General features: G+C 43.4%; 4 protein-coding genes across 11 annotated transcripts; 2 read left to right on the top strand and 2 right to left on the bottom strand.

Moving 5' to 3' along the window:
- The first annotated feature begins 4,428 nt into the window (after positions 1-4,428).
- ZBTB45 (zinc finger and BTB domain containing 45) lies at positions 4,429-12,811 on the top strand. 3 transcript variants are annotated; one of them, XM_020815391.3, is made up of 3 exons: positions 4,429-4,923; positions 6,895-8,515; positions 10,489-12,811. In XM_020815391.3, the coding sequence occupies exons 2-3, from the start codon at positions 6,973-6,975 to the stop codon at positions 11,049-11,051; spliced, it is 2,106 nt and encodes a 701-aa protein (XP_020671050.3). In that variant the 5' UTR covers positions 4,429-4,923; positions 6,895-6,972; the 3' UTR covers positions 11,052-12,811. The 3 variants fall into 3 exon arrangements, with proteins under 3 accessions (XP_020671050.3, XP_020671052.3, XP_020671051.3); XM_020815393.3 differs by having other exon boundaries at positions 4,429-4,799; XM_020815392.3 differs by having other exon boundaries at positions 4,429-4,706.
- Positions 12,812-31,400: 18,589 nt separating this feature from the next.
- LOC140708471 (uncharacterized) lies at positions 31,401-34,404 on the bottom strand. 4 transcript variants are annotated; one of them, XM_073004454.2, is made up of 2 exons: positions 34,236-34,404; positions 31,401-33,300 (listed from the first exon to the last, which is right to left on the bottom strand). In XM_073004454.2, exon 2 carries the CDS (start codon positions 33,226-33,228, stop codon positions 32,584-32,586), a length of 645 nt encoding a protein of 214 aa, XP_072860555.2. In that variant the 5' UTR covers positions 33,229-33,300; positions 34,236-34,404; the 3' UTR covers positions 31,401-32,583. The 4 variants fall into 4 exon arrangements, with proteins under 4 accessions (XP_072860555.2, XP_072860553.2, XP_072860554.2 ...); XM_073004452.2 differs by having other exon boundaries at positions 31,401-33,272; positions 34,226-34,370; XM_073004453.2 differs by having other exon boundaries at positions 34,226-34,364.
- Positions 34,405-35,981: 1,577 nt separating this feature from the next.
- Positions 35,982-59,496, bottom strand: LOC110091315 (zinc finger protein 2). Of its 2 annotated transcripts, none has more exons than XM_073004451.2 (3): positions 59,367-59,496; positions 55,129-56,005; positions 35,982-38,764 (listed from the first exon to the last, which is right to left on the bottom strand). In XM_073004451.2, the coding sequence occupies exons 2-3, from the start codon at positions 55,766-55,768 to the stop codon at positions 38,241-38,243; spliced, it is 1,164 nt and encodes a 387-aa protein (XP_072860552.1). In that variant the 5' UTR covers positions 55,769-56,005; positions 59,367-59,496; the 3' UTR covers positions 35,982-38,240. The 2 variants fall into 2 exon arrangements, with proteins under 2 accessions (XP_072860552.1, XP_072860551.2); XM_073004450.2 differs by lacking the exons at positions 55,129-56,005; positions 59,367-59,496 and adding exons at positions 39,966-40,093; positions 40,978-41,232 and having other exon boundaries at positions 35,982-39,085.
- Positions 59,497-74,197: 14,701 nt separating this feature from the next.
- On the top strand, positions 74,198-104,268 carry TRIM28 (tripartite motif containing 28). 2 transcript variants are annotated; one of them, XM_020815386.3, is made up of 18 exons: positions 74,198-74,746; positions 84,458-84,570; positions 84,728-84,860; positions 85,538-85,673; positions 87,582-87,698; positions 88,685-88,799; positions 89,492-89,638; positions 90,525-90,639; positions 91,703-91,833; positions 92,002-92,139; positions 92,307-92,337; positions 92,556-92,592; positions 93,762-93,969; positions 95,356-95,663; positions 99,533-99,653; positions 102,266-102,340; positions 102,796-102,930; positions 103,177-104,268. In XM_020815386.3, the coding sequence occupies exons 1-18, from the start codon at positions 74,449-74,451 to the stop codon at positions 103,402-103,404; spliced, it is 2,586 nt and encodes an 861-aa protein (XP_020671045.3). In that variant the 5' UTR covers positions 74,198-74,448; the 3' UTR covers positions 103,405-104,268. The 2 variants fall into 2 exon arrangements, with proteins under 2 accessions (XP_020671045.3, XP_072860557.2); XM_073004456.2 differs by lacking the exon at positions 92,002-92,139.
- Positions 104,269-107,756: the final 3,488 nt, after the last annotated feature.

Genomic DNA, 107,756 nt, shown 5'->3' on the forward strand with positions numbered 1-107,756 from the left:
ACGAGTTCAGAACGGTGACTGCCACACCTGGATTGGTAGAAAATGAGAAGTAGAGCTGGGTGTCGTCAGCATATTGCTGACTCCTCAGCCCAAACCTCCTAACGACCTCCCCCAGCGGTTTCATATAGATATTGAACAGCATGGGGGACAGTATAGAGCCCTGAGGAACCCCATGATGCAACCGCCATGGGTCAGAGCTACTGTCCCCCAGCACCACCTTCTGGACTCGATCAGCCAGGTAGGAACGGAACCACTGTAAAACAGTGCCTCCAATTCCCATCCCAGCCAGTCTGTCCAGAAGGACACCATGGTCGATGGTGTCGAAAGCCGCTGAGAGGTCCAGGAGAATCAACAGGGATGCATTACCCCTGTCTTTCTCCTGGCAAAGGTCGTCAAACAGGGTGACCAAGGCAGTTTCCGTCCCATAACCCGGCCTGAAACCCGAATGAAATGGATCTAGATAATCCGTTTCATCCAGGAGAGCCTGGAGCTGCTCAGCCACCACACGTTCCAACACCTTGCCCAGAAAAGGGAGGTTTGCTATTGGATGATACTAATACTAACCTCTCAGTCTCAACGTGATCTTCTGTCTGCAGTATTGACACTACTGCAGTACACACTGCCCCAGCCACTCCAAGGCAAAGTTTCAATCAATAGAGGTTATTGGACAGTACTGATCTTGGGATTTGCACAGGCTAGCTTCTTTGGAATTGCAACATTGTGCTTTGCATTAGTAAGTTTCTATCTGTCATCAGACGCTCAGAACAGAATTCTTAATCATACTACATGTGTTGATTAGAGTAGAGTCATAGAGTTGGAAGAGAGCACTGCGACCATCCAGTCCAAACCCCGACATGCAGGCACATCCGTCAAAGTACTCCCAACAGGTGGCCATCCAGCCTCTGCGTGTGTGTTTAGTCGTTTAGTCGTGTCCGACTCTTCGTGACCCCATGGACCAGAGCACGCCAGGCCCTCCTGTCTTCTACTGCCTCCCGGAGTTGTGTCAGGTTCATGTTGGTTGCTTCGCAGACACTGTCCAGCCATCTCATCCTCGGTTGTCCCCTTCTCCTCTTGCCATCACACCTTCCTAACATCAAGGTTTTTTCCAAGGACTCTTTTCTTCTCATGAGATGGCCAAAGTATTGGAGCCTCAGCTTCAGGATCTGTCCTTCCAGTGAGCACTCAGGGTTGATTTCCTTTAGAACTGATAGGTTTGTTCTCCTTGCAGTCCAGGGGACTCTCAAGAGCCTCCTCCAGCACCACAATTCAAAGGCATCAATTCTTCGGCGGTCTGCTTTCTTTATGGTCCAGCTCTCACTTCCATACATCATGACAGGAAAAACCATAGCTTTGACTATTCGGACTTTTGTTGGCAAGGTGATGTCTCTGCTTTTCAAGATGCTGTCAAGATTTGTCATCGCTTTCCTCCCAAGAAGAAGGCGTCTTTTAATTTCAGGGCTGCTGTCTCCATCTGCAGTGATCATGGAGCCCAGGAAGATAAAATTTGACACTGCCTCCATATCTTCCCCTTCTATTTCCCAGGAGGTGATGGGACCAGTGGCCATGATCTTAGTTTTTTTGATGTTGAGTTTCAGACCATTTTTTGCACTCTCCTCTTTCACTCTCATTACAAGGTTCTTTAATTCCTCCTCACTTTCTGCCATCAGAGTGGTATCATCTGCATATCGGAGGTTGTTGATATTTCTTCCGGCAATCTTAATTCCGGCTTGGGTTTCTTCCAGTCCAGCCTTCCGCATGATGTATTCTGCATATAAGTTAAATAAGCTGGGGGACAATATACAGCCTTGCCGTACTCCTTTCCCAATTTTGAACCACTCAGTTGTTCCATGACCAGTTCTAACTGTTGCTTCCTGTCCCACATATAGGTTTCTCAGGAGACAGATAAAGTGGTCAGGCACTCCCATTTCTTTAAGAACTTGCCATAGTTTGTTGTGGTCCACACAGTCAAAGGCTTTCGCATAGTCAATGAAGCAGAAGTAGATATTTTTCTGGAACTCTCTGGCTTTCTCCATAATCCAGCGCAAGTTAGCAATTTGGTCTCGAGTTCCTCTGCCTCTTCGGAATCCAGCTTGTACTTCTGGGAGTTCTCGGTCCACATACTGCTGAAGCCTACCTTGCAGGATTTTGAGCATAACCTTGCTAGCGTGCGAAATGAGTGCAATTGTTCGGTAGTTGGAGCATTCTTTGGCACTGCCTTTCTTTGGGATTGGGATGTAGACTGATCTTTTCCAATCCTCTGGCCACTGTTGGGTTTTCCAAACTTGCTGGCATATTGAATGTAGCACCTTAACAGCATCATCTTTCAAGATTTTAAATAGTTCAACTGGGATGCCATCACCTCCACTGGCCTTGTTGTTAGCCAGGCTTTCTAAGACCCACTTGACTTCACTCTCCAGGATGTCTGGCTCAAGGTCAGCAACTACATTGTCTGGGTTGTCCGGGATATCCAAATCTTTCTGATATAATTCCTCTGTGTATTCTTGCCACCTCTTCTTGACATCTTCTGCTTCTGTTAGGTCCCTCCCATTTTTGTCTTTTATCATGTTCATCTTTGCGCAAAATGTTCCTCTAATATCTCCAATTTTCCTGAACAGCTCTCTGGTCTTTCCTTTTCTGTTATCTTCCTCTATTTCTTTGCATTGTTCATTTAAGAAGGCCCTCTTGTCTCTCCTTGCTATTCTTTGGAAGTCTGCATTCAATTTTCTGTAACTTTCCCTATCTCCCTTCAGCCTCTGCTTAAAAACTGCCAAAGAAGGAGACTCCACCACCTTTCGAGGCAGCCTATTCCACTGCCAGACAGTTCTTCCTAATCTTCAGATGGAATCTCTTTTCCTGTATTTGAAACCATTGCTCTGTGTCCTAGTCTCTGGAGCCCTAGAAAACAAACCTGTCCCCTCTTCAACATTTTTTAGATTAGGCATCCTTCAATCTCGAGAGACTATAGTAATGTGCTCTGTACGGAGGACTTGGAACAGCATCTAGTGTGGCTGAGAAGGCCAATTCAAGAGTGACAATCCCTTCCACACTGAAGACAAATACAATCTGTCCCCTGTCCAGCTCCCTGATTTTGCTGCTTTCGTGACTGTCTCTTTGCCTCGGCCTGCTGGACAAGGGTCTCTTCAAATTGGGAGAGGCCGTGATGCAGCGCCTGCCTTCAGGCTGAACGCTGAGATGTCAGGGTTTCCCATCTGTTGAGGTCCATTCCTAAGGCCTTTAGATCCCGCTTGCAGATATCCTTGTATCGCAGCTGTGGTCTCCCTCTGGGGTGATTTCCCTGCATTAATTCTCCATACAGGAGATCTTTTGGAATCCGACCATCAGCCATTCTCACAACATCCCCAAGCCAACATAGACGTTGTTGTCCTCTGGGGAATTAGCAACCCCTGCCAATTTGGTATCATCCGCAAATTTTATCAACATACTCACTATTCCTTCATTCAAGTCATTGATAAAGATGTTGAATAACACAGGACCCAGAACGGAACCCTGGGGCATCTCACTAGTCACCTCTTTCCAAGATGAAGGGGAGCCATTTGTGATCACCCTTTGGGTTCGGTCAGTCAACCAATTACAAATCCATCAAACAGTAGCACTATCTATCCCACATTCTAATAGCTTCTTTGCAAGAATATCGTGAGGAACCTTGTTGAAGGCCTTACTGAAATCAAGATATGCTGCATCCAGTGTTCCCTTCATCCACCACGCCTGTAACTCTATCAAAAAAAGAGATCAAATTAGGCAGGCATGACTTGTTTTTGAGAAATCTGTGCTGACTTCTGGTAATGACACCACTGCTTTCTAAGTAATTGCAAACTCTCTGCTTAATGATCTTCTCTAGAATCTTTCCAGGAATTGATGTCAGACTGACAGGGTGATAATTATTTGGGTCTTCTTCCCCCCCCCCTTTTGAAGATAGGGACAACATTAGCTTACCTAGAGCCAAGACTTCAGTATTATAGTTTTTTTTTAAAATCCAAAAGCAACCACGTGATTATTGTACTACTGTATACAAATGCAGAAGAATGTGATGCCTTCATTAGACCACTAAAAATATATCAGTAATAGCTCTGTGGATGGTTGGTGTTAATAATGCAATTAAAAGCACTTAATTTGCCTCTGATCCCGCATTATACAATCCCACCAGCCAGTGTGCATAATGTTTGTGCTGAAATTCTGGATAACATGTTATACATCTGATGGTGTAGCTCACACAAGTTCACGGTATGCCAAATCTGTTAGCCTTCGAGGTGCCACGGGACTCTTCGCCGTTTTGGCAAAAAAGTGATTTCAAAAATGCTTTTGAGGGTCGCTACAATTCTCGTAAAATCGCACCCACAACGTGGCTGAGGGGGGTCTGTGGACGAGTCCGAAAAAGTAACGTTTCCAAGCCCTGAAGACACGTGATAACCGGGGGGGTGAATTGCAAAACGGGAGGGGGAAGCACGTCCAGGCCAAGTTTGCGGGGCTTCCTCTCCCTTCTGCCCGGTTCGTGACCCGAGCAGAACGGGTGGGTACGCGCGTGTCACTCTAACCTTTCTGCTTCTATGAGCGGGCGGCCCTTGGCGGAGCTTTGTGGGGCGGAAGTGACCCGAGAGCAGAGACGCGAGCGGAAGGAGGTCACATAGGGAGGGGCGCCAGGAGGAAGAGGGGGCGGCGGCTGCTCTTCCGGACCCGAGGCCGAGGAGGTAGGTGAGGGGGGGGCCGCCTCCTTAGTCCCGGTTTAAGCCCCGCCCACTCGTCCCTGCCACGCCCCCTTCTCTCCCAGGTCCTTTTGTCAGGTACGATCAAGGGGTCCTCGGACGCCCGGGTTTTCTTTCAGTAGGGCTGAAGAAGGTTCGAGTGCTTCGGAATGAGAGTCCTGCGGCGGGCAGGAGGCGGGGAGAGAAGGCTCAGCCCCGGCAGGTATACAGTCATCAGGAAAAAGAGAATGCCTCTGAGCATGTGTAGAGTACATTTCGCCGCACAGTGAATTTTCTCCCTTGCTTGCTGCTTCTAAATATATAGGGGCTGGGCTTTTTGATCTGAAGATGTGTTTCTGCCCCTTTTCAAAAGTGAAGTACTGTACTGATGATGATGATGATGATGATGATGATGATGATGATGATGATGATGATGATGATGATGATGATGATGATGATGATGGAGTTGTGTCTCTGGGTCAGAACTGCAAGGTTCCCTGCCCGTTTTGCTTCAGAAATATTTTTGTGCAGTGAGAAATGTTGCCTGGCAAATGGAGTCATAGTCTCCGGAGACAGGATATTTTTTTCTTTTTCTGAAAGACGTGTCCCATGAACTCCCCATGTCTTTCTTATTACTGTCCATGGTCTGTTGGTGTTGGGATGCACACCTATTTCCCATTTTAATTTCTCGGAAGCAGGCAGAAGTAGAAAAATATACAGACATGGAATGGGCACCTAGTGGTCCTTCAGCTATTCATACGTTGGATTATAACACCCATCAGCCCCCAGCTAGCATAACCTGCAGTAAAGTAGGATGGGGATCTCAGTCCCACAGTGAGGACCCCTGTTCTCCTTTCCTTCCCATAGAAGCATCACTAATCACAGTGCTTTGTGAGAATTAAAAACGATTTCTCATGCATTTGGAGAATTTGTGTGCATTTTGATTGGCTGTCGTGGGGGCTCTTCCCAGAGCATGGTAGTCAGAGGTATTTCACCATGTCCTTCTTCCACATTATACTCAATGGATTTATCTTCTGGTAATAGTGCATCCCGATGCATTTCAATTTTGTGAAACAGGTCTGGTATTTGCAGTAGGCCTATTGTCTAGTTTTTAAAAGCAACAGCAAGATCCCATAAGCCAATCTTAAAGCCTGTCCATACTGTGAAATTTGGTGTGATCTGGCCAGTGATTATCTTCAGTGCAATCTATTCTAATGCATGGTACCCTTCTGCAAAGGCAGAAAAAAGAGCTATTTTGTATCTCAATAAATCATCCCCAAAAGATTGCATGCCCTAGCCCTGTGCCAGAAAGATACAGATCAGCTCTTAAAGGGGAAGATGGATTGTTTTCAGTTGAAACACAAGCAAACGAGGTCTTTTTAAAATGTGAGAAACAGTGCTGTCAGGGAATCATATAGCATAACTATAAGATAAGGCCTTCCAGATGTGGCTGTACAACATTTCCTGGCATTTTTCACCCATGGCTCTTCTCACCACAGCAGATGAGAGTTTCAATGCAGCAGCTGGTGGGCCTGGCATCTCCCATCCATCCCCATGTTCTTTGGTAATGTAGTTGGGTCACACTAGGGGTCACATTACTGATTTCCTTGTTTGCAGTACCTAACATAAAACTTACAGCTTTTGTGTTCTGGGAACAGATTGATAAGCTTTGAGGTACAAACTGGCAAATAATAATAAAGTATGATGAAAAATTGTTATTTGACTGTTGGATTGGCAAATGAGATTTTCAAAGCCAAGATTCATGCAGTACTAAAATAACCTTAAACACTTATACATAAAAATGCACCATTTTGAGAGCTTATGCTAATACTAGAGTGGGGCAGAGTATGGACCCCAGGACCAAACGGGGCTGTTTTGGTGATCTCGGACTTTCCCAGTCAAAGAAAGGTCCATAGAAGACAATTATTCTGCCGTCCCTGAAGCCTCCAGGAATTGTGGGTTTGCAGTAAAATGAGGCACAGCTTCACCTAAACTGAAACTGGCCTCCCAGTAACATTTGGTTTTCATTTTTCATAGCTTTTTATTTAGGGTTAGTGTGGCCTCTGATGGATCCTGAAGTGAAAGATTGCTCCCTGAGCCCTCTGAGGCTACCCTTCATGGCACTAAGGGAACAAACCTGTGTAAGCCAGCCTGTTCAGCTGTTTGGCTCATCCTTTTCCATGTTGTATTTCAGGATTTGGATGAGAAAGTTCCTGGCTTGACGTCCCCACTTTTAATGCACTCCATCCTTTAGAACAGTCCAAGGCCATAGATGTCCCTCTGTGGGACACAGGACAGCATGGCTGAAGCTGTCCATTATATTCACCTTCAGAACTTCAGCAAGTCCCTTCTGGAGACCTTGAACGGGCAGCGCCTTGGCGGGCATTTCTGTGATGTAACGGTGCACATCCAGGAAGCCACACTGCGTGCTCACCGCTGTGTATTGGCAGCAGGCAGCCCTTTCTTCCATGACAAGCTGCTGCTGGGCTACTCAGAAATCGAGGTGCCACCGGTGGTTCCCAGCCAGGTGGTGCGCCAGCTGGTGGAGTTCATGTATAGTGGCTCACTGGTGGTTGCCCAGTCAGAAGCCCTGCAGATCCTCACGGCTGCCTCCATCCTGCAGATCAAGACGGTCATTGACGAATGCACTCAGATCATCTCTCAGAGCCGCAGCCCCAAACCTCCCACTGCCCCTCCGCCTGTTTCCCTTACCCTTCCCAGGGTTCTCCCCACCAAGGCCCAAGAGCAAGGATCCAAAGAAGTTGTCGGCAGTGTCTCCCGGCCGGGCGATCTCGAAACTGCTCACCTGGACCCTCCCAAACTGCTTTGTGCCTCAGAGGTGCGGTATAAGCTGCGTGATCTGCTCTCTTCACAGCACAGGGAGGCCCGGATAGCCCCCTGCGAGGGGGGCATCGGTGATGGGGAGACAGGGGGCCCTTTCCTTCACCCTGCCGATGCCACGCCCAGCTGCCACAGTCGCAAGCAACGCCAGCCCGTGAGGCTTCAGCTCTCTGAGACGATGCCCGTCATCATCAAGGATGAGGAGGAAGGCAATAGGGAAAACAGGGAAGTCGTGGAGGCTGCAGAAAGGGAGGCCAAACTAAGCTGTTTTGCTGAGTGCAGTGGAAGTGCAGACTTTCCTCCTAGCTTTCCTGACGAAGCGGAGGCAAAAGATTCTGGGAACACCAGTGGGGCCAGCCAGAAAGAGAGCATCCATTTGGATTACGCCACTGCCGAGGGCCAGGATTTCTTTGGGAACCAGGATGTATTTTCAGAGTCCTTCATCCCATCCTGGCAGGGGGAGGAAAGTGGCGAAGAGACGGCAGCTGCTGCCACCACTCGCAACCGGGAGAAGTTCCACTCGGACTGCAGCTTGGAGGCTTCCAACCTGAGAAGCTTGGCGGGAGGGTTCAAGGCGGACTTGGGCAGCCCCTCTTCATCCTTTCCACCACGCAGCAATAGTGGCGGGGGGCTGACCTTTGTCTCCTCACTGGGTATCCAGAGAGAGCTCAAGGCGGAGGTCAGCGGGACCAACACGGCAACCAGCACCACCAGCATCTTTCAGTTCCATGTGCCGCAGCCGGGCGGGGTGGCCCAGAGCTTCTACAGCATGCCGCAGCCGCCAGAAGCAGGGGCCAGCAACATGGTGCAGCTCAGCCCCAGCGCCGTGGTGACAGGCAGCTTGCATGGCGGGGAGCAGCCGAGTCAACAACCTGGCCCCTCACGCTGTTCTGAGCCATCTTACCAATGTAGCCATTGTCAAAAGACCTTCAGCTCCCGCAAAAACTACACCAAGCATATGTTCATCCATTCAGGTAAGGAAGGAGAGGCTGGACGTCTGGGTAAGGGAATTGAGAGCGGAAAGATCCAAAAAGAGCTCCTCCTCAATAACCAACCTATCACAAAGTTGTCTTAAGTCTGAACAAGAGAAGATTTGCAGAGTGCTCTGAGATGAGGAAGGGTGTTTTGTGGCCTGCAGCCACATGTGGTCCACCAAAGTCTTTTGAGCTACACCTACCTCCATCACTATGGAAGAATATTGGTCCCCAAAATTCCCACAGTCATGCCTGACGCGACTCGATTCTCCCATTTTATGCTCTTCTCTTTGCCCTGCTTTTGGGAATCCACAATAGCATCTCAACCTCTCCCCCCCCCCTGAAAAAAACCCAGGTCAGAGCAGCCTGTAGGTGTTGGAGTGGGTAGGTGGAAACTGGGAGAGGGGTGGTCTCTGGACTGTATGCAGTAGCTCATCTTTGCTTTATATAATAGATAAGTGGTTCCCAACCTTGGATCCCCAGATGTTCTTAGGCTAAAACTCCCAGAGGCCTTCACCCCTAGCTGTGGTGGCTATGATTTCTGGGAGTTGTAGTCCAAGAACATCTGGGGACCCAAGGTTGGGAACCACTGTGAAGATGAATAACAGCAAAGTGCAAGACAGATATAGCTGGAAAGTAGCGAGAAAGTGTGGAGAGAGTCAGTGGCTGTTGTTGATCTCATAAGAAACTGCCATAAATATTTTCTCAACCTAGTTGAGTACTGTCTCCTTCCATGGTTCCCCATCTTAAATCTCCAGATGTTGTTGGAAACAACTCCCAGATTCTTCAACCGTTGGTCACGCTGGCTGGAGATCCATGTTTGAGGACTAGCAATAGCCTTCCAAGGTGTCCCTTTATGAGCCTGCTCAAGTATTAAGATAATCGGGGGGGGGGGCTTTCTTTCAGTCCCACCATCTTCACGGGTGCATTAGGTGGGGACACACAGGAGAGGGCCTTCTCTGTTGCTGCTCCCAGACTCTGGAAATCCTTCCCACAGGGGACCACATTGGGGCCAAACTTTGCACTCCTTCCACAAGCAAACAAATCTTTCTCTTCAGACAAGCTTTCCCTTAGTGAGTGGCTGCCCGAGAGGGGCTTTTAAATGGAGTGTTTTACCTTGTTGTTTGAATCTGTTTTTGATGTTGATTTTGTTTACCATTTTTAGTGTAGTGTTGATTCTTTTAAATCAACCATCAGTCTAGTTTCTGTTCTTAGCTCTTTCATGTTGTCTTTTAATGACATAAGCTGCCTTGGGTCCTTTTTAAGGAGAAAGGTGAGGTAAAAACATTTTAAATGAATACCTACATACATGGGTGCTGCTACAGAAAAGGCCCTAGGACAGGGATGGGCAACTTTTAAAAAAATATTAAACAAAATCATACAAATGTAAATACATCTAATAACAATAGCATAAGAAAAACTCTATAAATGTCTAGCACCACCACCATTTGGGAGTTACAAGCATTGACTTTCTTTCCCCTTCATGGAGCCTCATTCCCTTCCACAAAGACATATGTCCCTTCCCTTTATTAATACAAAAATCAAGGAATTCTTCCCATATACCTATAAGTGTATTCTTATTTATCAACACTTTCTTAACCATAATATTAACTATGGTTAACTTATCAGTAATAGCTGTATCCTAAACCTCTCTTTACCATTCATTTAATTGAAAGTTATACATTGTTTCTCAATTCCTACCTACAATTAATATTGCTGTTTTTAATTAAATGGAAATGTATTAAAATTAGCTTTTTAAGGATGAGCAACTGCTCTCTTGAGTCCTAGGCAGCATTTCAGGATAAAGGATAGTGGGCGTTGTTGACAAACTATATCTGGAAGGCTGTGGGTTATCCACCCTCCTCTATGCCTCTCCAGTTCAAGACAGTGAATGTCTTTCCAGTTCAAGATGGTGGGGTGGCCCTCAACACTGCCCTCCTTACTGACCTCTCATCATCTTTCCCCCTTGATAGGTGAGAAGCCTCATCAGTGCAGCATCTGCTGGCGTTCCTTCTCCCTGCGGGATTACCTGCTCAAGCACATGGTGACCCACACTGGGGTGCGGGCTTTCCAGTGCTCTATCTGCTGCAAGCGCTTCACCCAAAAGAGTTCTCTCAATGTTCACATGCGCACCCACCGCCCTGAACGCTTCCAGTGCTGCATCTGCAACAAATACTTCTCCCATCGCACCTTGCTGGAACGCCACATGACCACCCACACAGCCTGGAAAGGGGGCCAGCATGAGGCCCCAGGGGCCATCGCCGCTGCATCAGCCACCACGGCAGATTGGAAGGAGAAACCCAGCCTTGCCGCTGCTACCTCTGCTGCCGAGAGCACCATCGCCACCACCGCCACGTCGTGGAAAACAGGAGAGCCATCGACCGAGGGTGCCATCAGTGCTTGGAAAGCGGGAGATCCTGCCTCTGGAGAAAGTGGCCTGGTGGCTTGGAAGGGGGAGGCAGGAGGGGAAGGGCCTGTTGCAACCTGGAAAGGGGATCCGACTTCAGAGGCCCCCATGCAGCCTCATACAGCATAGGGCATCTAGGCACGGGTGCAACGCTCTAGGAGCTTACTTTGTCCACTCTGTGGTGCTGCTCACCAAAGTGGCCTCGCATCAAGGCTTTGAATTCTGAGAGGCGTCCTCTCCAGCGAGATTTCCACACTTGTAGAGCAGCTCATGGGGGAGGGCACCATGTATGCTAGGTAAGCAGTAGGTTCTAAAGCAGAAACTGGACAGGCCACATACGTGAGCTGTGGAGCTCACCATCGGGGGACATGCCTGGGGTTGGGGATGCTGTGATAGTCATGGCACTGTTGTCAGCTCAACCCTAGCCTGCCTGTAGCTCAGTGATAGAGCACAAGCTTTCAGTGGAAAGGGCCTTAAGTTCAGTCCCTGTTATCTGCAGTTAAAGAACCGTAGTTGGCAGGACTCAGAAAGGCTCTCAGCCTGAGATCTAGAAGAGCTTTATGCCATCAAGATAGACAATACTCAACTAGTTGGACAATGGTCTGACCGAGCTTATTAAGACAGCAAAGGAGTTGCTAAAGCAAGTTAGCTTTAATATGCCAGTGTCTCTATGTCAGCACCAAACATACTGTTGTTTTGATGGCCTTCTGGGATTCCCAGAGTCTTTTGGCCAGTCATTTTGGGAATTCAGATGTAGGTGCTAACACCCCCTGTTTTCTGGGGTGACTACTCACATAATCCTCCAGGCAGGGTGAGGTTCTGGGAGAAGTGGTCGAAAAACTGCTTTCCACTTCAAGATGATGGGGTGGGTCCTTCTCAGAGTAACTCCAGCCTCCTTGCCAACTGTTTTTCCAAGCTCTGAGTTGGACTGGTGCTCCGATCTAGCAGAGCTGCTGTTAATGCTTTGTGGCAATAAACAGGAAACACAAACTCTGCTGCCTTAAAAAAAAAAAAAAGCAAATATCCATTGGGCAGACTGGAGCATAGCAGCCTTCCTCAGACTGCAGCCTTCAGGGGTGTTGGGTTACAACCACCATCATCCTCAGCCAGTATAGCCTGGTGTGGGTGATGGTGGAGGCACTTGAAGATACCCTGGGTGGTCCTAGTTGCTGGGAGGCTGGCTTCTGGTTTTCCAATTGGATTCCACGAATATATTTAAAGAAACCAATCCTGTTCTCAGCCTTTTCTCTCTTGAAAATAAACCAGTGTGTACAGTGGTGCCTTGCAAGACGAGCGCTTCGTATAACAACGAAATTGCATCACGAAGTTTTTGCGATCGCAAAATGATGTTTCCTATGGGCTTGCTTCGCATTGTGATGATCGGTTCCCTGTTTCACTAACCGATTATTGCAAAACGAAGATTTTCGCACAGCTGATCGGCACTTTCAAAATGGCCGCCGGGTAAAAAAATTGGCCACCCGCTGTTTTCTGGGACGGATTCCTCGCTGCACGGGCAGCGAAAATGGCCACGCTATGGAGGATCTTCGCTGGACTGTGAGTTTTAAGCCCATAGGAATGCATTGAAGGGGTTTCTTCTACAGTATTGGCTTTTTAAAATTGCTTTACGATGTTTTCGCTGGAACAAATTAACATCGTAATGCGAGGCACCACTATATATATTTCCAAATCCTCAATCTGTAGGATGTTTGATGAAGTTTCTGGAGTGGTACAAGAGCTCAGTATAGATGCTATATGCACGTGATCCCAGATTCATCCCTGACCCCTTCCATGGATGAGGGTCTTTAATAGCAAACCATGTTAGATGTTGCTTTTCTGCCTGAGAGCCTGGAGCAGCTGCTGTCAGTCTGAATAAATAATACTGAGCTAGATGGAGTAGATTTTTCTGTGTCTGTATGTCCAAAGACTCATAGCCTCATTCACTTGGGAAAAGTTGCTCTTTTTGGACTATGACTCCCAGAATCCACCAGTGGCCATGAAGTTGGGAAGTTTGAAAGATGTAGTTTAAAAAACCCTGACTTTTCCAAACTCTGCTCATAGAGTAAGCAAAGAGTTGGTGTGACTTTCTGCTAAGCAGCTGGCACATACGTGAAAAACACACCATCCGTGCCTTCTGCCAACTGCAAGCAAGCAGTGGGTTGTGTTCCATCAATTGTGCTGTCCCCTAATTCTTCTCCTTTTGCCCATCAAAGGCTTGTATTAATTCAGTGGGTTGCATTTCTCTTGTAACCATGCATCCTTCAATGGAAATGGATGTGATTTGGGGTCCAGCCTATACCCTATTAAACTTGATAGCTGAGAAAATGGAAGAAAATTCCTTCTTTGGTCTTTTCCGTCATTCCCATAGCATAAAATAAAATGATAGATGGATTTGTTGCCTTCCTTGTTGTCCTCAGGATGTCTGCACACCAGAGCATCCACCAGAAGATCCCACAGCTTGCAGTAAATATTACAGCACGGTTTTGGAAATTAGGCCTGTCCCTGCCACTCATCCTCCAGGCCCTTCTTAAGCACAGAAGCTGGCAAATATATTTATTATTATTTATTTATACTTACATTTATAGACCACCTTTTCTCCAAGGAGCTCAAGGTGGCATACATAGATGTCCCACTCCTTACTTTGCAACAGGCCTATGAGGTAGATCAGGCTGAGACACAGTGAGTGACCCACGTTCAGTGAGTATGGCAGCCCACTGAAAACATGAGCCTACATTTCAGTCTCCACAGTCCAGTTCAACCTTTCCCCAATCACTGCAGGGACTCTCAGTTCATCAGTGTGACATTTATAGAGGAATTGTGGCGTAGAGTACACTTAAATGATTGCCCTGACAGCTCTTAGCTCTGATAGCTTTAAAGAGAAAACAGAGAAATCCATGGAAGATTTGCCTGTCAGATGTTGGGACCACAGGAGATAAATAGAACAGCTGTCTACAGCAGGGGTGGACAACTTTGGCAGATCTGGGGGCCATGTTTCTGCTGCTGGGACCCACTGGGGTTCACCTAGACACCAAAAAGCAGGAGATATTAAACTACTGTATAAGTGGCTTCAAGTTCATTTGCAAATGGGTATTAAACGGTGTTGGGTGCACAAGTATGGTGAAGCTTCACTCCTTAAGGCTTCCAAGACCTGCAAATTACATTACTTTGCTGGAAAAAGGGGGGAGCTGAGGAAGGCTTTGGGAAGCCACCCTTTGCCCTCCTAGATCTACTGGGACCATGCATTTCTGCATTTCTTGGGCAGTGCAAATATATCAGGTGCCACCATTATGTTTTGCTCGGGATCCTTGAAAAAGACAGGTGGCTGTCCCTAGTCATAACCAGATCATTAGGAACTTGCTGAATCTTGAGAGAGGTAGCTCTTACATTTTCAGAACAGACCACAGTGCAACCTTGAAAGTTAGCTTCCACAAGTAGGCATAAAATGTTGTTGCTGACTATCTAGTAGCCCACTTTCCAGCTCTGCTCATGGGGGAGAGAACCGCCCCTCAGCCAACAGAAAAGTCATGAGGACTTGTTGGAGAAGGAGGGAATAACATTCAGTCTCTTCACCAGCTTGAACTGTGCTTGCATTAAATTCCCAGCGAGTGGGGCTAGTAGACCAGTTGCTAAACAAAGTCTCCCACAATGATCATACTAACACAAAACAGATGCACAGTAGAGTCTGGTCTACTTTCCTCAAATCCTGGCTAGGCAGACAATGTTATCTGGAGGGAGACGCTACTAATGCAGCCTGCTCAGGTCTCTTCCCATAGAATGGCTTTCCCATCCCATTCTGTGCAGATCTGTCTTGTCCAAGAATAGCAACACACCTAAGGACAGCTAATGATTCCATAGGTACTCTTGGGTTTTATACCACTTTGTCACTCTTGCTCTGCTCTGTCTTACAGCACCATCTGCCTGCATGTCTAGCATTGTGAGCTGCTCACCAGAGCTTCTCATACTTTAATTCAGGGCCAGCCCTCCTGTTTGACAAAGTGAGGGGGTCGCTTCTGGTGGCAGATGCTGGGTGTTGGAAGGAAAGCACTGGAGGTGTCCTGTGTTACCTGTCCTATGCCACCTAAGCTGTCCTGCTGCTTTCTATGTGTGGCGGAGGAGCCAGAAAGAGGATTCAACTGGCCGTCTGGGATGGAGAATGGGTGCCATTTTGTTCTCGGCTTCAGACAGCAAAATGTCTCAGGGCAGAATTACCTCCCATAGAAGTGGACAGGATCACAAGTAGGTGAACGCCGATACACAGCGTGAGTTGCTGCCATTAATCCTCCTCCACTTCCTGCTAGTTTCTGTGCCAAGTAAACACCTGTGCAAGAGGAGTGTATGGAGCTTAATGTTCACCTGCCCCATAATTTGAACTCCCTTGAAAAATAAGGCCTGTACATAGTAAGGCTCAAATAATTGCTGGCCAGCTGGAAGCCCTTGTTATACTAAACAATTTACCTTAAACAGAAGACTGAGACACGAAGGCTTTTCTATTGAAGTTCATTTTATTTACATGAGAAGGAAAAACAAAAACAATACGCCACTGCAGTTGGCGGGAAGAAAAACCAATTTCACCTTAATTGTGGGTGATTAGGATTTCTTCAAAGAACAAAGGAGTTGGTACAATCTTATAGCTGTCCCCTCAGGGCGAGAGGGGTGGGCCTTTGAGGTCATTAAGTTAGTTAGCAACAATTCATTGGATTAGTGAAAACACATTTTAGACATGCGCAGAACAATTCACTTTCCCTAAATTGGCCCTTTGTCTCAACATTCCATGCTTATCTAGCTTTTAGCCTTGAGCTATGAAGAAAGGAAGCAAGGAGAAGGGGGGGTCCAGCCTGTTTTTACAAGGCTGGCTAATCTCTTCTGAATACACACACACACACACCAAACAACTTGTTTTTAAGAACAATCTTTTATGAGGCAATTGCCTTAATTGAATAAGTCAAACTTTTACTTCTATCAATTCCCCCGTTTTTCTTTTTATAATTTCTTTTGACTTATTCACAATTATGAAAATTTCCCCCCCCCAAACCAACCTGAGGTGTCTTTCACTTGGACAGTTTTCATAGGAGCCCCAGGTACAATCGAACTTTACAGGCACCTTCCTGAGGCTTGCAGGGCGTGGTAGATCAGGTGGCTAACTTCACACAGTTTCATACAGGAACAAACAGGTGAGTTCCTAAACTGCACTTGCTGCTATTCTCCATACCATGTGGTGCTGAACTCAGCCTATTCCACCACATTTAATTCTAGTCCAGCCTCCATTACTAATTACTGTAACACGGAATTCAATCCAAATTCTCTCGGGGTTTTCTCTAGGGTCATAACAAGTTTGAGTTCCCAGGGAGTCCTGACAAATTTTGTACTCTACCTTGTCAAATGCACAGGAGGTAATATTATCAACACAATTGAAGATGGACTTATAGGTTAAGGTCTGCTGTTCCCTGCTTCCCTGCCTTGTCGTTATTACACAGGGGCAGGTGGATCCTGTAGCTTGTAGCACAAGGCTCAAGAAGAGCCCTCACACTATCATTATTTTGCCATCAACCCGTGGTCTGCCAATAAACAATTGCCTAATATTTCTCCAAGACATTAGAGGGGTGGGCTTTACCTTCGCTTGTAGTGGGAATTCCATTCTTCGTCCGGACTGGGTACTGACCAGGGGTTTGCGTTTTTGCACTTCCAACACGTTTCGTGGTGCACCGAAGATGCGTAACGGAGTCATCCCTTGGAAATTGGTCTCTGCCTGCGCCGAGCTATCAGATTGAATTCTCCACGGACAGCTTGCAATTGGCGTTTTTACAGCCTACAAGCTTCAGTCCACAACCCTTCAGGATATCTCACCTTAAGCACATACCACCTCAAAGCCGGGTTTTCGTCAAATTTAGTTATTCTGGCACTCCAATGGTGAGGGCAAAAATGGCAATACAAATAACAGTAAGGCTCAAAAGGATCCAATCCTATCAGGGGGTCTTTAAGTTTCAGATATCACCTGATACTCCGAGTAAACTGCCGGGAGGTGAAAGTATGAGAGTAGAAAGATCACTTTCCTGGGGAAATGACCTAGTCGGAGTCTGACTCTGATCCAGGGCAGATGTTGCTATCTCTGATTTTAATGAGGGGGCACTGCTTGCAATCTCGGTTATGCCAGAACTCTAGACTTGAAGCCAACTCAGTGCTAGTATACAAAGTTCCACGGCCCTTACCTCGTACCTCTTTGCGTACCATCAATTGGTTACCACAGGCCAACCCTTTGTATTCAGTGTCCCAATAGGAAGTGGTTTGTATTTGTACCTTCCACTCTTCCACCTCCCCTTTTGGTGTTCGACTAATTGAACAGGAAAACCAGGGACAAATTCTACCTGTTATATAGGGAGTTATAGACATTACTCTGACAGCAATTACCCAAATAGTGGTAACCTGGGTAGGACAATGAAATCCGACAATCCTCATTCAAAACCCTTCTTCTTCAGAGCAACTATCAGTGTCAGTACTTTCATAAGGTTCTTGATCTTTCGTGATAGGGCAAACCTTGCAGTACTAATTGTGACACCACCGAGAATCCCACAAATCTGTAAAAACTTCGTTAAAGATTTTTCTTTCCTCCTCCCAATCAATGGTCCCCTCGTCCTCCAACACTACTTGATCACCAATTGAATATCCTTTAAAGAAGTAGAGTCCCCTACCTGCTTCTGTTTACTTTTAAATTCACCTTCCAAGTTTGGACCAGATTATTAACTTTTCTTACTTCTATATACACACTAAAGAAAGGACAATACTTATGCGCTAACCGACTAATGGACATTACATATGTCGTTTAAAAATAGTCTTTTAGTCCGTCTTTGGACACAGGCACAACTTTTCACTGTCCCTCAGGGTCGACTGCGCGCTTGGCTCTGGTATAGTGAGTCCAACCAGCTTCCTCAGTTTGGATGGCAGTCTCTGTTGTCAACAGTATCTGGAACGGACCAAGCCATCTTGGGGCGAGCGGTTCACTCTCCCATGCCTTGATATAAGCCCAATCCCCGGGGTGGAAGGAATGCACTGCTACCTCCAATGGCGTTCGTTCGTTACACTGAGATGCCTTGCTCCCTGTCATCGGAAAGAATAGAGAACAGAGCCAGCAAATACTTTCTTATAAAGGCATCCTTGAACAAATCTATTAAGGCTCACTCTCTGTGTATTAACATCCCAAATTTCCATTCTGCACAGGCTTCAAAGGGCGAGAGTCCTGTAATGCTATGCAGCTGCTAGGGGCAAACCCTTCGGTCAGGGCAACTGCGCTTGTTGCATCAACTTATTAATTTGCTCTTTCAAAGTCTGGTTCATCCCTTCAGTTTTTACCCCTGTTGCTAACCATTGATTGGATTAACCCATATCTACAAATAATTTGTTCCAATAAGATTTTACAAACTGTCCCTGTCGTTGCCCGAGCCATAGGGTATGCTTCTACCCAGCCAGTGAGCTGATCAGTTATTATCAAACACTGATTCCAAAGTCCTGACTTTGGCATATCAATAAAATCACATTGCAAATGTTCAAAGGGGTGGATGGCCAGAAGTCGTCCTCCCATTTCTGTTTTTCTCAGGTTATTCTTATTTACTCTCTGGCAAGGAATGCAGTGGGCTAAAATGGTGTTGGCGTGTGACCACACTTTTCTTCCCTGTATATTTTTGCAGAAAGGCTGAGACCAGAGCCTTAACTCCCCAGTGTCCTCCCTCGTGCAATACCTTCAGGACTTCCCTGACCACCCCCTCGGGCAGCCATTGTCTTCCATCTCTCAACTTTAGTGTGCCGTTCACCATTGTAGCTCCCTGCTCCTCTGCTAATTCAAGCTCCTTTTGTGAATACACCAAAGGGGCAATGATCTCTTTACTGGTAGGAATAAGGGCTGCTAAGAGGGCGGGATTCAATTCTTTTCCTGCCGCCTTTCTTGCTACCTTGTCAGCCAGCCGGTTTCCTACTACCTCCTGGGAGTTTCCCTTCTGGTGCCCTGGAATGTGGATAATAGCTACCTCGGACTGGAGGCTCAACGCTTCTAGAGTGTCCAGTACCAACTGATGGTGGGCCAGATTCTTTCCCTGGGATGTAAGTAGTCCTCTTTCACTCCAAATTTTTCCAAAAACGTGGACTACTCCACATACATACTTAGAGTCTGTCCAGATATTTACAGATTTTCCTGTGCTTATTTCTAAAGCTCTTTTAGGGCATATAATTCTGCTGTCTAAGCTGACATGGACGGGGGAAGGGGTCCAGATTCAACTTCGAACCCCCCATCCTCTATCACCGCATATCCCGTTATTCTTTTCCCATTCACTACTCTAGAGGAACCGTCAGTGTACAAGTTCCATGTTCCCTCTATTGCCTCTTCCTGTAGGTCTTCCCTAAACTTTATCTGTAGACCAGTCAGGGCAATACAATCATGTTCATTACACAGTTCCTTCCTGACAGTTTCCGATAAACCCTCAGTATTAGATCGAGTTTTTCAAGGAGAATAGCCTCGATCTGTAGCAGCCTACTGACCATCATCCACCGCCAAGGATAGTCCTATGCTGGTGTGAAGAATGCAGGACAATCGCTTCCTTTGTTCCTATGTTGCATTTACTCCTGTTCTCAAATTCTTCACCTTAAAACTGAAATATATTCTCCTAACGATTTCCGGATTTAGGCTCAATGTAGTTGTTTGTTATAGGAATTAAACCATAACCCATAGTTTGCAAGGCATCCATGCCAATGATTAGATCCTCTGTGGCTTCTGGATAATTCACTCTTAATAAAAATACCACACATATTAACCTCTTAGAACTGGTAGTGACCCCTGAATGCAAAAGTGACTTCTAAGGAATTCCCACAGAAAGTGCCTATGTAAAACAGGCAAACCATTCCCGGTGCAAAATAAAACCCCCCCCTTTTTTTTTTTAGCTCCCACTTTCTCCTGTCTCCAAACTCTCTATATAACTTGCGCTTTGCCCTTCACACCTCCAAAGCCTCCTTTTCAATAAAGGCTTTTTAAACACGTACTTCTGCCAATCAATCCACATACCGCATCTGTCATTTTCCCGCATGTTTTTCTGTGGGATTCCATAGTCAACAATTCCCCTAGTGTCTTGTGTGTGTGTGTGTGCGTGATTTTCCCTTTTTTTTTTTTTTTTAACCCATTCCCTTAGCTTTCCAGTAGGCTTTTACAGTCCCTTTAGATGGAAAAGAATTACCCTGTTAATCACTAAAGTCAGAACAAAGATTCATTTGAGTCCTAACGCTGGCCGGGATCTCCCTCCCTCAACACCAGGCGATTTTTTTTTTTTTAACTCTGTGCCTACTCTTACTCTTAACCCTTTATACCCCAGTAAGTTTAACAAGCCAAAAGAGCTTTTTCTCATTCCCTGTTCTCCATTCGCTCCTATTTCTCTTAGGACTCCTCCTGAGGATTCCATTTCATATACACTTTTGGATAACATTCTCTGTGTTTTTCATGAACTTTGAGAAAGTTACGTTCCTTCTTCTCTTTTTAATCCTTTTTCCTGTCAGCTAACTGTAGTGCTCAGCTTAGAGCAAACAGTTCTGCTGTCCGAGCTGGCATGCACTATTAGTTTTGTTAAGGACTCCTTTCCTGAATCTCCTTCCTCCTCTAGCTGCATCGCTTGTTGATACACACTTATTTTTCCCTCCTTTCTAGCCTTTCCTTTCCCATTTCCCCTCAAAACTCTTTACCTGATTAACAACTTTCCTTGCCTTCTTTACAATATTTCCAATTACTCCCTCCTTTCCTTACTCTCTCTCTATTTGCCTAGCTTCATCTAAGTATTTCCTGAGCCACCTTAAAAGTGAACACAGTCAGGGCCCCTTGCCCCTCCTTTCTCTTCCCCCCGCTTCTTCATTCCCTTCTCTTCTGAGCGGGTAGGGCAGAGAAAAACTCCTCCTGTTTTCTCTTCTTGCTACCACCTTTGAGCTTTTCGCTAGCAACTGTCCTATGGGTTTGGTTGTCATGTCATCCATTTTCTGTAACTTGGACTTTATATCTGGGTAACACCCTGACACAAATTCCAATCTCAGAATATTTTCATTTCCTGAATCTTCCGGGTCCAGCCCAGTGTTCCTTCGCATATTGCGTTTTAGCCTTTCCAGATATTCAGCTGAACTTTCATTCTTTTCCTTACGGTTGACCAAAAAGCCAATTTCATGCTAACAGTCTTAGGGACTGTTGCCTCCAACCCTTTCAACAAGAACTCTTTCATTTCTGCACTTCGCCCTCTGATATTTTCATCCTGAAAATCCCAATCTCCAGGGGTTACTTCTGGAAGTGCTTCCCTGGCCGCCTGTGACTCCGGCCAGCTGCTTACAAATGTGCAGCAGCTCTGTGGGCTTGTAAATCATAGTCCCTAAAGCATCTCTGAGACTTCTCTGAGTGGATACTGGGCACTAACTCCCTGCTCCTCTATCTGCTGTGCCTTAGAGCGGGTCACTAGTCCCTCGGACAGCGTCCCGTCTTTATTTTCGCCATCCCCCTCCTTTTCTTTTACTGAGGTGGAGCAGTCCAATTTACAAACTCCAATTTTGTCATTTCCTCATCTTGTAACTTAGAACCTATCAAGTCTCTACTTACTGCCAGTTTTATTTCTTCTCCAAATTTGATTAGGTACCATATCCAAAAATCTACATAAGGGACGCGGGGCGGATGGGCCAAATTTTGGCCCTTTAGAACGAATATCAAATTGTGTCTAATCTTCAGAGCACATGGACCATTTCCTTCTCTGTCTGAAACTCCTGTACCTTTTTACAGACTCCCAATGCAGCAACAGCTTGCCCACCGCACTGTTGCCAGGAATTCCTAACTCATTACCACCCCCACAAGGGCCTGGAGTCGGGGCGTCCCCCTCGGAATTCCTATGGTCCCCACCGGACCTTCCATGGTCCCCACCGGACCTTCTGGACCCCCCCGCGGGCCCGTTTTGGAAGTCTGTATTCCCATCCCACGGGAGACAAAGACACAAGGATAGGGAGGTTGCGTAGAGAGTAAGGGGTCTCTCTGACGCAGACACAAGGAGGGTACAGACAACAGTCGCACACCTTGGCCCAGGGCCCCGGACTACTTCAACGGCCACCTCTGGGAACCGCAAGGTCTCTCACTCTTCATTCACACAACAACAACCAACCCTTTCAGAGTTTCCCACTACGACTTACCAGGTCCGTTGGTTGGTCTGCTGGCTCGTTGATTCGTTGGCCGGCCGGCTTAAAAAAACTCTCGCGTTCGTGCCTCTTTCCGAGTTCTTGATGCCAAGCAGCCAAAGCGTCGGCAAGGAAGCGGCTGCCTTAAAAGAAGGCAGGGGCGCCTTCCGATTCACTTCACCACCGCCTGTTCTGCCTGACCTCAACTGGATCAAAATCCAGCCCCAATCGGGGCGTTTAGAGCATCCCGGACGAGCCCCCAAATTGTTATACTAAACAATTTACCTTAAACAGAAGACTGAGACAGGAAGGCTTTTCTATTGAAGTTCATTTTATTTACATGAGAAGGAAAAACAAAAACAATACGCCACTGCAGTTGGCGGGAAGAAAAACCAATTTCACCTTAATTGTGGGTGATTAGGATTTCTTCAAAGAACAAAGGAGTTGGTACAATCTTATAGCTGTCCCCTCAGGGCGAGAGGGGTGGGCCTTTGAGGTCATTAAGTTAGTTAGCAACAATTCATTGGATTAGTGAAAACACATTTTAGACATGCGCAGAACAATTCACTTTCCCTAAATTGGCCCTTTGTCTCAACATTCCATGCTTATCTAGCTTTTAGCCTAGAGCTATGAAGAAAGGAAGCAAGGAGAAGGGGGGGTCCAGCCTGTTTTTACAAGGCTGGCTAATCTCTTCTGAATACACACACACACACCAAACAACTTGTTTTTAAGAACAATCTTTTATGAGGCAATTGCCTTAATTGAATAAGTCAAACTTTTACTTCTATCACCCTGAAGACACAGTTTGAAATTGTGGTGTTCTACACCCCCCTCTTTCTGATGTTCACCTCTGGCGTTAAGGAAATCAAGATGCAGTTGGAACTTGCCACTCAGTTTCTGGCCAGCTGCTACAGCCGAGACACTGCACAAGGCCTTTGCTTCCAAAACAGAACCATGTTCAGAGGAAGAGGAAAGAGAGAGAGCTCCAGATGCCTCCTTGGCCTCCGGAGATGCACCTGTGGGCTACAACTATTTTCAAAAAGTGGAAACTTTTAATAGTGCCCAAGGCAGTGTAATTAACCGGTTGTCTCTCGGGTGGGAGGAGTGTTGTTGCAAGAGCTCCCTCAGAACGTATTGACACTCCGGGCAAAGAGATGGCATGAAACCATCTTCTTAATGGCTCCCTTAGCAAGTTACTACAATTAGCAGTTGTTATCATTTGTTCCCCAGCAAGCTGTTCATCCCCTGGAGAGATTTAATTATGGAAAAAGAGCACAGGGACATTCCTGGTGAAACTGTGTCATCTCACCCACTCCAAGAACAGTTTTGTGGTGGACACAGACTCGAAGGGACAAAACTGGCTGCATGCAGGTACCTTAAGAAGACGGCAAACAGTTTGCAAAAGTGTCGTATGAAAGGTGAGCTAGGAGAACTGGAGTTGGATATAACTAGTTGCAAGTAAATCACTACATGTAACTAGTTACTTTGTACAATATACCTAGGTGTTACAAAGTTAATTTCTAGGTATAGCATGTAATACCTAGGCCATTTATTGCACTTGTATGCACACTGACAGTACTTGTATTTTTTACTTGTACTGTATTTTTTCACCATCCAGATGATGCAAGGCTTTAACCAGTACTATATGTGACAAACTTAAACCGTTAAGTATCTGCAGAAAGTGGTAGTTGTTTCTTATTTTCAATTTGTACCATTGACAGATTTCAGGCAGCAAGAATCTATCAAAAGCCATCAATTTAGCATGATTCCAAGTTTAAAATGAAAGCAACAGCAGCAACAAAAACAGCAGAAAACCCTAGCATAAAAATGAAACAGCAGATCTAAGTTTTCCTCTACATTTTGGGAGTAGATGGTTTTTGAAGGCAGCTGGTTTTCAAGAGGGATTAACAGCAGATGTGCAGAACATTTGAAGCTTTCTGTTTCAGTGTCTTTCAGTTTAAAAAAAACCATACGTATGTCCATACATCCAGAAGATTGTTTCTAGGCCTTCCTCCAGAGGCTTTTGGAGGCAGCTAACATCCATTCTAAAGGAAATCAACCCTGAGTGCTCACTGGAAGGACAGATCCTGAAGCTGAGGCTCCAGTACTTTGGCCATCTCAGAAGAAGAGAAGACTCCCTGGAAAAGACCCTGATGTTGGGAAAGTGTGAGGACAAGAGGAGAAGGGGACAACAGAGGATGAGATGGTTGGACAGTGTCATGGAAGCTACCAATATGAATTTGACCCAACTCTGGGAGGCAGTGGAAAACAGGAGGGCCTGGCATGCTCTGGTCCATGGGGTCACGAAGAGTCGGACACGACTAAACGACTAAACAACAACATCCAGGATGGATTAGCAGAAAATGTCTGCTGCCAGTAGAATCTTTCATGCTAATCTATCAAAGCGAAAGGAGAGGAGAGATCCAGCAGACAAGATCATTTAAAAAGTTACCAAGAACTTCTTCAGGGGTTTTGAACAACGGCTGATCCAGTTCATCGGGAGATTTTGATTTCTTAAGAGAGAGAGGTTGGGTTGCATGGATAGAAATCCTGGAAAAGTTTACATTTAAGTGGCTCCAGCCAGTACAAATTAGAGAGAAACAGATGCTCCATCTGGGTGAACCTCAAGTTTCTTTCAAATGTTAAAGGGCATTTTAAGATATTTTTAGCAGCATCTTCAGGTTTTCAAGTATTTAAAAATGCTTTAAAAAGGCATTTTCGTGTCAAGTATTTGAAGGCATTTTAGAGGCATTCTCCTTCAATTCTGAGGAATCTTTCAGGGTTTATGCCACTCTGTTACCCATCCTAAGTGGCAAGGTGAGAATTGCTTGGTTTCGTCTTGTTCATTTTTATAAATATTTCCACTATGTAATATCAGAAGAGGCCTCTAGATGGAACCAGAAGTATATTACAGTACTCTGTTTTTCTGGCCTGGTTCTTAGGGACCAGGTAAGACATTAATGCCATGCACTGCAGCTAATTACAAATGTAATCCAGACAGTTATAATGGCAACCTGGTTGCGGAGAAAGTACCACAACAAAATCCTTTTAAAACACAATGTTCTATGCTGTGAAGAAAATATACTGAGGCCTCACACTGTCTGATAGGCATCCTTCAGTCTCAAGAGACTATGGTAACATGCTCTGAATTGAGGAGTGTCCTCTCCAGAGTATGAAGCCTGGGTAAAGTAATATGGAGGATAAGCTGTTACCCAAGCTGCCAGGACGTTTTTTTCAACGGTCATATAGGTTGCATTACTAAATATATGATATGTTCAGTCTATGTAGTCCTAAACTATCGAAACTTAGTTACACATGGTTTGTTTGTTTGTTTATTTATTTACTTATTTATTTATTTATTTATTTGATTTTTACCCCACCCCTCTAGACAACGTCTACTCGGGGCAGCTTACAAATATTAAAACACATTAAAACAACTTATAAATAACAAGCATAGTGCAATTATTATAATTAATGCTATCCAAGATGGCAAAATTAAAAACCAGAAGAAAAGGAAAGAAAAGAACTTAGGTGACTGGGGGGAAGGCCTGTTTGAATAACCAAGCTTTTAGTTGGCTTTTGAAAACACCCAGCGAGGGTGCCAGCCGAATTTCAGTGGGAACTCCTACAACAATACCTCGGGTTGTGTAGTATTACTACATCCCATTATGCCCAGCAGAATTGTGGTCAACAGTGTTCTACATAAAGCCACCAACAACTTTGTGATTAGCTTTGAAGACCTGGAGGCATCTAGATCAATAGCTTGGACTCTTAGCCACTCACTTAAAAGACTGTCATTAAAGAACTGGTGCTTTGTATGCAGTCAGTCTATTATTCTTATTACAAACAGAATTTGAAAATAATTAGTTGTCTTTTTTCCACAGTTACCTCTGTGTTACTGTTTTCTGAAACGTCTTACATCTGGGTAAAAACATCTGAGAGAAAATGAAACAAGAGCATAGAGTAGGTCACATTATGCATGATGCCCTCTCTTTGTCCCAGGCAGGGGCTGGCCCAGTTATTTTGCTTCCTGGGGTGAAGTACCAAATGCTATCCCACTCCAAGTCGAGGTATATAGTACACAAGACTGCCTAGGTCAGTGGTTCTTAACCTTTATTACTCGGATGCTTTGGAACTGCAACTCCCAGAAACCCCAGTCAGGACAGCTGATGGTGAAGGCTTCTGGGAGCTGCAGTCCAAAACTCCTGAGTAACCCAAGGTTAAGAACCAGTGGCCTAGGTTACTGTCAAAGCTGAAGCAGAAAATCCCCCAAATTGCTCTCCTTAATCTTGGCAATTAAGCCACAAATATTTTCATCATTTCATGAAAACCTAGATCCATTGTTTTGAGATCGCCCCTTCTGTTTACTGCATCCATTTTAACTAAGGGAAGGACTGGCTCTGGACTAAGTCACTATTTGGTCTGATCCAAAATGACTGGTCTTATCTTACTATTCTTTCAACAATGCTTATACAGGAAATCTTCACAATGGATTGTGCCTCATTGGTTATATATATCTTTGTCTTCTGTTCTTTTTCTCTCACTTGCCCTCAACCAGACCAGGACAACTGCCTCAGGCAGCTGGTTCTCAAGAACACCAATAGCAACCTTCTGACTGTTTCTCCTGGATGCCTCAGCGGTTTCCTTTGGACAACATGTGTACGTTATACAACACCTGTCTGGACATCCTAAATTAGACTGCTACCTGGAATGTGGCAGAGGGCACTCTCCCATTGCTCATGCCTGAGTACTGCCAATCCAGTCAACTTCTGCTATGTGGATTAAGAAGGTCCCTGAACTTCCCACTTAAGGAGATGATGTTACTTTGTCTCCTAATAGAGCTGCTGTTGTTCTGAGTGATATGACTAGAGCTTTGGAAACATTGCTTTTGTGTAATGTTGGCTGGCTGTGGGATTTTGGGAGTCGTAGTCCAAAAAAGGAGGAACATTTCCATGTTCTGATGGTCCCTGGTCGTGGTGGTGGTGATGGGGCATACCTAAAGACCAAGCAGCCAGCAATGGAACCTGCAGAAGGGGGGCAAAAAGACTTAGGACATGACCCATATATCAAGCAGCTGCTGTTTAGTGAAGGAAACATGTAGATCACTTACAAAAACCTTGTCCTTCTGTGCTGAAGGTTCCATCTGCTCAGTGGCTTCATGGCTTCTGAGAAATCATGGTTGGTGGTGAATGAAATATTTTTTATTGCAGGCCCAGCAATGTCAGGTGTCTGCCCTGGAAAGACACCTCTGTTCCAAACAGAATTGCAAATTCCCCATTTGCTGGTCAAATAGGTTTTTAGGACTACATGTGTCCCTTTGGGTGAAGTATGCCCCCCCACCAGTCTGTTACATCTGTGTATGTGTAAGTGATATCCAGTATGATGAAGTGGATAGAGTGGCAGACTAGACTAGGACTCTGGAGACCAGGGTTCGAATCCCCACTTGGCTATGGAAACTCACTGGGGGGGGGTATAACTGGTAAAAACACTCCTTAAAATATCTTACTTGCATTGAAAGCCTTCTTAGGGTCACTGTAAATTGGTTCCTCCTTGATGGAACATAACAACAATGTATAATGTAATCTCTGTAATCGGTACATATGGAACAAAACTCTGACAGCTTAGCTAATAGTAAAAGACACAAGCACCTTTTATTTCAGGCACTTCCCCCACCTTCACTTTTAAATGTTGTTGTTTTTTGTGGGGTTTTTTGCCCCGAGAAAGGTAGTCAATGAGTCTTCATTGCAGGCACTGTGTAATTAGGCTCCTAGTACAGTGGTACCTTGACTTGCGAACTTAATCCGTATTGGAATTAAGTTCGTACGTCGAAAAGTTCGCAAGTCACATCAAACTTTCCCATTGGAATGCATTGAAAACCGTTTAATCCGTATCTGCTGTTTTCCGTTCATAGGTCGAGGCGCTGTTCGTAGGTAGAGGCATTAGTTCCCATAGGAACTAATGCAAAGCCGGTTAATCCGTATCTACCACTAGGGGGTGATTTTTTTTTTTAAAAAAAATCTTCTTTTGACCTAAAATGAACTTAAGTAAAAAAAAAAAAAAAGGGACAGGAAAGGTTTTTTTTCTTCCTTTTTTTTGGTTTGTAAGTTGAGGCTCTGTTTGCAGGTCAAAGTGACTTTTTGCGAACAGAGCTGTTCGTAACTCGAATCATTCGCAAGTAGGGACGTTCTTAAGTCGATGTACCACTGTAATCAGAAGTGATCCACTATTCCCTTCTTCTCAAGACACTCTGGAGCTATGCAGCTTGCTCAAGGCTGCACTGGTCGGCTCCTCTCCAGGGATAGACAGTGGGAACTGAACCCCCAAATCTCTGGGTCTGCAGCCACATACCTAATACACTAAGCTATCCCATCAGCATCACACGTTCTTTATGTGAGGGAACACAGGGAACAATAATTCAATCTTTGTATTATCAAGGCTGGATATAACTTTAGATGCTGGATTAAGTAAAGAAAGCCAGAATAGCCAAGATGGGTACCTTTACCTATCATGTTGGAGGAGATGCAACTATAAAAAATAAAATCCCAGGTTTCCAGATGTATGTTTCCTCCAGACTAGGGGTGCCCTGCTGAAGGAGTGAATCCATAATGTTGTCGCTTAGTCGTTAAGTCATGTCCCACTCTTCGTGACCCCATGGACCAGAGCACGCCAAGCCCTCCTGTCTTCCACTGCCTCCCGGAGTTGGGTCAAATTCATGTTGGTAGCTTCGATGACACTATCCACCCATCTTGTCTTCTGTCATTCCTTTCTCCCCTTGCCTTCACACTTTCCCAACATCAGGGTCTTTACCAGGGAGTCTTCCCTTCTTATGAGATGGCCATAATGTTGTAGTTTTGTTAAAAAACAAAATATGGGATGTACCATAAAACAAGCCTTTCTAATGTCATAGAGCAACCTTTGCCAAGCTGATGGCCTTTTATCAGCCTCATCCAACCAGTGTGGCCAGTGGTCAGCTCTGATGGGATTTGTATGCAAACTGGTGGGCACAAGGCTGCAAAGTCGGGAACCAAGGAATGCTGGTTACACCGGGAAGGGTCAGCACAAATTGAAATCAACTTGATGGCATGTAATGAATTAAACAGCTGACTGGATAGCTCAATGGTTTAGGTATCTGGCTGAGGAGCCAGAGCTTGGAAGTTTGATTTCCTACTGTGCCTCCTATGAGTAGCGCCAGTCTGTGTAGCTATAGGCAAGCTGCACAATCCCAGGATGCCCCCAGAAGAAGGGAATGGTAAACCACTTCTGAGTATTCGCTACCCAAAAAAACATGGAAAGGATTGCCGTAAGTCAGAATTGACTTGACAGCATGATGGTGATGATTTATTAACTAAACAGCCTGTGAGCTCAAATGAGATGGAAACAGGTCTGAGTTTACTGTGAGGACTTATAACCATCATCTTAGAACTGCAGAGCTCGAAGGGACCATATGGATCATTGTATTGTTTAAGATGAAGGACCAAACCTTGCTAACTTTCCAGCTCCCAGCAAGTCTATGGACTATTCTGGGAAAAATCAAACACCAATCCATCACTTGATAAGCCCCATTTGAGTGTCTGAACAGCCTCTCCTCCCTTATGATTCCAGACAGCATTCAAATTACAGAAGACTTGAAATAAAATCTCTTCTTTCCGCTGCCCACCTCTTTTAGTAACATCTTCCATAATGAAGACACTGATGATCTTGAAAGCTTGCACATTTGGGGTTGACCTATTGAAGCCATCACCCCAGGATGGATTCTGAGTTTGTTCTATGGGTGTAGTTTTTATGCTTTTTCATTCACAAAGGTGATGGATGCTTTGCTTCACAAAGGACCATGTCTTAAGACTGAGCACTGTTTGGTGTGGCTTTAGCTAATTATTAAGAATATGTATATGCCATGTCAACTTTTCCTCAGATCTTGTATAACAGTGGTGCTCAAAATTTTTGGCATTACACTCCCTTTTCTATTTTGAGAAAGCTTCACACTTGCCCACCTCTCCTTCACCATCATCCAGCCTCCTTTTAAGGAAAAAAATCTGTAATTTAAAATTAAACATAAACACAAAAACTGAAGGCCAGTCCTGCCAATAGGCAGAGTGAGGTGGTTGTTTGAGGTAGCAGAGGCTGAACAACAGCATCAAGGTGTTGTTAAATAAAGCCATTGCATCTATCAGATTGACAAGCCTGAACTGTTAGCTTTTCCTCCTCAGGTGTGACGGGTGTTGTCTGATTACAAGTTGTAAAAAAAATGCAGCTGCTAGGTAGTTGGCTTTAGCATATTAATAATGTGCCATCAATTCGGGCTCAAAGTGAACCTTTTCAGGATTTTCTAGGTAGAAAGAATTCAGAAGTAGTTTATTGTTCCCTCCTTCTGGGCGTGCCATGAGACTGTGCAACCACTGAGCTATCCTGCCAGCTTTAATACAGTATATTAAAGGATACCATTTTGTCCTTTGCTGGAAGCAGTGAAATATCTAGGTCTGTCCTGCCTGGACTGTGCCCACTATATTCTGAAATAAGGATGGTTTGACTTGCCACCTAAAGGCTGGCAATAAGAAAGCAGCTGAAAACTTTCAAAAGCACTCTAAATCATAGCATTTTACAGAACGGAGCAATTGGGAATCTCCCTTCTTCATACAGATAAAGAAGGGAGAGGAGCAAAAAAGGGGGTATAAATATATATAGCTTTCACAAATGAACATGCAAAGCAAAGATGAATTGAGGGGGGGCTGGTGGACTGTATCCCAAGAGTGAGCAGGAAAGCAAGATGATGTTGGAGGGAAGGGAGTCATCCTAAACCTCATCCCAGCCAAGAACATCCAGTCCGGCTTCCTGTTGTTATTTACTATTCCTGTGCTTTTCTTGGCACACTAGAACTTCCTTCCTGTGCCTCTCCCCATCCTATTGGAGGATTACTGATAAGACAGACATTTGAACAACAGAATCTCCCCTGTTACATCCAATCACTGATCCACCTTCTCACCTTCAGAACTGAAAAGATGAGCTGGAAGAGCGGGAATCTCAAGGAGGGGAGAGAAAGAGGGACATGTCCTATTGCTTTAACATTGTGAAGCAGGTCCATGAGGCACGGATTCCTCTCCCCAGGATAGGTACTTCTGCCTTGTGGCTTTCTGATGTCATTTAATGGAAGTTCTGGAGTGTTTCATCTAGAAGAACCCACAAAACCAGGTCTGGCTGTTGGTTTTTTAAAGAACTTAGAAAAATGGAAGTTTGACTGCCCCACCACTGCCTTTTCTGATCTCAACCTAATTAATGTAATAGTCACACATTAAATGATTGACAATCTACTAAGGAATATTACTTTCATATTTTTAATATCCATCACTTCTTGGTTCTTTCTTTTTACAGCTGTTTCCCAGGTGGCCAGTGGGGATCATAATGCCCTGGACTGAATCCCTCTGTGCCATGCAAGGTATCAATTTCACCAGTGATCTGCTAAGCCGCTTTTGTCTGTCCACTCCAAAACTACAGCCCCCAGGTTTTTCCTCCAGACATCTGCCACAGCTCTAGAAATCAAGTTATCCCGTCAATGGCCTGGTTTGCCTTATAGTCAGCCTGCCTACAGCACAAGCTGTCACATTCACTGCGACAGGATTCTATTTTGCTGCAGATCATTTGAAGTAGAGCCGCATCTACCATATATTTGACCTATATCCCTCACATCGTCACAGTAAGCATTGGGACAATGGACAAGCTGATCTTTCTCATACACAACCCAACAGGTAGTTATGAGGCCTCCCACACAATCACAGGATGGTATCTTGTGACAGGTTCCCTGAATTCACCTTGCAGTCTGCTGAGTTCAACAGAAAGCTTTGGACCTAGGTCACTACTGCAGGATGCTGTCTGAGTCTAGGAAACCAAGACAACAAGGGAAATTCCCCGTTGCAGAGCCCTGTGTGCAGTGGCAGCAGGCACCCCTTGCGATCAGTTGGGGCAGAAGGCACAGCAGCCAAGGGTGGGCAAAATCAGGGTTTGCAGGTATAGCTAGGAACAAAACTGGGTGTTCTTCACACACGGAAAGGCAGGCAGACAAGAGAGCCACAGCTTCACACATGCAGAGGAGAAAGCATGTGAACATTCATTCAGACACTTTGTCACCCCATGCCATTCTTCATACCAAAGATCAGCTGAGGAGCAGGAAAAAAATACATCTTGCCCTAAATTTAAAATATTCCTACCTGTGGCTTCTTCTCTCTAGGGCTACCTGCACGGCTAGGCAGAGGGCTTGCGCATTATCCCTCACCTTCATTATCTTTCCCTTCCTGCCCCTTCCCTCCTCTCTCTCTCACACACTCAGCAGGAGGTGAACATAGATGGGGACCTGGACCTCAGCCTCTGGTAGGGAAGCAGGCGGCAGTAGGCTGGCAAGGGAGGCAGCCTGAGCCTGAGGTGGGGGAGCACCTCATTTGCTCTAATGGGTCAGCTTCCACAGCCTCCAGTTTCTGCAAGGTGTTCCAGCATCAACGGGCCATAGAGGTTATTTGCAGTGGGTATAGTGGGGGTGCAGGAGGAGGGCAGCCCCTTGACCGCAAGGATAGTGCTGCCAGTCCTTCTTGGGGCCTGCAACAGCAGCATGGAGTCGCTGGTGGCGGGCAAGGTGGGAGCTCCGGCTGAAGCGTTTGCAGCACTCTGGACAGGCATAGGGCCGCTCACCCGTGTGGGTACGCTGGTGCTCCAGGAGCCGAGCACTCTCACAGAAACACTTCCCACACTGAATGCAAGCGTATGGCTTTTGCCCAGCGTGGAGGCGCCGGTGCTGAGCCAGGTTGGAACTCCAGGAGAAGCACTTGCCACAGCAGTCGCAGGTGTACGGCCGCTCCCCGGTATGCATGCGCTGGTGCTGCCGCAGGTTTGAGAGCTGCGTGAAAGCTTTGGAGCAGTCTGGACACTGATAAGGTTTTTCTCCCGAGTGCATCCCTAAGTGCCGCATCAGATGGGAGCTTTGGCCGAACCCCTTCCCGCATTCCATACACTTGTAGGGTTTCTGGCTTTCGCTGGTGGAGATGTGCATAGGTTTGGTGGAGAGGACCCGCGCAAAATCTTCGGTTCCTTCTCTCCCATGACTTGGTTCCAGACACACATTCTGGTGCTCACTCCCCTCCGATTCTTCTTTTGACAACATCTTTTTGACAACAGAAGCTTCCTGCTCAGGTTCCCTTCTGACATCTGTTCAGACAGTATCAACAGGTATTAACTTAAAGCCAGACAAAAAAAATACACATTAGGATGAATTTAAAGGTAAAGGTAAAAGTTCCCCTTGACAATTTTTTGTCCAGTCGTGTTCGACTCTAGGGGGCAGTGCTCATCCCCGTTTCCAAGCCATAGAGCCAGCGTTTTGTCCAAAGACAATCTTCCGTGGTCACATGGCCAGTGTGACTTAGACACGGAACGCTGTTACCTTCCCACCGAGGTGGTCCCTATTTATCTACTTGCATTTGCATGCTTTCGAACCGCTAGGTTGGCGGGAGCTGGGACAAAGCAACGGGAGCTCACTCCGTCACGTGGATTCGATCTTACGACTGCTTGGGCTTCTGACCCTGCAGCACAGGCTTCTGCGGGTTTAGCCCGCACCGCCACCATGTCCCATTAGGATCAAACTAGACATTAAGGTGATTGCTTGTTTCTTACATTTATTTATTTTAAATATTTTTAATCCCACTTTTTGCCTTAAAAAAGATCCAAGGCAGAATACACTGACAAGCTTCTCAACAGACTTGCCAATGAAGCCCATGTTTACTTTCTAATGACCAATCGCAAAACCAAGCACCCTTTTTATGTGGGGCCAGTGCAGTTGGAGTGTTGGCTTAGGTAGAACTCAGGAAAGGAGGGTCCAAATCCCCATTTAGTTATGTGTCTATTAGCTGATTGTGGGCCACTCCCACCTTCTCGGCCTGACCCAGGTCTCAGGAAGAGAGCCATGTAGGTAACCTTCAACTCCCTGGAGCACAGGCATTAAAGCAGTCACGAGTCTGGGAACCTGGACCCGTCAACCTCAGAAATATACTTCCCCCCCCCTCCCGGCACATACACCTTCCCTTAAGTGTAAGGAGGATGTGCAAGGGCGACATCACCCTATACACTTACACCTGCCTCCCATCCCATCCCATCCTATTTTGCACCTGTGCACACCGCTCTCTGCAGAATCCTCCTTTCCAGCCTCCGTCTCCGCTAAAGCCCGGGTCCCTCCTTGCTCCAACAGCAGGGGGAGTCACGGAGCAGCCGGCCCTGGATCTCCGCTCCGGAACTAGGAGAAGGCGGTGCCTTGGGTGAAGAGCGAAGGGGAAAGGGGGAACAAAACAAAGAGTCGGACCATTTACGGCCCAACAGGCTCCGCTCAGGCAGCCGCTCTGGGTTGCTCTATGATTTTAACCCTAGCTAGTCTTTATAACTAAGTGTGCGCAGTTGCTCGTGGGGGACGGAGTCGCTTCCCTGTTTGACTCGCGTCTCACTTTTCGAGGCCCCATAAGATGCGTGTCTTCCCAGGAAGGAAGTGGGGAACCAAAGAAAATCCTGGCTGTATTTATTATTTTAAGATGTACGGACAATAGGTAGTGCGGTCCTCATCAGAAAAAAATCGGTGTGGTATATACGGGATAAAGTTAGGACCCAGGAGACCTGAGTTCAAATTCCCGCGCTCACCCTAGACATTCAGTGGGGGTGTCAATGGTGTACAACTTGAAAACCCTGTTAGTGCCATGTCAGAATTAACTTAGCGCCACATAACAACACAGACAAACCTACTGTATTGCAGTACTGCATGCTATGTGCACAAGTTGTGTGAATGTAGCACCATTCCAGCATTGCCAACACCTCTTCTGAAAAGTTCCTACAAATATTCTCGATTCATAACAGGCAGAAATTCATCAGGTTCATTCCTCTCTCCTTTAATGAGCCACCCAATTTTATGCTGTGCTGGCTGGATAGCTTGGTGGTTTAGGTATCTTGGGATTTCAATTCCCCACTGTGTTTCCTGTGAGAAGAGCCAATCTGTGTGGCCTTGAGCAAACTGCACAGTCCCAGGATGCCCCCAGAAGCAGGGAATGGTAAACCACTACTGAGTGTTCTCTGGAAAAGCCTGAAAAGGGGTCACCATAAGTCATAATTCACGACAGCACATGATAATGATGAATTCTCTGCTAGAAAGATTTATTAATATAGTTTAGGAACAAAAACTAGGGCTCCTTTTGCCATATTTGTTATCACAGTAAACTTGTACTGGGTCGAATTGTTGGTCTAGCCCAATATTGTCAAGTGTGACTGGCAACAACAGTTTTCCTGAGTTGTAGGTAAGATTCTTTCCCATCCCTACCTAGAGACCCCAGGTATTGCTCATCTAAGTACTAGCCAAGCCTGAACCTGCTTCGCTTCTGCAATCAAAGGAGGCAGGAAGGCACATTCAAGATGGTATAGTGGATTCTAAGCACTGTCCTATGGCCAAATTTAGTAAAGCAATCACTTTGTCTACTGATGGATAAAGAATAAGCAATAATCACACAAATTACTTTAAAGCCTTTTTTTAAAGCTTTAATATAGTTGAATGAAGCCACAGCAATTATGAGATGAGATGTGAGACATTCATAGGTGCAGAAATATAAATGTATGTTGATAAAGTTAAATTATAGATGGAAAGCAGAGCACCTGAAACTACAAAAATTCTGAGAATTGGAATGTTCACCTATCTAACAGCATCCAGACAACTGGAAACAAAACCAAAGTAGACTTTTTTTCTTTGTGCTAAAACTTTGTTAGTTCTAGTGTCTAAGACCTACGTGCTCCCTACACATAATAATCATGAAGAGGGGAGGCAGGCTTTTCAGATCTAGCCTCACAGATCTTTGTTGCTTTTTTGGGATGAAGGAGTATAAAGGAAGTCTGATGCCACCAGAGACCATTCTAGCCACTATATCTTGTTTTACACAGCAGCCAGCCCAGTTCTTCTGGAAAACCTGCAAGCACAACCTGAAGGCAATACAGTGGTGCCTCGCAAGATGATGTTAATTCGTTCCGCGAAAATCGCTGTCTTACGAAAACATCGTCTTGCGAAACGAAAAAGCCCATTGAAATGCATTGAAACCGGTTCAATGCATTCCAATGGGCTGAAAACTCACCGTCCAGCGAAGATCCTCCATGGGGCGGCCATTTTCGCTGCCTGTAAAGTGGGGAATCCGTCCTGAAAACACAGCGGGAAGCCATTTTGCACAGCGGGTGGCCATTTTAAAACCGCCGATCAGCTGTTTCTTAATTGTCATTTAGCGAAAAATTGGTTCCCGAAGCAGGGAACCGATCATCATTAAGCAAATTTTCCCCATAGGAACATCGTTTTGCGGTCACTTTTGCGATTGCAAAAACTTCATCGTCAAGCAGTTTCGTCATTTAATGAGGCAATCGTTAAGCGAGGCACCACTGTAAACCTCATTCAAGGGTGGAAGAGTTACTTTGTAAACTGCAAGTTCCAGTAGGCTGAGGGATTATAGGAATAGTAGTCCATAAAAGAATCTTCTTCAGCTCTAATGAGGTGCAGAAGTTGAAGAAATTGAAGCAAAGGGACCAGAGGAGAAACGGGATGGGAAATGCTTGTGGTCAACCTTTGAAAAAACAGACTAGATCTTCAGGCTGCAACTGGGCAACTTCGTAGACTTGAATTTTTGCTGTACACGCTCAGTTTATTAACCTCTCCCATTGTCTCTCTCTCTATAATCTAACCACATAAGAAATGTCTGCTCTCTATCTTCAGGGAAGCATATACCATTTAAACAACATTTGAAAAAGAAGATTACAGTATTATTTATCATTATTTACATTTCTATCCCACTTCCCAGTCAAAACCCAACCCCTGTTGGGGTTTACAATCATCACAACATATAAAACAACCAACAACTACAGTAAAAAATATTCCAAACAATAAGAACAATAGAAGAAGCAACAGGGCAAAAGAATGTGTTTACAAAATAGACTGCTAGTAATAAGAATAGCTTTGCTGGTATTTCACAACCTTACCCCTCCCCCTTTTTTTCTCCTTTTTATTGAGAAGTGGGCAACGTTTGGTTGTCCAGGTGTTGTTGGACTGTGACTTCTACCGCTCTTCACCATGGGTGGTGCTGGCTAGGGCTGATGGGCCTGGTTGCTCAGCATCTGGAGGGTCAGCATTTGGCCACCGTTGTTTCAAATTGTTACAAGAACATTTCTGCACTAGGGGGTTGCCCAGAATATAATGTAAGGTAAAACACCATCCATGATATTGTGGCCCTATCCAGCTGGTGTTTAGGACACATGAAGCCATATTTTAGACAGCCGTCCAGACTGCAAGCTGGTAAAACAATGGCACTGTTCCCACTAACAATAGATTGCTGTTTGATCACTTCGGAAGTGCCTTATCCCTGACACAGGAGTGCCTCGTTGATGGAATGTACCTGGATCCATGCAAAAACAAAACAAAAACAACAATAGTCATCTCCAGGAAGGTCCTACCTTTATACCCAGTGGTAAGGCGTATAGGTCAAGGACAAAAGGACACATGAAAAGGATTAAATTCTCACCTAATGAATAATGGTCTGGTCCTTCTATAAATTTCAGTGATGTTCTTCAAACAGCGTAGGACAGCAACTCAATATTTCTGTCACTAGCCATGATCCTTTCATTGAATTGAAGATTTAAGCAAGAGAAGGGTACATTTAAAAGTATGCCTTATCTACCCAACTAAAGAGAGGAAGGCCTAAAAATCCAGAGAATGTAATTTCGAGGCACACTTGATCTTTTTTTTTTTCAAAATTAGCCACTAACCCAGGACGTCGCCTTCAGTTCCAGTGTATCTATGGAAAGCTCACATCCCAAGAACCCTCTCTTTCATGTATTTGACTGTGACCAAAAAAACCATCAAAGAAAAATTCCACATTTCCCAACAGCACACTTACAATAAAGCATGCAAATTAAGGCAAAGTATGCATGTCTGCACATGTGTTCTTGGTCTTGTTTTTTTCATGATAAAAATCTGAATTTTCTGCTTGTTGAATTTTGCATTTCTGAATGTGACTCGTCTTTTTCTCAGTGTCAGTTTTCCAAAATTCTGAGATTGAAAGTTCTGGTGTCCCTTTTGCAAACAGGTTTGGGCCCTGACCTTTCTTATGGTGGGCCTTTCTAAGGCTTCAAAAGAATCATATGGGTTTTCTGATGTGTGCTGAGGCCAGATCTCTGCCGGAAACATTTCCCACACTCGGTGCAGCGATAGGGTTTCTCCCCTGTGTGGATTCGCTGGTGGATGGTGAGGTGAGAGCTGACGCTGAAGGTCTTCCCACACTCATCACATTTATAAGGCCTCTCCCCTGTGTGGATTCGCTGGTGCAGGATGAGGGTGGAACTCTGGCTGAACCTTTTCCCACACGCTTGGCATTCGTAGGGTTTCTCTCCCGTATGGACCCGCTGGTGCTTCGTCAGGTGGGAGCTCACCGAGAAGCACTTCTCACAATTGGTGCACTTGTACGGCTTCTCTCCTGTGTGGATGCGGCGGTGCAGGACCAAGGTCGAGCTCTGGCTGAACCTTTTCCCACATTCATTGCACTCGTAAGGCTTCTCGCCGGTGTGGGTTCTCCGGTGGATGGTAAGATGGGAGCTCACCCCAAAGCTTTTCCCACAATCGGAGCACGGATGGAGCTTATCAGCAGAACGGGGGGCTTTTGAAGGCTGCCTGACGTTTGGCTGAACCTGGCCGAGGCTTTGCTGTGCTTGGGCAAGGTTCTCTCCACACTGGACACACAAGCTCGGGCCAGGCCCCATGAATACCCGCGGCGGGATATTGGGCTTCTCTTTCGGCACTGGAGGCAGAAGAGGTGCCTTGGCCCATCCTTTCCCAGTCTCCTCGCCTTGCTGCCCTGCGTGGCTCTGGTTGGGATAAAGGGATCCTTCAGACCATCCCAATGTCTGCTTCTGGGTTTGTCCAGTCTCGGCACCTCCGGCCTGGGGATTTGGGTTCGTGGTCCCTCCATCTGCCAAAAGAAAAAGAGTGAAGCCTGCACGGGGAGGAAGGTTGTGCTGTTTCAATATTCACAGGCTGGCTACTTGTGGCCCCTTTGTTTTTGTTGACTGCAGTCTCCATTAGCTGCCCCCACCCCGGTCTGTGGCTGATGGGAGAGGCAGCCCAACAAAGCTCTGGAGGGCTTCACTTTGCCTGCCTCTGCCATATATATTATGTTAGTTTATATCTTTAGTGGAGATTGTTTACTTTGTTATTTGAGCTGGTGCTGCCCAGACCAAGCTCTGTGAATAAACTGGGTCAGAGGAGCCAAATTAAAGAAAAAATCATTTGCTTATGTTACAATGTAAAGTTCATTGTTCTGCATGAAGGGCCACATTATACTGGGGAAACTAACCGGGGCCTGTAATACATAAGGCTTTGATTCTTACCAAAGAAATAATGGCTTCACGCTGATATCTAACATTGGACATTCTGCTAACTGACTGAATTCTATGGGGATTCCACCAGTGTTATTTAATTTCTCCACAACAATTAAAAGCTGTGAGTATTTCCATGATGTACAGTTGCTGAATGCATAAGGACAGGGAATATACTCATCACTTTCTTTTGTTTCTTTCCATCCATCACAAGATGGAGTCATCCTAATCTTGGAAGAATTTTTAGAACAGGATTTTGCGGCCTAAGAGACATGCAAGCTTCTGGCTTACACAGAATGTCTCCTCCTTGATCAAGGGTTCGGTGTAAACCAGAAACTTGCACAATCTAAAACCAGTCAGGGTCATTTTCATATCTGTGGGACCTCGGGTTTGCAATAGGTCATCTTTATTCTTTCTGGTTTTTTAAAGAAAAGAAATGAAATCAAAAGAAATAAATAAAAAAAAAATCCTTACCTAGCGAGAGTAGAGTTCCATAATTGTCCTGCACAATGTCCCTGTAGACAGGTCTCTGGCATGGGTCCAGAAGGGCCCACTGTATCTCAGCAAAATACATCAGTCACTTCTGCAGAAGGCTCTGGCCTCTGAAAAGAACAAGGGTCCCTTTCTGAGAATCCAGCACCAACCAGGTTGCCCTGGGTCTCCGTCTGGCCAGATCGTCTGTGCCCACATCAGCTGCCTTACTCTCAAAGGCTAAAGGCCCCTCTGAGGCAGTCCTTCGGTCTCTGCTATCTAACCTGCGAACCTCCGGAGGAGAAGGCTGGACTCTTGAGTCCCATCAAGCCCCAGTCAGCAAGGCCAACAACAGCCAGGGAGTGATGGGTGCAGCGATCCATCCACAAACCCTGCTCTGTATCCATTCTGCTCTTACTTCCTGTCTCTTGGGCAAGGCCTGCTGGGTGCCTTCTAGCAGCGGCCTGGACAGGCAGAAAGTCAACAGGTGAAGCTCCTGCTGAGCAAGGTGGAGCAGCCATGGGGGAAATGCACTGCCTGCTGAATTTCATTTCCATGTGGGTTCTTTTCTCTTTTTTTAATGAAAGCACATGGGCCTTGTTGTTTTCTCTCCTTTTGAAGAGGGGGTGGTTTGATGACAGGCTTTCTCAGTGCCTCCCCCCCAAGCACTCGCGTCGAGAGCTACGTCATTCTCACGTATTTAAGGGGTTCCCCCTTCCACCACCACCCCAACATCTCTTGTTTAATATGCGTGGAGGGAGGAAGCCACGTCTTTAAACCCCTATGGGAGGGTCGTTGGGAAATACAAGTAATGTTTAAAAACAGGGGCTAACAAGAATGCCATGCCTGCCTGTATGTGATGTATTTCTCGGTGTGATTGTACACAGTATGTGCGTGTCCTCAGTCCACTCCGCCGCCGCGGCCGCCCCCCCCCCCCAATTCGCCTCCCCACTTACTAGGAAGTTGGCTGGCTCCGTTTATACTGGACTTTGGCCGGATCCCAATCCCAAATTACCTGGAAGTCTGTCTCTGGCTTGGGCGATTTTGTTTTCTTGGCACGGCGGGCTGTCTCTCCTTCACAGAAAGAGCAACAGCGGCCGTAAAGATCAGATGGAGAGGAAAAAAAATCTGAAGGGGATCTTTTTTAAAAAATTGAAGGTTTCCGTCCAGGGAGGGAGGGAAGGAAGGAGGAAGGAAGGGAGACAGGCAGGCAGGCAGGCAGGCGCTGAGGCGGGCTGGATGAAGCTGGGCGGCTGCTCTACGAAAGCAGGAGAAACATCAACAACGGGCTTGCTCTCTTTGCTTCTGACCTGGGAAGTTCAGCCCCCAAAAATCGTCAGCGAGAGAAAGACTGAGAATAGTCGCCTCTTTCCTTTTTCCTTTTTTTTTACCCTCTCCTTTCCTTCCTCCCCCCCCTTTTTTTTTTGACAATGGCCACCGAGCCCTCTAGCGGCATCACTTCTGCCTCGCACACACGAGGAACAACCTCCTACCCACCGATTCCCTCCCCCCGAAAAAAAACCCAAGAACCAGGAGAGAAATCCGGTAGCAACCTTTCTCTTCTCCCCCCGCCCCACGTCCTCTGGTCCGGGTTGGGGCCTAAGAGCAACAGAAGAAGAAGATGATGATGAAGAAGAGGGAGGCCGGCGCGATCGGATCTGAACTCAGGGCTTAATTCGCCTGTTGGCGGCCTTTGGAGAAGGAAATCAGAGAACAGGGGAGATCAGTGTTTAAAACCAGAGCTTGGGGGAGATTACATTTGGCGCAATTACGACTCCCCAAACTTCCCAGCCAGCCATGCTCTGGGGGATTTTGATGGCTGTAGTCGCCCCAAAAGTAATGTTTCCAAGCTATGGTGCGGAACTGGCAGGAAGTAAAGAACCCGCAGAAGGCCATTTCGGTGGAGAGGGAAGTGATCTCTTTACTTGCAGGCTGCTAGGTATTTTTAAAATTATTTTTTAAAAGTTTAATGACTTAATGTTATTCCTAACTTATCCAGTATCAGCCAATCTCAGAATAGGGTAGGGCCAGTAAAATCAACTTAAAACAATCTAAATTAATGGATTTCCCAAGAAGCAGCTGCATTTAGTCTGCTTCAATAGATGTAAGAAAAATAAACAAAATAAATGTCTGGTAGCATCTCTCAGCGAATATGTTTATTTTGGTGCCTGAGAAAGGGGACTAACATCCATGGAAAGTTCAGTCAGAAATTAATCTGTTAGTCCCAAAGGTGCAACATGGCTTCTGTTTTGTTTTGTATTTCTGGCTGCATGAGAAAAACAAATAAAACGGTTTTTAAAAGTTAACAGTTCAAGTAAAACAAATATAGGATAGATCAGCAGTTGATTTCCTTAGGCCCTAAATGTTCAGGGACACAGCCTTGGTATCATCACATGTTTCCACAGTAAGGATCAAATACAGTATGAAAAGTCTAGGCAATATAGTGGTGTGGGGGGCAGTTTTTGAAGTGAGGGCAATCACATTGTATTCCCTCATAGGCACAGCCTCAAGAAGTCTCCAAAATGCAGGCAGCTAAAATAAAATTAAAAAAAAGTAAAAGGCAAAGAAGTGGCTGTACCTCAAATACTAACTTTTATACAGTATTTTTATTGTAAGCTTTCGTGGGCAAGCTCACTTCATCAGACATAAGAAAAGGAGATGTAACATGGCAAATTTCTATAAATGGCATCAAAATATAGATATCAAAATACAGTACAGAGATTGTGGCTGGTAAGGATTTGTAGCAGTTTTCATCCTTGCCAGGAACAGGTTATTTTGTAAGCGTAATGTGTCTTAATTACCTGTGCATGACCAAGCTACCTCACAAAATTTCCTTTGCACTTGATGACAAACATCTGTTTTCCCCTCAGCAATTCTGAGACAGAAGGAACACAGGGGGAATCTGTGGCAAATACTATCGATAGATAGGTAAAGGTTCCCCTTGACATTTTAGCCAGTCGTGTTCGACTCTAGGGGGCGGTGCTCATCCCCGTTTCCAAGCCGTAGAGCCAGCGTTTGTCCAAAGACAGTTTCCGTTGTCACGTGGCCAGCACGGCTATACATGGAACACTGTTTACCTTCCCACTGAGGTGGTACCTATTTATCTAATCGCATTTACATGCTTTTGAACTGCTAGGTTGGCAAGGAGCTGGGACAAAGCGACGGGAGCTTACTCCATCGCGTGGATTCGATCTTACCGACTGCTGGTCTTCTGACCCTTCAGCACACAAAGGCTTCTGCGGTTTAACCCGCAGCGCCACCACGTCAATAGATAGCCTTTGCTAACTGAAAAGTTTGAGGTCTTTGTGAGTCCTAGGTCTACCATGTACGCACTTTAATGGTAGGTACTTTATGAGAAGCTCTACTAGCGTCTAACTGGAAACTGAACTAAACAAGCCTTTGGTCTAATGATACAACAAAACCTGTTGTACTCTTAGGATGTTCAAAAATGTTGCAAAAATTGAAAAAGTCCAAATTGTGAAAATTAACAAATGATTGTAGGGGATTTGGAAACAAACAAGTAATGCCCCCCTTTTTTAAAAAAAACTGGTGCGACAACCCCTACAATTTAGTCTCCAGCTTTGCTTGTGTAAGGACTATGTTATTTCTCTTTTCTTTTATATCTCTTTAGGGATTTAGGTGTTTCACCTAAGGCAAGAGGTGAATCTCTAAACTGTAGATAGCCTTGTGTTTTTTGTAGGAATAGGAAACTATCTTTGTTTTGTTCACTCCAGGCAGAAAGCATGACTACCTATGAGCTGATAACTATACCGATGACTTACTTGATTTGAAATCTCCATCTTGTGAGTTCAGCAGACATCCTTTATGGCCACAACAATACCTGGCCAGATTTTTTTTATGTCCCTGCTTCTTTTCTCCATCTGCCTTGCCTCATGAAGAATTCTAGAGAACATGGAAGCTTGCATTCAGGATTCGGATCCCCACATGGCTACAGAAACTCACTGGGGGAATGTAACCGATAAAACCAATCCTTTAATATCTCACCTTGCAATCTCTATTAGGGTCACTATAAATTGTTTTTTACTTGACAGCACAGAACACACACAATAAAGGTATTATCCACCTATGAATTTGGTTTAATTCTTTAGGAAGTTCCAGTTAATCACCACCAGGAGCTTGAATTGGGATTCTTATCACCCCACATGTAGTGCCACAATGTTTGTGTTATGAAAAACAATTTTCTGAATGGTAAATAAAAACAATATGATTATCTATCTGATCTTACTGTCTACAGCTGCATCTCCAGCCACTTGTCTTTTATTTATACCTGACATTCTGGATCACACTTTATGCATCTGTTGGAGTGTACTACAGTCTATAAAAGCTCATACTATAATAACTTGGTTGGTTTTTAAAGAGCAACAGAAAACAAAACCACATAATTCATTGATCATGTAACTGCAGGGAAGGAGATTGTGCTTGGGATCCCATTAACCCCAGCCAAGTCTATTCCCAGATGCATAGCTCCATTCTGAGCCATGTTTTTTTGGTCATTCTGACAGTGACAGAATGCTATGAACGCACAATAGAATGCTGGCAAAATGGAATGGCATGTTGCAAACTATGTATGGAACATTGGTGATGATGATGGTTTATATTTGTTGGGAAATATGGGTGGGAGGGTACTGCTGTACTCATATCCTTTTTGTGGGCTTTCCATAGACATCTGGATGACCATTATATGAACAGAATGCTGGATCAGAGGGGCCTTGGGTGGGATTCAGTATGGCTTATGTGTAGTCACTATGTACTACCAAGTTGCTTCCCATTTATGGGCTAGTGTTCTTTTGTGGAACTTTCCTGTGCAACAGGAATTATGTCCCCAGAACCAGCTGCTAAACAGTTATTCTCTCGATTTGGGGAGCTGTGCACCTCACATGCAATAAAACAAAATTGTGTGCGCCCTGGGGTCAAACTTTGGCAATCTGCTCCTGTTTGTGATGTTATTCATTCTGCATGGGTAGAGCTCAACAAGATACTGGATGTGGAAACCCTATGGAACAGCAGCCTCCTGAAGGACCTATTCATTAACAACTTTGCTCAAGTCTTGCAGATTAAGGGCCGTTACTTCCATTATTGATCTATCTCATGTTATGTACTCCTTTTTTCTGCTTTCCACTTTTCTTTGCACTATTGCCTCTGCCAGAGAATCTTGTCTTTTCATGTTATGTCCAAAGTGCAATAGCTTCAATTTAGTTATTTTTGTTTCTAGAGGCAGGCCTGATTACATCTAGAACCCCCTTTTTTGTCATTCTCATAGTATCTACAAAGTTGTCTTCCAAAAAATATGGTTTTTCCTCTGTCAGCTTTTTTTTTACTGTCTAGCTTCACATTCATACATGGCAACCAGGAATACTGTAGTTCTGATTATCTTGAGCCTGTGTCTCCAAGTGATTCCTTTCTGTGAAGGACCTTTTCTTGTTCCTCCATAGGTTTATGTTCTAACCGTGAAAAATTACTGCATAACTGATATCCAGTTATTTAGGATGGAGGACAGAGACATTTTTGAACCCAAAAAAGTGTTTATTCATATAGAGAAAAGACAGACACTCTTAGTACAATAGGAAAATAGAGTATGATACCAAGGGCTATACCTGGAAACATTGTAGATGGTACCTACTAATGCAGACTTTGTTAAGGCATACCCATTGGCATTAATACTAATCATACAAAACAGAAGTCCAAAACAATCCAAAGGAAACCCCCAATCTATCCCCATTCACAAACATTACATAAGCAGAAATGAAACCAATTTCCCCCCCTCCCGTACCCTCAAAAAGCCAAAGGTCAAAATGAGCCAGAATAAAGAGATTGTCCGAGGAGAACTGGCCTCACAGGGGCCCTTCCTCCACGGAGAAACGACCCTTCCCTCCCCATTGCTGGGGTCCTACATGAAACAGGTCTTCTACTTGTTGTCCACTAGTCAGGAAAAACAACAACACACTTTTGCCAGACGACACCTAGAAAGTGGAAATAAATTATAAACTAGAAATTAAACGAAAGCTGCAATCCTAAGCATGCTCTGGGAAAATGAGGAAGAACCACTTCAGAGAAAAGAGACATTAAGATGGGAGCATCAATGTGAACAATAGCATTTTTCTCTCTGAAAAGCAAAGGGGAAAGTTTCTGTATCCCTTTGTGGCCTTCTGTGCCTCCCCCCAATTCTCCATTTTCCTTTGATGTTACTATTAGTTGAGCAGGAGGAATTCAAGATGCCTAACCACTTTCAGAAAGTACTGAATAGAGCAAAACAAAAACCTTGAGAAATAGTGACTCGGGATAACTGTCCACCATCTCGAGTCCATCACCTGAAGAGCGGGATCTGGCCTATAGATATGGCAGAATGGGGTGTGTAAAATGGACTGTGTACAGTACCTTCAAATGTCAGGTGGGTGACCACATTTTTAGGAAAGCTCCTCCATGCCAACAAAATAAATTAAAAAATTGCAAAAAATAAAACAAAAAAACCCTAGGATAAAACCTCTCTCCTGTTTTTGCTGCATTTCTATGGAGGTAAAGTGTTTTTTTTTTAATTTCCTGAAGCATTCCTTACTGGAAATCCACTTTTTTTTTGGTGGCACAAACAAAGCAGTCTTAACTAATTCTGCTTTAACTAGCTGTGAAGAGGAAAAGATTATCTTGCCTTCTGTTGTCACTTGTGACTGCTGTGCAGTGCATGCTTGCTTTTTAGAAGCATAAGCAAGAGTCCCAAAAAAATGCAATTAAAGGGCCTACTGCAGACAGATGATGTTCCCTGTTATACCCTATGCTTAGAGAAGGGATCATGGTCCCCCAATACTTGTCATTTCTCCTTCACAAAATCTTTCTGTAAGATTACAATCTTGAAACATCTAGATCTGTGCCATGCAGTATGTTAATCCCTGGGATGGTGACTGTACCAGTTCAGATTTTAGGACTCCGTTCCCACAATTCCTTAACATTGGCCATGTTGGGTTGGGTGAATGGGTCCTGAAGTCCACAACATGAGAATGGGCAAAGATTTCTCACCACTGCACTAGGTCATTTGATTCCAAAATGGTAGTATTCATTAACTTGGTAGCAGAGGCTGCAAAAATTAATTTTTCCACCACAATTCCCAAAATCCACTATCGAGCATGGTTAGATTGAATTTACAGAAAATCTTAACATGGGTTTTATTGCTACGATCCATGTTTACACTGAAACTAGAGCGCTGCAGACTTGCTTTTGGACTACATCTCCCAGAATTCCCCAGGCACTATGGCTACAGAGCTAATATGATCAGTGGTCACACTGTTTGGGTATTTCTGGGAGTTGCAGTGCAAAAACAGAAAGCTACTCAAATTGTAATTGAAACCTATATGAAATATAACATTCTTCAAAGTAGAACGGGTTGCACTGTACATTCACATGCTCTACTTTATGGGTGACAGCCCTGTACTGGAATGTCTGACAGAGCAGGTAAACACTTTCCTTTAGCGATATCCCTTGTTTTGAAAGGAACTGTCCATCTCAAGTCTTGCTTAAAGAGAAAGGCTTAAATGCAGCTATTACTCATAACCAGTATAGACCCACTGAACTAAGGGGACTAACAGTATGTAAGTGCTGAACTTGCCAAAAGCCCCACATATTAAATAGGTCTATTCCAGTCAAGAAGGAAAACACAGGAAGGGAGGGCAAAGGTCCTGATGTTGTCCATCCACAGGTAGCACCTGGATGGGAAACTGAACAGGTGATGCATGGCGGTGTGGGGGGGAAATTGCTTTATTAGTGTAGGTTCTTAGAACCACTAACTGGATGGAGCAAAAGCACATTCAAGCAGGCATGACTGAAGAATTACCTATGGTAGATATACAAACATTTCAGCTCCGCTGGGTATTGATTTCTGCTTTTTCCCAGATACTGCTTGGAACACTACTAGAAATGTTTGCATAACTGGCTTCACTAGAGTCTACTTCTGTAAAGGAAAAAAAAAGACTACACATTATCGTTTTGCACTACTGCCTCTGAAAAATTAAGCTTCTTTATATACTGTACAGCCTTTGATTTCTTTTAAAACAATTATCTTTAGTTTGTATTCTCCATCCACCACAATTTAAATCACAAAGTCACAGCCCAGAAATAATAAAACAGCACAAGGAGTATATTACAATGAAATGTCAGGCTGCTCAAAGTAGACATGTAACATTTCCAGAAATGCTGAAGCCTATGGGAAGGACTGTTTCTTTCTATACAAAACCACAAACAACTGGACATTTTCCTGCTTGTCAGATAAAAAGCGTCCTATCACCATATAAACACATCAAATCTTTTCTGATACTGGAAGTTAAGCAGAGTCACTATTGGGTTAGTACTTGGGTGGACAACCACCAGGGAAAACCCAAGATCTCCAGACAGGGCTAAGCAATAATCCTGTTTGTAGTCCTGGGGAGTGGTTGCTAATAGTCAAAATGGACATCACTGGTTAGATGCACCAAGGTTTTGACTCATTAGCTGAAATTCTGTTGCTTAGCACAGTAAATCGGACTAGAGTAAGACTATTGAATCAGCTGGAACTAGGTAAGTCAACTCCTCCATACATTTGGATGATTAAATGGGCTTACTCTAGTTTTGACTTAGTACACACACTAAGCAACACAATTTCAGCCATTCTCCTATGTTACTTCTGCATACATATAGGGAGAAACTGAAATATATGCAATATTTTTAGATTTTTGATTCTTTACTTAAAATATGTATACCTTGTCTTTCTCCTCAAGAGGACCCAAGGCAGCTTACAACATTAACACAAAAATTATAAAAACTGGAGTTTTTAAAAGCAACATCTGTTGCTTATTTTACTGCTTTAATAACAGAAAACACAATACTTGTAACTTCACTGGGGTATAAAATTGTACTTGGCGTATCTGCCATCTGCAGAACAAACTCAATGTATGTTTACCACAAAATAACACTCCTTTTTCCAGTGAAGTTTACTTCCAGGCAAGTGTATATAGAAGAGCTAGTGTTAGTTTTATAAGGGGTATCTGCATGAGATCAAACAGATAATGGGGAAAAATATTTACTTCTAAAACTACCTTGAAATCAAACAAAAGGGCTCCAGAAGGCAAGCAACCATTTTCAATCAACAAAAGTCCAGAAGGTTCCTCTCACAAACACAGCAGCATCTTAAGTGCAGAAATTCATCTTGGAAATGAGTGTTTTTAAATCTCTAAGTATGTACAGGAACTATTATTCTCTAATGCTACAGATTGTCTTCGGTAAAAATAGTCATACTATACACTTTGAGTGAACATAATTTTTTTTCAAAGCATTCCACTCATTTCAAAGGATAACTTGTTTTAGAGAAGTCTTTCGTTTTCATTCCCAACTGCTCCATAAGAGAACAAATTCTTAGAAGACAATCTTCCTCAGTATTGTTCCATTCTTTTTTTCCTTAGGATTTCTCAAGTTTCTGCTTCCAAGTCCCATTGAAACCAATAGGCCTGGGCATTCTTTTCTCTAGATTGCTTCCTTTATTTTGGAAATTAGATCATCTATTGTGTCTCCAGAATTAACAGAGCCTGGAAGCACCATGTTAAAAATAAATGTTACTATACACTATTTTAGCCCCTTCCTCAATGAGCAATATCTACTTGTTATTTTGGAAACATTACTTCTGGGGTGGTGTTTTCTGTGACAGTGTTGTTTCTAAAGAGAGAAATGAGTTGAGAAGGTGCTATGCTACTCATGAATCACTCATTACTCTTGGAAAAACAACAAGCCAATAAGTACGATAACTTTTTTTTTCTGAATATCAAAGTCAGGCTCTGAGATTTAGCAGTCATACAACTTCATAGGTATACAATGGAAAAACTGTATGTACATGCAAGACATCTAATGGAAATAGCTGTTCAACAACAGGATCAAAATTCAGCTTCTCTTTCTTTTTGAAGGGCAAACTCACAAAACCTGTACCGTCCTTCTCTCTTGCTCCTCTAGTTTATGCAGCTAGCACACCAGTCCTCTACGATCTAAAATTACCATGATCTAGAACGCATCCTGCATTTCTTGATAGGGATTAAAATAAAAGGCTTGATGCCGAGGGACTGCTCCGTTCTTCAGAGATGTCCAAACACAGTGGCTGACTTCTGTCTTTTTAATGAGAGCACATGGCATGACTTTTCAGTGTTTCCACATTCTCTATGCCTTCAACTGAGATTCACGAACAGTAACGCAGTGTTTCTCTTCTGTACAGCACAACCCCTAATGTGTTAGTGTTCAAACTTCTTTTGTTTACTTTGGCATGCCCACACTGACTTGAACAGAATTATTCAGCTGTAGTAGAATAAGTATGTGTGACTGTACAGTTTGCAGGACGGATGCCCCTCCGGCATGTATCAGGACGCTTTGGGTAGAGAAGCAGTTAACAGCCAATGGAATGAACCAGAATTAAATCACTCTTGCTTCCAGTCCCATAAAATCAACAAGACTAAAGATAGCTCAGTGAGGTATCTGGCTGCAGAGTTAGAGGTTGGGAGTTCAGTTCTTCACAGTGCCTCCCAGAAAAGCCAGCCTATGGCCTTGGGCAAGCTGCCCAGCCTCTGGATGCCCCCATAAGAAGGAAATGGTAAGCCACTTCTGAGTACTCTCTATCCAGAAAACTCTAAAGAGGGTCACTGTAAGTCAAAATTGATTTAGCAGTACAATTATTATCTTTCAGCCTCATGAAATCAACAAGACTTTAAATTCTACAGCTCTCCTGCAGAGAATCCTAAAGAGCCGACCGAGTGACAAATTTCAGGATTCTGTAGGATGGTGCCATAGCAGTTAAACTGGCATCTAGCTGCTGTAACAGTGAAATATAGACTCACACTCCAGGGCATATGGACTTCATAGGATGGAATAGCAATTGTTAATGTGGTAACAAGCTGTAGTCACTGTAACATACAGCTGCACTCTCGTCCTGATTTCAGTGAGGTTAAAATACACCTAGCTTCATTATTTGCAATCCATAACTGATATACAGTGGTGCCTCGTTAGATGATAATCCATTCCACTGAAATCGCTGTTTAGCGAAATCATTGTCTAGTGAAAAGCATTTCCCCATTGGAATGCACTGAAACCTGTCTAATGCGTTCCAATGGGGAAGAATCGTCGTTGTCTAGCGAAGATTGGCCATAGGAAAGCCGCTTTGCGAACCGCCAATCAGCTGTTTAAATCGCTGTCTTGCGAAGCTTAGGTCCCGAAAACACCTGTTTGCGAGTGCGGAGGGAGCTGTCAAAATCGTCGTCTAGCGAAAATCGGTTTGCGAAGCAGGGACCAAACAATGTACAGAGAAATTCCCCCATAGGAATCACTGTTTTGCAAATTGCTATAGCGATCACAAAAAGCCGGTATCTAGCGAAAAAAACTGTTATGTGGGGTAACTGTCTAGCGAGGCACCACTGTAAAAGGGAAGGAACTGCAGTGAGCAGAACCTCTACATTTGTTTGTACATTATAATCAAAAGCTTGCATACCCCTTATTCTTATTCTCTCCCTAGTTCCTAAAATGACAGGAGCCTACATAGGCACAGGAAAGAAAAAACAGCTTCACCCCCTGCCCAAAAAAAGAGAAGCTGTCTTACCGCTGGTGCCTGAAGAAGCAGGCAGAAGTTCCTAGCCCAAGGCGAAGAGCCCTGAGCTTGGGCTCCTCCAACTAGTCAGCAAAAAAGACCACATTTCCCCCATCCTAGCACTGAAGGAGGGCACACAATCGTGCTTGAGACTGACTGCCAAAGAGCAAGGGCAAATGGTCATCCTCTCACATCTCATCCTGTGGCAGCGGCATCAATCTTCCTCAGGAAATCTGCATGCACAAAAGCAAAACCCGACTTTGGAAATGGGAACCGCAAATATTTGCCGTATTTTTCCATGTATAAGATGCTACTATCCCCTAAAATAGTTACACTAAAAATTGAGGGGTGTCTTATACACGGAGGAAAGCTGAGGAGAGAACAAAACGGCCTTTACCTTGCCTCTGTAAACAGGCTTCCTTCAATCATGAGCCCTTACGGAACTGATGTCAGATGATGCTGAACAATCAACTGGAACACACCCCATTGGAGGTGAGCTGTAGGCGGTGCTCAGATTCAACAGGGACTCGTAACGTCCGAGTGTTCTGAACCCAGAGGCTGAATACTCAAAGCTAAGTTAAGATTTCTTAATTTTTGGGTTAGAAAAGTGAGTGGGTGTCTTATAAACAGAGGCGTCTTATAAACAGAAAAATATGGTAGGCGGGCAAAATGTGGCCCTCTCCAGATTTTGTCATATTGCATCTCCATTCAGCGTAGCCAATAGTAAGGAACACTGGGTGCTGCAAGTCAATAACCTCAAGAGGGCTGCCTTTTGCTCCCTTCTGCCCTAAGGCCATTAAGAGACTGGAATGACCACTAGCATAAAACAAGAGTATCCCATATTTCGGACCAGCAAGAAATGCTAAGCAAAGAAAGTTAACTATCACAATAAGTCAATACTACACCAAATACTACACAAACAGTTAAGTTTAGAGGCTTCAGCATGTCTACACTGTTCTACAAGTTCTAATGAGATAAATCAGGCTTAGTTTGGTTTTAAATTCATAGAAAGCAGAAAACGTTTTTAAAAAATCAACACTCTTCCTTTCTTGGCTATAACATCAATGTATGTGCAAGTAGAGAAATAAGAAGCACAAGCAGCAGCTGGATTTTCGCATCCTCATGCTTGATGTTCTTTTCAGTACTCTTATAATTCTTGTTGTGCTAAAACAAGATGGCCACCAAAGTGGGATTCCGAAATAAAGGAACAGGTTCCTCCATTTTATAATAACAACGAGTTTGGAAGAATCTCTGAGAAGAGTGGCTGGCTGAATCTTGGCAAACCATTTCCTTTGTTATGACCTACTTCAAAAAATATATATAGAAAACTGTTATTTGGCAAACTGGTAATAAAGCAGGTTCCCTCTTATTATGACCAAAAGGATTGCTTTCCATACTGCAGATCTTGGCTCTGGTTATTCCCATTTATTAAGTTTCAACATATTTTCCTTCTTATTTTCTTTGTAAGCTCAACATCTTGAATGAGATTTTTTTTTTTGCTTCATTTGCAGTCTTTCTAGGATAGCTGCAACTCCCCGATTCCAAGGATCCCGAATTAAAGACAATACATGTACATACCCGAGTGCACCTGATGGAGATGATGAGGACAAGTGCCCATTCAAGCCAACTCAAATCAGTGGCACAGCATGCGCCTTATGTTGGGGCTTTGATGTATGAAAAGGCATGCTCTTGTGGTTTTTATATGAAGAACTGCGTGTCCGGTACCTGCAGTCATAAACCTGGAGGCACATCCGGTATGTCAGAGCCACAGACCATGGGATGCTGGAATGCATTACTTGAGTGTAGTTTCCCAAAAGGAGGAAAGCAAGGAAGTATTTTCTTAGGCCTCTGTTCTGAGGAAAATGAGTGTTTTAGAGGCTTGAGCTGAAAAACAAGCCAATAGTTGTTTACTGCTTTTGCTGCTCTGCCAGCGTGCTTTATAGCACCAAGAGTGTCCAAATTACAGTTCTGATAATTTATACTAGTGCCCCTCTACTCTTCCTGTTAATTTATTTTGCATAAAAAACCATAGCCATTCTGAAACAGATGACGCTACCATTTATAACCCATCCACCCAGCATCCCATTTAAAAATATGCAAGAGGCTACATTTTAAAAGGCTTTTAAAAATAAAATAACATCTAATTTAGGGTGTTGTTTTAAAAAGCTATTCCTAAACCACAAGGAGTTATGTGGCTGTGCAACATACAAGTTTAACAGCAGCCACTATTTTTAGGAAGGGAAGTGGGGAAAAGAAGATTAATTGAAGAGGCTGAGGGTTTGGGAGGCATAAAAGCACTTGCAGAATATAGAAGCTTGTGTACTTCAAAAAAGGCTGGTTGAGAATTCTCAGCCTCTTACATTGGGCCACCTCAAAAAAGTCACCATGTTTTCTATTACGCACATACAAAATGCCCCAATGTTCAACAGGAACATTAGTTGGATTCAGGATCTGCTGCCCAGATGACAAATTCGGGTGCTGAATTGAGGTTACTGAGCAGTAAGAGGGGAATATATGTATGCTTATGGGGAACTCAAAGTTTCCCTAAAGTGGAATTGAGCTTTTGGAACAAAAACTTAAAGCAGCAGACCCCTTTTCCAAATCCACCTCCCCAAAAAAACTTCCCATGAGGACAGAACCTGCTCAATGACCAAAGAGTATGAGTTGGAAAAAAGAGGAGGGAGATATCCAGCAGAATGGAAAGGAGTATCCCAGGAGGAGATATCCCCGTTGGCCGGCTGGCACACTGAACAAGAGTACCCATGTTGATAAGATGATTACAAAGCAAGATGAAGAGCCTGGACGTGCCACAGAAGAGATGGCCAAGTTCCAACCATCCAGGTCAGAAACAAGAAGGCAACCGTTTCCAGTTACGGCGTACTAAAGCGTTCGAGAAAGAGGTAAGTACTTTTTTACGTTCCTTTACACTGTGGGAAGATGCGACATACAATCAGCACACACTTCGCCAAAAAGTCTGAATGGGAAAATTGAAGGGAAAAATTACATGAGGTTTGTTCTGAATGAATTTCCAGGAAGATGCTTCGTCCCTGTAGTTCAGGTACACTTATAAGATCTCCTGTCTCATGCTGGAGGTTATTACAGAAGATTTCGAACACCTCTCACAAAGTCTTTTCTTTAACCATGTGCGGTGTCTTTCTTCACAAGCAAATTTTAAAAAGTAGTCTTCATTTCTGATGCAGAAGAAAAACCACACATAAAAATAGATGGTGCCAGGGAGATGTCAGTATCTCCCTATCCCATGTGGCAGAAAATGTAACTGAAGAGGCTGCACATCTAGCATCTAAACATGTCTTCACTGGAGCTGCAACTGAACAGGGTGAGAGAATTTCGCATGCTATTCAGTTTCCTGCAGAAGCTATGTACACACTGCTGAATATATTACATCCAGTTCCCTCCCAAACAGGAGGAAACTAAATATACTGGGTATTTCACAATGGAAAAGAGGTGGAAATGATCTGTTCTAACACATAGACATAGTAAGCCCCAAGGTCCCGGACTGGCTATTTCAGAGTCCAATTTGGGTGGAGGCTGGAGTAGCCAACTAAACTTTATGGGTTCTCTGGTGTCTCACAAGGTGGGAGGCAGCCCCAAATCCCTTCCCGCAGCTGGCACATTTGAAGGGCTTCTCGCCCGAATGGGTGGCGCGGTGGCGCTCCAGGTGAGCATTCCGAGTGAAACCTTTCCCACAGTCTCTGCAGGAGAAGGGTTTATCTCCACTGTGGATGCCCTGATGGCGCTGGAGGTGGGCGCTGCGGGTGAAGCGCTTGCCACAATGTGTGCAGCGGAAAGGGCGCTCGCCAGTGTGGATGCCCTGGTGGCGGGTGACGTGGGCGCTGCGGGTGAAGGCTTTGCCACAGACCCCGCACTCGTACGGGCGCTCGCCAGTGTGGGTGCTGTGGTGCCGGGTCAGGTGGGAGTTGCGCCCAAAGGCCTTCCCGCAGTAGGTGCACTTGTAGGGCCGCTCCCCGGAATGGGTCTCCTGATGCCGTGCCAGGTGGGCACTGCGGGCAAATGTTTTGCCGCAGTAATTGCAGCTGTAGGGGCGATCTTCCTCGGGCACCTGCTGCCCAAGGCGTTTTCCACCTAAAGGGCGCTGGAGCCCAGAGTGGGTGGCCATGTGCCGGGTCAGATGTGAGTTACGTCGGAAACCTTTCCCACAGTAGGGGCATGTGTGGGACTTCTCCCCCATGGCTCTTGGTCACTGGAAATGTCTTGTACGAGAAATAGGCACCTGCCTTGACACAACTCTCCCGCAGTGGTTAAAGAGATGTCCTTCTGAGTATAGAGAGTGACCTATCACAGTTACTTCAGAAAACAATCTTTGGACACTCTCTTAAATCAGATGTTGTGCTTTGGGGGAGCTGTCTGTTCTGTTTTCAGCCTTCTCTCAATGATTCTTCTGCACTGCTTTCTTTCCATTCACAATCTGCAGGGGAAACAGAGAGGGCAGAGGGGAAAAACAGAAAAATTGATGTCAACACTAAGCAATATAACAGGGCAAAAAGCAAACAAAATAATAGGGATCAATTCAGTTGAATGCTTATTTTTGCTTGATACCGTCTTGATATTTTTGCTTGATACCTGCCCCACCACACATAGTTACCATCCTGCATATAAAGATGCACCGTTCTAATGTTAGCTCAGATACGTGCTGGAAGTCCACTCAAGTGCAAGTAGTATTTTATCACAGGTGATGTCAAAGTACTACATTTCTTTAAAAATCTATCTGGAGGGAAGGGGTGTTTTTGTTTTGCTTGCCTTTAAATTATTTCTCATGAAGCACAAGTAAGTCACAAAAGTTACAGGTCCCCAATAGCTGTAGCTTTTGTGACTTGGATCCTGAGTCAGTCACAGTTAGTGAATGAAATCAATGGGACGTCAGTCACTCATGACTCACTTGCTCTACTGGATTCCATAGGTCTACTCTAAACTGGGCTAGGTCTGGATTCCAACACATGAAGCAGGCTGACTCAAGCAGATTTTCCTTCTCTTCCCTATGTTTCTTTCCTTTTCAGACTCCTGCTAAGCTTCCTTAAGCTAAACTGAAGCCTGGGGGATCCTGCTGAATGGGAGGACCTAGGGTACAATGAGAGAAAAAGAAGCAGCCCCACCCCACCCCACCCTATTCACAGATAAAGCAAAGCTTTTCTGTCAATGGAAGGCAAACCCTGGATTCAACTCAGTAATCTCCAGGTTTATTTTTCAATTGATTGCAATTCCACTTTTCCTCCAGATAACTTAAATGGCCCTTCTCTTCACTTCATCCTCACAACAAACCTCTGACATTTTATGGCAAGCTGAAGGGACACTCAAGACCAGGATCCTGGCTCTTCTGTGTTCCCAGACCAACACTCCAAATCCTAGATCACACAGAATCTGTAAACTCTTTGTTAAAATCCACAGAAAAATACAATATAATTAGGATACCAAGAGTTATGCATTGAGTGTTGAGACTATTTTGTTTAAATACCAAGGCTTTGAGACTTTATAATTTGCCTTCACATTCAACAGTACCCAGATAAGGATCAGCATGCTGCTTGAAGATTTGTTTGGTTAAATTTAGTTAGCCATCCCCAACCTATTGTGCTCTACCTGTTTTGGACTACAACTCCCATAATCCCAAATGAAATCATCCATTAGACTTCTCTGAGCCTTGTCACCCAAGATTATATATAAAGGAGAACATCTATAGCCTGAATTTCTCACTTTTCCTATCTCTGGAACTTGTACAAACTTTTAAGGATGCACTTCCTATTGTATTCCCCAGTTATTTGGAAAGTTCAGTTTTAAGCTGGGGGCGCATAGGATATTTACATCTTCAAGTATTTTGGTTTACAACTCCCCCAACCCAGTGGTTCTCAACCTTGAGTAACCCAGGTGTTCTTGGACTACAATTCCCAGAACCCTTCACCATGAACTGTGCTAGCCAGATTTTTGGGAGTTGCAGTACAAGGACACCTGAGTTACCCAAGGTTGGGAATCACTGCACCAGTCTCTTACTGCTGGACTGATGGGAGTTGTAGAACAAATAGTTTGAAAGGCCCCAAATTCCCCACTATTTACTCAAGCTTTAGTTTTGGAATTGTTGGACAATAGTTATTTATCAAACCCCACCCCCAACCAACAGTTGCTTCTACAGAATGAGTGGACAAAATACAATCACTTAGATGTTACCGAACTACAACTCCTACCACCTGTAGGAGCACCAACATTTGAAGGACAATGCATTAGCTACCCCTGCATCTTTAGAGCTCTATGGACGATTTATGTTTCTACCTAGAACAGTGCAAAGAAAAGCAAAAAATAAAAATAAAATAAAATAAATTAAAGCTGATATCTATCACCCTCCTGCAGCTCAAGCCTAACCTAGAAGGAAGATCTACTGAGGTGAGTGTGGCTTACTCTAAAGCAAGTATACAGAGGATCACAGATCTATTCCAGCAAAATCACACGCTGGAAAGGACTGGACCTACCTTGAACATTTTCCTTCTCCCTCGTGTCTCCACTAGCCCACCCCTTCCCAAAAGAATACACCTTGATCCTTCAAATTTTGAAATACTGAGTATACAACCACCAAGAAAAAAATCTTCACGAAATCGCAAGAGCCTCTTCTTACCAACTTCTCCATGGCTCCCTTGTTTCCGCCACCCATCACTATCACCAACCATTTGTCAGCCTCCTCTTGTTTAGCCCATCTGTAGCTAGTTGCTGCTGTTTAATGTTTTTAAATGTTATTTTTACAGCATCAGTGCACACACCTTTAGCTCAATGCTGAAGCACACAGAACAAATCCTGACTTAAATCATGTTTGATTTAACTACTGAAAAAACACACCTCACTTAAATCAATCACGGTTAAGTTACAGACAAGTTTTTGAGTCCAGCTTCAGAATCCCCATGCTGAGGAATTCTGGAAGCAAGAGTCCAAAAACATAACTTTTCCATGATCTGTTCTGACTGTGTTTGAATATAATTCATGCTTTGCCTGAAGAACACTCTGGAGTCATTTCCCAGCTTTTCCAGTTGAAAGGCTTTGTGTCCCTAGAGTAGATCTGTCACAGCAGCAGGGAACTTCGGAAACTCCAAATAATTTTGGCCCAACTCCAATCAGCCCCACTGGCACGACCAATCCCCCACTCCTATTCTGGGAGACCAATTGCCAGTGAAAGTAGACAATAGTGGGCTGGACAGACAATCCAGTTTCATAGGAGCCCAGCTTCCTAAGCACAGAGTGACAGAAAAAAGGTCCCTGCCCCAGAGGCTTACAATTACATCTTAAAGAACACTCAAACTTTTTAAAAACAGGCGTTTTGAACATTTGGCTGGTTCTATTGTCTCAAAGAAGGCAATGAAAAGATCCCTGCCATACCCCGGGCACAGTATTACGTACTGCCCAATCGATGCAACGCCATCTGCAAGCTAGAAACGTTACTTTTCGTTGAAGACAAAAGGGTTTTTTAAGGGATGAGAAAATCGTATTGGGGGAAAAAAATCTCGCCCCAAGCTGTGGGCCCTGATCTGCTGCAGAAACAGAAATGGAAAAGACGAAGAAAGGACGAACAGGCAGAGAAAGATAAGAGACGGGGAGAAAAGGAGGGGGGGATCGACCCTAACGCAACGTGATCCTGAGTATAGGGAGCGGGAACTGAGGCACACGCGGACTGCCCTTCAGGGGCATCTCTCCCTCCCCCCCCTTGAAATGGGGAGTTTTCATGCACATTCCCTGCCCTCCCTCCATTTCTCGACTCAGGACTCCACCCTCCGTCTCCGCCTTAGGAGCTCTCTCACCGATGCAGCCCCTACGCAGGGATCCAAAAGGGGGGGGGGTTGCGCGCCTTTGCAAAGGCGCATTCCAACCTCAGGCCTGGAAGGCAAAAGGAACCACCCTCCGCGCGCCTGGGTGGGCAGGGGCGAGTGCAGGGACAGGAAAGGGCCCCTCCGCGCATCCTGTCTCCCGCCCGCCCCCACCATGGCGGCTCCCGCTCCATGGTATTAACCCTTCTCCCGCCGGCGGTTCCGAAGAAAGGGAAAAAAAAAAGAAGGCTGGATCCTTGAGCTGGGAAGGCGAACGGGAGGAAGCCTTTTTTTTTTTTTTTTTTTTTTGATCAAGCGGCGTGCGTGAGAAAAGAGACGTGCAGAGAGGCTTTGCATCATTGGCGAAGTTTTTTTTTTTTAAGTTTGTTGAAAGAGGTGTTGGAATCCTAAGGTTAACTAGCCATCAAGCGTTCAGAACATAACAATGGCCAGTGAGCTCTTGGTTTGCTACAGATTGTTAGGATGATGACACCATGGGAATACCCTTGGGGTGAAGAGCGAGAACCTGGCCATCATCACCCCTGGGGCCTAGGTGTTCACGCTGCCCCTGTTGAACATCAACTCCACCATCTGTGGCTGTCTAGAGCAGTGGTTCTTAACCTTTTTGAAAGTAACGCCCCCTTGAGCCATTGAGGAAGTTATCATTGCCCCCCTCCCCACGGTGATTATTTATTTATTTATTTATTTATTTATTTATTTATTTATTTATTTATTTATTTATTTATTTAAGACACTTAAATCCAATGACCCCTGAAAACAAAATTAAATTCCAAGAAAATGAAATGCCCCCCAAAAAGTAACATTTAATGATTTAGTTGCAAGTGAATTTTAAGACGCAAAAAGAAATATAAAAAGGGCATAAAAACAAATGCAGGAACTAAAAATTTCAGGACAAAAAGTCTGAAACTAAATTAAAATTGGAGGAAAATATATATTCATGCACACTGTAAAAAGGCTGCAGCCATCTTCACAGGTTTGGCTTGCTCCAGCGCCCCCCTACTGCCCCCTTCTGCTCCAGCGCCCCCACGCCGCCCCTTTTCGTTCCACCGCCCCCCTGAAAAATGAAATCGCCCCCTGGGGGGCATTATCGCCCACGTTAAGAACCACTGGTCTAGAGGGGTGATGGAGGGATGGGGACCCCCGGATTTCAGCCCGGCTTGGAGTCCAGCCGTATTTGCACTACTGCTGCCATTCAGCTCCTTTGGAGGAAATTCCGTGCAACTTAGTGGGAATTGTTTATTTTTATATGTCACTGTTCTCCCCATGGGGAACCCAAAACAGCTCACAGCCACCATTAAAATTATAAAATCATCACCGTTGTTAAAAATACCATTAAAACTGTATTTTAAAAAACTGAACATTTATTAGAATTAAAATCAAGATTAAAAACAATTTATTTTCTTAAATTTAATAAACATCATGTTTATGAGACGCCCCCATTGATTAAAAGCCTGCCTGTTATGTGATATCACATCCCTTCTGATCTATGGTGACCCTACACACAAGGTATTTGAGATATTACAGTGCACATGAACAGCCAGTGTGGTGCAGTGGATAGAGTGTGGGATTAGAGACCTGGGTTCAAATCCCTGTTTAGCTGTGAAAACTCACATGGCAGCAGTGGTAAGGCCATTGTTTAAACATCTCACATACTTTCAGTCCTGTTAGGTTCACCATAAGTGTGACGCAGCTCAGTGGCATATAAGAACAGCAACAAAGAGTGCAAGAACATGAACCATTCAGAACGGAAACTCTCTGACATGCAGGACTTCTAAAATGGAATTCAAACTGTGCAGACAATCTTGCCTGAACCCATTTTCTATTAGGCCTCTGAAAACAACTCTTTCCGTTCATGATTTACTCTTATCACATGGCTAACAGGTGTGACACCAGAAACATCCTGGACCCCCAAACTTCCTAGTGCTGTGGCAGGATCTTGGTACCACTGCTGTGGAGAAGGGACATAGAGCAAAGCAATCCACAGGTGTGAGAAAATCCTCATGCACAACAAAGTAGGAAGTTGTATCCAAAACATGTGCTGGCAGCAAAAGGGAAGTGAGACCAGGCCCTCATTGAGTTATAATGTAACATAAGCAGAGTACTTGGATAACACTGTTTTCTACCTAGAATTATGCAACTGTATGAATTAGAAGAACATACTACAGTTGCATAATTCTAGGTAGAAAACAGTGCTATCCAAGTACACTGCTTATGTTACATTATAACTCAATGACGGCCTGGTCTCAGAAGTTTCTCTCCACTGGGAGACTCTAAGGCAAAATAGGCTCAGCCTCCCAACAAGAAAAGAGAAGTTAAAAGTGTGTGTGTGTGTGTGGGGGGGGTGTCTTTTAGAAAGAGGACATCTGGTCACCCTAGCTCAGCGATGACGAACCGATGGGCACACATGCCACAGCTGGCACACAGAGCCCTCTCAGTGGGCGCGTGACCATAAGTCACCATCGAGAAATACTTACCTGTCCTCCGATCCCAGATTTTGGCACTCCTCTCTGCTGGTGCGGTGGTCCAGCAGAGGGGTGGAATGGGGACCATTACCAGTGTAGCCCAATGGGGGATTGGAGGAATGGTATTTCTTTGTTAATACCACCCACAGCGGCGGGGGGGGGGGGAACCACAAGCATTTAACCCTTGTAGTCTAGGAGCAGTTGTTTTTTTTTCTAAAGTACAGGTAAAACCTCAGTATTTGGGTTTTAATTGCAGTGTTGGCACTTTGAAATAAATAAGTTGATTTTGTGTTGCAGTTTGGGCACTCGGGCTCAAAAAGGTTCACCATCACTGCCGTAGCTATATGAGATGTTCAAAGAGTAGCCTACTGTGGCCACCCTCCAGTGAGTTTCTACGGCCAGAGATGTGAGCTCAGGTCTTCTGAATCCTAATCTTACTCTTCATCTACCACACCACACTATCTTACCTCTTTGTAAATATGCACAAGCTCAGGCAGTAAAAATAGCATCATTATTGCTGTTACATTATCAAGGCCTGTGCCATATGTAAAGGGTCCTAGGCAACTGCAGTCTCTCCGTTCCTCCAGAAATGCAGGTAGCAGTGGCTGTGGTTGCTTCACCTGGCACTCCTCATAGTAGATTTTTAAAAATTACAATATAGCTTCGCTGAAATCCTGTAATGTAAGGTTATGTTGTCTAAATCTGATGATGTCATCAACTGCAGCTGTCTTTTGGTAATTACAAGTTTCCTCTCTTCCCCCCCCCCCCGCCCCCCCAAATGTTCTAGGATCCCTTTGGTCTTGGGGAGGTCTTTGAGGAAAACAGGACAGAGACAAGAAGTTTTAAATGTCTGAAAATTGTCACTGCTGGTGCCGACTATCCAGAAAGGCTTCCCCAGGACCTAAGGGAGCCTAGAAACCTGCTGATGGGGAGTGGGGGTGACAGAAGGAAACTTTTAATTACAAAAATATGACAGTGTCTGATAATGTTATCAGACTTACACAGCAAAACTTTACATTACTGGATTTCAGCCAGTATAATTTATTGCAATAAAAATTCATTATTAAAATATTAATTAAAATCCATTAAAGTTTGAATTGAATTAATCAGCTAATAATTTTAAATCTGTGCTGAGATCCATGCACTTCACATTTGGTTAAGTGATAAAAGTAGTGACAGCAGTTAAGTACTGTAAGCCTATGAGTCTTACAAGGTCTAGATTTGTTATTTATTTATTTTTGTCTGCTAAACTAGATTTTGTACTTAATATATTAAGCTTGGATTATTTCACTGTAATATTGAATTTACTCTTTATTTCTGGATAATTTTGGTTTTATTTGAATTTATGGCTGTTTTTACAAAAAGAGTGTTTTCTTCACGCTCTCCTCAAGTATGATTTGTTTTAACTAGTTTTGGACAGAGTCTGCAGTGAAGAAGCAGGATATGAACTAACTGTAAACAGCAGATTACAAAAAAAAAAAAAAAAAAAAAAAACAGAGGACAGGAACAAGTGAAAATTCCAAGACATTGAAACAGTAGATTTACTCAGCTGTAGGGGAATGCAAATTCTTTCTAGTAGTATAAGAAAAAGTATGTGAATAGATATGAGAGCTCAGATTCAGGACGAGATAGATGTCTTGAAGCTGCACTATTTGTGAGGACCTCGCAGGCTGATAGGGAATAAATTGTGATTTATGGGTCAGAAATACTTTGAATCCTAGAAATAATTGCGAGTCCGAGATCCTTCACTCTTGTGTCACTTGTGGCCAAAATGTAAAAGAAACAAAATGAATGTTACATATCATATTTTCTGGATAGCTTAGTGGTTTAGGTATGGTTGGGAGTTCGATTTCCCATTTTGCCTCCTTAACAGGAGTAGGACTTGATGATCCATAGGGACCCTTCCAGCTCTGCAGTCTTAAGATGATGATGATGATCTCCAAGCAATGGTTGGCCACTCCGTTTTCCGTCCTATGAACTTCTTTAAAAATGTATTTGCACATTAGTTTCAGGATTCCACTTATGTGCACTGTGTCCTTGAGGGGGTAAAATATACTTGCCTTATTTTCCCATTATTTTATCAACCTAGGCATAAACTTAAAGAAAGAGTGTTTGGGGGGAAAATAAGCAGAATTCAGAGGGTAATTAACATGGCTGGCATGGGTAAGGATGAAGTACTTCTTCATCAATTCTGAGTCAGTGCTTCCAACAGCTCCTTGATGCAACTGCTGAGCTTTTCATACAAGACATGGGATGGCCTAGATGAATGAGGCTTGCTAGGCTAATATCACATTCCCTGTCCTCTCTCCACTTGACACACATGCATTTTTGTTGTTGTGGGTTTTTCGAGCTCTTTCAATGGCTTCCCTGTGCAGTGTAACATAAAGATTGCTGATGTTGTCCAGTATTTCAGTATTTTGAAATAGAATTTCATGTCCAGCTTGTTTTAGGGCATGTTCAGCTACTGCCGATTTTTCTGGTTGTTTTAGTCTGCAGTGTATCTCATGCTCTTTGATTCTGGTATGGATGCTTTGTTTTGTGATTCCAGAATATGGAAGACTTCTATTTCAAAATACTGAAATACTGGACAACACCAGCAATCATTATGTTAGACTGCACAGGGAAGCCACTGAAATCCACAAACACCAGCAGAGCTTCAACAAAAAAGAAGAAAGTTTAAAACTCAACAAAACTTGGCTCCCAGCACTGAAAAATACAGCCTGCAAAAGGTCGACAAACTCTACCCAGCCACAAGGACAGGGGATCACTACACACAAAAGACCAGCTAATGACACCCATCAACCACAGGAACAGATAATCTCTTCTCCTTAGCACAAGAATACACCCACAACAATACACACTAATCACCCATCTACAGAAAAATACAAAAGCCTATCTCACAGCCATAAATACTGAACCCCCAAGCCAACTACACTAGAGCACAGAGTGCTGTCCTCTGAAGCTGCCGGCCACAGAGACTGGTGAAATGTTAGGAAGAACAACCTTCAGAACACAGCCAAAGAGCCCGAAAAACCCACAACAACCATGCTCTCTAGTTCTTTTAATGGCCAATTCTGAGAAAACACCCTGGAAATATTTGTAAAAAGACAAAACTAACTGATACTCCCCTAATCGCTTAGCATAGATAACCAAATAGAATAAAGCTTGGGGGGGGGGGAATCCAGTGAAATGCCTCTAAAAATGTCTCTGTGTGCCTGCTGAAAGTGTTAAGTACATTTTGACTTGTTCTATACCTAAAAAGTAATTTTATAAGCTAGTGTTACACAGATTTGTGTTTTTGAATTACAACTTCCGCAGGCTGCCTGGGAATTCTGGGAATTACAGTCCAAAACCACGTTGGTACTCCTCAATTTCTGAGTATATTTTACATTGTTCACTACACAAAAATAACTTCTTAAAGGTAACTATATTGTTTGTAACTAGTAATAGCCAAGCTCTGAAAATAGTAATACAAATTACTGAATGAAGGAGGCATATACTGTATTAAGGTACAACACAATAGGCAGCCTAATGTAGGTGTCTAAAGGAATGCTCATCTGCTCAGAACCTAATCTACTCACCTCCCTAAGGAGGCTTAAATTTTGTTCCCTCTCTGCATCATTTCCTAAACAGCCAGGCATTTTGATATGAGTGTCATATCCAAAAAGAACAGCCCAGCAAATACTGTGCAGCAAAGGCAGCTACTTGTTTTCTGTCTGATGCTTTTCGAAAACTGGCATTTTTAAATCTGCCTGTACTGTCACGTAAGCATAAACAACCAATTTCTTCAGCACACTGTAGCTCAACTCTAAGCCAAGTTACGTATACCTTACAGATCACCTGTTACTAGATGCAGAAATCTGTTAGTGTTCCAAAGACATGGTTCAGGCAGACTTTCCTGATTCCAGCAGACTTGCTAATTAGGTCTTTGCTCACACAAAAACTGCACTTTGTGATTATCAACCAAAAACAATTCATATCACTGTTTGCATTCCATTTTCAGCCAGGAAGTTGGGAGGAAGATTGGGCAGCAACGAGGAGCATTTGAAGTTTGAAGATCAGTGGGTGGAACTCTCAACATCCGTTCTTACATTCCTAATTCATGTTGTAAAATAAAACAAAACAGCCAGATGGTGGCATGGCTATCACCCAACCTGGACTAAAGCTAACAGTCTGCTGCCACTGAATACCTGTGAAGTTGTAAACAGGGCATTGCTGGATTAATTACTTGCCTTCAGTAGCTCTGTCTTTTTCATCTCTCTTGATTCTCTCCCTATGGCTTTGTGTTCCTCTGATAGGAACCTTTAAGATCTGTTATCTCAACATGCCTTTGTTCCTTTTCTTTTGCAACATTTTATCTTTGGAAGTCCTTTCCCTCCGATAGCTACATTGTGCACTTTTTAAGAAAATTGTTTGAAAATTATCTGTTACCCTGTATGTTTTCTAATTATTGTAGGCATTCTGGGGCACTATCTTTTACTAGTTGCTCTTCCCTTTTATTTTCTGTATGTTTCTTAAACCCACCTGGAAGTTGCTTAATAGACTTGGAAGCAAAGTAGGAAGATGAATGAATAATAAAATAAAATGGGATTGTGGAGAAAGACAATCAATGCAGCACTTATGTGATAGAGGCATTCTTCCCCTGTCCATGAAGATTTATTTTGCTCAGATCATTGATAGATCTGTATCTTCTGAGAATTTTTGTCTAATCCAATTTAGAATCTAACAGAGCTAACAGACACCATCATCTCTTGTGGTTGTGAATGCCATCTGTTTATTATGTGTTTGAGGCAGGCAGGATAGAATTTCCCAACCGTGTTTTAGAATGATTTATGAGAGGGTTTCTCCACCATTATCAACTTCTCTGCAATATTTAGTTTTGCAGGCTCAAGGGGAATGTTTACTGTGTTTTGGCAAGTTCTCAACCTGTGTGGTGCAATGTTATAATTAACTGGCCTGAACAACAGCTACCCACAGGAATATAGACCCAGAATGTCCCTTCGAGTCCTCTGTTGAAGAGCTTTTGTTTCAGTCTTACAAGGGTGCAAACGAAGGAACCAAAGGGCTCTCTAGGAAAGCATTGGCTCACTGGATCCACAGTACATCAGGAAGCAATAGGCAAGATTGAGTGTATACCATAATTCTGCTAAAAAAAGAACATGGTAGAAGAATCAACTTAACAGAAAGAAAGAAGTTCGGAAGTGCAAGACTTGGTTATTTTCTATTCTGTGCCCTAAGGCAGAGCACATCAAGAATTTTCTGTGGGAACAGCTTCAAAATGACACTCATCATGTGAGTTTATTGCAGAAAAATACCTGTACAAGTCTGGTAGCACCTTGAAATTGAACACATTGACTATGGCAGAATAATTAATTCAATGTATGATGTTATATGCTCACTAGTCTCCAAAATTATACAAAGTATGTTATTATTTTTAACGTAATCATAGTAAGAACTGAATGTCCATAACTGGCATCATCAAGAGATCCACAAATTGAAGAAGTGCCCTCCTTCAATTCCATCTCTAGCTGTCCACTTTCGCTGCCTGAATTAAGTGAACAGCAACAAGAACAAGGAGATTGAACAGCTTGTTTTCTCTTCTTCTTCTGGGCAGCAGTGGGAATCGGGTTCAAGTGAATGGTAGGATTTGTTAATTGGCAGGTTTGGACCTGTCAGAACCTACTTGTAGACCCAATGTAGACTGAAAACCACTAATGCTTTACAAAGCTTATTGCACAAATTGTTGACACAACAGGAACATGATACAATATAACCAAGGGGTATACAAGTTCCCAGACATGCTTGGGAGTCCCTGGGTCCATCCAGGCACAGCCCTTGAGCCCTTGTGAAGGGCTACTACAATCTGGGCAAAGAGTTTTTAGAACTTAAACTCCCTACATTGATACCTGCAAAGGAGAATGGAATGTAAGCATTATCCCACCCCAGGGGAGGAAAACTAGTGACACACACGAATTCCTTTTCTGGCCAGATCAGCATGCTATCAGCTTGATAAGTTACTCTGGGAACTATAACTTTGAAAGTACAGGATGTAACTACCGGTGCCGTTTTTCTATATTCAAGGCTCCCAAAACACTTAACTTTATTGTTGTTACAACCATAGATCAACCGTGTTAGATATACAGGACTAAAAATGCAATAACAAAGCACACAGTATTTACAATCAATACAAAGCAGACTTAAATTCAGATTACAATTAAGTATGAGTTCCTAATATGATTATTACAGTGATCTAGTCATCTGTTCCCTTATTGTACAGGCTGCTGCATGGAATTATGCAACCTGTAATTTTGCTTGAGGAATCAGAGGAAAGAGACATAAAATTCATCAGGTCAATATTGCTGAAAAATAAGTAGATTGGATGAATCTTTATAAAATATGAGTACAGCGGGACATGTCCCAGTTTCCACCATGCCAGATTGGCAGGGGCAAAACAAATGGTCATAAGGGATACATATCTTCCTTCTATAAAGGCCGAAGGCAAATCATTGAAACAGACCAGGGAAATCTCTGATGTCTTACAAATTCTAAATTTTATTGATTTTATTGTGATTCCTAGCCACTGGGTAATATGGTACCCATGCTCTCTTGAGTTGGAGGGTTGTATTCCAGATCTGCTTCCTAATAGCTTGCTTGTCTCTATAAATCCCAAATGTAACAGGACCAAAGGGCATCCCAAACCACTGGTGATAGAGATCGGTGGAATAGTGTATGAATCTAATTTACATAGCAAATTTCCAATCCAATGTCAGGGTAAACAATAAGTGTAAAGGTTGGGAGGCAAGAGCCAAATGATACAACTAGTACATTGCCCTGGTGCTTTTTAAATCCAGAAACTGCCACTCTTCTTTTAATTGAAAATATAATACTGGCAGGACTTGGAAATGTTATTTTTTTGAACCAGAGCTGTTGGCTAGTAGATGTGTTGAGATTTAGTTTAAAATTTTAACATTTCCAAGATCTGGATTGGGACTCATAGTCTTCCATCTTACAGCTTGGCCCCCACTTGCAAACCCATAAGAAGCTGCCTTATACAGTACTGTAGGTATAGGTGAGCGCCTGTAATTGGCTCACCTAGCCCAATGTTATCAACAATGACTGGCAGTAGCACTTTAGGATTTCTGGCACCTTTCTTTCCTAGCCCTACTTGAAGATCCCTATTGTTTCCTGGTGGACTTCCATTTAGGTGTTAATCAGGCATGACTTTATTGGGCTTCTGATATCAGATTAGACTGGTGTGCCTAGGGTGGTATACGTAGTCAGATGCTCTGTGTCTCATATGAACATTTAAAAATTTAGAACAAATTAGAAAAGAAAGTAGGACTCCCAGTGTTGTGTAGTGGATAATACGATGGACTAGGACTTTAGAGACTAGTGTTTATGTCTCTGTGCAGCAGTGGAAGTTAACTGGGGGAGTAGAACTGGTAAAGCCACTCCTTACATATCTCACTTAACTATAAAGCCCTATTAGGTTTGCTATAAGTCCATTCCAACTTGATGGCAAGCACCAATCAACTAGGAAAGAAAGTAAGTTCACACATTTGTTTTTGGTGAATAAAGTATGTACAAGAGAAGTGCTGTTTTTCAATGACAACAGGAACTGATAAGGGATGTGTTGGTTCTGGATTTGCAGCACAATTGCTTTCAGGATATGGGATTGCAACTCTATAGCAAGCTATGGTTTTAAGGCAGTGTCATCCAGTGGATAATAGGTTGAATCCAGCATTAAAACTTAAATACAGTATTTAACTTAGTCATGTCAGCTATACATTACAAAGAACTCTGGCTGAGTTACCATAACTTCGGTTTCTCCATTTGAATAATAGCAATAGCAAAGAATTTCCTTCCTGTAAAGTTCTGAAGACACATTTTTCATTTACTCTGGTTATATTTTTGGTCATCTAAGAATTCAAACAGTATATGATAATCTTGTTTCACTTTATTTTAGTTGCTACCAACACCTCATTCTATCAAGTCTGCCTTTTTAATTATTGCAACAATGGAATTAAAAGGCAGGAGGGCAGTGTTCCCCATTGACAATGTAAAAGCAAAAGATTGTCGGTTCTGATTGCTTTAAATCACCCCATTAGCATCTAAATACTTACCCCATGCCCTGAGGTGCTCAATGGCTAGGGAAGCCAATGTTTTTTTGCCTAGAAATTCAACAGTTGTCCCTTCCAATAATATATTAGCAATTAAAAAAAAATTAGTTCTACTTCCATCTCCACCAGTGGCCATAAGACTACAAAGAAAGTATCATGCTTGCACACTGGGATACTAAAAGGCTAACAGGGGAACATTTTTTAAACCACCCCTCCCAATTTTTCTGGACTTAATTTGGATTTTATTTGATAACATGGTTTTTAAGGACAAATCTATCTCAAGGTAATTTCTTTTTAGGATATATTATAATCCAAAGGTTATATAATGAAATAAGGATTTTTTTTAACATAGTTTGAGACTATATATTTATGCAATGTTTATTTTATTTTTTGTAAATAAATCCAATTAAATCATTAATGAGAGCCCCAGTGTCAATCCTCTCCAAGAGATTTCTGTAAGATTATTTTGGGTAATTTTTCTATATAAAAGATACCATAATTATCTAGAAGGTAATTTTTAAAATCTAGAAGATGCTTGGTTTTGTGGTTCTCAAAACTGTGAATGCGTTTCTGCAGAGATAACATGCCTCCTCTTAACAAAAAAAATGTGTAAAGCTGAAAAAAGAGATGTGAATCCTATTATTCATCTGCAAATAGATGTCAAGCAAATACAAGAATATATACGTTATATAATGTTTTACAGTATTTTATTTAAATAAAACAATTTAAATGACTATTGTTAATGTTGATTTTTCTTCTTCAGTAATGTACAGCAGAAACGGTATCCAAATATCAATTTATTAAACTGGAGACAGTTCACATCACAATGATTTATTAATTATCTGTTTCAAATGGTTAATAGCCAAACAAACATTAATTTTCTGATATAACTGTCAAAATAACCTGAAACGTTATTCTTAAAAAAATGAAACCAAATGAAACCTTCGTCTGGGTTGTAAATACTGTATTACAGTTACAGCAAAAGTGATCTTTTATGTAGAAAACTATTATTTAAATTGAGTCTTATGATTAATTTACATTGTGATTAAATCCACCCTGTTCAGAATTAGTTGAAACAGAAATAATTTGTGTAGGAACTTGTTCTAAGAAGCACATGCACACTCCCCTTCTTTAAATACATTCATTGCCTTTTAGTTTAAGAAAACTCAGCAGACAGCAGAATTGCAATTTCCACTTGCTGCTGCTTTTACTAATTACATTGGACACCTTTTTCCTCACAAGAAGCCATAAGAGGTACAGTGGACCACAAGGATGTGTCATCAGCACGTGCAATTTCTATTTTTATTTATCTTCTACATTCCCCCCCTCCCTTCCTAGTAGTCTCCCAACAGGGCTAGGTTTCTTCCCTTCACATATGTCCTTAAAAAACAAACAGTCCTTATGAGGAACATAAACAGAACCATCTGCAATCTGCTGTGTGTTACTTGCAGCCAAAGGAATAATAAGCTGATAAATTCCAGGAAGATCCAAATAGTCAACAATGTACTGTGGCTTAGAGGCCCAATGAAATCTTTTTCCAAACTATGTAGCCATACACTTGATGTTATCATACCAAAAACAATTTGTTGTTTGTTCTTTAGTCATGTCTGATTCCTCGTGACCCCATGGACCAGAGCACGCCAGGTCCTTCTGTCTTCCAGTGCCTCCCAGAGTTTGGTCACATTCATGTTGGTTGCTTCGCAGACACTGTCCAGCCATCTCATCCTCGGTCGTCCCCTTCTCCTCTTGCCATCACACTTTCCTAACATCAAGGTCTTTTCCAAGGAGTCTTTTCTTCTCATGAGATGGCCAAAGTACTGGAGCCTCAGCTTCAGGATCTGTCCTTCCAGTGAGCATCAGGGTTGATTTCCTTTAGAATTGATAGGTTTGTTCTCCTTGCAGTCCAGGGGACTCTCAAGAGCCTCCTCCAGCACCACGAAAAGCATCAATTCTTCAGCGGTCAACCTTCTTTATGGTCCAGTTCTCACTTCCATACATTGCTACTGGAAAACCATAGCTTTGACTATGCGGACCTTTGCCAGCAAGGTGATGTCTCTGCTTTTTAAGATGCTGTCTAGATTTGTCATTGCTTTTCTCCCAAGAAGCAGATGTCTTTTAATTTCATGGCTGCTGTCACCATCTTCAATGATCAGGGAGCCCAGGAAAGTAAAATCTGTCACTGCCTCCATATCTTTCCCTTCTATTTGCCAGGAGGTGATGGGACCAGTGGCCATGATCTTAGTTTTTTTGATGTTGAGCTTCAGACCATTTTTGCGCTTCTCTTTCACCCTCATTAAGAGGTTCTTTAATTCCTCCTCACTTTCTGCCATCAGAGTGGTATCATCTGCATATCTGAAGTTGTTGATATTTCTTCCGGCAATCTTAATTCCGGTTTGGGATTCCTCCAGTCCAGCCTTTCGCATGTATTCTGCCTATAAGTTAAATAAGCCGGGGGACAATATACAGCGTTGTCGTACTCCTTTCCCAATTTTGAACCAAACATTTGTAGTCTTTCTACCTCTGCACTATATCTTTTTCTACCTCTTTCTATGTCTGCACTATACCTTTCTTCTGTATATCATTTTCCAGATTATATTCATGGGAGCAATAGCTGTTTTGATTTAATAAAAATATAAGCTTGTCGGCTGGAACCACTGTTTTTTATTAACCAGGTGACATTGAGAGCCACGTTGGCTGAAGAGTAGAGTTCCTTATCTAGGGTACCAAAATGTTCTTGGAGTACAACTCCTGGAAATCCTAGCCAGTAAGCTAGTGGTGAGGAAATTTAGTCCAAGAACATCTGGGGACCCAAGGCTGGACAAAGCGGGGACAAACCTGTTGCCCCCTGGGCTGTTTTTTGCTGCACCCTTGCCACCTCCCCCTCCCTTTTTTTCTGACAAAAAAGTTGAATTGTAGCTTCTGGAGAAGCTGTGATTTACCTTTCAAGTACTGTAGTTAATGTGTAAACTTCAGGGCTCATTCCTGCATCATTTAAATTTCTCAAAATACTGTATTTTCAAAACTGGAAATTGTATTTTTCCCACTTCATTTTTGGTATTGGCAGTTCTGACAGCCTGTGTGGCACCTGGGCAAAACACTGGTTTTGAGACCCTACAAAGTACAGTATCCAGACTTAAACTCAGAAATGGGCAGTGGGGCCCACCAAATGCTTTCCACATGCAACTGGATAGGAAGTGGTGAGCGCTGGGAGTTGCAACAAGTTTCTTTAAATAAATGCTAATAGCGTGACTTGTGAAGCAATTGTGAGTCCAATTCTAGTTATCAGCTGGAATGGCAAAGTTAACATTTGTAGTTAACAAAGACTGAAAGGTTTGTACTGTATATAAATTTTTGTGTCAGTGATACTGGTACTACTTCAAATACCTTCCCAGTTCCCAAATAACTTATAAAAAAATCAAGCAATAATTGATGCTCGCTGCCCCAAATACTCTTGATGTTGTCCGTTTTGAGGAGAAAATTATCTGATGCATGTATTAACTGTGGTCCTTCTGACAGGAACAAAAAAAAGGAGAGGTTTAAAAACTAGCAACTTCAACGTGTATTATTAGGTTCGTGCTTTCAGCCGTCTGAGGTTCAGCCATTTAGCGCCCGAAAGGAAACCTCTTCAATGTCCAATATGGAGACCCAACAGGGAACCGTGCAGGGGAGCCAGAATCGTTGGCTCAATCCAGGCAGGTAGCGCCATCAATACCTTCCCTTCAATAGTTTATCCCAGTCAATCTAATACCGTGCTCCTCCCCCTCTTCCCTCATAACCGGGCGCGGTTGCTAAGGTTTCCATCTCTTAAATTTTTTTCCCCTATGCCCCGCCTTCTCCACTGAAGAAAACCTAAATCTGAGATTTCGTGCCTCGGTGTGTTCTCTGCCCAATCTAATAAAAGGGATTGGACGAATTAACTAGCCCCGCGGCGTTCGATTGGACAGTTTTCTCTTCATCTTCATCCGCCCTCCTTGAGATGTCCCGCCCAAATAAAAAACTCATGCTAAAGCTCTGGCCCGTGTTTAACGTCGCCGTATGATGCGCGGCCTCATCGGCGGCGACTGATTGGTTTAGAGGGAGCCTAGCCCCGCCTTCGACGAGGGTTCGGTGGTATCGACTTGGCTATCTCCCATCCTGCCCCCCAAAATTACCCGTCATTCGTTTGGCCTGGTGGGTGGCGCTAAGGAAGGAGAAGAGGAGGGGGGTGGCGGCAGCAGCTGCAGAAGCGCGAGCTGTGACTGAACGAGGCCTTCGTTAGCTGCGCGCGCTGCTCCCCTTGTCCTTTTTTATTCCTCCCCCCCCCCTCCCGTCGCTTAGCGTTTCGTGCGACCTCGAGGCGCGTGCCGAGCGTTCCATCCGCCCCGCGAGACCCGCCAACGTTCCCTTTCAGAAGCCCGCGAGGCCCCGGACTCTTGCGCCTGCGCTCTCGCGACTCTGTGATATAGTACTGTAGTAGCAGTAGGAGCGGCGGCAATGTCGGCCTCTGCAACGGCCCCTGCTCCCGCGGAAGCGACTGGCGGCGGAGGCGGCGCCGCTGGGGACAAGCAGCACTCCTCCTCCTCCTCCGCGACCGCCACGACGGCATCCGCCAGCGCCACCGCCACCACCCCTGTCAATGTGGAAGGCATCGACCTGCTGGAGAAATGCGCCGTGTGCCGCGAGCAGCTCCGCTCCGAGCGGGACCCGCGCCTCCTGCCTTGCCTGCACACCGTTTGCAGGGAGTGCATCAAAGTGGAGCCCGCCCCTGCGGGCAACAACAAGGATGGCCAAGGTGAGCCAGGCGAGTGGGTGGGGGAAACCCCGTGAAATAGCCATTCTTACAGGGTGTCTCTCTCTCTCTCTCTGTGGGGGGAGTAAAGACCTGAGGAAAAAATGATCTTATGGAGCGATGAGGAGAGGGGGGGATTTTTGCTTTGGAGGGGGCGGAAACCCAGGATGCATTGTCTTGTTTCCTTCCCCAAACACGGGAGTGTTGCATTGTGTCGTTTGCAACACGTTCGAGGACCTTCGAGAGCCGCTTCTCGTTGCCCTCTGGGGGCTGTGATTTTCTTCCCCCCCCAAAAAAAATTCTTTGCTTCCACGGGGGAACAGGAGCAATCATGCCTGTGGAGAGTGCTTTGGGTTCCTATAAATGGGAGTGTAAAAATGGAGGCGGAGGGAGGGAGGGGGCGGGGTGAAGCGACATGGGAGGTATATAGCTTTTTAAAATGAACATAGCCAGGAAGATGGACGCGAGGAGATTTTTGTGTGGCGGGAAGTGTACGTTTAGCGTGTGTGTGTTTCTGTGCCTGTGCGTGCCCAGGCCGTGAAGGCACGGGAGGCGGCAGAAGAGGGATGCTGCGGCGGGCGAGTCGGCCGTGGTGGAGGCGCCTCTATGGCGGCCGAGCGAGGTGCAGCCAGGGAGGCGGGGCCGCGTGCCTTCCGATGAGGGGGGGAGGAGGGTGGGCATCGCGATGTTTGCGGCGGGGCCTATCGCGAGAAGTGGAGTTCCTGCTCTGCCTTGGAAGGTTGGGCAGGGAGAGGGGAACGGAGGGGGGGCGCGTGCTAGGGTCGTGCTTAGTCTCTGCCCCCCCCGGTTGTTTCCCCTTCTCTGTGTTCTCTTCCTGCCCGAGTTCTCGATTCGAGAAAGGAAGTGTAGTCCAATTTAAGAGTGGAACCAATATCATAATCTGGTTTTCCATCCTAGTGTATTTCATCTTTCTTCTCCAGTGGCCTTAAGGTGGCATGTGCAACTGGCCCTTGTCCGTTTTTTTCTTGTGGCAATAACCGTTTGAGGATGGGGTCAAGGATAAGGGAGAGGGAAGTGAACCCAGGGAGGTTTATTCCTAAGTGGTGATTAGAGCCTCAGGAGGAGAAGTCTTTCAGTTTGATGTGAAGGATGTCTTCCTGCATTGATGAGAAGTGTCCAGTACATAATGTACACAAGGCATGTTATTGTGGTGGTTGTGTGTATTTTTGCACAGAGATTGCAATTCTAAGCTTACTCGCTAGCAGTAGCAACACTGCATGGAGTCTATAAAAAGGGTACAATATGCAGGTGATGTATAGGTTTGTTGCCTGAGTTCCCCCAAAGATACTTATGCTGCAGTCTTTGGTCCTCCTTGGATTTATAGCTTGAATAAACATTGAGGTTGCACAATGAATAATTCCAAACTGTCTCTTCCTGCAGTTGATAATAAAGGTCTTAGAACCACACAAAGTTATGTGTCACTGGAACTTAGATAGCACTGTAGGTTTTCTTGGAAGTGTTCTTATCTATGTTTTCTGCAGTTGGTTTATATGAAGGAAGCAGATATCTGTTAATTATCTACAAGTGGAAATTTGGTGTGCTTCAAGGTCTTTTCCACATTAAGGATCTCCTGATCAGTGTTTAAAAAGTGTTGCCCTATTTAAAGAACCAATTCTACTGAGTTCATTGGGATTCACCCATAGGCAAGTGGGCATAGGATTGCAGGAGATATGTAGAAGTAAGATTAAATGGAAGAGATAATTAGTTCTTGGCCACTTCTCTAAAAGTAGATATTTTAGGTCAGCAGTGGCAAACCTATGGCACACATGCTACAGCTGGCACGCAGAGCCCTCTCTGTGGGTACGCGAGCCCTCAGTCACTGGATCGCTACTCTCCCCCAGCCAAAACTGAGGAGGTGGCTGCAGCCACTGTGCTGGTGCCCCAACAAGCGGTGGGCCAGGATCCGGAGCAGCTGGTGCTGGTGGCGAGTCTGGAGTGGGACCTCGAGACACTACCGTGCCCACTTCCGGTTCCACTGGGGAACAGGAGCAATCATGGGATTGTCCCTTCTGCCACCACTTCCGGTTCCACCACTACCACTTCCGGTTCCACTGCTGCTCACCGCCTGCTGTCTCCCCCCCCCCCCCCAGTTTGGGCACTTGGGCCCAAAAAGGTTCACCATCACTGCTTTAGGTTGTGTTCATGAGAACAAAGAAAAGACCTTCTCCTGTTCGCATTTGTTATGACTGATTTGTACTGTTTACATTTATATGTGGCTGAAATGTTCCCTTTAGAGAGGAAGACACTAGTTTTGTTTGATGAAAAACTGGTTCTTTCAGGATTACATGTATGACGGAGAACTCTGTAATTCTCTAATGTGGAAATGGTTTAGCTGCCTTGTTTCTTCTAGATTAAGTTTTTAAGTTTCCAGTTGATTTTTATTGTTAATTGTAATGCACATGTCTATCCAAATACTACTTGTACAGTACTTGAACTAGTAATCTATTAATATCAACATGTTTTGAAAAACATATTTAAGCAATGGGGGCAGAATATAACATATTCTGTTCTCTGGAACATGGACCTAGTGGTTCTGGGTATACTCAGGTGCATTTTCAGTCTGTCTGCCAAGCCTTCTAAATTGTGAGTTATTTGCATTGTACTCTGACAGTTTTTTTTGTGTGGAAATTTGTTGTGGGAGATAGGATAGTCTGCATTTAAGATGTCCTTGAGTACAAAAGGGTGTGTCAAAATAGATTGAATCTTATCAGATTGGAAAATTTGATATATAGACTTCACTCAGTTATAAAACTGCCTTGAAGTGAAAGGTGCAGCAACAGATTTGGTAGAGTGGATTTGTCTCCATTCAGCTCCTAATGGGAGCTGTAGTTATTATATTGAGGGTTAGGCGTCACCTGCCACTGCTCCACAGTTTAGTTTGAGTGGGATAACATGCATTATGGAGACTATTCATGTGTTCTCAGTACATTAGGTCAAGACAAGGAACCAGTCTAAGCATATAATGCCTTGCTTTGTATGTGTAAGAGAGGCAGGTGCACGTTCCATTTACAACAACAAAAATCAGAAAATGTTTGTTTGATATTATATCCTCGAAGGCTTTCACAGCCAGGATCCGATGGTTGTTGTAGGGTGTTTGGGCTGTTTGGCCATGTTCTGGAGATTTTTCTTCCTAATGTTTCGCCAGCCTCTGTGGCCGGCATCTTCACAGGACAGAGTTCTAACTTCAGAGCACTCATCTTCTCTGAAGATGCCGGCCACAGAGACTGGCAAAACATTAGGAAGAAAAACCTCCAGAACACGACCAAACAGCCCAAAAAACCTACAACAGCCATTTGTTTGATATTGTTTACATTTTTCTTGCTTGTAGCACACTCTAGTCTGCAAAAGCTTACACAAACCAAAGCTGTTAGTGTATTCTTGAAGGCTTTCATGGCCGGGATCTGATGGTTGTTGTAGTTTTTTTCAGGCTCTTTGGCCATGATCTGGAGGTTTTCCTTCCTAACCTCTCGCCAGTCTCTGTGGCCCGCATCTTCAGAGGACAGGAGTTAAAACTCTGTGTTCTGGTGTAGTGTGTGGAATAGTTGAGCATTTGTAGTTGTGGGGTCAACTTTTTGTCCTTTTCAGGAGATTGGGTGATTATGGTGGTCAGGGTGTTTTTTTGTTATGGGTGTATTGTTGTGATAAGATGATCTGTCACTGTGATTGATGGATGTTGTTAGCTAGTCTTTTGTGTGCAGTGACCACCAGTCCTTGTGGCTTGGTAGAGTTCCTTGACCTTTTTGCAGGCTATATTTTTCAGTACTGGGAGCCAGGCTTTGTTGAGTTTTAGACTTTCTTCTTTTTCCTTGAAGCTATGCTGCTGTTTGTGAATTTCAATGGCTTCCCTGTGTAGTCTAACATAATGACTACCTGGTAGCCATAAAGGTGCTGTATGACTCTTTGTTCTTTCTGCTGCAGACTATTGAGTGGTATGACTGCACTGAATATAATGAAGATGGCATTTCCAGATTATCCTTCAGAGGCATAGTCTTGGCAAGATAGCTTATATAAAATGCTTAACAAACTAGTATTATAAGCAAACAGTAACTTTAAAACTGATTCTCCATGCATTGTAAAATGATTAAAGCAGGCTTAAAAAAAGGTACATCCGTGCATAAAAATCACTAAACATTTCAGAACTGATTAGGTTGGAAAGCTTAAGAAAATATGCTAAAACAAGGGCTTGCAATGTAGACTGGGATGATGATCTAGATGTAAGGCAATACTGCTTGAAGGTCCTGCCGCTGGCAGTCTGACCATCCTATAGATGGAAAAGTAACCTGGGCCTATGTACTGGAAAGCTTAATATATTGCTTCATGGGGAATATTGTTTGACATGTGGTGCTGAAGGAGAGCTTTGTGGATACCCTGGTTTGCTAGAAAAACAACTAAGTAGGTCCTAGATCAAATCAAGCCTGAACTATCTCTGGAGGCAAAAGTATTGAAACTGAAGCTGTCCTACTTTGTGCACATTATCAGAAGGTAGTATTCTCTGGAAAAGACAACAGTGCTCCGAAGGGTGGGGGGGGCAGCAGGAAAAGAGGAAGACCAAATATGAGATGGATTGGTTCTCTGAAGGATTATACAAGCATAAGTCTACAAGAGCTGAGCAGGATTATTGATAGGACGTTTTGGAGATGTCAGAGGTGACTTGACCACTTAACAATGTGAGCAAGGTTTAAGTTGCCTTTCTATATGGAGCAAGTCAACAGATATTTTGTTGTATTCCTGAAGGCTTTCACAGCTGGGATCTGATGGTTGTTGTGGGTTTTTCAGGCTCTTTGGCTGTGTTCTGAAGGTTGCTCCTGATGTTTCGCCAGTCTCGGTGGCTGGCATCTTCAGAGGAGTGGAGTAGGAACTCTGTCCATGCTCTGTTGCTGTTTGTTGGATAGTTGAGTATTTATAGCTGTGGGAACAGCTTTTGTCTTTTTTCAGGAGATAGGGTGATCAGCGTAAGGGGGGAGAGATTATCTGTCACTGTGATTGATGGGTGTCGTTAGCTGGTTTTTTTTGTGCTGACCACAGAGACTGGCAGACTGGCAAAAAGGTCAGGAAGAACAACCTTCAGAACATGGGAAAAACTCAGAACAACCATCAGATCTTTTGTTCTTTATGCTAAGTGCCATTACTCTTAAGATAAACCAACCTTAGTCCAAATTTTCACTTAGGTACAATCTGGCAGTTTTCTTTGTCTTTTTCAGTACAGTAGTTCAGTAGCTCAAGGGCAAATTGGTATTTTAAGTGTGTTAAGATTGATGGCTGTCTTCCCTCAATTCTTTTCAAAGCTATGAAGGCAAAGGATAAGAGTTTACCTCCCCTAATCTTTGCCCATACCTTGCTTTGTGAAGCAAATGAGAGTGGGATAAGGGATTTAATAGACTGTATGGGGAGAGGGAAGGGCATGCTTTATAGCTTCCTTCAATGCCTGTATATAAAGCACAAAACATTCTACAGCTGTCTTCCCTTCTCAGCAGTTTGAACAACAGAAGCAATTGTTGTGACTGGAGCTTCATTTCCCCCATCTTCACCTCATTTGGTAGAGGGGGATTTATTTCAATAAATTTGTGAAGATCTTTGTTGAAATAAAAGTAAAGTTTTGCATTTGGTGTTTACAGGGATGTAATGAGCTGTAGCAGACTTCATTGCCAGCATATCTGATGGAGTTGTATCTCCCAGCAAACTCTTTAGTGATAATCGTGCTCCAGTAGTTGACTTATGGAGACAGGAGGGCCTGGCCTGCTCTGGTCCATGGGGTCATGAAGGGGGACACGGCTGAATAACAACAAGTTGACTTCTTAGAGGGATGTGGTGGTGCTTTGGGTTAAACCGCAGAAGTCTTTGTGCTGCAAGGTCAGAAGACCATCACTCCTAAGATCAAATCGTGTTGCTTGTCCCAGGTCCTCGCCAACCTAGCAGTTCGAAAACACGAGTAGATAAATATGTACCACCATGGTGGGAAGGTAACAGTGCTCCGTTTCTAGGCACACTGGCCACGTGACCATGGAATCTGTCTGTGGACAAATGCTGGCTCTGTGGCTTGGAAACGGGGATGAGCACCACTCCCTAGAGTCGGACACGACTGGACTAAATGTCAACGGGAACCTTTACCTTTACCTAGTTGACTTCTTCCATTGCTTTGTTCTGGGGGCTCTTCTGCACATGCCACACACACAGGAATATGAAGAGTTGGATTTAGTCCTCAACTGACTGAATCCTGTGTTGGTTGCATGTTGAGTTGTCTAAGAGAAGATTATAAACCTTATGTGATCTTTGTGTGCACTGGTGGTTGGCAACCTATTCTGTGCTTTGTTACAAACCCTCACGATATGAAAATACTGCTGCAATATCTTGTCTACAGTAACATTTATTGGTCTTTATTGTGACACTTGCTACTTTGTGTGTTTTTGTTCAGTAGATGTTGGGTGCTCAGTTTTGCATGTATGTGGGTAAGCATAAAATTTGCTCAGCTTAAGCTTTTTTTCTGGAAAAGCAACTCATTTTAGATACAGCCTATGTTTGTAGTGGAGGAGTGATGTCATGCCTGGCCCAGGGCCATTGTTTCATAGTGCTTAGGGGTGGGTTTTTTTTGGCCTCCTTCAGAAGTGAAGGAAATAAGATGAAAGAATTCATTGTATTTTTTTCTTTTTCTTACAGATGGGAGAAGTTGAAAGTGATTGCCTGAGTTTAGGGGGATTATACTAATTCTAGATTTGAATATTGATAATTGCAGACTTTTTGCTGCAGGGAGGAGTCTGGCCTTGTATGGTAGTTTAGATCCAGTCATTAACATAGTGCTCTGAACACACTTGATTTTGTTTTTTTGTTTTTGGAAGGCAAGCTGTTTTGGGCCTGGTTAAGTACTTGTGTCAAACAAGACAGACAAAGATTGACTCTGAAAACATTAAAACAACAACTCTCAGAAGAATGAGATTAAATTTGACTACATGACTTCAGTATGTTGCTAGGCAACAAAGGACCAAAATGACCTTGTAAAAAAGCAATTGCTGCCAAGAATGCAGAGCTAGCTTGCCAATTTAGATAACTGTTTCTGACTGTGCTTCTTAAGAATATAATTGGAATGGGAAGAAAATGTGTCTTAAGTGGTGTACAGTACCTATAACTAGATCCAGTGTAGCTCATAACAGCTAGTTTAATTGGACTGAACTTTTTTTGTGAATGTTTCACAAGGATACACATTTTATCAACACTATCAATCAAAGAAAATACTGTAGATACTTAAGGCACATGGTTTAGAAGGACTCACTGATAATAAATAAAATACTATGTAACAAACATGTAAATCATCAAGGACAAACACATAAATGTAATGTCAGCTTATATCTAGAGATGATACACAAATAATATCTGTTGACAGCTACTACATAGTGAAAATCATTGACTGATGAAAATAGGTAAGACCCTGACTGCTTGCAACAAGTGGAGCTAAGGAATGATATAAAAATAAGCTGATTCAGGGGAGAGACAGAATAATGAGGGTGGAGGAATATGACCAAATATGTATTTCACACTGGCTGGCTGTTACATATGTAGGGTAAGAGCAAATATTTATAATCATTTCATAGTGTCTTGATCTCTATGTTTTAAAATCTAGCTTATGGCTCAAAGAATAAATATTTGTATTTATAGAGTAAGTTAAAATTCTTGTTACTAAATATTTTAGTATAACAATATTAGTTCTATATTCAAATTTAAGCTTTCCAAATAAAAGAAGTCTGTTGTACAATTTATTTTTCTGCCTTGAAATGGTTTGGAATATTTGCAGTTATCCAGAAGACTTTTTCTAAAGTGCAAAATTAGATTGACAGGTGATCAGACAAATTACAAGAGAGCTTTCTATGATCCTAGACCACAGTTTTGTAAGAGAAATTCCCATTGAACTCACTCTAGTTTCTTTCTGAGTAGGTAGGCAAGAGATTGTATTGTAAGATTTTCTACCAAAGTGTTTTTCTGGTCCATAAGTGCATTTGTAGTCTGCAATTCCCAGTGTGGTTATAGTAAATAGAGTGGCAGACAAAGACTCTGGAGAACAGCATTTGAATCTCAACTTGGCCATATAAAATCACTGGGGGGGAGTGAAACTGTTAAAACTGCTCCTTAAATATCTCACTTACGTTGAAACTTCTATTAGAGTTGCTATAAGTTGGTCCCAACCTGATGGCACAGAACACACACACACACAATCTGCAATGTGCTATGGAAGTTTTTTGGTTTATATGATTGGTGCCCAAGGCATTCTTACAGAGACAATCAGGAAGGTGTGGACTTTTAAAAAAAATCTCTTGACATGGAGACGGTTGGGCAGTAGAGATCTGCCCAATTCACTGATCTTTATGTTTGTGGCAGTAACATTAACTGTCATTCTCTAGATGTGATAACTCTGTTCTTTGGGCTGCCTTCTAAATAAACTAAGCAGAGCAGCTGGCCCAAAATGCATTCTGTAGGAGTGGTTCAAATGGGTAGATGGTATTAAATTACAATTTCAATACAAAAGTGAAAATCATTCTTTAGAATGAGATGTTCATGGTTCATGGATGCCTTGGAAATTGAGACTTCAAGAAAAAATTCTTAAATTCATCATCAAAACTATAACTCTTATGTTCCTTATTGAATGCATTGGATCAATTTTCCCCTTTCAGGTGCTTTTGAATTGTTGTTCCCATAATCTCCCACCATTCTGTGTTTGCTGAGACTTTTGGAGGTTTCCCATTCCTGTGTAGGTCTTAGTATAGAATGGGAGGGATGTCTTTTCTTTCTTCCCTTCAGTACTGGTGTATTTTTAATGCTGAGTTGACATGTTATGCAAATTACTAGCTATTTTGCTGAATAGTTTTGGGAAGCACCATTAATGGATGTTGCTAGAATTTGATCAGAATCCTAGAAATGTGAGGAATTCATTTAAAACATAATGCTAATTAATATATATGGTAATGCCATGTTTCATGTCGCTGTAAATATTTAAAAACCAGGGAAGCAAATACATATTATTGCATATTATTGTAATACCAAGCTTAAGAAACATTCAGGGTTTTCTTTAAAGGAAAAAAGGTCAAACTTGGGTAACAGAAATTAAAGGGCTTGGCTAGTAATGATCCATCCATAATGGTGTTTTGAGGGAAAGTTTTCTTGTTAAGTGCAGGAGTAGAACAAATCAAAACCTGTATTATATTACTGAGTTTTGTTCTAGCTCCTAAAATGTAGTACCTGCGTGCAGATGTAAAGAACATGCCATGAAAGGTAGAAAAGAAATAGCGAGACAAGAGAAAAAAATGCTTGATTTCCTATAAAGATGGTGTGAAATGTATACAGTTGAAAAACTAAGTGACATCTAGTCTCTTATCCAAGGTAATGGATAGGTCCCACTGTCCTATTTCATTCTTTGCAGACAAAGATAAACAGATGTATATTTATTTTTTGGTGAGAAAGTAAAGGGAACCAACAAATGCATGTTATGTTTGGGTGGAATTAGAGTGGTTACTGATTGGCTTGATGAGTCGTAGGGCCAGCAAAGCGCTGTGTTTCGTATAACAAATGTAATCTTTAACTGCAAGACCGTTTTATCCTGAAATGGCTATAAAATATAAAACAAGTTATATTTTAGTGGTAGAAGAGGTGGTTTCTGTTCAGTGTTGTTGTAGGATTTTCCTTATGTTTTCCATACCATTTTCTTTACAGTGGTTGACTGCCCTGTGTGCAAGCACCAGTGTTACTTAAAAGACATAGTGGAGAACTACTTTCTGAGGGATGGTGGCACTGAGTCTTTTGGAGATGCTAGAGATGCCAATCAGGTAATGGGATTACTTTCTTTTACAAGGTTTTCATTTCAGTGTGTCTTGATTATTTTTGGATTTATCTTGGGTGTTCCCATCTCTTTGACTGAGTGACATCCTTCGTAGTAAAGAACTCTTCTTAGTTACTACTTAATCAATGTCCTTTTGCCACCAGTGTTGTACTAGCTGTGAAGATAATGCCCCAGCCACCAGTTTCTGTGTGGAGTGCCAGGAGCCCCTGTGTGAAACATGTGTGGAGGCTCATCAGAGAGTGAAATACACAAAGGATCACACTGTTCGATCCACAGGTAGGTGTCCATGCAGCAAGATGACCTTAAGACATGTTAAGTTTTCTTGGTCATGGATACAAGCATTTGTATATGTTCAAGAAAGTGAAAAACCAGGGATGTGCCATTTGGATCCTTGGATTCCCACAGTTCTCCTGACGGAACCAAATTTACAGACATTAATGTGGCTCATCTGGAGAAGAACCTAGCTGGAAAGCTTTATAGCCTGGTTTCTTGTTCAAAAAGGAAGTTAGGCCTTGCTTTTCTTTAGGTCTGCTACAGATCTATACGTCTCTGTTGGTGTGGGTGTGTCAGGTCCAATTTTCAAGTGCAGAAAATTCAAATGGTACATTCCTGATAAAAGCATAGTCCAAGAAAGTGCTGGTGTGAAGTACTTAGTGCAGTTGAAAACCTGTCAGTACAGGAAAAGGTTGTGCACCTCCTTAATCCCACAACACTTGAATTAAGTTAAATCAGGGGAAGGAGTCTTCCAGATGTTTCAGCCTATAAGCATCACGACTCCTGATGTTTACTTTTGATAGTTAGGCCTAGAGGTTTTACCTGGAAGACACCATGCCACTAATCCAAGCATACTAGTTTTCAAACTGTGACTAATTTTTCTTTCATATATACTACTACTATTAATATGTGAGAGGACTGCCATGGAAGTTAACAGATTGGCCTTTGTTTCTTCCTAGGCGCCACCAAATCCCAGGAGAGAGAGAAGACAGTGTACTGTTCTGTCCACAAGCATGAACCACTGGTGTTGTTCTGTGACACATGTGACACCCTGACTTGCCGGGACTGCCAGTTGAATGCACACAAGGATCACCAGTAAGCTCTCCTGTTTGGTGTATGATCTTTTCTAAATGATATTTTCCATCAGCCTGATAGGCTCACACCACTTCTCATTTACCATCTATCTTCCTTTGCCCTCATGCACAGCTCATTTAGTCCTGTATGCCACTGGTATTTGGTCTGTAATTACTTCCATGTGAGTGTGTCCACACCACACTAAATGTACCTGATCTCATATTTGAAAAGGGGTGGTGGGCCTGATTAATACTTTAATAGATGCTACCATAGAATATCAGAGTCCTCCAGGTATAGTTAAAAGATCTTTCTAGTAATCCCAGATTGACACTGCCAATCAGAATTGGCAATACTGGGCTAGGTGAGTTGCTAGTCAGACACAGTGGAGGTTATGTTCTGTGCTGAAGTATGTTTCTGATTCCTGCTGTATACCATCAGGATAGTTCAGTTTCTAGCAGCTGCTAAGTGCTGTTTCATGCTCAAAATCCTCCAAGGTAGGCTTCAGCACTATGTGGACCAAGAACTCCCAGAGGTACAAACTGGATTTCGAGACCAAATTGCTCACATGCGCTGGATTATGGAGAAGGCCAGAGAGTTTCAGAAAAACATCTACTTCTGCTTCATTGACTACGCAAAAGCCTTTGAGTGTGTGGACCACAACAAACTATGGCAAGTCCTTAAAGAAATGGGAATGCCTGACCACCTTATCTCTCTCCTGAGAAATCTGTATGTGGGACAGGAAGCCACAGTTAGAACTGGATATGGAACAACTAATTGGTTTAAAATTGGGAAAGGAGTATATTTTCTCCCTGCTCAATTAACTTATATGCAGAATATATCATGTGAAAGGCAGGACTGGATGAATGCCAAGCCGGAATTAAGATTGCTGGAAGAAATATCAACAACTTCAGATATACAGATGATACCACTCTGATGGTAGAAAGTGAGGACGAATTAAGGTACTTCTTAATGAGGATGAAAGAGGAGAGTGCAAAAATGGTCTGAAGCTCAACATAAAAAAAATAACTAAGATCACCTCCTGGCAAATAGAAGGGGAAGAGATGGAGACAGTGACAGATTTTAATTTCTTGGGCTCCATGATCACTGCAGATGGAGACAGCAGCCACGAAATTAAAAGACGCCTGCTTCTTGGGAGGAAAGCTAACAAACTTCGACAGCATCTTAAAAAGCAGAAACATCACATTGCCAACAAAGGTTTGCATAGTCAAAGTTATGCTTTTTCCAGTAGCGATGTAGGGAAGTGAGAGCTGGACCATAAAGAAAGCTGACCGCCAAAGAATTGATGCTTTTGAATTGTAGTATTGGAGGAGACTCTTGAGAGTCCCCTGGACTGCAAGGAGAACAAACCTATCCATTCTGAAGGAAATAAACCCTGAGTGTTCATTGGAAGGACAGATCCTGAAGGTGAGGCTCCAATACTTTGGCCATCTCATGAGAAGAAAAGACTTCCTGGAAAAGACTGTGATGTTGGGAAAGTGTGAAGGCAAGAGGAGAAGGGGACAACAGGATGAGATGGTTGGACAGTGTCATCGAAGCTACATGAATTTGACCCAACTCTGGGAGGCAGTGGAAGACAGGAGGGCCTGGCATGCTCTGGTCCATGGGGTCACGAGGAGTAGGACACGACTTAACAACTAAACAACAAAAAGTGCTGTTTCTCACTGTTACTTCCTCTGGTAAAATGCACAAAATGGGGATGAGTTCTTTGTAATGCATAGATAATATAGATTTGTCATAGTTCAAGCCAGATATGTATTCTCTCCATCAGTATGCCTGTCCAGCATAGAAAGAGAATGTGAATAACATAACAGTAGAGTACTTTTTATTTTGGTCTTAGATCAGTAGCTTTATATGGCAGCACGATTTTAAACATTGCCAGCAGATACTTGAAACTATTTTCTTCTGCAGATACCAGTTCTTAGAGGATGCCGTAAAAAATCAGCGCAAGATGCTGGCTTCGCTAGTCAAGCGCCTGGGAGAGAAAAATGCGAATCTCCAGAAGTCAACCAAGGAAGTGCGCACCTCGTAAGTTCTCTTGCTCAGAAGGGCTAATGGTTGGGCAGTAGTAAGTTATGTGTATTCAAATGTGGTTTTGGCTCAGAGGTTTCCAAAGGTTATCAAAGCTAGAAGTAATAGGGTTATGCAGACCTTGCGTATTGGACCAAAAAAGAAGAAGAAGAAGAAAAGAACATTGTGGCACCTTAAAGATGTTACTTGCTATATTTTAATGTGTGATTTTGTGGGCAGGTCACTCCCTCAGATGTAAGAGTGGGACTACATGGCAAATATTTATATATACATTCTCTGGTTTGAGGCCATGTATAAATGCATTGCCCGATATGCTAGCACATGTTAACATGGTTGCCTCCTCTGGAACTATAGACCTTCCAGGCTCTTTGGAGTTTGTGACATCCAACTGTATGGATTTACCTCTTCATGAAGGAAGTTGTTTGTGTGCTATCATTTAAACCTCAATTCCTCTTCATGGTGATAACTAGTTGTGAGGCCAATGTCTTGGGGCTTGGTTTCTCTCCTGTAGATTATGCTATGGATTATATTCCACTCAGCAGTATGCTAGGGGACTGGGAAACCAGTCATTATCTTTCAGCACTGTGTACAATGCACGGTGCTCATGAGAATAAAATATGGGAAGACCTCCACAATGACCTGAGTACTTTGAAAGAAAGACACAGTGGAACGTAATTTTTTGACTGACCTTTTTGCATCCTGGCTGAGCAATACTGAGCCTGATTTCAGGAGGTGTAGTGTATTTGTTGATAAATACTTTTCACAAATCGTTAAGGAGATATAGGTAGTTGATGTTGTCCATGTGGTGAGCCTTATGTGTAAAGCTAAACCACACATATTTGTGGTTTATTTTATGTTTGTGTTACTTTGATAGTAAACTACCCGGAGTAATGCATGGCAGTAAATAGTGTGGTATACAAGTGTAAAAATAAGTAACTGTTTTAAGGATCATAGCTAAGGAAACTCGTATCCTGCTTTATTAGGATTCGTCAAGTGGCAGATGTGCAGAAGCGAGTGCAGGTGGATGTGAAGATGTCTGTCCTGCAGATAATGAAGGAACTTAATAAACGAGCCAGGGTGCTGGTCAACGATGCACAGGTAAAACATTGACTGTGGCTTTAGCTGCATATATGCAGGAAAGGGTGGTTGGGACTTGAAAGGGGAAGTCTTATACCTCTTCTTTATGGCAGTGGTTCTTAACCTTTGTTACTCAGATGTTTTTGAACTGCAACTCCCAGAAACCCCAGTCAGCACAGCTGGTGGTGAAGTCTTCTGGGAGTTGTAGTCCAAAACTACTGAGTAACCCAAGGTTAAGAACCAGTGCTTTATGGCACTGGTTCTTAACTTTTGTTACTCAGATGTTTCTGGACTGCAACTCCCAGAAGCCTTCAACATCAGCTCTGCTGGCTGGTGTTTCTGGGAGTTGCAGTTCAAAAACACCTGAGTAACAAAGGTTAAGAACCACTGCTTTATGGCATAGTTTCCCTCCAGTCTGTCTCATATGCCCACAACCATTCTCAAGTTAAGGAGAACACAATCGGGGATTTCAGAAAGCACAACAAAAGCACAGATCTTAGAACTTAGTGCTGTTTGACAAAAGCCTTATCCCCCAACTTGCCTTCACTTCAGATCCACATCTTAGGCAACAGAGACCATAGTTTGCTTTTAATAGAGATAATTTATTAATTGATCTTAATACAATATTTAAATTTGCACAAGGTGGGAGTTGATGTGGTGTTAAGAAAGAGTATTGCCTCTTTGGAAGCTTAATGTGACATTCTTCTTTTCAGAAAGTCACCGAAGGACAGCAAGAGAAGCTGGAAAGGCAGCACTGGGCCATGACAAAGCTCCAGCGCCACCAGGAGCATATCTTGCGCTTTGCAAACTGGGCTCTAGAGAGTGATAATAACACTGCCTTGTTGCTTTCAAAGAAGCTGGTAAGCTCAGTGTCATCCTGTTTAGCACACCTCTAGTTATAATGTTCAGTGCTATATTTTATATATATAATGGTCAGTGGTCAATAGTGTACAGTACTGTTTCAATTTTCAATCACAGCTCCTGCAATTCCCAAAATTACATTGCAGATCTGAGCATTCTCAGGCAGAATTCTGAGAGTTGCTGTAAAAAAACGCAAAACCCAGCTCACAGATCTCTAGATGCTCGGATCAGAACTGCGTCAACTGGGGCTTTATGCACTCCGAATGCATCCAGATATTACAGAGGATGTGTCCACATCATTCCAGGAAATTGGCTGCCTTCACCTGAGAGGAAACAGTGGAAATCCCAAAGGTTCTGTGTTTCTCTGCCAAGTAGAAGGTCCCTTCTTGGTAGCTTTTAGAAGCTAGGTACAGTTGTGCCTTGCAAGACAAACGTCTCGTACCATGAAAAGCTTGCAAAACGAAAGCGTTTTGCAATGTCCTAGGCGCTTCACAAGACGGTTTTTCCTATGGCTGTGCTTTGCAAGATGGTTTTTTTTGTCTTGCATTGATGCTTCACAAGACAAAAAAAATTGCATTCTTCTTACGAGGCGCTTCATAGAAATGCATTGAAGGCAATTTCAGTGCATTCCTATGGGAAACCGTGCTTTGCAAGACGATTATTTTCACAATGCGAAGGGACTCACGGAACAAATTGTTTTCATCTTGCGAGGCACCACTGTAAATCCATGTTTTTATTCTGAGCGCCCAATTGGAGTTGAGTGCTTGTAAGAGGTGACTGGCCAGTACCAGTTTACAGTGTTCATGGAAATCATCCTTTTTAAAATGGATCCTTCTAAATGTGCTTAAAGCTCTCTTTCCCTTTTCCTTACTATTTCTGTTTTAGATATACTTTCAGCTACACAGAGCTTTGAAAATGATTGTGGATCCAGTAGAGCCCCATGGGGACATGAAATTCCAATGGGACCTAAATGCTTGGATCAAAAGCGCAGAGACATTTGGTGAGAGATGTGAAATTCTTACAATTTATTGTATGTACATATGTTGAGAGAGAAGATGATAGAGCTAATGTGAATTTACCATTCTAATTGGGCTGCAGCTCCTTGGAAGATAATTTATTGTACTTTGTGATGTTGATGGGACTGCATATTTTCCTCCAAGGTTGCCACATGTTTTCCGGAAATGTTCTGAAGTACTTGATGACAATGACCTTGGTGAAACAAAGCAGGTTTAGGGTTGGTTGGTGCTGGGATATGAAACTAAATATTCTATAAACTAAAGGAAGAGATAGTAATATAACAGATTGACATGAATCTCTCAGTGGAAGTGTTGTGTCAGTGGATGGAAAATAAGTGACAAAAGTTATAGTTTTATACATTCTGAGTACTACATGCAAAGTTTGAGACAAAAAACCCCCCTTAGTATGTTCAATATGATTTGGGCATCAATAGATTCAGCTTTTGGTTGCATTTTTCCTTCGTCTTTCCCTGTAAAGCATACTGCACAGTTATGATGCCATGCTGGTCTTGACATGGTATGTAGGAAGGGTGTTCATGGTGATAGAAATCTACAAGCCACAAAGGAGTGGAAAATAGCTCAAAAAGCATAGGAACAAAATTCCAGGGTGGGTTTGATTTAAGTCACGATCTAAATTGTTTAAAAATCTGATTTTTTGAGGATTTAAGAGATTTTAAAAAAATTCAAATTGTGATTTAATTTTAAAAAATCATTGATTTTTATCCACCCCACTTGAAACTTCTTGCCAGTACTTCTGTGATGCAAGGGAAATCTATCTTTGAAGTCCTGAAAATGGCTTTTTATAGGGCATGCAAACTGAAGTGTTTCTTTGGCATTCAGTAGGTAGTGCACAGTGGTGCAGTATGTCTGGAGATAACAGCATTTGATGTGGCTTGTACCAGCTATTGGATCCTGTACTGGAATGCTCAGCTTTTTGGGAATGTAGTTCTGACCCAACTCCAGTATGGCAAAGTTTGTATTGAGGAATGCAGAATACTAGCTGGGAGCACTAAAATATAAATTTGCCCTTTTCCCTCCTCCTCTTAGGTCAGATCGTCTCAGAGCGGAGCGGTTTGCCGGTGACTGCCAATTCCCAGCCTCCCCAGCAGCGGGCCAATGCTAACTCTACTTCAGCTGGCGGAGTGGCTGTCCGGCAGGGCTCTGTTCCACCTTCTCAGGTACTGGTTTTTCTGTGTCCAAATCTTTCCTCTGACTGCCTGGCTTTATTGAAGCAGCAGTAACCTTCCACTGCTCAGTCTGTCTGCATGCAATCTGGGAGTGCCTGGAGCAATGGTGGCGGGGCTAACAGGGCAGTTACAGGCTTCCTGGTCGCCTTTTCCATGTAGGGTGTCCAACAGATGTCTCTGCAGACAAGCATAATGAATAAGGGAGCTCTGCTTCAGCCTGTGCTGCCTTCCAACAGCCAGCGGCAGGCCATCCCTGACTGCTATATCAATGATGCCAGTGCCTCTTCTGCTGGACAGGTGAGCAGGACAAGGAAGTGTCTCTAGATGCATGAGCGCATGGAAGCTAGTGCCCGTTCTCCCAAAGGGAGAAGCCTGCAGGCAAGATTGCAGCTTGATAACTTTCGAGATATGATGTTGCAAAGCTTGGTGTGGGTCTGTCTTAACTGGGCTCTCTTCTTTTACAGCCAATGGACATCGGTGATGGCTTTGGTGTAGGTAAGTAACAGAGGAGAAAAGCAGGGGAATCCTGTGGGAGGCAAAGTGAGGAAACGTAATACCTGCTGTTGGGCTTAGTTTCAGGTAGGGCCCCTTCTGACAGATTGTTGAGATTTAATCTCTTTAATCTTGCTTCTGTAATCTTTGCCCTCCCTGCCTATTGTCAGAGGCTAGAGGAGTATCATCAGCTTGACACTTGTTTCTTCTTGTTATAACAGAAGGATCATACTCTGGTGAAATGTCTGGAATGAAGAGGTAATGTTTATTCTTTTCCAGTAATACTATGCTGTTATTGGGATGCTTGGAGTCCTTGCATGCTGTGACTTTCAAACTCCTATGTTCTGTTTTCAAAATGTTCACTACCATATGGCAGAGAAGTGATTGTCCTAAGAATGTGTTTACTTCAGAGTAAAGTGACTGTGGGCATGGATGGTGGTTGTGAAATTAGTGTCAGTGTTTTGGGTAGGCTTCTGTATCTTCTAGGTAGGATACAGAACTATAATGATGTTTGGCACATTGGGCCCTCCCTAGGCCAAAACCCTCATCTCTTGCTAAACATTCTTCACCTGCATCTAAGTCACTACAGGAGAGCCTGGTGATCAAGAATGAGTCCTCTACAGGGAACAATTAATGGTAATATTCTGGGAGCATCAGAAGGGCTCTCTTCATCAACCTGAACATTAACTATAGGCTGTAATGCCAATACTGTATAAGATTCTCTTTGGTTCTATGTGCTTGTTTCAATACCGGTATGAAAAGGAGTACTTTAACTTGAGGTAACTCACTCATAATCTTTATCTCTGGCAGAATGAGGAAGTAACATCAGCATGTTTTAGCAGGGGGTGTCATGTGACTTAGCTGGTTAAGCCAGCACTTTTTTTTCTACAATAAATAAAATAACTACAATTTCTTGAGTTAAGTGAATAATTTTGGTTTTGGTATTGAAACTGAAACAGTAAAACATACTGTCTGCAAGAAGTACTCATTGTGTCATGTTCAGATGCAAAACTGAGGGAAAGATAGTCCCATGTTCTTACTGCTCCGATGTCTAGCTATAGGAAAAACTATTTTGGGTTAACCTTTTGCCTGGAGCTGGATCAAGATGAACATCACATGCTATGAATAACTGTGTCAAATACAACTCTGTGTGGAAGTGTTTTATAGAAGTAGGTGTTTTGAACTGGAACTTTGGTGCGTTGGTGGATGGTAACAGCAGGAAAGCTTCTGTAACCAGACATTACAAGCTTCTCCCAGCCTTCTTTATAATTTCTGAGTTTTAGGTTGTCATGTATCAGTTAAAAAACTTAATGAACAATGGAAGCTTCAAATTTATTATCTCTAATGCAATAGACAGCACAGTTTCCAGTGCTTGACATAGTAGAAGCACATTTTTTCATGCAGTGTGGTCTCTGTATATTCCTCAGGTCCCGTGGGCAAGATGGAGAGGGTACTTTACGCAAAGTACCCCGTGTCAGTCTAGAGCGGCTGGATGTGGACCTGACATCAGATAACCAGCCACCTATCTTCAAAGTCATGCAGCGCCCTACTACTGAAGATTACAATATCTATGTGATTGAGCAGGGGGGGCAGCCAGGAGGTCTTCAGCCAGGAGGTCTTCCACCTGCAGTGAAGGTCAGCGTTACCCTTCTGAGATTTTCCTAGAACTTTGTGGGATGGTGAAGGCTCATAGTTGCCTGTAGCATTCCTGGCCATTGATGGATTTTTAAAATCCCAGGGAATTCCATGGTCAAGATTAGTTGAGACAATAGCCTGCATAGGCAAGGAACCTTTAAATTGTCCAAGAGATTGAAGTATGCCTTCAGAAACTTGAGCAAGAATTTTATATGCCAAATACTGGAACAAAAAAGAGAAGACTCCAAAAACCCAGGAGTTAATAGAAAGAAAATTATTGAAGCAGCAGAGATGGATATTTTAACTGAAGTATTAAAAGACAGAAAATAGCTGAGGCTAGAAAAAAGTGAGGACCTTTGTATAATTGGATGGGAGATGAGAACATGAATGGCTAAAATTTTGAGAAAGAAAATATAAGATAATTTTAGAACTTGAAAGATTTAGAAAAAAAGTGAAGTGTGAAGTAAGTTTAGTAAGAAACATATCGACAAATGTATAATGATATATACTGTTCTCTATCACTTTCTATATTTTTTATTTACCCCAGTATCCTGATCCAAATCCCCTTCCCTATGATCTTCCTTTACTCAATGGAAAATTAATAACAACAAAGAAATTTGAGCCATCCCTCAGCCAATTGGAGCAGAGATACGTTGAGTTTCATTCCAATCAGTTTACTATGAATGCACTTGTTTATTTAAAGTATTACTCATTTCCTTAGCCAAAAAAGTTTATAGAGTGGCTTAGGTACAATTAGTAGACAGTGTTTCTTTTCCATTTGCTTACATCGGCTGTTAGTGGTGACACCTATGACAGGAGCCCAACAGAAGTAGCCTGTCGGTAGGGCTGATACATTGTTCAGGGTGTGCAACATTCTAGGAGAGTCGAGTCACATTTTCCTTGATTTCAATCATATATGATATTGTAACTGAAAGGAATAGGGATTTCCCACAACGTTGTGTTGTCTTTTAAGATTCTCTGAGTCTTTGCATCCTGGTAGTGGAAGCAGTTGGATAATGGAAGGCAGTGTTGAAGTTTGTGTGCCTCCTTGTTCAGATCAAGGGACTAAATAGTGCCTATGTTTGAGCAATGTCGGGATTGTCAAGTGCATCTTACAACGTCTCTCTGGAGTCTGATGTGATGCTAATGCAAATCATATGCAGAGAAATATGCCAAGGCCCCAAAGCTGAGGGAATTGTAAGGAGACCTCAGAAATAAAAATTACAGGTGTGATACTTGCTGGCTGGACTGGATTTCTAAGGTGCAGTTAAGCTTACCTGTTGTGCTAATAAACGTGCCTCTGCAGTTTTGCTCTTGCTACTGTTCTCCTTTCATGCTCCTAGTTTTGCACCTCTCCTGACTCTGTCCTTGTCCTCCTTCCTCCAGGAGGAGCAGATGGAGGCGGCTATTGAACATCCACTTTTAGCTGCAGATACTAAAGACACCAAGCCAGTTTTGCCCCAGGATGCTCTTCTTCCGGAAGGCTCCTCAGCTCCTCGGCTAATTTCCCCCAGTGGCAGCACCAGCTCTGCTATGGAAATGCAGTCTGTTCACAGCCATGATGGCACAGCCAATGGGGAAGAAGCTGCCTTCTGCAGGATCTGCCTGAAAGCTGGTGCTGTGGTCATGTGTGATGGCTGCAAGAAGTGCTATCACCTGGATTGCCATCTGCCTGCCCTTCAGGATATTCCTGGGTATGGGTTCCTTACTTTCTTAGCTTTGTGCATCCTCCCTGCTCTTATATTGTGTATTCCTCATACTATTTCTGTAAAGGAAGGCATGTGAGCTAGCCAGGAATGGCAGGTCAATATTTTTTACTTTTGTAGTGCTGCAAGAGTGGAGCTTGCCTTACTTTGTACTTGCTGTACCCATTTCTTTACTTTATGTTGAACTTCCACAAATCTGCTTGCCTGCTTGCTTGCTTGCTTGCTGGGCCTAAGCTCATATTCAATACAACAGGGAATTCTTTCATGTTTGGACTTGAAATTAGTGTAGCCACAGCTGCTAGCATGTTATAAAGAATCCCTCATCTGTTGAATCACTAGTACCTTGAGTGGCATGAGTAACAGGGTAGAATTATGACTTAGGTAATGGGCCAGGCCAAATTTAGCATTTTCCTTGGCTAGGCTGACTGGAAGGCAAATGAAAAGTGGTAACATACAGTGATGCCTCGCAAGACGAATGCCTCGCGGGACGAAAATTTTCTATGGCCGTGCTTTGCAAGATGAATTTTCCCGTTTTTTTTGGGGGGGGGGTTGAATTGCACATCCATGAATACCCAGGATACACGATGCCTGGAGGTTTAAAAAGCCTCCCCAATGCAGCCTGGGTTCACTTCAGTTCCAGAGTTGACTTCAAGGAGCAACTGTGGTCTGTGCTGTGGGCGCACCCTGTCTTGGAAGGTTTTCAGAACTTTCTTTTTGCCACCTTTGAGCATCGGAGGGGATTTTTAGGTTTTCTTTTGGGACATGTTAAGCACTGGAAAGGTAGAGAGCTTGGATTCATCATGTGCATTTGTTCTCCGGTGTGTGTGTGGGGGCTGCTATGCTACTTGTTTGTCCAGGGCAGGTTTGGCCAGGGGTGGGAAGGTGTGTGTGAAGTGGATGTGAAGCATTGCCTTTTGTTTTTGCGAATGTAGCAACTGTGCTGCCATGGGTCCCAAGAAGGCTGCTCCTGCAGAGGCCGGGAAGAAGACTAGGGAGAAGATGACCCTTGAGATAAAAAAGGAGATCATCAGGAAGCATGACGGAGGCATGCGAGTGGCAGCCCTCGCCAGGGAGTACGGGAGGAATCCATCCACCATTGGGACCATTGTGAAGAAGAGGGAGAAGATCCTTGCCACAGATACAGCTAAGGGTGTCACCAGGATGGCAAAGAACCGGCCAGCTGTTCTGGAGGAGGTAGAGAAGTTGCTGCTTATCTGGATTGAAGAGAAGCAGCGTGCAGGGGACACAGTGACTGAGGCTGTTATTCGTGAGAAGGCCAAGGCCTTGTACACAGACCTCGTACAGCAGGAGCCAGGAACCTCAGCTGAGCCAGAAGTCTTCAAGGCAAGCAGAGGCTGGTTTGAAAGATTCAGAATCAGATCTGGAATCCACAGCGTGGTCAGGCATGGAGAGGCTGCCAGTTCCGATGTTCCTGCGGCTGAGGACTTTGCCACGGAGTTCCTGGAGGTCGTGACTACACAGGGCTACCTTCCACAGCAGGTCTTCCACTGCGATGAGACCGGGCTGTTTTGGAAGAGGATGCCTAAAAGGACCTTCCTCACTCAAGAGGAGAGCAAGCTGCCTGGCTACAAGTCCATGAAGGACCGCCTGACCCTCCTCTTCTGTGCCAACGCCAGCGGGGACCTGAAGATAAAGCCCCTGCTGGTGTACCACTCCGAGAACCCACGGGCCTTCAAGAAGCACAAGGTGAACAAAGGTCAGCTGAGCGTGTTGTGGCGATCCAGCGCTAAGGCTTGGGTCACACGCGTCCTGTTCGTGGACTGGCTCAATCTGGCTTTTGGCCCTGCTGTCAAACAGTACCTGCTGGAAAACAACCTGCCGCTGAAGGCCCTGCTTCTGATGGACAATGCTCCTGGTCATCCTCCAGGCCTTGAGGAAGACTTGTTAGAGGACTTCCGCTTCATCAGAATCATGTTCCTGCCTCCTAACACCACCCCAGTACCCCAGCTAATGGATCATCAGGTCATTGCCAGTTTCAAAAAAAGCTACACAAAGGAGCTTTTCAGGCGCTGCTTCGAGGTGACAGATTGCTCCAACCTCACTCTCCGTGAATTCTGGAGAGACCACTTTGACATTGTCATCTGCTTGAAGATGATCACCACCACTTGGGATGGGATCAGCCAGAGAAATCTGAATTCCGCTTGGCGCAACCTGTGGCCAGACTGTGTGGCAACAAGTGACTCTGATGCTTCTGCGCCTGCACCAGAGTCAACAGTCCTGGAGGACATTGTTTCCTTGGGGAGGACCATGGGCCTCGAGGTCACAGAGGAGGACATCTGCGAGCTGATGGAGGAGCACGACCAGAAGCTGTCCACCCAGGAGCTGCTCGAACTGCAGGCGCAGGCTACGCTGGAGCAGGCCTCTTTGGAAGAGGAAGAAGCAACAAGCGAGGAACAGCTGTCCACCACGAACCTGAAGGACATCTGCCAGCAGTGGAAAAACGTGCGGACTTACGCACAGCGGCACCACCCGGACAAGGCTCTGGCACGTGACCTTGCAAACATGTTTGACACAAGGGTCATGTCCTCTTTCAAAGAGGTGCTGAAAAGGCAGCAGAAGCAGCAGACCATGGAGAGGTTCATCATCAAGAAGGAAAGAGAGGAAGATGAACCTGCTGCTTCTACCAGTGGTGCCCAGTTGCCTTATTCCTCCTCCTCGTCCTCCTAGAAGCCTTGAAGTGAAGCCTTAAAGCCTTCTCCCAGTTGAACAGCGTTCGTGCCATCCCCAGAGAGATCCTCCACAGCTCTGGGAACGTAAAAGACTGCTGCTGTCATGTGGTGACAGTTCTATCTACCTCCAGTTTCCTGACTGGTCCTGTAGGTTTAGACACTTCATCCTCATTTGTTCACTTTAAAATGTGATTTTAAAAGTTTCTGTACTGTTGGTTTCTGTATAATGTCCCTGTTTACATGCCTTGAAAATGCACTTTCTGAAGAGTTTTGCACCATCCAAGGACTGTTCGTGATTGTTTCTGTTCAGTTTCAGTATTGAGCCTCAAGTCAGATGGTCTTGCCTCATGTTTGCTGATTTTTTAAATTTTTTCTGTGATGTTTAAAAAGTTGAAGTTTTGTACTTGAAATTTTTGAAATCCTCTGTACAGTATTTATGCCGTTAAAGACCACTTAATAAACACTTTGTAAAACAAAGGTGACTTCATTCTGACTTTTTTCGCCCATAGGGCGAATTAAATTTCAATGCATTCCTATGGGAAACCGCACTTCACAAGACGAAAATTTAGCAAGACGACACGACTCTCGGAACAAATTATTTTCGTCTTGCGAGGCATCACTGTATTGTTAGGACTCTTTGGGGAGGGTAGTTAAGTGCCCTTTATTTTAGATAATTTCTGCAAAGGTTTGAAGGGGTGAAGTGATTTCTGTTACTTAATGTCTAAGAAACCATCAGATAATTTCCCATAATACTTCCATGATCTGTTTTAATCATGACAGGCGGTTAAATCCTGACTATTTTAGTGAAAAATGTTTAGATAATGACTTTGTTACAAACTTATAAACCTTCTATAATGTCTGCAAGGGAGAGCAGGCTCTTACAAACACTGGCTTACCAGAATTATTAGAAAAGCTCAAGATGGTGGTCTCTAAGGAGGTATCTGTTCTTGATTTGTGGGGCATATAACTAGGCAGGTAACGAGAAATCCCAAATACTTAAATCCTACAGTCATATTTCAGGGAGTGTTTGTACGTTGATCTTCATAGTTTGGATTTTTTCTTTGGCTCTGGGACAGTACACACTGCAGTGGCGATCATGGGAAGCTGTATAGTTTGAATTATACTGAATATGTACTTAAACATTTGCTTTTCTATTTACTTCTGCAGCCGGGATTGGAAGTGTCTACTGTGTGAGGATCCTATTGTAGCCATCGAAGAGGATGGAACTGACTTGACTCCAATCTTCATAGATGGGGAGCCAAAGACTCTCTCAGTTGCGGACCAGAAGGTTGGTTTTCTTAAAAGAACCTTCTTTGGCTGAAGGGATGGACAATAGGAGCTGACCTGACCATTAGATGCCTTATACAGTACAGTATTTGATTTGCCTAACTCTTAAATGGCTGCAAAAGACTTGGGGCACAGAGGCCCACTCAGTTTTCAAGGCTGCTTCATCATAATTCAAGATGTCTTTATGTGAGGGGCAAGGCACTCAGAATCTTAACAATCAGGTTTGAGGGTAGTCATGAGACGCTTAATTTAAAGAATAGCAGAATATTGGTTGAGTACAGTGATTTAGAGGAAAAACATAAGGCAAAGAATAGATTACTGCAGAATCTTGTTGATTGCAGGGGCTTCCATATTATACTAGACATGCAGCAGAGGCAGAGTTCTTTGAAAATCAGCATATTCCTGGTCCTGAGGCCAAATCAATAAATGGAAGGGCTGTCCAGCTGTGGATTATATAGGATTTGCACAGGACAGCATTGTGTGTAATTACCAGATTGGAATTTAACAGCTTCCACATCTTCTGGTTTATGATACTGCCTGAACTGTTGTAGAATATGGTTTTCAGAATTATAGTGAGAGCAGCACTATTTTTTTCTAGAACCGTGCTGGCCTCCCTAGACAGATTTCATTGGTTTTTTTCTGTGATTCTCAACTGTTATTGATACAAATGGTCTCTTGTTAGTAAAGCGTCATCATGAACAGCAGATTTGGGGTGGCAAGTGGGAAACTGCTTGTAAAAAGGGAGGTGGAAGGAAGAAAGGCGTAACATTCTTTGTGGAGGTATCGGAGGAGCAGTTTGGGGTGGGGAAGATTCCCAAACAGACTGAGGTCTATTGTATATACAACACTGAGTTGTGTAGGGCGGAGAGAGGGATTATTCTTTGAGAAGAGTGAGAGGGGAAGGAGGAAGAAATTGATTTTTGTTCAGAGACACTGGATTTGGAGGTTATAGATTATTCTTTGAAAGTTGTTGGAAGCAGTGCTTAGTACCTAAAAGGGAAGGGCTGAGACTCAGGCCCTGTAAATGTGAGTTCCTTTTTTCAGGACGAGGTTACGTAACTTATAGTTGACTTGATCGAGGCTGTAGTGGTCTTTTCCTTATGTGTTGCAAGGCATGTCATGTCAGCCTTGGTGTTGGAAAAATCTCACATTAAACTTAGTCTAGCTGAAGCTCTGGGAACTTTTTCTCTCCATAGTGTAGATTCCCTGTGTATTCAAATTCTGTATAAGTATACATGTGAGACCCTTAATTCTTGGAGTACAAAAGCGATGCATAATAGGTAATGTCAGTTAACAATGGGACCCACACCTTTCTCAAACAGGAGGAGTTCTGTAGTGTTGGTGTTAGTAAACTTGGCTGGACATATAAGGGAGATTTCTTGCAGTTTTGCTAGTGAGCTTTGATACTCAAAAGAGATGTGAATGCTGATTTTTAAAAATGTTTAATGTTTATTGGAAGTTATCCTGAGGGTTGATTTCTTGCTCACCAATTTATCTTGTTCTTGTGGTAGTAGAATGGCTGATTTTGGGTGACTTGCTCAGAATATAGCCAGCTGTCCAGGGAACACTAGTTCTGGAAGGTCTGTGTATTATGAAATTTATGGCACAGACATGGTGGGAAAAATTATAATGAACCTGGCTAAGAGACCAGAAGGAAAGGGAGCAAAGTTAGGTGAGGGAACTGGAACAAAGTAGGTACCTTCAGACTGGCATTTGAAGAAGCCGTGGGTTCTGGGATACATAGTTCTTGAACCTAGGGCTAAGCATAATCATACTGGGTCTCAGAACAGTTGGGAAGGTGTACTGCTTGCAGGAAATAGGAAGTGGATTAGTGATGACAGTGGTTTGGAGGTTGGTGGGCTACAGATTAGTGAGGTAATTATGACATTGGGTTTCCAGATTTCATAGCCACTCCTAGTGGTTTTCATCCAGCACTACAGTGTAATAACCCTAAGGGGCAATTATTGGTAAGTAGCTGGCCAACTTTAATTAACTAGTTTATTAACTAAATCTCTGTGTTTATTGCAAAAGTTTCTATAGTATTTATCCTTTTTAAACTGTATGCCATAAAAGAAAATAGCTCTAATTGTAGAGTAATACTGCCTTGGGTTTTAACAGTGGAAATTCTGGTGCTAGTTTTGCTCAAGTTCTTTGAGTGATTTCTAGGATTTCCCTTTAAAACAGCTAACACAGCCAGTCATATTGTTTGCAGCTGTATATTTCAGATACCTCTTGGCTGAAGTGCCAAAACCTGATTGTGATTCTATGTCTCCCACTTGCAAAGTCCCATTTAATGCTGTGTGGTCTCATGAGTCACAGAAATAATGATAAAGGAAAGAGGGTTTGTCTGTCTACACACTCAAGTATCTGTTTTCAAGGATAGCTATGCTTGCTATCTTAGAGCATAGTTAGGGTTTTTTTCTGATTTTTGTTGGGCTGGCTGTCTGAGACTAAAATGAAAAGCTTTACACCACTTTTTTTCAGCTGAACTTTCAGGAAAGTTCTGTTTATTTGGGTTTAGAAAAGCTCTTTGGAATGTAATGTAGGACAACTCTAGTCTGTGACAAAGCTAGATTTTCCCCTAGTAACATCATTTCCCATATTTTCATACAGAGATGTGAACGAGTTCTCCTTGAGTTACTGTGTTTCGAGCCATGCAGGCCTCTTCATCGACTCTCCAATGCTACAGTGAGTGAGTTTGTTGTATGAATTGAATAGACAATTTGAATTTCTCCTCATACTTAGGAGAACAAATTTTGTAGGATACATTTATGGCCCAAGAAAGTTATTGCCTAACCCTTTTGAATTTCCCTGCATCATCATCATCATCATCATCATCATCATCATCATCATCATCATCATCATCATCATCATCATCATCATTTTCTTCTTTTTTTGGTTTTGGTTTTTTTAAAGTGTTCCTCTTCCTTTGCATCCTTCTAACCCTGTGCAAACCCAATGATTACTGATAGCAATCTCATTTGGGGATATCCTTGACTTTGATCCTTTCATTTTGTCTGTTCACACAGAAACAAAACCATTCAAAATGTCTTGCACCTTTTAAAATGTATGTAGGCTGTCTGTGCTTCTGATAGCTTAAGAGAAGAGCAAGGAGTCTGGCTAACTTCTTCTGTATCTGACAGGAGGGGCAGAACACAATTGACTTGACCTTGATTAGAGCTAAGCTGCAACGGAAACTCTCTCCACCTTATACCTCTCCTGATGAATTTGCAGATGATGTCTGGAAGATGGTCAGGCAATTCAATACACTGACAGAGGTGAGGTTTTGTCTGCTGAGGGGGACACATGGAACGATTGATACAGTGTTGGATAGGGATCTGATTTTATCAGTAGGGACCTTGCACCAGCTATTTCAAGTAGTACCACAGATGGCGGGCTTTCCTTGTGTCTCTAATTAATGAATTCTAACAGGATTAATGAAAACTAAGGGAATGCTTGGTACGTAAAATAAGCTACATTCCAGAAGTCTCCCTCGTAGGATACTCACTGCTCTTCTTCCTTAGGACAAAGAAGATGTCCAGTCCATCATTGTTCTGCAGCGCTTCTTTGAGGCGAAGTTAAGTGCTGCTTTTGGCGACCGGAAATTTTCAGCACTGCGCGAACCCATCAACGTGGATGAACCGCAGAAAGAAAGTACCCTTCCTCCTCGAGGCTCCCTCCTTACTGATTTGGGTGAGGCAACTACTTCTAAGCCTGAAGGGAGTGGTGGGGATGAGGGAATGGCAGCTTGAGGAGCTGCCACTTGTTAAAATGGACCAGCATTCCAAGGAGGAGAGGAATTGGGGGAGCTACCATCTTGAAGCTGCTCTTACCTGTCCCCGCCCTCCACTCTTCTGGTCCCCCCTTTATTCCCTTGCACCTCTCTGCCTTTTTTATTTTTTTGAGAGTTATTGTAGAACTTGGCAGCTTAGATAATGGTTATAAATGGTCTAAACTGTTCTCTTTTTTCCCTTCCTCCCCCCCTTTTTTTTTTGGCTTGACAAATTTTATGCCCTTGTTCTGAGAGATACACTTTGTGTTTTTTGTATTGAAATGGAAACGAATGAATAGAAGAAATCCAGAACCCTATGCCCTGTTCTCCTCTCAGACTCCTTTCTTGCTCCTAGTGGGAACAAAGTAGTGGTTCCCCCCCTTTTTTTAAATCATGCCCCAACATTACCAAGAAGGAGGTTGTGGCCCAAACATAAAATTTGATCTTTTTCATGAAATGGGTACAAATATGTTGCCATAATTATCTTGACAGATGCATATACTTTGGGGCCTCCTTGACACCTATCTTTCTAAGGTGGTGGTTATTCTTTTTGAACTCTTTTCATGTGTCCAAACAAGGCTCCTTTGCTTTTCATTCATCTTGTTCAAGAGGAGACATGTCTGTTTTCATAGGTCAAGGTAGATGTAGGTTTTTAAATCCAGTTGTCCCTTCTGTGTAGCCGTATTTTCTGGCTGTACGTATCTTCAAATGCTTTCTGGCACAGTAGTTTATCCTCACTATCCCAAGAGCCTTTCTCATGGAAATGTGCTTTTCTTTTTTTGCTTATGTATATTTTAGACTTTGCTTCTTTCATGTTCAAAAAATAAACAATGTTTGCAACTTGTGTGTCTTGTCAGTTTTTATAAAATTCATCGTAATTCCTTTTTTTGCAGCTGTCCTACCAGAAAGGTTCAGTGTGGGTTATTACACGATAAAATCATTCACTGCTTTTCTACTATAAATGTGTTGTTTGCGCCCCACTGTCCCACCTAACATTGTTCTTTAAAATGCAGAATTGAATGGAAGCTTACGAGAATTTGGGACCCGATGCTAGATCACTTTGTGTTTTTGGTATCTATCTTTTTGAGCATTGTCTTTTTTAAATACTGGGCCACAGGTTATGTGCTCTAAGAGTATTTAAGTCTCCTGTTTCCTTTTGGAACCCAATATAATAAACTTGGAACACCCTTTATTTAGAGATGGGAATGAACCCCCAGTTCTGCAGTTTGTTTAACAGCCCAGCAGCTGATGTGCCGTTTGGGGCCCCGCCCCATCTAGTGAACACTCACTCAGAAACAATGCCCGGAGGAGGTGGGGCAGGGAAGCCAGGGCACTACCTCTGAGTGGGCACATGCTAGAGGGGGCAGGGTGCTGAACTATGGATCAGCTGTTGAGCCAGTAAGCGTAGAGTTTTGAATTGCTGGTTTGTGCCCATTCATCCCTTGCCATGTAAGATGGATTTGGTTTACATTCCACATAGCAGTAGCCTCATAATTGGCATAAAATCAGCCTACAGATCATTATGGAATGTATATGCCATTTACCAGAACAGTTAAAATAATACAGAATTCCAACACTAATTACTCAAAAATTAATGCCATCGTAATAACATTCTTAGTGCAACCAAAATGGTATTTTTTTAAAAAAACCTGTAAGTTTATATATCACAGATCTGTTGCAGGCATAATAGGTGAAGCCTTGTTTTTTAGTGTAGCAAGTTGTATTGGAGTAGGTCCACAGATCTCTGTGGCTGTAGTTAATAATTCCATTGATTCAAATGGACTTATTCTAGTTGCGTCTTATTTTACCGTAGTAGGTTGCAACTAGAATAGGCCGATTAAAATCAGTGGCGCTTATAGAGGAGTTGGAATTGCCAAATTTCCATTGATTCAGTGGGCCTACTCTAGTGCAACATACTGTGCTAAAGAACAGGATTTTGGCCAATGGTACGGAAAACAGGTGGGAAGATTTGGTGTTTCAGCCATAAAATACAATGGGGAGGAAGTGTTTGTAGCACACCAGGTTGGGCTACTCTCCTGTTTATTCAGAATGACTCATGTTCCTGGGGACAGTAAAAAAAAACAGTTTTGAAAATTCGTACGAAATATAGTTAATTATAAATGTAGCAAAATACCGAGAAATTACTTAAGTATGAAGAATTCTGCATTCTAGTGAAAGAGTAGTGCACTTACTGAAAATTGTTCTTTTTCTTTCTGAAGCATTAAGGTCAAGGAAAGCTTTATCAAGTACTATATTAAGACTTGATATTAAAGCATTGTTCACAAAACCTAAAAATATGTGGCATGTTAACAGTCAAAGGGGAGTAGTTTAAGACTAGGGAGCCCAGTTTGCTGTGGTCTGGTGCAGCATGTGATTCTATTACTATAGGAAAACTTGAACCTTAATGTATCCAGAACCATCAGGATGTTTCTGGATACATTTCTATCACTCATTTACCAGCTGTCCAGAACATATGCCAAAGCCAGTCTAAATTTGTGTTACAGGAAAACAAAGTGACATTCTTGACAGGTCATGAGGCTTGTGCTGTCTTATACAGTGGTGCCCCGCTTGACGACGATAATCCGTTCCAGGAAAATCGCGGATAAGCAAAATCGTCGTCAAGCGAGAAAAAAACCCAATTGGAATGCATCGAAAACCGGTTAATGCATTCCAATGGGGAAAATACCTGATCGTCCAGTGAAGATCCTCCATAGGGCAGCCATTTTACGATCCCTGTGTTGCAAAAATACGTCCGGAAAGCAGCGGGTCGCCATTTTGTGAACCGCCGATCAGTTGTTTTTAATCATCGTCCAGCGAAATAACGGTTCCCGAAGCAGGGACTGAAACGGTGTAAAGCAAAAAAACCCGATAGAAACATCATTTCACGATCGCTATAGCGATTGCAAAAAAGTCATCGTAAAGCGATTTCGTCGTCTAACGGGGTCGTCGTCAAGCGGGGCACCACTGTTATGTATGTTTAGTCCCAGAGATTATTGTGCATAGGGCAAGAGGTAAGGACATTTGATGAGAAGGATAATCCACAGTTAGGCACTCTGATTTTATTGATAGAATCCAATGCTACTGATTTGATTTACAGATTATGTTTGTGAATAACTGCTTTTCAAGTAGCATGCTCATCTTTCTGTGGCTTACAAAATGTTGCACCTGTATAAGATCTTAAGTGTTTAATTTTATGTGTAACTATAATCACAAGGAGTCCATAAGGAAAAATAGATACAGCACTAAATACGTAATACCATATATACTCGAGTATAAGCCGAGTTTTTCAGCACAATTTTTTGCTGAAAATGCACCCCCCTCAGCTTATACTCGAGTCAGTGTCAAAATTGCATGTTTTCCCCTGCAGTGTGGGTGTTCTCTGGACTCCTCCGCTCATCTAGGGGTGCCTGCAGGGTTAAGTACACTGCATTTTTCAGACTCAGCAGGCAGACACCGTGCTGGGAGGATAATAGAAATCTATGTCCAAATGAAAGAGCTGTAGATGAAAACTTTTTCCCCGGCAGTGTGTCAGTATTTATTTCAAAGACCACTCTGAACAGGTCACAGTGAGGGCATCTTTGTTTACAAACCCAAGGAAGCCCACTCACCTCCCTTCTTCCCTGTCAGCTATGTCTCTTAAACATCTTTACAGGAGTGTCCACTTCCAGGACACTCCCATCCTCCTCCTCCTGCATGTTCTATGTAGCCACCTTCTTCCTCCATCCTCCGTCTCCCTCCATCTTGTTATGCAGCAGTAGAGCAGTAGATAAGCGCAGCATCTGGTATGAGTTCTTCCGCAGGCAGTGAAGTGTGTCTTGCAGCTCACAAGGGCAGTATTTTTCTGTGCTGTGAGACACAGTGTTAACCCCTCCCGCTCCATGCCCCATCAAACTAGCAGACCTCCTCCACTCCTAAGCATACCCCTAGTTAACCCTTATTTCTAACCTTAGGGTTATGAATTAGAGTTAGAAATTAGAGTTAGGGTTATGAATTAGGGTTAGAAGTTAAGGTTATGAATTAGGGTTAAGATTATGATTTAGGATTAGAATTATGACTTGGGGTTAGGGTTATGAATTAGGGTTAGTCCAGCCCATTATGAAAATTCTAACAAAATCTTAAAGATAAATCTTGTGCACTTGGGCTTGCATAAGATATATCACATACAATCATGAGATTTGAAATTGCACGTTTTCTCATGTCCAAAAAAAGCAAAATCTTGTTCCAGGATCGTCAGAGTGCTGCTGGGGAGTTCAAGGGAAATCTTAAGATAAATCTCATGCGATTTCAAACCTCACAAGTGCATGATCATTGTTTTTGGAGTAGGGCTTACGG

The sequence above is a fragment of the Pogona vitticeps genome, chromosome 6, assembly GCF_051106095.1.
Source record: "Pogona vitticeps strain Pit_001003342236 chromosome 6, PviZW2.1, whole genome shotgun sequence".
Lineage (NCBI taxonomy): Eukaryota > Metazoa > Chordata > Lepidosauria > Squamata > Agamidae > Pogona > Pogona vitticeps.

Coding starts and splice junctions, on each gene's coding strand:
- ZBTB45 (XM_020815391.3), top strand. CDS start 6,973: ATGTCCCTCTGTGGGACACAGGACAGCATGGCTGAAGCTGTCCATTAT. Junction 8,516..10,488: donor GCATATGTTCATCCATTCAG/GTAAGGAAGGAG, acceptor CCCCCTTGATAG/GTGAGAAGCCTCATCAGTGC.
- LOC140708471 (XM_073004454.2), bottom strand. CDS start 33,228: ATGTTGTCAAAAGAAGAATCGGAGGGGAGTGAGCACCAGAATGTGTGT.
- LOC110091315 (XM_073004451.2), bottom strand. CDS start 55,768: ATGGGGGAGAAGTCCCACACATGCCCCTACTGTGGGAAAGGTTTCCGA. Junction 38,765..55,128: donor GAGACACCAGAGAACCCATA/AAGTTTAGTTGG, acceptor AAGCCCCCCGTT/CTGCTGATAAGCTCCATCCG.
- TRIM28 (XM_020815386.3), top strand. CDS start 74,449: ATGTCGGCCTCTGCAACGGCCCCTGCTCCCGCGGAAGCGACTGGCGGC. Junction 92,593..93,761: donor GAAATGTCTGGAATGAAGAG/GTAATGTTTATT, acceptor TATATTCCTCAG/GTCCCGTGGGCAAGATGGAG. Junction 102,931..103,176: donor AATTCAATACACTGACAGAG/GTGAGGTTTTGT, acceptor CTTCTTCCTTAG/GACAAAGAAGATGTCCAGTC.